Here is a 132,395-nt window from a genome sequence, read left to right as displayed (position 1 = left end):
ACTGACCTGCATTTTGCATATTGGCTTTTATTCTAACCAGGAGAGCACATAATTCACCAGCAGACTCTCCCTATGCCTGAAGAAGGGTGTTTGTGCCTGAAAGCTTGCAAAGAACATTTTTTTCAACTATTTAGTTGGTCTAATAAAAGATATCACATTTCCCCGAAGAACCTTATCTGCCTGTGAGGGAAAAGGCTAATTCAAAGTAAGAAACAATAGCTGAACAAATTGGGGAATAAAAGTTACAATTCACTAAAGTAGAGATAACAAGAGGTGGGTTGTCCTCAGCAGGCTGAAGATACTCAAATTCAGTAAGAGGGTGAACTAGAAAAACCCAGCCTCAGCAGAGAGTGAGTTTGGAGAGTGCCCAAACGGAAGGAGGGACATGCAGTTGGCAAGGACTGAGCTGCAGGTGCCTGGCCTTGGCAAAAAGACTAGTAAAAAGGGACAAATAGACAGTGAGAGATCAATAACAGCTGGCCCACAGTGGGGGCATTTAGGCTATAAATATAGGGGTTGTAAGCCTTGCCCTTTTGTAGCAACTTGGGGGGGGGGGAGAGCCTGTGCATGCAATGCATAACTTAGCATTGCCTGGGCAGTTTTGCTGAGCCGGGCTGATTGCTATGCAGACCTGCTAGCTACTGTCCTAAAAGACAGTAAACCTATCTGAGCTTTTGGCGCACAGCACTAACAGTGGCATAGCAACGAAGCTTGGTGCCAAGGACAAGCCCGCAGCAGCAGCCCACCCTTGCCCTGCACACAGATCCAGGGGGCACACCACCCCTCCCCTATGCTTGCCTGGAAGTGCACACAGCAGCAGGAGCCACCCTTCCCCCATCCCCATGCTCCCTCAAACAAGCCTCTTGTGACTCCATCCCATGCCCTGCCCCAGCTGGGCAGTGCCTGTTGGTGACCTTCACTTTGGCACCCGAGGCTTTTGTCTTGTTCCCCCTCCCCCCACTTGCTATGGCACTGAACATGAATTTTAGTTTTTCTTTCTGTGTCACACCTGAGCTCCAGGAGGCTTGTTGTAGGCAACTGCCTCAGAGCACCCCGATCCAAGCAGTTTCAACACCCACCAAAAGCAAAAGCAGGCAAGAGGCTGGTTGGGAACCCTCCAATGCTGGAGCACCTCAGAAAAACTGATATTAGCGGTCTTGCCTAACAGATTTTATTCTATTTCCCTTGGCTACTGCTTATTTGACTGTACATTGAGCACTTTGAGATGTAGAAGATGAAGTACATGTAATCCATAACTGAGGCACATACTATGCCTGCAATGTGGACCTGTTGTGGTTTTTCAGTTACTGACCACATTTGCAGCCTACAATAAGACATGGGCTTGGAACACTCCTGAGAGGTCCTACTCTACTTCCATTCACCCAGATATGCCCATATATATAAAGCCTGATCCTAAGGAACTGGCACCTACCATCCCCTTGGCTTTTGTGACAGCTGCAAGCACTTAACACTTAGGGGCCCTAATTTTAGGCACCTGTGTTTTGAAAATTGTCTCCGAAAGGGATTTTAAATGATCCTAGAAAGATCTAGTCATACCATCAAGGACTTCCTTCCTACCTATTTCTGCTGCAAGCACAAGACTGCTTCCCTGGTCAACATGAAACAATGGCGAAGTTTATACATTAAAGGGCAGACTCTGGCTTGCCTTATGCAGCTAAGTCCCACTGATTAGACTACTTGATGAGTAAAGAATATTTGTTGGAGTATCATAAACATTTTTCTAATTAAAAATAATTGTGCTTTCATAGCAACAGCACAGCTATAGCAGCTATGACTATTCGTTCTTCACAGCATAACAGACCACTGAACGGAAACCAATTATATCATCCTTCCCCTTTTCAGCTAAAACAAGCCTGTATTTCTAGCAGCATTGATTACGCACTGTCAAGTGCTTTGCAAGTACACATCTAACCCTGCTTGTTATATATATTCTACTTTGGCTGTGTATGTTACTATAATTCTGTGTGTTGTGTTCCTTTTCTGCATACCCTCATTCCCTAGTGGGGGATCTAGGATTTTGAAAATGGTGGAGGTGCAGATGGTGTAGTACATCATTGCATATAGCACATCATACATTTTTTTCCAACTAAAAGGAAACTAGAAGGTTTTCTAAAAAGCTAGGGGCCTAAGGCTATATTACTCAGTTTAAGATCAAAGCAAAAACAAATATAACTTAATTGGAATGTGTGTTAATTTGCTATATCATATATTATGTATAAAAATACAACAAATTAGGCCCCACCCTCCCAAAACATTGTTTAATTACTTCTGTCGTCATTAGAATTAAATGTACATCTTTTTCAGATTAATAAAGCAATATCTAGCTTTCTTCTTGAACATCTTGACAGTGCATCCAAAACTTCACTGAAAGCTGTCTCCACACCTGACTTTATGCTCACCTGAGTTAATGTTTCCACATCTAAGTTATGTGTTTAGCTAGAGTTAAAAACAGTTTTCAGGGCTGTGAAGTAGGTGCTACATTACCAGAGCAGCTAACAGACAGCAGAATTGTAGAAGAAAGAATAGACTGATTAGTGGAACATTGACACCATTAAGAATGATAGAGGGTCATTAACACCTGTGGAATAAAGAGATTAAAAAGAACCAGTAAGATTGTAAAGAGATAAGAAGTAACTTGACTCCCTCGCTGCTGCCTGAACAGAATGCTGCTGTCATTGCCAGACAGTTGGTTTTAAACTTGGGTGGACCAAGGATCAAAGGGGGGATGCAATTACACCACTGTACCCCCTTGATCTGCCCCTGCTCTCATTAGTACATAAATTCAGAAGTTTGGCAAGCTATTTGGATGTAGCCTTTTTCTGTTTTGGGTAAAGTGTGCAAATGTAAATTGCCAAGTTGACTAGCTTTTTGGGGCCACAGGCCTCATGCTGAAGTCTGTAGGCTAGCAAATGTTGCAACTAATTGCACAAAGGTCACTTAGGGGTCAGCACTCACTGTGACCTCTGCAGAGATCTGCAATGATGTGGCCCTCAGTTCCAGTGTTGAGACAATGTATAAGAAGCAGGAAAGGATCCAGATACAAGTTACTCTTTTGATGGTATTGTTGTCTCCAAAGGACAGTGTGAGTTCGTGCCCAGTGCGCTTTTGCCAGTAAACACACAGGGGTGGAGGATCCAACTTAATCTTTATTGTTTCAAGTCTGCGCAGAGAGGGGTGCTTGGCAATCGTTCGCAAAACAAGCACACCGGTTTCTACCTTTGGGTACCTTTTATACATGTTTGCAAGTGTACCTATGTTTTAGCCATGTATTTAATTTACATACATATATGTTTCATTAACATACTTTTGCTCTGCCCAGGGGTATGATTTTTAGCATTATAATGAGACCTTTTTCTGAACTTCTTGCTATCTTACAGGTGTCAGGGAGACATTATCCTGCTGGTGTTAGGGAGGCATTCCAGGAATCCTCCGCATCCCACACGCTGTGCTCTGCAAGCATCTCTTAACACACACATACCACACCCCTCCCAGCACCAGTAAGTTGCCTTAAGTATTCAGTTAGATATAGTTTGAAAAGCTAGATATACCATAAAAAAGATTACATCAGTATTGCAGTTATTATTATTATTCAGTTAATTATCAAAGTCCTCAAGGAAAAGTGTCTGTAAGAACAAGTCTCTGTAGTGGGTTCAGATAGAATCATTATTTTCACTGTGTTAAAAAGGCATGGAAATCTCTGAGTAGCTCAGGGTCTAAGATAGCTGGGGTTGCATAAGTAATGTAATGAGGAGTGGTGAGGAATAGCAGATCCTCAGTGATGGTGACCCCCAGCAAAGCTAGAGCTGGGAGCCCTAGTGGCAGAGCACTGATGACCCCTGTCTCACAGACCAGCTGGGCACTGTGAGTGTATCAATTCTATCGCAGGCCAGCTGGGTGCTGCGAGGGTATCAGCCATGGGGCTGTTCAGTTCAGTTTTGGATCAAGGAGGCAAAATTGGGAGTGAAGCAAAGGCAAGTTTATTATAGCTTACACACATGACAGTTAACAGAAAGATAAATGCAATAAGCAGATAATGCAGTATTAAAGAGCTAATAGTAAATAATAACAACAGATAATAACAACAGATAGATGGATCAATTCTGTCGCAGGCCAACTGGGCACTGTGAGGGTATCAGCCGCTGGGCTGTTCAAAACAACAGATAGACAGACATGGGTTGGCAACTTATTGATAGTCCCTTGATGCTGGGTGCGTGCCAAGTGATTCCAGCTAAATCAAGCATCCCAATCGATGCTGTCAGAGGGATTACCAGGGAAGATCCCTTGATCAGGATCTGATCCTCACTCACACTGGGAGTCCAGAGTCCAGGCTTGGAACAGCAATGACTGTTCTGTTCCCTCCCTCCTGCTGGTCACCTGACACACGTGGTTTTTTATACCTAGTCTTATGCTAATCTGTTGGCTTTAGAGCCACTCACAATCTTGCCCTATAGCTGTTACCCTAGGGGATTGAAAGGTGTTAAAATTATCATAAAAGGTTACTACCTAGACTTGGGTTTATCCAATAAGCAAATTACAATGCAGCACTTTTAGGTTTGAAATTGACATTACTCCGCCTAAGCCCAACCCTTTTAGGTTTCTCTGAATATGCTTTCTTGGGACATTCTTTCCTGGAATGTGTTGGGTATGCCAGGTGGTTGGAACCAGTTTTTATCATCAAGGCTGAACCCTGAGCAAAAACTGTTAGGTCAGCTAATCTTGCAGCTACAGCTTCACCTTTGGGGCCCAGTCAGTTCCACAATTAATACGAACAGTTAGTTTTATCATTTTGGTTAAACTTACGACAGACAAGTTACATTTGCAGTTTACGAACTTACAAGGTTTATATTAGCTAATATTACCTGTTAGGCAAAATACCAAATGACTCCAAGAAGTACATATTTATTGCTTATTAATCCCTCTGGTTCTGGCCGTCACACCCCGGCAAAGGATATGAAGGAGCAGTGATTCCCTAGGGCCAGGGACAGACGTTCAAAAAGCCTGAGCCTGAATTGATTCAATCTTTGCAAGTTAGTCTAACCTGGCTAGGCTCAACTGGTTTGCAACAACACAGATATTCCCTCTGGACTGAGGAAATGCCAGCACATGCCTGCAGTGGCTCAGGCTATAAGCCAGGGGGCACTAGAGCAGTCCTCCCTTTCTTCCACAGGGCTGAGCTGTGGGGAGGGGGCATGGCCAGGCCCCTCTGATGGGTTTCCCTCCTTGCTGCTCCTGACCATTGAGGGAGCCAGCAGGGAGTTGACAACACACGAGTTTAGCACCCCATCAAGAAAACAAAAGCCTCTGTCCTTAGTTCAAACTCTTCTTAAACAACTTTTTCCAAGGAAGGAACAGAGGGACATTACCAGCTGACCTGTTGATTAGCTCCAAAAAGCCGTAAGTGGACACTGTTCTGTCTGCCTTATACAGACACCTCTCAGCATTAGCTAGCACGTAGACACAGTTATCCCTTTAGGACAGTGTCTTACACCTTACGTCATTTCCCAAACAGGAGCCAGTCATAATAACACAAGCACTTTTTATATTGGTAAAATGTATCCAGATTATGGATATTTTGCCATGTTACATATTGGTATAGTTAAAATGCAATTTTTTCTAGTGTTATAAAAAGCCCATAAACTATAACATTACAATGAAAAAGTCTGGCTAAGTTAGGACTAAAGTAATGTGAGAAAAACACATTGCCTTGATTTTATGCATATGTTCCATTTACAAGAGTACAAAAATAGAGTTGTCTAGAAACAGGTTCAATCTAACTGTAAAAAAGCATGAATTGTTAAAAAGCATAAACTCCCCACCCACCAACAAATGTCTTAGGTACCCTGGAGAAATATTTTTGCCTTGCAATGTGCTCAGAGGTTAATGTATTTGTGCTTTGGCAGGGTGAGGAGATAGAGGAAAATACCTCTCAAAATTGGTTGAGAGCTGAAAGATGTGGTTTAGCATGCAAATAGTGTGATGGCTGTGAAAGCTTGGACAGTGCCTCTTGCACAAAAATGTAAGACAGTGGTTGGGGCACGACTGGATTGTGGTGACAAGTCTGCCACAAGAAAAATCAAGTCTCCACTACAGTTGCAACCCATTAGGCATAAAGAAAGTGAAGCTTGGGGAACCTAATACCAGACCCATGCCATAAAATAATAAGAGTGATGAAAATGAAAATTGTTGGCAGAGACCTGACACACTCGTTACATGTGTATATCCAAGCTAAGAAAGCAGGAGAGGCTGAGCTAGCGTAACTAGAGAAGGCAAGGAAACTACATATACGTTTCAATTGAACTGGCAACTAAAGAAGACAAAAGACTAAATATACATTTCAAACAAAACCTGTAAAAGGTGCACTGAATACAGGAAAGATGCCTTGTACCTGACAAATGCATGCCTTGCTAAAGGCAGACAAGGTTCCTTGAGTGAATCTGATATCTTTTATTAGACCAACCCAAATGGTTGGAGAATAGTTATTAAGCAAACTTTCGGGTTCAAAAACCCTTTGTCAGGCTAAGGAAGTTTCAGCAGTTGGTGTGTGCACACACCAACTGCTGAAACTTCCTTAGCCTGATGTGTGGGGGCCAAGGGGGAATCGAGGATCGGGAACCCTCGGGAACACTAGCTGGGGTTGCAGCTGCGATCCCGTGACGGGCAGATGGGTACTCTCTATCACCAGAGTGGAATTAGGCACAGACGAGACACGTATCAATTGGAAAAACAGAGATGGCTTTACTTACACTGTAGAGTCGTATACAGTGCAGGCAAGAAGTGACTTCACACTTCAATCGTAGTTGCAACAATTCTAATCTCTAGTCGCTAATTGAGGAGCTCTTGTAGACTGGGTAGCTTGGGTCTAACTCGGGCATGCAACACGGAAGATACGTCGTAAGGCTTCGTCGACGGGGTGATCATTGGCAGGTGATCAAGCTGCCGGAGTTCCACTCCAGGGGGAATCGCAGAGTTCTCCAACTAGGGCGGAAATACCCCCAAGCATTTATACAGCTAGCGAGCCAATTGCCAGCCGCCACGTGGGAATAATTTAACATCGGCCAATCGTGTTATGCAAATCTGCATTTCCTCGGCGGGAACTCTATCCTCGCCGGAACTCTTCACCATGCCGAGAATTCCCCTGCCTTACCGTGTCTTGTGCTGGAAAGTTCCACTGTGTCAAAGCACTGATCCAAATCAGCTCTGACATGATGAAGGGTTTTTGAACCTGAAAGCTTGCTTAATAACTATTCTCTAACCATTTGGGTTGGTCTAATAAAAGATATCAGATTCACCCAAGGAACCTTGTCTGCCTATGTCCTTAGACCAACACAGCTACAACCTACACCCCTGTCTTGCTAAACGCATCTTCATATTTCTCAAAACAGACATCCACTGTCTAGGGTGTTACAAATATCTCAATCATTCAATGTCTGTCTGGAGTTTTGTAAATAGATCATCACCAGTACCAGCTATTGCACATTTGCCCCATTATTAAACAAATACCCAAAGACAGGTCCAGCAACCAATACTTCTAGGTATCCTGTTCAGCCACTCAAGACCCATCACATTTAATTGCTGAGCTAGTCAGTAGCTGCAAGAAACATAAGTCTTCACACCTGAACAAATCAAAAAAGAGGAGCCAGGCAATTTAACAATTGTAATGTGATGGGCATCCTTTTCCTCCCTGTTTTGTTGAGACTTTAATTGGCCAGCCATCAAGGAAAAATGCTTTGAAGCTATACACTTAAAACAGTATAAAAAGCAAGACAGAACTGCTAGCATGGTGTGCAGTCCAGGGAAGATCAAGAAGCCATCTTGCACCCAACACACAAGTGAAGGACCCACACTCTGTTGAAGCTATAAAGAAAGAACTGCTTCCTGTCTGCTTGGGTAAAAATCTCTTGCTGCAAAAATAATACGAAGACTGTAATAGCTCATGCACTGAATATTAAGAGAGAGTCTTTTTCTGTCATTTAGTTTTATAGCTTGTTGGTAGTTATTAAAGCAAGCCTTTCTGCTATTCATCAACCAAGTGTTGTGTCAATTCTTAAAGCACTAGGTTTAAAAATCCACTTTAACTACAACACAGTGCTCACTGGGGAGTGACACCAGGCCTCTGGAGGAAACTGGTTTTGATTTCAGCAAATCAGGACCACTGGAATATCCTATGCCTTTCACATTTGTGGGAGTGTATGCACACCTCACTTAGTTGTACAATAAGGCCCTGATTTTTAAAGGGACTTAGGTATATCATTGCCCAGATGGTAGAAGCATGAACAGATTGCTATGGTGCAAAGGAGGCTGGGACATCTCCTGGCATCAGCTGCTTTACAGCAATTCCCTACAAACCTGTCCTTGCCTCTTAGTAAATGAAAGCTAAGCTTTCATATTACCATAACTTTTACTTGCCATAGGGGGAAAGCCTGCATGTAAGGTGTTACTATGGAGCAGCTGGGGTGCAGCAAAGCCCTACCCTCTTTTGCCTTAGGATGACATAGAATAATTTAAAATGAGGGTTAAAAGGGACCTCAGGAGGGCACCTAGTCCAACCCCCTGCTCAAAGCTGGACCCAACTAGAGCATCCATTGGTGGGTTCAGATTTATTGGGGCCCTGCGCAAACAGAAAATTGGAGGCCCTCCACACCCCGTTATAAACATGAATGTATCAAAAAGCATTAATAAGTAGACACATTAAATGTTTACATGGTGCATTAATAAATAAAGCACAACATGTGATGTTGAAATTAACTGCTCAGTTTTGCCACACACAATACTGCATAAAACAACTGCTTTAGGAAAATAACTCAGATGCATGGGATCACCATAAATGTATAATAACCTGAAAGGAAAGATGTTTTAGTATAATGGTCGTGTAGACTCTTGACTATTTTTTTTTTAAATATACATTTTACATTGTACCTACGCTATGGTAAACTACTACAAAATAAAAACAGGTCATAGCTATAGACTTGAGTATAAGTCTAAGAATACCATTAGAGATTCTTGCAATTAAAGTAAAGCGGTAGGCCTACACAGTACATCTCAATGTTTTTTTAATCATTCCTGAAACTTTAAACATGTGCTAAACATCATATGCTGTAAAGCTTTTTCTGTTATATTACATCTGTGTTTTAATGCTACCATTGCATACTTATGTAACCAGAATGTATAAATATATTGATATACACACGCACACACGTGTGTGTGTCTCTCTATACCTGTCTCTCTCTATATATAGATATCTATATAGATGTATGCATACACACAAACACACACATACACAGTATTTTTCTTTATATATAATGTATCTCTCCAGACAGACAGACAGACAGACAGACAGACAGACAGGTCTATATCTAATCACCCCTTCGAAGAGCTCACACTTCCCTACACAAGCTGCCATCGCTTAGGAGAGCTGCAGACCCCTCTCTACCAGTAGCCTTATCTGAGGTTGCGAACTGCAGAAAGCACCCTGGGGGCAGTGGGATTCCCCTTCTCTGTGCCCAAAGCAGCCCTTGGCAGCTGGACGAAAGCACTACATGCTGCCCCATGGGAGGATCTGGCATAGTTTGGGGTTGGTTTGAGGTTGCACCTCCCCTCCCAAACATACACACGCACACTCTGCATCAACTGTGAGTGGCACGGCAACCTGTCCCAAGCTGCCTGCCTGCCCTGCAACGTGACCCTTGGGAGGGAGGGATGGCAGGATCAGGCTCCTTTCAGACTCAGGGACAGGAGAGAGACAGATCAGCTGAGCAGTGAAAGGCAGACGTGGTAGGGATCCTTGCTGCCACGTCACCCTGGCCATCCCCATGGAGTGGTCAGACAAGTTCCCAGCCGCTGCCTCCCACCAGCTCTCATGTGTTTAACATGTAGTGGAGCTCCAGTGGTTCGCAGGCTGGGGAACATAGTAGGTCCCTGCCCCAGCCTCTGTCCATGCCCTTGCTCTGATCGGCAAGGGCCCCTGAGCCCAGGTCCTGTGGGCCCGTGCGTTAACCTGCCCCTGATCAGGGCTTTGTCTAGCCAGGTCTTAAAAACCTTCAAGGATGGAGATTCCAAAACTTCTCTGGGTAACCTGTTCCAGTGCTTTACTACCCTCCTTGCAAGAAAAGTTTTTCCTAATATCTAACCTCAACTTCCCTTGCTATAACTTGAGACTGTTGCTCCTTGTCCTGTCATTTGCCACCACTGAGAACAGTCCAGCTCCATCATCTTTGGACTCCTCCTGCAGGTAGTTGAAGATTGCTATCAACACCCCCTCCCCCCTTCTCTTCTCCAGACTAAATAAGCCAAGTTTCCTCAGCCTCTCTGCATAAGTCATGTGCCCCCCAAACCATTTTTTTTGCCCTCCTCTGGACTCTCTTCGACTTGTCCACATCCTTTCTATAGTGAGGGGCCCAAAACTGGACACAGTACTCCAGATGTGGCTTCACCAGTGCAGAATAGAGGGGAATAATTACTTACCTTCATGTGCTGCTCCTACTAATGCAATGTTGTGGTTAAACGTATTTCCATTATAAGAATGTCGCAAACACTTGTTTGTGAGCTTGTGTGCTTTGTCCCTCAGCACTGCAGTCCCTAAACATTGCGCTTTTGGCCCCAGGAGCGGAATCTGTAGCCCTGAGCTGGGTTCCTAGGCTTGTATACAGTGGATGGTGAGATGTAGGTGGTGAAGAGGAGCCACCACAGCCAGATTGCTCAGTGGCAGGGATACACCTGAGCCAAGGATGTCCAATGTGCAAGTGACTGAGGCCTGGACCCCATATGGGCCATACCACAGGGCTAGATGCCACGAAGGCTACAGTATTATGAGGCACAGGTCTCTGGGCTGCGCTTATGCGGATGAACCCCAGCAGCACTGTGTGTGTGGGTAGCCCCACCCTCAGTTCTCTGGCTACAGGCTCCTCCAGCACCATGGCCTGCTCTGTGCTGCACTGCTTCCTGAAGCAAGTACAGGAAGCAAAGACTAGAGGGGTGGAGGGGAAGCCCAGAGCCCCTGGCTGCTGCTGGAGTCAGAGCAATAGGGGGAGTGGCAGTTAGACCAGGAACCTGGGGTGCATGTGGCCGGTGGGCCACGAGTTGGACAGCACTGAAGTAGCTAATTAGTTGGAAATGTTTGGGACAGGGGTGCATCTTACAAGTTGCCCTCTCCTCAGCATAGGCACCATACTCAGCTCCTCTGAGAAGTGCCTCTGCTTAGAATCCATTGCACCAAACCTCTCTGGAAATTATGCACTGTTATGGATCATCCAAAGGTGCTTTTGCTTGGGACCCACAAACCCCATCCATGTCCCATTTTATTTCCCTCAGTCCTCTTGTGGATTAGTCCTAAGCTCCTTCAACCCAGCTCTAGGCTGAACTCTTTCAAGGACAAATCTTTGTGTGCCAGGCATTTGAACTTTCCCATTCAGGTTTGTAGGAGGCCAGCACTGTGGCCTACTGCACACCTTCCCCATGAACTGGTATACAAAGCAACTCTCCCCTGCTGTCTGCACCTTCTCAGCCATCCTGTCTCAGCTGTGTGCTGTTCTCTCTAGGCAGGAGGCAGGGTAGAGTTGCCCTCTATTCTACCTGACTTTGGACTAACAGGGCTAACTACCTCTCTCTGTTCATCAATGACATTTCCCAGGGGCTTCAGAGTGGTGCTCCACCATCCAGGCCATTAGGAAATGCATCCTTCAGGCCAGTGGTTCTCATCCTTTTTAGATGATAGACTTGAGCCTCCTCTCAGAAAACACCAGCTCTTTGTTTTCACTCTTTGGGGTTTGTTTGTTTTTGCCTACAGACAAATAACAGAGCCATTCTTCTGCTGCGGAGAGCTCAGGAACACCATAACAGATCAGCATGGTTTTAAAACATGGGTTATGGTTTAAAATCTCTGGGTTTAACCCATGAATCATGTTTGTCCACCTAATGGTGCTAAGGCACCCTCAAAAGGGACTCAAGGGAGCCCTGGGTGTTGTGGCTCCCTGGTTAAGAATGACTGGTCTAGGCAAGAGTTGGGGCGAATCCACAGGGGTGAGCATTGGCACACTTACACCCCCCTTTGACTCCTGCTTCACCCAGCATTTAAAACTACCTGTCTCTAGTTAGGCAGAGCTGAGGGAGTCACTTGGCTTCATGGCTCAGCATCACCCTACTGAACCCTTCTTGTTCCACAGGTGCTAATGCCCCTCTTTCCTTTTTAGAGGCCTTGCTGTTCCTCCCCTGCAGAGCTATCCCTTGTTCTGTTTTAAATCCAGTATTCAGGGACTGGACTAAGAGATAGGGGGTGGGGGGGGGGGTGGAGGGAGACGATGCCTTGAAGATGAGTGTGCTGGGGTGCCATTGGTTTCCTTTGGTGGGTTGAGGTAATGAAAAGCGACTAGAAGGTGCGTGTGTATGTATATGTAAAAGCAGAGTCTGGGATATCCTATTTACAAATCTGAATCAAGCTTTACACACACACACACACACACACACACACACACACACACACACACACACACACACACACACAGAGTAGTTGAACCTGTGTTTCGCTGTGGAAGATTAATTTGATTTTTGTATTTTTTATAACCTTGTGTCATAATCATCATCACCTTCACTTTATGGTTTATGCATCTTTGCCTGTTCCAGCTTCAAAAGCTTTCAGACCATTGTTTTTTATCTGGTTTCTTCTCTTGTAGACTGTAACTGACATTTTTGACACAGGTGAGCTACCAACCCCCACACTACCCCCAACCTAGAGCACCAGACCAGAGTCCCTTGAGCATACATTTTCAGTTCCCTGGAGACCTTCATGGCACTTTAACAACCTGGGGAACATTATTAGATACACTGTAACTCATACCTAGGCAACCTCCAATCTCCAGGGAGTTGTTTTCTGAATGGCCCTTCATCATTAAATTGCTATGGATTGCGCGTAGGCCAACAGATCTGGCCTCTGGAATAAGAGATTTGGTTTATATAGATATATTTTCAATTATGGGGAGTAAAAAAAAATAAAATAAAAAAATATATATAATCCATTGATCTAGATATATGTCTATATATATCTCTGTCTATCTCGATAGATGTCTATATACATCACTATCTATCTTGATATCTAGCTATAGATATATCTCTATATCTTTTTTACACACACAAAAATACCAAACCCCTTGCTCTGCCACCCCACCTTGCCTCAAGCTGCCCTTGGCAGCCAAGCTCCCGCTTTCCAGCCCCGCAGACTGGCATGACTTCAGCCCAGTGCAGCTCCCTCCATCCGGATAACCTTTGCCCTCAGAGCAGCACTTCTAGTTTCTTGTCTTTTTGGGGCAGGAGGACGCCAGGGGGGGGCGGACAGGTGCCCGGCGCCGGGGGCACCCCCTTTGCGGACCCCTGGGGCCGGCGTGGCTGGGGCTCCTGGAAAAAACGTCGGCATTAACCGGGGAGGAGGCGGAGCCGGGCTCTCTTCCTCTTCCTCTTCCTCCTGGCTGGGGCTGGGGCTGGGGCTGGAACGGCGCTTCCAAATACCCTTTCGCTTTTGGAGCTGAGAGGCTGCGGCACGGCGGCATGGGGCTGATGCTGATGGTGCTGGTGCTGGCGCTGTGCGCCCCGGCGGGTAAGGCCTGCGCCCCCTTCCCCTTCCCCGGCTCCGCGCCAGCCGTTGGGGACCGAGGGGCTGTCCAGCGGCAGGGCCTGGGCGGGAGCGCGGTGTGGCCGGACATGGGTTCTTGGCAGGGAGCGGCAGGGCAGCGCGCGCTGCGAGCCCGGCTCTGCCCCGCGGCAGGCGGCGGAACGTGTCCCGCCGGGCGCTGCCCGCCGCAGCCACAAGACCCGCCCCGGCCAGGCTGCACGAGGGAGGCTCGGACGGGAGAACCGGGTAGAGCTTCCTCTGCAGGCACCGTGTGCCTGGGCGGGTGTGCCCTGCTCCCTTCCCAGAGTGCTGCTGGGCGGGTGTGCCTTGCTCCTTGTCCCTTGCCACAGCGTCTGGGTGGCTCTGCTCCCTGCCCGCTTCTGCAGCCCCTTTTTTAACCTGTGACCCCCGCTCCCCTCCCTGTGCCTCAGGTTTCTAGCTGCTCTGCCACTACACTCTTCCCTTTTTAAGGGAGGCTTGTCGGTTTTTTGGTCGCCTTGGCATGTCAGACACAGGCATAGGCGAACTGGGCCCAAAATGGTATTATCATTCCCTTTGGCGAAGGGCGGGCCGATACTAAAAGGCCCCCAGGAGTCTAGGTAGGGTGCTGGCAATAGGCCTGGGTCACCCAGTCGCCCAGAGTGGATGCTGAAAGGGAGAGCCAACTGGGGAACCCGCTCAAGAAAAGGAGCTGTTTGGACGTCCGTCCAGGCTGGTTTCGCTTTGGTGTGATGGAGTATGAAGTGGGAAAGAAGCTGGCTGGATGCCCAGAATGCCAGGGTGGGGCTGCCCCGCTGGCAGTGCTTCATGTGAGGTGTGACCCAAGCACATTGGGTCAGAAGTCCCAGAGAGGCAGTGGGGTCCTCTGGATGTTGCTTTTGAGAAGGGGCTAAGGCTTTTTCAGTCTCTGCACAGGATTGTAAGTTTTTGGGCTTTGGCTGCCAGAAGAGGTACCTTGAAAGGCGCATAGAAATGTCACAGGCCATGTTGTTACCATACAGTGGATAAATGATTAGAGTGGTGGTTATTCAAATCAGAGTGGGGGCTTTACATTTTGTTTATCTGCCCACAGTTGTGGGGAGGAAATTCGGAAGAAAAAAGGAGGAGAAATTCAGTGTGTTTTTGACATTCCTTAATTGCACTAGAACAGAAAATGCTCAGTATGGTGCTGTCATTTCTCCCTGCTTGGTGTCAGTACTTTCAACATTTCAAAGATGTGGCGTGGCTTCTTTTAGAAGTTCTCTATGCAGCAGAGTCGCTGTGAAGTGAAATGAGATGGAATATACCTTTACAGTACACTAAGAATCCTATTATACCTGCCTTTCAAAAGGGAATAATATATATCATACTTATTGTACAATAGGCATGTTCGCCTAGGAAGTATAGAAAAAAAAGTGCTCTGTAAATTCACGCCCTGTCTTGCAATACCATGAACTTTTCCATGCTGATAGGGCCTTGTGAATAGATAATATTTGTTAACAGCTGCCTGCAAGTGGCTGATAAACTGTAACTCCTGGCTTCCCTGGCAGAGACTTGGTGGCTTTGTTTAGGTGTGGTTGTCAATAAAATGGTGAATGCATTATATTTTTGGTTCTGCTTTTCAGAGACAATGCATAAGGGACCTGTCATGTTTAGTGACCTGAGTGTCAAATATGACATTTGGGTAAGGGATAAAATTACTCATCATACTGCTCCTGAGATACAAGATAAAAACTTTAAAAGAAGTCTCAGAATAAGGAATCTGAGGGGGGGGGGGGGGGGGGGGGGGGGGGGGGAATCAGGTTCCACTAATATAGGTTCCACTTACTTTTAATACCAATAATATAGAATCTGCTGAAAGTTAGCTGTTGGTGCATGATTCCCCAGGTAAAATGAAAAAGGGTCAGAGCATTTTAGCCAGTTTGACCAAACTGGATGCTTTGAAACAGGAATTCTGCTTGATTTTGTTTAGTGATTTATTTCTTATAGCATAAGAGAATTGCACATAGCTTTTTGTGCTCTTTGGGAGTTTCCTGGGTGTATAAAACAGGATGTTTAACATCCCCTTTTTTGAAAAGGGCAGTCTCCCTTTCTTTATCCTCTAGGCCTGTAAATTGCTGTAAACTGTATGAAAAAACTTCTAAGGGCTCCCAGAGCCTTTGGATAGTAGCTTTTTATAACCACTCTTCTTTAGCTGAGCTTGTGTAGGGTGCCATGTAAGGCAACGGAGCCTGGCACGTGCACTACAATCCACTTCTGGCTCAGAGTCTTGGTCTCTGGACTCTAGGTCTGTTCATCTGAGCTTCTGCAATGTTTTGAGCAGTGATGCAGGTCTAAACGCATGTCAATGTTGTTAATTTTTTTAAGATAACTCACTAGCCCTCTAGGTGCATGCTATTATTTAAAATACATTTCTGCAGCACTTGCAGGCTGAACATCTTGGGGTCTGTTGTGCGATGTGGCATAAAAATGTACAGCAGATGAGATCCTTTACCCCCCAAGAGCAAGGGTGAGGTGAACAAGCAGATGACTGGTAATAGCAGAGATAGCTGAACAAGTTATATAGCCCAATCTGTAGTTACAGATTTCAGTATGTATTTTTTTTAACAGAATGGTGAGTTTATTATGCCTGCATGAGAAAACTAAAGTACAGAGGGGTGAAGTAACTTGAACAAGTACAGGTGACAAGGGAGTGGCAGAAGTAGGGTTAGCATCTCAGCTCTCTGGTTCCTAGGCTCCTGTCTGCTGTCTTAGGGCAGGCTTACCACTATACCTAGAATCATAGGAAATCCTCAAGGCAGGATCATTCCTGTCTAAACTACCTTAGACAAGTGACTGTCTAACCTGTTATTAAAAACTTCCAAGGATGGAGATTCCATAGCCTGTCTAGGTAGCCTGTTACACTGCTCGACCAACCTTATTGTGAGAAAATTCTTCTTATCATCCAACCTAAATTTTTCTCACTGCATTTTAGGGGTCACTTCTCCTGTCCCCTATGGCCATACAGAATAGTCTGCTATAGGGGTCAGCAACATATGGTCCAAGGTCTGTGGAGCCATTGGATATGGCCTATGATTTAGTATGGCCTTGCTTGAACAACAGCCTGGTGGTGGGGAGAAGTGGAACAGTTGGGTTGGCAACATTGGGCTGCTTCAGACTAGAGCCAGGTTGATCCAGCCTACCTATGTAAAACCTTGTTGACTGCTGGTCTATCACTGTCCTCTTTATAATAACTACCCTTCAGGTATTTGAAGACCGATAGCAAATCCTTCCTTAAGCTCCCCTTTCCCAGGCTGTATAATCTTGGTTCTTTAAATTTCCTTCAAATATTATGTTTCACAGACTTCTAATAACCTCTGTTGATCTCCACCAGACTCTTCCTAACTTCTCTATGCCTTTGTTGAAGTGCAGTGCCTGAAACTGGACAAAGTACTCCAGATGAGACCTTACTAGTGTCCAGTAGAGTAGCAGAATCACTTCCCTTGACCTGCAAGTAACACTTCTATCAATTTAGCCCAAAATGCTATTGGCCTTTTTTTTTTTTTTTTGCAACCAGAGTATACGCACTGTTGGTATACACTTGGTTTGTAGTCCTCTTTGCCTCCAACATCCTTTCCTGCAAACTTTTGAATACAAGTATAGAGATGCAAATTATAAAATCATGTTGCGGCCACTCTGATAAACATGTAGGGCTTTGTCAGGGCTAACTGGTTATTCAAAATGCATGTTAAATAAAGCTTGATTCAGGTTTGTAAATAGGATATCTCAGACTCTGCTTTTAAATAACTGTCGTTCAAACAGTGAGAAATCAAAAGAATAAATCAGTATGGGAGCTGATGAACAAAAATATAATTCTATACATAGCAGCTCAGGAAATCAGGCAGGAAGTGGTCTTTAGCAAGAGCCTGTGACTTCCTAGAGAGGTTGACCTTGAGGCTGACATGTTAGAACTACAGCACCTTGACCATGCTAAGATTTGAGTGTTTATGAGCTAAAGTGTTAAAAAATGGCACTGAGGTAGTAAAATGAGTTAGCCCGAATCAGGCAGAAGGTAGGGAATTTAACAACTGAACCAGTTGGTCTCTAAAGGTGTGGACATGTGTATGCCTGGAGTCCTTTCAGAAGGGCAGCAGCTGGTATGTTTTAATTGTTATGTTTGAACAAGCTGAGGATTCAAATGCAGCAAAAGCTTTAGCTTCTCAAAGGGTCCAAATACACATACCCACATCCTAAGGGACCACCCAGGCCTATTCTGAGTGCATCCCAGGGAAGACAGGTCCCAAGAGTGGACATCTGGAGATGAATAACTTTCCTACCTCTGCCAGGGGTGACTTCATAGACCCTGACTTCTTATCACTTCTTTGAGTCTTAATCCCGACCAACTGTAAAACGGGGCAAATCCTAGTTTACTCCACGGGACAGGTTGAGCATGAACAGAGCTGAGGATTGAAGGTAGAAGCAATAATGATTACAGATGACATTGGCAGTGAACACAGTGGGCTGACGGCCAAGCTGATATTGCTCTAGTTGTGATGAGTATACACATGGTAGGAGCATTCAGTAGAGGCGCACCGATACATTGGTCCATATTGGATACACGCTGATAAAACAGTGTTCCTAAACGAGGGGCAAGGCAAGTCTCACAATGGGCTTGTAGAGAGGCAACAGGAGGGTGCCAGACTACCAAGCGTTGACCCTGAGATGTTGCAGAGTCACTTGGAAGGACTGGATGTGTTTAAGTCAGCAGGCCTAGATGAGCTCCATCCAAAGATACTGAAGGCACTGGCTGATGTCATTGCACAGCCACTAGCGAGAATATTTCAACACTCGTGGTGCACGGGCCAGGTCCCGGAGGACTGGAAAAGGGCCAATGTGGTCCCTGTTTTCAAGAAGGGGAGGAAGGAGGATCCAGGCAACTATAAGCCAGTCAGTTTCACCTCCATCCCTGGCAAAGTCTTTGAAAAGATTATCAAGGCTCACATTTGTGAGAGCCCAGCAGGAAAAATTATGCTGAGGGGAAACCAGCACGGGTTCGTAGCAGGTAGATCATGCCTGACTAATCTAGTCTCTTTTTTATGGCCAGGTTACAAAACACCTGGATGCAGGAGTAGGGGTAGACATTGTTTTCTTAGACTTCAGGAAGGCCTTTGATATGGTATCCCACCCCATGCTGGTGAACAAATTAAGAGGCCGTGACTTGGATGATTACACAGTCTGGAGAGTGGCAAATTGGCTAGAGGGTCGTACCCAGAGAGTGGTGGTAGATGGGTCAGTATCGATCTGGAAGGGCGTGGGCAGTGGGGTCCCGCAGGGCTCGGTCCTTGGACCGATACTCTTCAATGTCTTCATCAGTGACTTGGACAAGTGAGTGAAGTGTACTCTGTCCAAGTTTGTGGATGATACAAAGCTATGGGGAGAAGTGGACACACCAGAGAGCAGGGAACAACTACAGGCAGACCTGGACAGGTTGGACAAATGGGCAGAAAGCAATAGAATGCAGTTTAACAAGGAGAAATGCGAAGTGCTGCACCTAGGGAGGAAAAATGTCCGGCACATATACTGCCTAGGAAATAACCTGCTCAGCAGCACAGAAGCGGAAAGGGATCTCGGAGTCCCAGTGGACTCCAAGATGAACATGAGTCATCAGTGTGACGAAGTCATCAGCAAAGATAACTGCACTTCATCATGCATGACAAACAGAACCAAGGAAGTGATACTTCCCCTCTATCGGGCGCTGGTCAGACCACAGTCGGAATACTGTGTGCAGTTTTGGGCGCCGCAATTCAAGAGGGATGTGGATAACCTGGAGAGGGTCCAGAGAAGGGCCACTCATATGGTTAAGGGCTTGCAGGCCAAGCCCTACAAGGAGAGACTAAGGGACCTGGACCTCTTCAGCCTCTGCAAGAGAAGGTTGAGAGGCGACTTTGTGGCTGCCTATAAATTCATCATGGGGGTGCAGAAGGGAATTGGTGAGGCTCTACTCACCAAGGCACCCCTGGGGGTCACAAGAAATAATGGCCATAAGGTAGCAGACAGCAGATTTAGACTGGACATTAGGAAGAACTTCTTCACAGTTAAAGTGGCCAAGGTCTGGAACGGGCTCCCAAGGGAGGTGGTGCTCTCCCCTACCCTGGGGGTCTTCAAGAGGAGGTTAGATAGGCATCTGGCTGGGGTCATCTGAACCCAGCACTCTTTCCTGCCTATGCAGGGGGTCAGACTCAATGAGGTCCCTTCCGACCCTAACATCTATGAATCTGTGAAAAGGAAAATTGGCATTATCAGTAATTAGCTTTTTTTGTCAAGTGTAGTTGATAATGTTACTGATAAATGCCACGTGCAGCCACAGCATGCACGCGGCCAGGAATGCCGCCAGGCAGCTTCGGCAGCAGTGTCTGGCCAGTAAGTCTGTGGGGGAGAAGGGGCGTGGGGGAGGCAACAGGCATGGTGGTGGGGGGAAGATCAAGGCCCCCACGGTGAGGGAGGGAGTGGGACTGGGACAGGCTCTGCTCAGCTGGGGTGGGAGCCGTGGGCAGCTTGTTCGAGGGGTGTGGGAAAGGGTGGAGGGGGGGTAGCTCTCCACCTCTGTGCACACCCCCAGGGAAGGCATGGGGGCATGTGCCTCCTGGATTTGTGCGTGGAATGAAGGTGGGCTGCTGCGGGCTCGGGGTCAGGGGCTGCACCAGCCTCTTCCTCGTGCGGGGGCTAGGCTGGGGCTGCTCTTGGGGTAGGTGGAGGTGGGCTGGGCAGTGGCAGCACTGGGAGGGGGGCTACAGGGTGGGCTATAGCCATCCCAAAATTCACCATAGCTCCCCTCTCAGTGTTGCAGCTGCCTGCACCAAGCGCAGCCCCAGCCCAGACCCCGCACTGGGAAGAGTCTGGCACAGCCCCCGGCCCTGAGCCTGCAGCGGGCAACCTGCCCTCACCTTGTGCACAAATCCAGGGGGCACATGCCTCCCATGTCTCCCCCGGGGGTGTGCGCAGCAGCTGGGAGCCATCCCCATCTCCCCATGCCTTCCAGACGAGCTGTCCGCAGCTCCATCCCATGCCTTGTCCCTGTCCCACTCCCTCCCTCATGGGGGGGCATCAATCTGCCCTGCCTGGCACTCCTTCCCTCCCCTACACTCCTTCCCTCTCAACAGACTTACTGGCTGGATGCCTCTGGGCTGCATATTGGCTATCAGATTGGTATTGGCTGATATGGCTGGTTAATAATTGGCCCTCTGTATCGGCCAAAATAATCTTTATTGGCGCACCCCTAGCATTCATGCCTAATCCTGAAATGTGTTCTCCACAGACAGATCCTTACAGCTTTGCAAAGCCCCACAGAATAAGTTGAAGCTCTGCATGGGTGCAGTAGCTTGTTACAGAACCAGAGTTCTTGTGGCTGAAATACAAGTCAGCTTGCTAGCGGTGAAATCTGGGCTTCAGTGAGGTCAGCAGCTAAGTTCTCATTGACTTCAATGTGGGCCCCATGTCACTGGTGGAAAGGAAGTAAACAGAGGTGGTGAAGAAAGGACTTTACCATACACATGCATTGTGACAGTTCACACTTTTATGTTTTATCTGACTTTCTTCTTTTTCTTTAGCATTTTTCTATGTTGCTCAATGATTAGCTTGCTGATGTAGCAAAATGGTTGGAGGGAAGCATGTTCTTGGTTTTTCCCCTTTCCAACCCCAGTGAGAGGTAGAGGGACATCAACATTCTCTTTAAAGTCTCTGCAGTCTCTGATGGATATGAAATGATACAGGTTGCTTTAGTCAGTGTTTGTAAACTGCCCAAAGGGGTTTGCAAGCTCTTCTCCTGTTATTGTAAAGCAACACTTTTCCCCTCCCCCTGCATATTCTGCTATGAAAATTGATTTTCAAGGAAAACATGAGGCTTTTGTGCCTTTCTACTTTTTTTATAGTGGAAAGGCTTGAAAGGGTTGGGGGTTTTCCCCCTTCCTCTCTCTGAAATAGCCCAGAAGAAAAACCCACGCATTTTTATTCTGCTTGGTTCTTTTGATTATAGGAATGTGCAGTTTGATCTCCTGGAGCTTTGCTGGATACTTCCTTGAATGATTCAGAGATCATCTGGGAATTGCTGGGGTTCATACAGGAAAGGGCTGGAATACTGAATCTTTTCAAACAGATGTTTTCTTCCATTTGTTGGACAGGCAGTGGGGTTAAGTAGGTACTAACAGAAATGTAATGAAAGTCACTTTTTCTCCTCCCTCAATTTTTCAGGTGTTTTAGCTTCATAGATACAATGCCTTAGTTCTATGCATCTCTAGTGAGTCCTCCAGGATAATGAGTGGAAGATGAAATCTGAATGTCCAATGGAAGAAGTGTAAAAAGAAAAGATTCCAGATTCCTAAACCAACTGGCCTATAAACACAAATCCTTCCTGATTTTTTTTTTTTTTTGTAGCAAAGTTGTTGTTTCAGGGACGGCCGTGAGGCTCCCCAGTGACCATGCAACCCCTGCCCTGCTCTAGCTCTAGGGTGCCCTCCTCTTCTCACCTCACATACCACGCTTTGATGCATTTGTTTGATCAAAAAGAAGGCTGTCTAAGGGTCCTAGAATAAATCTCAGTTCTTCTATCCACCAGCAGGTCCCTTCTGGACCCTGTTCTGGTCTCACTTTTGCCCCTCTTGGGCTAAGTGGGTCTTCCTGACCTGCCTGTGCCACCCCAGGGTACTTGTAACCCTAAGGCCAGTTACATGGCTCTGCCCACCCCTTACATCACACCCATGCCTCATGGGTGTTACTGTGCAATCTCTTCTTTTGTCTGGGCCACGGCCTTCTCTCACTCCCCCTTTTTGTCTTTTGCTGGGCCTTCTAGGTCCAGCCCACTGTGCTGGACTGAGCTTTTGAGTTCCAGTCCCTGTTTCTATTACTTGGATCCTAGGCCTGCTGAGCTTGTCTCTGCCCAGCTCTGGGTAATGAGACGGCTCTGGGTCTATCTGTCTAGGCTCCTGGCCCTGTCTCCACTCTGCTCTGGGTGCTGAGAATACTTTGGCTCAGTCTGTCCTGGCCCTAGCCCTGTCTCTGCCCTGCTTCAGACAATGAGCCTACTTTGGCTCTGTCTGTCTGGGCCCCTGGCCCTGCCTGACTTCCACTTGAACTAGGCTACCCTCTCCTTTGTGGCTGTTGCATGCTTTTGGGCCAAAGCTCACTGTGTGTCCTGGGTCCCTAGCCCTTGGTGGGCTCAGCACACCCCCCACATGCCTTCAGACACTACTGGGACCTTCCGTAACCCCTGATAGTCCCAAATGCAAACCACCAGATTCAACTGTAACAAAAAAATAAGCACACTGGTTATAACATAAACTAAACCTGTGCTGAGTCCAAACATCAACAGTAGCTTAGTGTCAGAGCAACCATGCCCACTCCTTTTCCTGGCTTACATTCCCCTGAGGTTTTGTCAGATGAGTTCTCACTGTGCTGCTGGATCAGTGTGTTTTGCGCTCACTGGCTGACACTGGTTCCCTTTCCTGGCTACATTTCAGCTTTTGGGCAGTGTTTTTATTTTTTCCTTTTCATAGAGCAGCATACAAGCAAAGCAAGGTAATAGGGGGTTTTGAGAAGATTCGAGCAAACCGTTATGAATGAGAGTAATCAATGCTGTAAATCTCAGCTAATTCATTGACACGGGGCCACCATTTGTATAGGGGATTTCCTCCTCCTCTGTTAGGCTAATTACTTTGAGTAAGGTTGTGTTACTACAATAGGCCCTTTCTACTCCTTCAGGAAAGGGGAGATTTTGGTGCTTTAGGATAGTGTCCCCATGAGTGCACATGTGCAGTTGGTGGCACTGCAAATGGGCTTGTGCAAACCCATTTGTGGTACTGCAAACTGCATGAGGTACACATGTACCTGTTTGCTGCACTGCAGATTTGCAGTACAGCATTTTTTTTTGATGTTGGGAAATCCCAGTGTTAAAACTGCCCCACAAACCACACTGCAAAGAAAAGTGGCATGGCGCACGTGGCAACACCATGTGCCACCAGAATGGGAGCCTGGCCAGCCAGAGCCATGCTCTGGCTGCTGGCCAGACTCTGAACAGCTGGATTGGTGCTGCTGCAGTCCTAGGAGGCCTCCAGGACCCCAGATTAGGGCCATCACCTGTGCCACTTTGCCTTCCCACCCAGAGCATTTTGCCCCGCATCAAGCCTATGTACAGGGGTGTGCACTGCGCTGCAGCCACTGCTTTTTTTCACCACATCCCCTGCTCGTGGGGATGCGGCCTAGGGTTGCATATAGGAAAGGTTATTATATACTTTAGGGGGAGATCAGTCTTTCCCTGTCCTCCCATAAAGTGCCAGGTTCATCATCTGTAGTGCCTTATGACAGCAATGAATTATTTAATAATGATTCAATAAATAATTGTCTATAAATAATGGTTAACAGGACTGGGGTGAAACACAGCACCTTGTCAAGAGACAATTTTGCAGGGCTAAAGCTGTCAGTGTATTGGGATATAAGTAGGGTTGGCACGATTGCCATTTATCTATGTTTATAGATAAAAATTTGAATGTCCATGACATGCTCACAGACCGATGGAAAAATATTTCTGTTAGTAATCATTGGAAGAGGAAGTATGAAAAAAAAAATTTCCAGGATGGGTGTTAGGAAATCTGGGGTAGGGGGTGCTGTGCACACGTGTGTGTACACACTATGACTATGGCTCCTGGCTGCAGGACCCATATGAAGTGGGGGTGGGCAGAGGTCAGGGCTGTGCCCCAGCAGCAGAGAAAACCCAGGCTCCTAGCTGGTCCCATGGGATTATGGGAGATGACAGGGCCCAGGCTACTCCTCCAACACTGCTCCAGGCCAGCAGAGGAGAAGCCAGACCCTGGGTGGGATCGTAGAGGAAACCCAGCGGCTGCACTAAGAGGAGACAGGGGAAGGGCCTCACCTGCTCGGGGGCTGCTCTGCTGCTGCGCTTCCAGCCAAGTTTCCCTTGAGAGAGACACTCACACATGCAGAGACGCAGACACGCCCACACATGCAGACGTGTGCACATCCCCATGCACACAGACACTCACGGAGACTCACACACAAAGTCCAAACTCCCACAGAGCTGTGGCCAGTGGCACCAGGCTCCCTGCTGCCAACAGCTCTGCCCTTCCAACCTCCCGTCCCAGCACAGCCTTACTAGCATGGCCCCCAGCTCCTGCACTGGCCTCCCAAATTGCTGCCAAAGGAGTAGTGTGCAGGTGGTGCAGCCCCGGCTCTCTTCACCCTGCCTAAAATTTTTAATTGATAAAATTGAAATAAATGCTTAGAAATAACCATTGCTTTTTTTTTAAGTTGTCAAAATATAAAAAAAAATGAATTCTGCCAAGCCTAGATACAAAGTAGTAAAAGTAATATAAGGAGTGAGTGTGTCAAAAGGCAGGCCTCTGGTAGAGCAGTGATAACATAACTTGCCTGGGTGCAGGGGAGGGAAAGATCTCTTTTAGCTTAATGCTGAGTACTGTAATGAATGGAGTCCTAGAGAGAAGGCAGAGGTCGAGTCAATAAAGTCATATGTGCAGAAGCCTTTGTACTCAAACTTCCTCTCTCCATGATAGTATCTGTGCATGACCAAGATTAGGAAGAAAGGGTGTGCTAGCCTAAGCTGGCTTCTGCTGCCTCAACCATTACGTCAACCACTACCCAAATGTCTACTTGGCTCCAGGAAGCTGCCCAAGACTTATCCTGCTTTAAGTCTCTCATTTGTTACTAGTAGCACCTGTGATAGCAATGGTGAGAAAATGGAGGAGGGGAAAAGAGAGATCCCTAGGGTACACAAAGCCTGACAGTGGCTATACTCTGCGGGCAGGCTGTGACACTAAACATTAGGAAGGGTTTTGTAAATGAATGTGTCTGGCTAGAAGCAGCCTGAAGGGGACCTTGGTAGTGAACACAAACAGCCACTGCTCAGGGGGCAACCAGTTGAGTTAAAGAGCAAAGGTAGGAAAGCTACCTTAAGTGAGAAAGGAATAAACAGGAAGGATGCGGAGGGTGCCTGAGAAGAGGGCATCCCCTTGGACCTAAAAATCAACCTCAGTGGATCTTGCTGGCCTGCAATGTAAAGGAAGCTACCCAGTGGAAACTAAGGATGTTTAGGGAACACTGAGCTGAAGACAGAAATGCTGAGATGAATGGTTTCAGCGGCAAAGCTCTGAACTGCATTCAGGATTTTGCATCCAGAAAGCAGATATCTGGCTCTGCAGTTACTATAGTAAAAGGCCTGAGCTGCAAAGTTTGGGTCTGTCCACCCTTGAGTTTGGACACAGGGTGGGGGCTTTCAGATTCATAGCAGAGAGTCAGGCTCCTCTGTGATGAGAGGGGGCAGTAAAGAGGGGATACAAGGGAGCCAAGGAAGATACAGAAGGGAGGTCTGTATGCATGCACTTGGCACAGCGGGTGCATGATTTGGGAAAAACGAGCAGGAAAAAAAGGAGAACGGAGAGGATTATACAAGGGATGGAGGGTAAAGGTCAAAATAGAGGTTCATAGGATGGACAGGGATATAGGGAGTGTAGGTATACATGAAGACTGGATAGGCAGCTAAAGGGCTTGGAACAGGCTGAAGGACAGTGGAGGAGGCATGTGCAGGAGACAGGGATTCAGCCTTCGGTGGGGTGGGTAGGTCTGTGTGGCTGGGGAGATTGGGGTGACATGGCAGAGGGCACAGGGAAAGGGGAGTCTGTCAGCCCTACTTGGAATGTTAAAACTGTTCAATTATCAAACAGGAAGCACTTGAAGTATTCAATCTGGGTAAAAGCTTGCCCAATTCACCTTTAAAACCCAACATCTTTGTGTAGAATTTTGTCACCACCTCACTTCTGTCACTGCCACTGAAATGAATGGTTTGGGGTGGGGAATGGCATGTCAGTTAACAGTGAATATCTTGTCAAGACATAACATGAACCATCTTCCCCAGCGTCATGCAGCACTAATGGTTTGTTTTTTGTTTTTTTTTAAAGCAGCATTACTTTTCTGGGTTGTTTTCTACACTGTGATGACATCTGTGGTATGCAACATTGCTTTTAAAAATAGAGCCCACAGTAGTCAGTCCCAAAGTGTAGTGTCAGCAAGAAGTGTTTCTCTTTTTGTGGTGTTTGTAAAACATGTAGCAGGCAAATCACATCTCCCACTTCCCAAGCACCAGGCTGCAACCTTTATTCATGAGACGAAGGTGGCAGATGGAGCGCTTGGGTGAGAAGGGGAAGTAGCGGGTTCCACTGGAGTCTCTGGGCTCCTATAGACATGCAACGAGGCTGCTCCGACATGCTGTGAATCCAGCACGTCTCGAGTAGGCTCGATTTTAATAGAGTCTGCTGGAGTGCGGAAATTAATGCATTCCCGCAGTCTCTGGTGTGACGTGTATCAGCGTCCCCACGCTGAAAAATAGTGGCAGGACGCTTTAAACTAAAGCTGGTTCACTGAGCTTCCATTCAAAGTGGCTGGCTGCCATTTTTCAGCATGGGGACACTGATACAAGTGACACTTGGGGTGCTTTTAATTAAGCATGGCTCACTAATTAATGTGCCCCACCCCTAGCCTCCTAGATCTTGTCTATAAACGCCCTCTGTTCCAAGGAGTGTTTTTGTGTATTGTCCAGCACATACTTAATTAGGAATACTTGCTGGCTGAGTTTCATCACTGAGTCATTGTAGAAAAAGGACTGTTTTTCCTTTTGACTCCGGCTGTATCTCAAAGGACCAACCCCTGTGCGGTCCTTGAAAGAAAGGGCTGAGACTTCTTATTTTCTCTCACATACCTGAGCAGAGGGGCCTGCATGAAGCCCTGAGCACAGCACCTAAGCCCAGGAGAGGAGCTGGATTTCAGCCACATGCTTCAGTGGTTTCCTATTGGCTACCTTAGGTAGCACTCCACTTGGTGTGTGCTGGATCTTATTTTGAGGTAGGTGCATGATCATCTTGCAGGCCCAAGTCTTTCTGTGGATGTAATTTCTCTCAATCCTGACCTTAACAGTTCAGTCAGGCAGATCTCTGGGGCTGCACAGAGCCCTGTGTCCCCCAAGAAAAACTTTTCACTACTCCTATCCCATGTATGCATGCATGCACACAGGCCTGCATGCAATGCTCCCCCTCCCCCCCCCCCCTGCAATCCATGGGATTGCTGAGGTGAATTCAGGGAAATTCACAATAAAAGAAAACACTAAGAAACAAAACACTTAGAAGTATGTTTTAGTAGCATTCAGGTTGCATCCTACTAAAATAATGGATTCCACCGCCCTGCCTGCTCCCCTCAAAAAAGAAAGAAAGGAAGAAAAGAAATTATTCCACCCAGCTTCAGAAAGGGGGATTGAAAGGAACAGAACGTGCTTGTGGTTCTAACAAGAGACCCTACCCACTGTACCATGCTACCATTACAGCTGTAATCAATCTGTGAATCTTGTTTGGCATGTAAAGGAGTGTGGCAGCCTGTTTTCAAAGAAGCACAATGGGTGCCCCTTGCAGGTGTAGCTTGAACATAAGCCGTGTATCTGTGTCAGGAAAAATAGCAGAGGCAATTTCTCTAGAGCAACCTTTTTGGCTGGCATACCACAAATGAACCTTGCACCCTCTCCAAGTGCCACTATGATCTTCTTCCCCTGCCTGATCTGCTGCTCTGCTTTTTGCTCCGTGCCCTATCTTCTACTATGCTTCTTGCTCTCTTCCCAATCATCCAGGTGCCAAACAGAGGCTGTCCATGCCGCTTGTGGCATTTGTCACAGGTTAGCCACCCCTGCTTTAGATTAGGGGGGCTTTTTGTCATCCTGAAGACCAACTTGGGATCCTGCCTGCAGGGATACAAATTTGATGGCAAGGTGAGCAGTGGCATCTCTAACTCTCATGGCTGCCAAACCCCCTGTGTCGGGGAGGCGGCACCTGTAGGGTTATCACTCCTGTCAGTCCCCATGCTACCAAATTGCTGGGTTGAGATCCCCAAATGGGGACACAGCTCAGTGCCAGTGAGAAAACCAATGAAAGTATTAGCCTTTGTGCTGGCCTTACCAATGCAGCAACTCTGGCAGCTGCAGATGTTCATACCACTTCTGCTTGTTCAGCCATGGTTGTTGTGTTGTTTTCAAAAGACCAAGGAGTTAAGCTTATAGAAAGATAAGGCTTGTTTATACCAAGAACAGTACCTTGCCTACAGTTCTTCTGTTTCCTCCTGTAATCCCCTCCTGCTACATATAACACTCTTAAGTGTATCCACACATCTTCCCCCTTTACATGTAGCATTTCCCCATATAATACTAACATTGCAAGTTTAGTTCAACCCATAGTTAAAGTACATTGGCTTTTTAGCTCTAAGTGATCTTCTCAGTTTCTCTGCATTTTTTATCCTTATTGGTTCAGTTCTTATTTGGTTTTCTTGTTCAGATGTCTCTACATCTGTGTCATTTTCAGTCTTGTCTGTTGATTCTTGTTGCTTTGATGTTAGCTCTGTTTCCTTTGGTGAATCTTGTGATGCTGTTACTTTTCTCCTGTTTATGAGCTGCAAGTGTCATCTGTTCTTTCTTGACACTTGTTCTTCCAGTGTGACTATTTTATAGGATCTGGGAGCTACTTGATGGGAAACTAGTGCTTTTTTTCACATTTGCCCATCTGAAATAAGCATCGTATTTCTGTTGTGCAGTTGTGATAACTCCCTGGAACCCATAGTTTCATAGTTGGTAGGGTCGGAAGGGACCTGAGCAGATCATTAAGTCCGACCCCCTGCCATGGCAGGAAAAAGTACTGGGGTCAAACGACCCCAGCAACGTGTTTGCCTAACCTCCTCTTAAAGACCCCCAGGGTAGGAGCCAGCACCACTTCACTTGGAAGTTGGTTCCAGGTCCTAGCTGCCCTGACAGTGAAGTAGCGCCTCCTGATGTCTAGCCTGAACCTACCCTCTGCCAACTTGTGACCATTATTTCTAGTCACTCCTGGTAGTGCTTGGGGGAACAGGGACACTCCCAATGCTTGCTGGTCCCCTCTGATTAGTTTGTAAATGGCCACTAGATCCCCCCTCAGCCTTCTCTTGTGGAGGCTGAACAGGTTCAGGTCCTGTAGCCTCTCCTCGTAGGGCCTGCCCTGCTGACCCCTGATCATGCGGGTGGCTGTCCTTTGGACCCAATCCATGCTGTCCACATCCCTCCTGAAGTGCGGCGCCCAGAACTGGATGCAGTACTCCAACTGTGGCCTGACCAGTGCCGCACAGAGGGGGAGGATCACCTCCTTGGACCTGCTTGAGATGCAACTGTGGATGCATGACAAGGTGTGGTTGGCCTTCCTGACCGCGTCCCCACGCTGCCGGCCCATGTTCATTTTGGCATCAATAATGACTCCACGATCCTTTTCTGCCTCTGCACTAACGAGAAGGGAGTTCCCCAGCCTGTAGGTCTGCTGCTGGTTCTTCCTCCCCAGGTGCAGCACCTTGCACTTGTCAGTGTTGAAACCCATCCTGTTCTCATCTGCCCACCCCTGTAACCTGTTTAGGTCCAATTGCAGCCTGTTCTTCCCTTCTAGCGTGCCCACTTCCCCCCACATCTTGGTGTCATCCACGAATTTGAACAGGGTGCTTTTTCCCCCCTTGTCCAAGTCACTGATGAAGATGTTGAACAGCGCGGGTCCGAGGACCGAGCCCTGGGGGACCCCACTGCCCACATCCCTCCAGGTCGAAAATGACCCATCCACCACCACTCTCTGAGTGCGGCCCTCCAGCCAGTTAGTGACCCATTTGACTGTGTAGGTGTTGACGCCACAGTCCCCATGTTTTTTAATGAGAATGGGGTGAGAGACAGTGTCAAAGGCCTTCCTGAAGTCCAGAAAGACTACATCCACTGCGGCACCTGCATCTAAGGATTTTGTGACCTGGTCACAGAAGGCCACCAGGTTGGTCTGACAGGACCTGCCTCTAATGAACCCATGCTGGTCGCCCCTAAGCATAATCTCCTCTGCTGGCCCCTCGTGAACAGGCGCCAGGATAATTCTCTTAAAAAGCTTACCCAGGATCGAGGTAAGACTAACTGGCCTATGGTTTCCCGGGTCCTCCTTCCTCCCTTTTTTGAAAATGGGGATCACATTGGCCCTTTTCCAGTCCTGTGGCACCACACCAGAGTACCACAAGTGCTCGTAAAGCCGTGCCAGGGGTCCCGCAATGACCTCTGCTAATTCCCTCAGCACCCTGGGGTGGAGGTTGTCAGGACCAGCTGATTTAAATACATCCAGCCCCTCCAGAAGTTCCCTGACTAGGTCCTCACTGACCCTGGGCCTGGGTGCGCCTCCTCCGGCGCCTGAGGGGGTCCTGGCAGATGGGCTGATCTGGTCCCTCCTCAGGAAAATGGAAGCAAAGAAATCATTAAATAGGTTAGCCTTGTCATCTGGTGCGACAACCAGATTTCCTAGCATGTCTTGCAGAGGCCCCACGTTACCCGGTACCTTCTTTTTGCCCCCTATGTATTTAAAAAAGAACTTCTTGTTGTCCTTGATCCAGGTAGCTAGTCCCAGTTCCATCTCCGCCTTGGGCCTAATAGCATTTTTGTTTGAGTTTGTCAGATTTTTAAAATGTTTTCACATCTTACTTTTTGTTCTGATGACCATTGCCCACCAGATTTGGCAGCCTGGTTTTGAGTTTCCTGTTAAATAGTATTTCTGCTGGGGGCAATCCATGTTTCTTGAGTGTTGCCATGCAATTTAAGAGTGACAGGTAAACATTGGTGTGTGATTCTGTAGCTTTTTTCAACAATTTCTTCAGTATTTGTACTCCATTTTCCACCAGACCATTGGGTTTTGGGTATTTAGGACTTGAAGTGTTGTGATGGAATCCAATAATCCATATTAACTCTTTAAACTCAAGACCGTTGAGTTGAGGTCCATTGTCTGTTCTCACAATTTGTGGAATCCCATGTCTAGCAAAAATTGATTTGATGTGAGTTATGACATGGTTTGCTGTTGTGCTTTCGAGCAGTGCAGTTCAGGATAGTGAGAATAATAGTCCACCACTAATACATTATTTTTTCCTGCATGTATGAATAAGCCAATGCACACTTGATGCCACAGAGCTACAGGCTCCTCCATGACCATCATCGGCTCTTTTTCTGTGTGCTGATCTGTACTTTAGGCACGTTGTACAAGCCTTTACAGCATCTTGTATGTCATTATTTATGTTGGGTCAATATAGAGCACTCCTTGCTCTCCTTTTGCATTTTTCAATGCCTAAATGCCCCTCATGTATTCTGTTTAACATGTCTTTCTTTAGCACTGCTGGAACAACAAGTTGTGAGCCTTTGAACATTTCAAAATGCCATCCAGTACTGACAGCTCTTCCTTGAGCTGAAAGTAGGGGCTAGGTATATATTTTCCAGGCCAACAGCACAAACAGCTGTTATCACTTTTGGCAATGTGGTGTCCTGAGCAGTAGCTTCTGCACTTAGTGCTCACATTTTATCCACCTCTGACAAGAAACGCTCTTCTAATTAGATTAACACATACTATGTCCGAGTCTGGAATTCTGTCATTTTCCATTGTGTCATATGCTCTGGACAACGTATCTGCAATAAGTAGATGTTTTCCTGGCACGTACTGTATGTCTAGATCATACATTTGCAGTTGAAAGAAAAGTCTCTGTAATCTGGGTGGAATGTCTGATAACCATTTCTTTGCTATAGTTACCAAGGGTTCATGATCAGCTTCAGCTGTCACAGACTTCCCATAGATGAATGTATGAAATTTCTTACAGTCATATACTAGAGCTAAACTTTCTTTCTCAGGTTGTGCCCGTAGACACTCTGGACTTAGAGAGTGCCCTAGATGCATATGCTACTGGACTCTCTCTAGCTATCCCCATGTTTTTGAAGTAAAGCTGCTCCAATGCCTTCTTTAGAAGCACCCGTTGACAATTTAATGGGTCTTTTAGGGTCATACATAGTATTTTAGTACTGGAGATTTCATTATTTTTTTCCTTCAAGTTTTTAAATTCAGCTTCATCTTCATGTTCCCATATCCACTTAGAACTCTTTTGTAGGAGTGAGCTGAGGTGTTTGGTCTTCTCTGCTAAGTTTGGTAGATATTTCCCTACAAAATTGATCATTCCAAGTTATCTTTGCACTCTTTCCTTAGCAGGTGGCATGTCTGTAATGGCTTTAACCCTTACAGGATCGATTTGTACCCCTTTCTCAGAGAGCTTTTCCCTTAGATATGTAATATCTTTTGACCTTGAATATGCATTTTTGTTTGTTCAGTTTCAAACCTATTCTGCAAGCTCTTTCTCATGCCTTTCTTAGCCTCAAGTCATGTTCTTCCATAGTATTTCCCCAAACTAATACATCGTCAGTATAAACCATAGTTCCATCAAGACTTCCAAAAATGTGTTGCACCTTTCTGTGAAATACTTTAGATGCAGAACACAGTCCAAAAGGAAGCCTACGAAAGCAATACCTTCTGAAGGGCGTAGTGAAGGTACATAATCTAGTGCTATTCTTTTTTAGGGGAACTTGCCAAAACCCAGAAGAGGCATCCAAAGTGGAGAAATATTTAGCTTCTCCCATGTTGCCAAATACCTATTCCCTGGTGGGAATGGGAAAATGTTCCCTTTTGATTTTGAATGTTACCTGTTCATTTGCTTAGGATCCAGAGACAATCTCACGGACCCATCTTTTTTTTTTCTATTATGAGCAGTGAATGAGCCCAAGCAGCTGGTTGCTTTACTTTTTCTGTTATGTCCATGTTAACAAATCTAGCTAATTCTTTTTTCAGTTTCTTCTTTAGTACAAGGGGAACATTTCTTGGAGCATGTACGGTGGGAGTATCTGGTTCTCTTAATTCTATTTTGTACTCAGTTGACAGTTTCCCTACACCTTGAAACACATCATAAAACTCTTCTTCTTTGTTCTTGCTTTCTAGTTCCTCAGTGGCATCCATTCTCTTAATCGAACTTAAAGTTTTACACATTTGCAACCTAGTAATTTGCACTAGCTTTCCTGGGACTGTTACAAACTGAATTAGTATTATATTACCCCTGTGTCTAACATGCAGTGCACAAACATTCTTGGTTGCAATCATGTTCCCATTGTATGTTCTAAGTCTTACTTTCATATTCATAGTACACCAGTTTAGTTTTCAGTTTTTTGAATAATGTATTCTGGTATTACATTGACCCATGCCCCTGAATCTAATTTAACAGTTACCATTAGTCCATTGGTATCCAGGGTGATTGAATAATCCTCAAAAGAATTAACTTCTTGCATTGTGCCAGTGAGGAATGAGAAATTCTTCTGTTTCCTCATTGCATAGAGCATGCACCTACTGTTTCTTGTGTGGTGCATCCTGCTCCTTTCTAAAAGCTCTTGTAAAATAAATTGAATCTTTTGCCTCTGTTGCAGTGCTTACCAAATGCAGGGTTTGTGGTAACCACCACAGCATCTTTGTTTTTTCAACCAATTCTCTTTGGCCTCCACTTGCTTGCTTCATAGTGAGGTTCTCCGTTCTGTATTGTTTGTGTGTTGCCTGAGGTTTCTGCAGTCTTGTAACGATGTCTAGTTCAGCGTGTTCTGTTTTTTCCTCCAGCTTCTGCAGCCTGGCATTTGTTATCTCAGCCACTTGGCAGATTCTAACTTCCTTTCCCAAATTAAGCTCAGGATCCTCTAGCAGTCTTTTCCTGAGGCTTGTATCCCTTATATACCCAAGACTATGTGGTCTCAGATAACTGACTTTAGTCTGAGGTCTTTGTCAAGCTCCTTTATTGCCTCACGTTCTTTCTGCTGTCTCATGTGGAAAGTATACTGTTCAAAGGTTTCACTTTGGGTATACAATATTCATCAAACTTTTTTTATTACTGTGCCATAGCTTTTCTGTTCTGCTTCTGATAGTTGTAGGCTCTTATAAAGAGGCAGAGCTTCTAGACCTGCTGTATTTAAAAAAAATAGCTACCTTGACTGAATCTTCCTTTTCTCCTCCATCATAGATATGGTGAAGCTCTCCTTAAATTTCTTCCAGTTTTCTGCTGCATTGCTGGGCAGCTTTAACTCCTCTGTAATTCTGAGATGCTCCTTTTTTTGTCTTTCTTTGCAGCCCACTCCTGGTACCATGTGTTTTTCTCAAAAGACCAAGGAGTTAAGCTTATAGAACAATAAAGCATGTTTATTCCAAGAGCAGTACCTTGTCTACAGTTCTGCTGTTCCCTCCTGCAATCCTGGTCAAACGTAACAATGTATACATAACACTCTTAAAGGTATCCACACAGCAGTGAGTCATCTGGGCCATGGGACTAAAGGAGATGGAGGCCCCTGCTTTAGCTTTAGATGTAGAATGGAAAATTAAAGTATCTACTACTGGTAGGTGGAGTGTCGCATTCACCCAGCTGGGACAAGGGCACAAGGTTACCTCTAGCCTATCTGAGTTCTTAATAAGGAAGGCAATATTGTGTTGCTTCTTAACTTTGCATAATTATTAAGACTTGTCTGTGTGAAACTTAACATTGGAAGTGCAGGTCTTCTTGTGAGCAGGTTAGAATCGAAACTGAGTAGGAGGAAGAAGCCTGGTGTGAGGGGAGGAGAATAATGGAGGAAGCAGGACATGCAACAAAAGTGTGACAGTGAAATGTGATGTGGTGATACATCCTGGTAGTACGCTTTTGTTTTAAAAAAATCACATTTTTGTTTTATTCTTGGCTGTTTGAGGGGCTGTGAGGGATAAAAGATGCACTTCAATGACTCCTTTGAACAGTGGGTTGACAGAGCTAAGAAGGAATGGGGATTTTGAGTGGCTGTGATCAAAGATCTTAATGCAGTGCTGAATCACCATATTATCTTGTGGTGATGGGACATGGTAAGTGCAAGGGAGAAGGGGAGAACTGAGGACAAGAAAAGAAATGTAGCCAAAGTGGGTTCCTACCCCTCGCCTTGAGAAGACAGACTAGCTGTAGCTCATAGGGATTCCATTTTAATGGAGGAAAATTAAATCCTTATGAGCTACAGCTAGTTTGTCTTCTCAAGGCGGGGGGTAGGAACCCACTTTGGCTACATTTCTTTTCTTGCCCTCAGTTCTCCCCTCCTCCCTGTATTAACACAAACAAGAAGTACAAGGGCAAGATTCAATTCTACAAATTGTTCTGAAATGTTTGATGCAATTACTTGTCTGCCAGAAGCTGGAGATTTCAAAAGACTTCAGTGCAGCAACTTTGCATTGTATATAGATTCTCTCTGAAAAGGGATCTGGCAGGTGACAAGAGGGAGTTGTCCCTTCTCTCACTAGTAGTGGGGTGAAGTGGCTGCGGAAGGTCGCCACACTGGCTGCTTAGATACAGGGGTGGGCCAACATCATGCAGTGGAATACTTCATCCCTCATGCCTACTGCTTCCCGTATATTGTCCAGGGATAGCACTGTCACTGGAGCCTGACCTGTGGAATGCATCCTTTGCTCTTTGGTAGCCTCCTTGAAGTAATGGGGGCAGTTGTCCCTTCTGTCCCCACCTATATATGACCCAGTTGAGAGACTGAGGTGGCACGTCCCTTGTGATGGACAGGAAATGAATGAAGGTCTCTTCTGTTCCCTAATCTTGATCTTTTTGTTTCTTCAGTCATTGGCAGGAAAGTATGAGAGCCCAGGAAGCTCCTTCTGCCAATCCCCATTCAGACTCTCCGGCTTTGTCTTTGATTTGCTGATCAGGGAGAAGAGACAGCTCTGACGGCAGCTAAGCTCTCCCAAGCTGTAAACCTTGGGACTTCGTCATGCTTTCAGCTCGGCCTTTCCCTCTCATTTGAATGGTTTAGAAGGATGAGAGGTAACAAAGTGAATTTAGGGCAAAAATTATTCAGGACAGTGACAGACTGCTCTCTTGAGAGCCCCCTACTTATAGAGCTCTCTTTGAGGGTGTGGAAATGAGGAGTATTGTTTCCCATTCCTCGTTTCCACAGAAGCCAGGCCATGGGTGCGTGGCTTAGGGTTCAGAGGAGGTTTGAGGTGCAAGACTACAGGGAGAAGGGTGAGAAATAGGAGTAAACTTCCCTCTGAACACCAGAGAACTAGAATAGCTCAGATCCCTGGTCCTGTTAAGAAGATCAGAAATGCCATGCTGGGTCAAATCACAGCCCGTTATCCAGTAGCTCACAGGCATCCCATGCGTAGCCCTACCAAGTCCTGAGATCTTCTGGTCATCCTCTTCCTGGCTCTGGCCAAGGCCTAGTTGTCCATCTATAAGACCAGGGGCTGTTTTCCTGTCATTCCTCCATGCATGTCTCTGGGCAGTTTCATTGGGTGGTGTCCACAAGCTCCTTGGGTACCTTTTGAGGGGCAGTGGGCACTAGCCAGTGTTCATTCCCTGGTGTCTGCCCTTGGAGCCCTAATTATTAACCTTTGTCCTTCGCTCCCTTCCCTGTTTTTTTTCTTTTTCCGTTTCTATCTCAAGGATTCAACTGATGTGCAGTCAGTAGCCTCCCTTTAACCACTGAGGGAAGCTTTTAATTTTCTGGTGAGCGTTGGCTCACTGCTTCTGTGTAACAAATAGACTAGTATCTTGCAGGCATCCCATCTGTAGCCCCACCAAATGGCAGAACCTTCTGATCGCCTCTTCTTGGCCCTGGTCAACTCTCCGCCTCTCAGACGAGGAAGGCAGTGCTGGCTGGGGGAAACCCCGCGCTACTGCCAGATTGTCTTCCTTTCACTTGTCCATACACATAGAGTTTCACTGGGCGTGTCCATAGGCTCCTTGGATACATTCAAGAGGTGGTGTGAACTAGCTAGAGTTTTGTGTTAAGCCTCTTTTGGCACCCTAGCTATTAACCTATAATTTGTGCTCCTGTTTTCTCATGATTAGTCCCACAAAATTGTTTGTCCAGCAGCCCCCCTTGTACCATTTAGAGGGGGCTTCTATTTCCCAGGAGGTGTAGGCCCACTGTCAACGTATAACAAGTAGGTTTGTATCTCAGTGGTAGAGCACACATGCTAAAAGGAAAAGTATTTGTGCAGGGTCTATCCAGAATTATCTTTTTCCTGCTCCCCCCCCACTTCCCCTTCCCCTTCCAGCTTTCATCATTTAGAAATCTGGGAAGTGCTAATTTGGAGGTTGCACACCTATTATGTTCAATACCTGCAGATGTAACTGTCTGGAATTAATTTATCCAATCTCCTCTTGAACCCAGTTAATTGCTCAGCCTCCACAACATTGTGGTAATGAGTTCCACAAGTTAGTTATCCGCTGCATGGGGGAGAAAAAAGACTTTTTTGTTTGTTTGTTTTAAACCTCCTTCGTAATCAGTTCATTATATGTCCATGTGAAAGGGAAGAAGGCAAGAATGGGCTAAAGAAAAGTTTACCGAGAGTGAGAGAGAAACACGGAGCTATCAGGACACTCAGTGGATCCAGTTGCAGTGGAGGGGTGTGGGACTGGTACAGAGCCCAAAGGGAGTCAGAGCAGGAGTCTCCCCACGGCCCCACAGATCTGGTGAGAGCGTTCCAGAGCAGGAGGGAGTGTACAGAATTAACAGAAGAGCAAGAATCTGCTTCCTAAAGCTTGTTATCAGACAGTAAACAGAGAGGAGCAGCAGGGCAGCCATTTCTAGCTAAAGAAACCTGATAGGAATTAACCCTTGCCTGCCAAGCTCTTTAGGTTTCAGTACCAAGTACTTTACATTGCCACTAGCACTCAGCTAGATAAAATGGCACAGCTGTGCCTTATAAATTAGGAGTTAGATTACAGTTTGTTATACTTCAAGATTCAATGGGAAAGTGCAATATGGATAAGGCTATGTGCAATTTAGATATGGCTGAGATGCAATAGTAAAAAATCTGGGACACTGGTCATGCCGAAGGGAGGCAGGGCAGTGGAGTGTGATAGGTATTGGGTCTGAAGAATCTGAAGAGAACAGGATTGTGATGACTTAGATAAGCAGATGACTTAGACAAGACACTAAACATCAAGGTGGTGTAATGCTGAGGTGTAAGGAGTGGTGGAGCCCCAGAATCTCATAACGGAAGGAAATTCGCTGGTCTCCAGTGAATTCGCAGGGAGTTTGAAGGGGTCTGTGACTGGGCTGAACACCTCCTAAGTTATTAGACCTAAAAAAAACACGTGACAGGCAACTTTATCAAAATTGCAACACAAAACTCCTGAGATAAGGAGGCCCAATGGCTTTTTTTAGAACAATGTCGAACTTGAAGCACTGGCAAAGCAGGAAAAGAGCTTCTGAGCCAACAGTTGCCTACTGCTGTGAGAGTTAATAAATAGTGAATCCCTACTTAATTTTTTACACCTTCAAGGCATTATATATATACTGCTGTTATCTTCTTTTCCCTTGCCCCATCTCATTTTCAAATGTGGTTGGACCATGTCTGCTTCTGCTTGGAAGGAAACCAGGATATCAAGTCAAATGAGCCACTGATTGTGTTTTGGGATAGCAGGAAGGCAGCCAGTTTAGAAGAACTGTTGTTCTGATCTGGTCCAGCTAAGAGACATGATCATGGATTAGATGGATTTGATCTGTGCTGGTATGTGGGTTTGAGACTGACAGTCATAGGAAGCAGGAGGAAGCAGTTTGCATGTAGCTATTGCTGAGGGCTTGGGTAGGGATTGTTCTTCACTGAAAATATAATAAGTCAGGAGAAGTGAACAAAAAGGTTTCTGTGTAATTGAATGTGCTTCTACTTGGGGGAAAGTGGTGGTGTGAGAGCCTGGATATGCACCTGGAAAGGTGTCTGCATGTGGGTCCCATATGATTGCTCTTGTGTTTAAAACCTAAGCAGCTGTGGAAGTGTTTGCAGGAATGGGGGAGCTTTGGGTGGAGCTTTAGTATCTCTCTGCCAGAGGGAGGAGGCAGCGTGACTTCCATGGCCCTCTTGCCTGCTTTCTTCCTGAGCCTGCTGTATCCAAGTGGCTAGTAGCATAACTAGGGGTGGGTGACAGGGGTACCAGCCTGGGCACCAACTTGGAATGTCAAAATTGTCCCCCATCCTCCACGTGTCTGTATCATGGGAGCAAGAGCAGCCCATGTGCTGCTTTAAGCAAGAGATGGGGTGGGCAGAACCAGGCAGCAGCAGCAGCAGTCACTGGGGACTGTGGGGTAAGACTCTTGTGCCTCCCCTGCCCCTGCTCTCAGAACTGCCTTCCCCACCCTGACTCTTGCAACCACACCCCACCCTGCTGTCCCACAGGGTTTGCCAACTGTACAAACCCTATTTGTTTTATGCCCCTGCAAGTGACAAAGAATGGCTGACAGATGTCTTACGTTGGACCTCTTTTGTATCAGATGGCATCAAACTCTGCTGTCTCTTGCGCATCTGTGTTATGCAATTTTCAGCTTCTCTCCATTGTTTCATCTTTGTTTTGGTTGAAATATATTTCTGCACATGACAGTTTGTTTGGATATGTGTGTATGTACGGTTATACATATGTATTTAATATATGATTATAGGTAGCACTAATATCTTTACCTGACATTTTTAGTGTTAAAACCTGTTTCAATTGGTTACTGCTTTGTTGGGCTTTAACCATTAGGTATGGTCAGCATTTAACTAAATAGGGTGTTGCTTATGAAAGTTCATGCCTTTCTGAATGAGTTAGTTTCTAAGGTGTCACCCTGCCCTGCTTTCTGCCTGACTTTAGACTATAACGGCTATCCACTTCTGTGCCCATTTGGTACAAAATTTTATGTTGTACTTGTTGTCTGCCTCCAAATTTTTCTTTCTGGCATGGAAGGGAGAGCCAAAGATGGATTGGTTGTTTCTGAGAAAGAGGCTTGTGAAAAACGCATTGTTTTGCCTATGTTTAGAAAAGATCACTGCAGGTTTTTTTGGCAAATTCTAGTATGTCCACGAAGTGGGACATGCACGTGAAATTTGACAGCAGCTGTACTTTTATCATTGTCCTCGCGAAAAGTCGTCCAAATATGGCCAGGTGATAAGCCTTTGGAAAAGTCTTGTTCCCAACTGCTTCATTGAGACCTATTAGAGATTTGCTGCTAAAATAATTGGAAGATTCTGTCTGCAATGAACAGGGTCCAGGTAGGAATTGAGCAGGACTTCCCTTGCAGTTGCTACTGTGGGATGACGTGGAGCATCTGAGCCCATAGCAGTGTCCCTCTATGTTGTTTGGACACCAGCCGGAGAGGAGCAGGCTATCTGATTTAAATGCGGCTGTAGAATGGGGGAGTAGATTAGGGCAAGGAGCCTGCTTAGGGGAAGCAGACTGGGACTGGAAGACAGGGGCTGCCTCATGGTACATAAGCCATGTGACCTTAATTTGCTACCCTGATGCAAGCTTGATTTTGGCGCTTCCTAATTATAGAATGCTTGTCTGTACAGCCTAGCAATGTTCTTTTAGCCTGGGATATTTAGATAATATCCTATGTAAACAATACAGGGTCACACGAACAATAGCTTGGATAACAGCAGGCGAATGACTTTTTTTTTTTTTCTGCTTTCCATAGGATTTGCTCAGTGTCAGGTCAAGGTATCTGGCTTTCTAGGAACCAGGAATGTTTTTTCACCAACATTTGAAGGAAAGATAAAAGAAATTACATGGAAGAAGGAGAGCAACAAAGTGGCTGAATGGAGTGGACAGGTAGTCCAATATTATGGTTCCTTCATGAGTGGTAGAGCAAGGCTTGACTCATTGTCTGGCAGTTTAACCATCCAAAGGGCACAAGATGGTGATGCTGGAACATATGAGGTGGAGATCTTGGCCGAAGATGGTGACAGCAGCAGCAGCGGCAAGATCCAGAGATGTCGTTTTGATTTTAGTGTAACAGGTAAGTAGCCAAGGAGCATTTTCAGTGATTAACTTCTTTTTTCCTTTTTTTTTTGTTTAATAAGGGGGAAAAAGCATGTATTGATCTGTTGGTTGGAGCAGGATAGAGAGAGAGAAAGTATCACTCATTTGTTGAAAGGGTGAGGGAGGGTCTCATGGCTGGAACTTCAGAGTGGAGCGAGAGCTCAAGTGACTGGTCCCAGCTCTGCTGTTAGTCACTGTGCTATTGTTAACATGTTGCAGAGGCCCAGATTTCTTAAACTGGCCTCTGATTTTACTTGCCTTAATTTTTGGGTCCCCCTCTGGATGCCTACGGCTTGATTTTTATGGTATGTCTACATGGCACAATCTAGTGTCCTGTGGAACTACCTACGCTAGCTGTGAACTGGGTTGTTTAGGTCCAAGAACCCACAGAACTCTTAAGTGTGATTCTCCACCTGGACTTATATACCTTGCCTCTCAACTTTTCTAGTTAGCCCAACCAAAGGTCCACTAAGGCAGCTATACTTCTGGTCCTCAGGCCAGCTTGCTCAGAACTAGATGGAGTAGTTCTGTGCTGCACTTGTGCCATGTAGAATTAGGCCTAAAGGTCTTTGGGTGCTACATCATCCACCATCTCCTTTGGAAACCATAAATGCTTGGCCCAGCTGACAGCTGGACCCTTGAAGCACCATAAGCCAGCCCCACCAACAAATGGAGTTAACCAAAATGGAGGCTGCTTTTGGAAATTTAACCCTTAATTTCTCTGTATTTGTAAATAGATGCCTGGAGTTCAAGGACAGAAGTAACTTTGCTCACCTAGTCCTACTCCTCCCTACTGGAGACTATTAGCTTTCAGCTGCTTACTTCTTGATTGAACCATATCATTTGTTTTTTGATTGATGTATATCTTTCAGAAGGGCTGCAGTGTCAGAACTCTTAAGATGTTTTGCCATTGCTTCAGAGGTGTGAGTTCAAGCCCTGCCTTGGGCTCATGCCCAACGCTGTCCCCAGTTGTATCCCAGCTGTCAATGGAAGACCTGCTCTTTGGAGCTTGCGTGTCAAATGCAGCTAAATGTGATGCTGGCCATACCATTCCCTTGTATGCAATTGGCAAAGAAAATAGTGTGCCTTAAGCATGCTGGCTTGATGGACCTTCCTTCTATCTTACAGAGAGGCACCTGTTTTAAATTCAAAGACCTCAAGAGACAGAGAAAGCACTCGATCTCCTTGTAGTTTGTTCCATTGTTTGTCCATCTGTCCTGTCTTTCTAAAATGAAACTAGGAAGGCTGAAAAGCTTGGGGAAAAAAACCTTTCTGTTGCAAAAAATCTTCTGAAATCCAAATCCATGGAATAATCTAAACTAGCCAGTCCATGACCTTCAGAGGATTCTTGTTTTTATGTTGAAATGGGTCCTGGCAACTGTTACTAAGAAGAAAACAAATACCTTATAGTCAATACTCAATGGTGGGGGGTTTAGTTTAAAACGTACCATAAATAGGGCACAGCATTTTCTGATACAAAGCCATCCCTGTATGGACCATGTTCAAACATTGGCTTTTTCTTAAGTATCCACCCCTTCCCACCCCTCAAAAAAGAGAAAAGAAATGCTACTGAAAAGCAGGTCTTGTGGACCCAGTGGGGTGTTGGTTTCATTGGTAGTGGTTTCTGGCCTGGAGGAAGAGATGACCCTTTATTAATGTGTGATGCTGCAAGAGGCTGCATCCTTCCCAAAGGCAAGTTTATGGGCCATATTCAGAGGGAATGTGTAAGAGGCAGCAAGTTATGGTCTTAGGACTGTGGTGGAGCCAGAGGGGTGCAGGGTATCTTGCAAAGACAAGGGCTGGGAGGCAGAAGTGCAGCAGGAAAAGCAACTAAGGAGTGTGCGACAAGGCTTATGTAAGAGTACCCCCCCCCCCCCCCCCCGGACACACACATCTACACACTAACTCACATCGCAAAAGGGCCACAAGCCCCTTGGCCCTCATTCTGCCTGTTGCCAGATATGTAACTTGCCTCACCTTATGCAGCACATTCCAACTTGATTGTAATACTTAGTTCTAGTTTTTCAAATTGTCACAATTTTATTAAGAAAAATAAAGGAACCTGTTTCTCACAGTCAGCTCCTGCCTTCTACAAATGGGTGGCCTTTGCACTGGGTGTTTGGACTTCCGCACCCAAGTTGAGTTTTGAGTGAGGGAGCGTGTGCCAGTAGCCCTAGGGTGACACTGAGAAAGTGAAAGTAATTTCTCTGTGTTTATCTTGCAAAGAGCCGTTGGTTTTCTTGGCTGCTGACTTATTGTTAACTCTATACACACAGCCTTGCAATAGCAGCAACAGGTCTGGCAGTCGCTATGTAACTTGCTCCATTTGAATTCCCACCTTTAGTGACTTCCTTTGTCTGAAAATTGCTCTGAAAGAGTGCATCAGCTTTATGGGTCTGAGCAGTCCCTGTTCATGAAGTGCTTTTTACCCTCCATGTGTATAATGCCTATAGAGGAGAAGAATGGGTTTTTTGGGTTTTTTTTAAAGTCTTGAGGATTGGTTGGCTCTCATAACCCAACTGATTCTTGCCATTGTACTGTCAGTCGGTGGTGATCATGCCATTGTTCTAAATCCTAAATCCTTGTGCTCTGAATGATATAAAAATTGGGCCAGGTTGTATTCTGAGGCTAGGTACAGACATTCAAAAAGTCTGAGGTGGAATCAATCTAAGCTAAGTGGTTTTCTGTAAGCAGCATGGTCTAGATGTATAGCAAACAGAACACACAATTGCCCTTTGGTAGGAGGGGCTCAAATATAGACTGGATTCCATCATTTTTAAACCAGTCTGTGCGCCAAACTTCTGTCCTGTTATGGGTATAGACCAGTTTCCAATCTCTTATACTGGTAAAAGTGTCATGTCTGTACCTAACCTCAAAACATTAGTGAAACTGTGTTTCACTCAACTGAAGTAGACTGAGTTTCTCTGAATTTAAAATAGTGTAACTGAGATAAGGCTCTGCCTCTGTTACTAAATCAGTGGTTCTCAACCTTTTTTAGACTCAAGGGATCTCTTGGAAAATGCCAGATGTTAGATTTCACTCTTTCTTTCACAGCCAAAAAATAATAGAGCAGTTTTTCCCTTGTAAAGAACTCAGACCACAACAGGTCAGAATGTTTTTGACACTGTGAATTCCTACTTGAAACCTCTTGAGTTTTTCTTATGAACTGTTTGCATAGTATGTGGCACCTGATGGCACCCCTGAAAGGATCTCAAAGGCACTGCAGGGTTTGATTGAAAATCACTGTACTAAATAATCTAAAAATCCTTAAGCTCCAAAACCTCAAGTCTCTGTCAGTGACACAAAAGAAAAGATGTTTTAGCTGATAGCAGCAGTAGATCTCTTAGACAAGGGACAGACACGACACATAAACCGGTATAAGTGATTAGAAACTGGTTCAACTCTGTAACACAACAGAAGTTCAGTGCACATTAACCATTTTCAAAATGGCTGAAACTGGTTTAAAATACACCTGGATGGATGTGGTATCAGACTTATTTGATTTAGGTTAAGTTGGTTTATCAAACTTTTGTCCCAGATCCCCTCCAGATTTAAGTTAACTCACAGTCCCCCAGCTGCAATCGACCAATGTGTTTATTAGGAGAAGCAAACCATGGATCATCTCCTGAGATGCCCTGTAGCACCACAATGCACCCCACAATATCTGGCAACTCCAACACCAGAAGCAGTGACCTGTGCAGAATATTGGGAGTAGCCCATATAGAAAGGTTGGATTAGAGACATGATGAAGACAGCCCTCCAGCATGAATTGGAGACCTGACAAGACAGTCCCTTGCAGGGTGGCTAGCCTTGGTCCAGGCTGTCTGTTCCGGCCAAGCAGGGAGGCATGCTCTAGCGCCCTTCAGCTTCTGACCTGAGCCACCTTAGACATGTGGCTGCATTTCTGGAATCAAAAGTTAATGTCTGCTCACTTGCTTATTGGTTCAGTCTACGCAGTTTAAATTAACTTGCAAAGACTGAACCGATACAGCCTCTGGCTTTTTGACTGTCTGCACTTAGCCATATCTTCTTCGGGAACTCTGCGCCCAGGCAGCAACATCTCACATTCATTTATGCTCATGCTCATGCTTATGCTGTGCTGTATTTGAGCATTGTCTGAAAAACCTACAGGGTTCTGCAAGTTTTAACTTAAAACAGTTGGGTACCATATTTTGCTGGGGGGGGGGGCGGTGTTCCCCCTGACATAGGTCTATTTTGTCACTAGTAAAAAGTTTAAATTTGCCCTCTAAAGAAAATGATCCACAGAAAGAAAATTTTGGGGCCAGAAAATGAATAGCTCACTTGGCAACAGCAAATACTTTTACCCAAAACTTAATGAAATATAGTTGTTATTTTCATACAGCACAATTTTGATTAAAATACAATTTTGCATTCTTATTTTACTTTGATTTTTGCAGTTTGCTAGTGATTGAGGACAGGGGCATTGGGTGGTCCTCAGGCTGGGAATATTTGTAGGGCTGGTCCTGTCATGAGGTAAAAAAGCAGTGATGTCTAAATTTGGAACTAGTACCTGGAAAGCTGGTATCCTGCTGAAAGAAGACCCCTATTTATTCCAAGTACTCCAGTTTTTTTGTGTGCTATGGAATTATAAATATTGTTGTTGCTGCTTGGTTCCTAGACTAGATATCCTCTATGTGATGTTTTAATGTTAGATGTGCAGTCCTTTTGGAGCGCAAACAGTATGCAATCAAACTAGCATGGAATTTCTTTTTTTCTCTTCCCTCCTAGGTCCTCTTTTGCCACCTGATTTAAATTGCACAGTTGTTGGAAATAAGCTACACATATTTTGCCACACAGATATCTCCAAAGAACTTACGTATTCTTGGCATTATAGTAACATGGACGAATTGACTGGGCAAAGTAATACTGCTGAGCTTCCACTGACTGCAGACCGTTCCCAGAAAATTTATTGCATTATCGAGGTTTCCGGTGCAGGTATCAATGGTTCACTCTCTCTGGATGTGTGCCCCGAAGGTAAGTGTATATGTAAGATGAAGTCCGTAACATAGAAGGTATCACTATACAGCCTGATGCAGTGCAGGGTGGAGATATTTGGACCTTACTGTGAATGCTAGCTGGCACACTGCAATGTACACAGCGTGAGGCAGCACTATCACTGTAGGAGTGCAGCACTGCTTTTGAGTTAGTTACCCCTGCTTCTTAGTAACTTTGGCAGAGAACGAGGCAGTGTGGCTATCCTGCCTCTGGTTCTGGATCTAGCACGTGAAGAACTAGCTCAGGTGTCTCTGCATGGTGCTGCTCCATGTGGTATAGATATAACCTAAGAGAAGAGCGGGGAATGAGTTTGCAAATTAAGTGTTGGTTCTGACTCACTTTTCATGCCGTTAATATTGGAGCATAGACAGACATGGGAGGGGGAAAAAAGGCATTTTACCAGAAGAAGCCGCACGTTAATTCAACCTGGCTCGGCAGCATATGTATAGATCAGGCGCTTCAGCAGGGCTTTTTGGTGCATTTATATAAAGCTGATACAATCAGCTATTAGATAAAAGTGCCAAAAAAACCTTTGCTGAAGCTCCTGATCTATGTAGTCGTTGGGTGTGCTGGGTCCAGCTAAAGTGATGCATCTTCTGGGCATGTGCTGAGAACGATGTAGGGGTGAATGGAGTTTAAAGTAAAGCACCCTTGGGGGGGTTAGGGGGCGGAGGGGATTAATGTCTGTAAGTAGCCATAGTCATTGTTATCAGGTGCTTCTAATGTTAAGAGGGAATAGAAAGCTAATAAATGCTGGATGCCTGTCTCAGAATGTAGGCTGCAGGGAGATCAGCAGGGTTTGCTTTTTAGCTAGGATGTGGAATGGGCTTCTACGAGAAAGGAGAGGACTGCTGTCTCCCTTCCTTGGACAGAGTAAAACTTGGCCTCTGCTGAAGCTTCCAGCCCCCTTGTTAGCTTGTTAATGCTCACTGCATTGTGAAGACCTGCCCCCTCAGAACCAGACTGAAGCTATCAGATCATTTTGTATAGGCCACCAAGCAGACATGTAATGGAGTTGCCACTGACTTGATTTAGAAGAAGGAATGGAAGTTATTTCTTTCCTTTCTTCTCACTACATCAGTAAGTTGCTTTCAGTAACCTCCAGAACTTGTTGCCCTGGAACATGGCTGAGGCCAATGTTTGAGAAACACTTTGAGAAAAATCTACACCTTTATTAGATCCAATCAACCTTGCAGATGGAACCTGACCCTTCATATTCTAGGAGCGTAAGCCAACCATTAACTGTAATCAAACAATAAATTCCCCCCTGGAGCAAGTTACTCCAAGACTTTCTAGTCTGGAGATTCTTGCCCTTTCCTCTGATGCATGTAGAGTTGTTCACTGGCAAAAACTGGCAACTCCATTACATAGACATAGGGTGGCAGCCACCTGGAACCTGGTGTGGGAAAATCGCAGCCTTGTCCTCTCTCAAGCTTGATAGTGTCACGTGCAGTCATTAGGCTGGAGTCATCCTTGATGTAACTCCACTGAAGCTTGTGTGAATACATCTGTGACTGAATTTGGTCTCTTCATAGCTTCAAATTAACCCTTTTTTACCCATGTACAGCAGATTGAAAATGTTGCCTTTCAGCACATTTTTTCTTTTTCTTTCTTTTTTGTTTTAAAGTAAATCTAATTCAGCCAAGAGGGAGAAACGGCTTCATAGCACTTCTTTTCTTCGTGGCAGTATTGATAGCATTGATAGTGACAGCCATCTTCCTTCAGAAAAAAGGTATGTATAGCATTGAAGAAAATTATTTCCATTCACTGATTTTGCTGTATTGTAAGTTCTTGTAGGACAAGCACAAGCTTATTGCTAGGGACTAACCTAAATTGAGGTGGCTGATGGACAATTTCACAGGCTGATCATGGTGCCTGTTTTTGTGGGCTTATCACAAATAACGGCCCCTCATGCCTCTGACTGGCCGAGGGGCCTCAGCAGTCCTGCCTCTTACTGCAGATTGGCAGGTGGCCCCAAACTGGCGCAATTACCCTGATTAAGCTAAGCAGTCTAAACATTCTGTTAAATTCTAAACTGAAATGGCTTATGAAATTAAGATAAGAGAGAAGAGATTGACATCATATACCTTGACTTCCAAAAAGCCTTTGATCTGGTGTCCCACAACGGTCTCACAAGAAAATTGGAGGATTGTGAGCTTAGCGTGGGTATGAAGCTGGCTGTGGGGTAGGACCCAGATAGTCCTAATGAATGTGTGTCGTCTTGGCGAGAAGTGGCCAGTGGTGTCCCACAGGGGTCGTTGCTTGGTCCAGTACTGTTTAACACCTTTATTAATGATTTGGATGTGGGGGTGAAGAGCTCACTGGCCACGTTCGTGGATGACACCAAGTTATGGGGAAGCATGGTCATGCTTGAAGATTGTCTAGATCCACCTGTATCTGTAGCCTGGTTGGGTGAGTTGGAACCAGATGAGGTTCATCATCAAGAAATGTAAAGCGCTCCACCTGGGGATGAACAATTTCCTGCACACCTACAGGCTGGGCAACACCAACTTCACCAGCACTATGAATGAAAGGGATCTAGAGGTAATAATGGACCACAGTATGAATATGAGCCGGCAGTGCAACGCTGTAGCCAGCAGGGCAAATAATACTTTGGCATGCATCAATCAATGCATCTCCAGCAAAAGCAAGGAAGTGATTATTCCGCTCTATTCATCATTGGCAAGACCACAGCTGGAGTACTGCATCCAGCTTTGCGTGCTCCACTTTAACAATGACGTGGTAATGCTTGATAAAGTCCAGAGAAGGGACACTCGTATGATCAGACACTTGCACGGCAAGCCATACAAAGAAAGGCTGAAGGACATGAGACTCTTCAGCCTGAAAAAGAGAAGGCCGAGAGGGGACTTGGTAGTAGTTTACCACTACATCTGAGGAGTACATCAAGGGCTCAGTGAACAACTGTTCACCAGGGTACTCTTGGGGAAAACCAGGAGTAATGGCCACAAACTCCTGGAAAACTGTTTCAGGCTCAACATTAGGAAAAAGTTCTTCTTAGTTAGAGTGTCCAGACTGCAGACTAAACTCCCTCCAGAGGTGGTGCAATAGCCTACCCTGGAAATCTTCAAGAGGAGACTGGGCAGTCACATTTCTGGGGTCACCTGACTCTAGCTGTCTTTCCTGCCTGGTGTAGGGGGCTGGACCCGATGATCTTCCGAGGTCCCTTCCCTATCCACATTGGGGAGCTGCATATGCCAGACGTCACTTACTAAAAACAGAATATGCACATTGCAGGTGACGTAAACTGCCCTGGGCATCATTTCCTGAAGCATATCAGAGGAAGCCTTGCACATGTACATGGCATTGTTGGACAGACATGCTGAGATCTTGTTAAATTCTAAGCCATAGTTGACAACTGCCTTCACTACAGCCTGAGCCAGCGTAGAAAAATTGACAGATGTGAGGTGGACCGGCTCTGAAAAACAGGCAGGTCCTGGTCTGTCCGGCTCCCAGGTACAAATAGGATGTGCAGCATGTAGTTATCTTGTGGGTTGGTGGCTTCATTGGCCACAATAGAGAAGGATTCATACTCTGCCAATGCAGACTTTGTGGACTGTATATGTGAAGCGATCACTGCAGGGAGATAGTTTTGGTGAAGCTTGTTCACACATGGAAAACTGGCAGCATTTGGTATGTTTTGTCTGCTTCTTCCAGTAAAGGGCCTTTTTTTTAATGTCTGCAAGCAGTTTAAGTGTCAGTCTATATTGGTTTTCCTTGACATATCCAGAGACATGTTGCAGGCAGTAGAGAACAATTTGCCTTCATCTGCATGCAAGGTCCCTGAAGGATAATGTCTTACACAGTCTAGAGCTGAAATGTATTTGGCCCTCTTGGATAATTTTTGCTCACTATTCATCCTGCTCAATCCTCCTCTGGCTGCAGCATGCTCCAGCAGGATGCCTCTGGCTGCTTAAAAGATGGTGCCAAAACCCTGTTGCTTCCCTAAGCAGCCCCAGATTGGTGCCTGCACTGAGCCTACATCACAGGCTCAGCCTGGCATTTGCTCCCCCATCCTGTGCTCCAAGACTGCAGGGCTTCTCACCCTTTTCTCTGCTTTCTGGTAAGTCTTTTTTTTTTGCAGTGAGCCCACCAAAATTGTGGAGCCCATCATTTTTAGTGGATGACGCTTGATCTAACATTTTCCCTGAGACCACAATTTTGGTAGGTCCCTACTTATTGCACATTCAGATGCATTTGAATTCTGCTTGTACCAATAAGCATAGCTTATTTCCTTCTTAGGTTGGGGGGCTTGAGAACAAATGCACTTTAACTTCTGTAGGGCCAGCTCTTGGACCATGGGCATATCTTGGCACACCTTGGCCCTGGGCTGTACACAGAGGAACTTTGGTAGTTTGCATTTGCAGATTTCTCCTCTCAGGCTGAGTTAAGCATTTGATGCTCTGCTGGAATATGAGGCTATGCCACGTGTCTGAATGTGTGCTTTGGGGAGTCAGCCTGTGGGTCCGTGTAGTTTCCATGCCTCTGCTTCTATATAATCCCTGCAGGTCAGTGCACAGGGTGCCTGGCACGGAGGGGCTGAAGGCACCACCTTCCCTTTGTGCAGATGCTCCCTGCCCTTTGTACAATAAGACAGCTGAGCATCACAGATCTACACCAAGAGGGGGATGCATTTGACTTGAACTTCAGCCATTTCCAGCTGTACAAAGAGTTAAAGTGGCCTTAAAGGTTAAAAGGTTCCCTCTAGTCTATATGGCCTGTTAAGCTGGCATGATTGTGGCATGCCTGTTTTTGCAGCCAGTGGCATCTAAGGGAGTGATGTGGCCAGCATCAAGTCCTGCTGCCTTGGACTCCACAGTCCAAAAGACAAGGTACCTGTGTACAGATGGGTCATTGGGCAGCTACCTTCAGCATGGGTCTAGAGCAAATCTCAAGCTCCCATCCTTGCTTATTCACTATGCCATCATAGCCCCTAGCCAGGGGACTAAGAAAGAAGAGGCCATATCTCTCTGATAACTACAATTAGGTTGATACCAAGGGCTGAATCCTGGCTTGGGGAAGACATGCACATCTTCCCATCCTGAAAAGAAAGCACACACATTGTTCTTGAGTCAGCAGGTAGTCTGTGTGGAGAACTCCTGTTGAGCTCTGTGGGACTTCATCATGCAGAGTCACTGTGGAGTTGTTGAGGGGTGTGAACAAGCAAATTGCAGCAAGCTCACAGGGTACCAGGACCCTCAAAACATCTGGGAATTGCAGTAAGCTGAAGATGAGCCAAGAGTGCACCCTTATTGTGAAGAAGGCTAATGGCATACTGGGCTGCATTAGTAGGAACGTTGCCAGCAGATCCAGAGAAGTAATTATTCCCCTCTATTTGGCACTGGTGAGGCCACATCTGGAGTACTGTGTTCAGTGTTAGGCTCCCCACTTCAGAAAGGATGTGGACAAATTGGAGAGAGTCCAGCAGAGGGCAACAAAACTGGTTAGGGGGATGGTCTCCTCATAAAATGGTCTCCTCATAAAAATGACTTGTGAGGAGAGGCTGAGGGAACTGGGCTTATTTAGTCTGGAGGAGAGAAAACTGGGGTGGGGGAGATTTAATTGCAGCCTTCAGCTACCTGAAGGGAGGTTCCAAAGAGGATGGAGCTAGACTGTTCTCAGTGGTGACAGGTGACAGGACAAAGAGCACTGGTCTCAAGTTGCAGCAAGGGAAATTTAGGTTAGATATTAAGAAAAATTTTCTCATAAGAAAGGTAGTAGAGCACTGTAACAGGTTACCCAGAGAGATGGTGGAATCTCCATCCTTGGAGGTTTTTAAGACTCAGCTAGACAAAGCCTCGGCTGAGATGATGTAGTTGGGGCTGGTCCTGCTTTGAGCAGGGGGTTGGGCTAGATGTGACCTCCTGAGGTCTCTTCCAACCCTCATTTTCTATGATTCTATGACTTAGCACATCAGCTGCTCCAGAGAGACAGTTTCTTTACTGTGCAGCAAATGAGAGCTCAAAGTGTAGAAGTTTAGCTACAGATGAAAGGAGGCTCAGCTGCCCTGATTTAGCTTTCAGTTATTGTGGGATAAGAGCAAGCACCTTGGCTGTTCTGCAGTAGGTCTCTGTCCCGTTAACTTGATATAAATTATTTGTTTGCCTGTACTCTAATACAGTCATCATAGTCCCTGCAGTGTTTGTCTGTCTGTCTTCAGGGTTACAAATAAAATACAAATGCATGTATTTATATATTTTAATATGCATGTAAAATCTGGTATGTTCTTTGTATTTGTTAAGCCAGAATTTGGTGCTACTTTGTGCCTGTGCCTCACTTTTACCTTATTTCTCCTTCTAAACTCACTACATCTGCAGAGAATGATGCATCTATTTTATTTTTAAGGTCTTCTTCCCAGTTGGATTTCCTCAAGACTGCCAGGTAAATGATCCTATTTTATTCTGAACTTGCAGGCTCATTATACTCTAGGTACAACCCTTGCAAAGATTCATGGTGGAGTTTTCACAGCAAAAGTTTTGCTGAAAACAGAACTTGTTATATTTCTGAAATGCATCTTGAGGTATTGTCATAAGATCACAAGCTTGGTCTCTTTGTCTGAGTATATGATTGAGAGCCAGAAATTCCAAAATTCCCTTTTAGAACCTGCCAATGTCCTATTTACTTAATTTTCTGCATTAAATTAACTCCTTTCTTTGATTGCACTTTGCCAGAGTCTTTGAATAACATTTGTCATTTGTAAGCATTAATTCAGTCATTAAAAAAAGACACCCCCCCAGTTTGTGATAGTTAGTTGCTTGCAAACTATTTGCACTGACAATTTGCTGTTGGCTATTTTGTGTTGTGTGAGTAGAAACCTTGAGTCATATGACAGTATGTGGACTTTGTGGCTGAATCTTTTATATGAGAAATAAACTGAACTTTTCTAGTGTGAATCTTTGGATAAAGAAATAAAATTGTCAGAAATTTAATGCTTCCATTGAAATTTAATGAATAAAATAGAGTGTTAGGCTTTTTTTTTAATTGTTCTGCTCTCATACCTTGCCTTTAACACTGGCTTTTTTTCTGTAGAGTCACATAGGCTCAACTTCTCAGAAGTTGCTAGTGACTTTGCAGGCCCTAGAAGGAGCACCACTGGGTGAATTCTGGCTGCTTGCACTCACTTAGGTGCTCTGAAGAATTTTGTCTTTACTTGAATAGTCCAGGCTGATGTGATTCCAGGGGGATGGCTGCTTTCCTGAGAGTATACTCATGTCTGGAGGGAAATTACCCTGACTAAGCCCAGGGAAGTCATTAATCCACACCTTATTAAGTGTGGATTAATGGTTTCCTTGGGCTTAAACAGGGTAATTGAGCCAAGGTTTTGGAACATCCCCAAGCAGCGTCTTGTAAAAAAAACTCCAAAAAACTTGCCCTGCAAACAAAGAAAAGTGTGGGAAGCCCTGTAGTCTTGGAGCATGGGCATGGGGAGCTTGGGGGGAGGGGGGGAGAGGCGCAGGGTGCGGAGGGGTGGGCTGCTACATCCAGGCCACTATAGCAGGCAGGCAGCAGGCTGCACCTCCATCCACAGAGTCCTGGCCCGGGTACTCACACTCAGCAAGCTGGGCCAGGCGCGGTGGACCTGGTTTGCAGCCTCTCTGCTGCCTGCAACAGGTGGTCTGGGACCACAGTGCAGCTGTCTCCAAGCCGCCTGCTCCACAACCCCTCCCATCCCCTCCATACTCTAAGACTGCAGGGCTTCCCACCCTTTTATCTGCTTGTAGTTGTGAATTTGGTAGGTCCCTAGTCATGAAGGCAAATGGAGGCAGTGGTGGGGTTGCACATAGACATATCAGAAGGAGAATGAGGAGTTAGAGGGGAGTGGGGCTTGCATGCAACTCTTGGTATATGTTTGGAGAGGGGAATGTGAGACCTTGCTTTATGGGGAGGCAACAGTAATGATACATAGAAGTCCTGGCATGAGAGGAAGGGTGGGTGAGCACTGGGGGTGTAGAGGATAGGTGGCTTGGGGTTGGGAGAAATGGAGGGAAACAGGGGATATGGGTTATGCAGCATGTGCTGGGTTGATAGGAGCTTCCTGGCAGGTATTGTCAGGCTTCAGTGTTCTTAGGAAATCTTTCCTTTGGTCGTTTAATATAGCTGTTAAACAAGAGGTGAACTGGTGCGGAGGATTGAGCATTGGACTAAGAACCAGAAATACTCCATTCAGCAAGGGGTTTTGTCATCTTGGAGCCAGAATAATATCAAATTATATTTTAAAATGCAAACATGTGAACATCTAAAACATTCATTAATTTGATTTCAAAAAATATTTTTGTCCTGACTTACTTGCATTTGTAGTGTACATAGAGATGACTGCATGATAGTTTAAAATGAAGTCTTACTCTTGTATATTGGGGGGAGGAGGGTGGGTATAGGTTTGTGGGGGGGGTGTGGGTTTATAAGGAGAGGGAGCATGTAGGTGTGTGGATATGTGGGGCATGGGTGGGTATGGGGTTTGTGGGGACCTGTGTGGGGGGAGGGTGGATGGGGTATGTGAGGGGGCTGTGGGGGTCTGCATGTATGGCAGTGCAAGTGGGGTGGGGTGCATGTGTATGGTGGGGTGTGCATGTGGGACTTGCCCTACAAACACACGCACACACTCTGTTTCTGTTTACGCACACACACAGACTCTGCCCCTGCCTGCACGCACATGCATGCACTGTCCTTGCCTACAAACAGACACTCTGCCCTTGCCTGTGCTTGCACACACGTACTGCCCTTTCCTGCACACGCACACGCGCGCACACACACTCTCTGTCCCTGTCTGCACATGCACACACATACCCCGCCCCGCCCCCCATACTGGTGAGGCCCTGTGCTGCAGTGCAGCCAGGAGCCAGGTGGTGCGGTGTTAGGAAGCAGGGAAATGGCTGAGGGTGGGCAGGGCTGAGCTCCTGTCTTCTGCTGCCAGCTCCCCCTGGGTCCTACTGCCCCTGGCTTCTGTCATTTTTGAGAGGCAGTCAGGAGTGGAGAAGTATTTTCTAAAATTTTAGGGGTCCCGTGGGCTAGATAGATGCCCTGGCAGGCTGGATGCAGCTTGTGGGCCATAGTTTGCCCACCCGTGAGCTAATATTAGCTCTGATACCTGTGTCCAGACTGTAGATTTAATCTTCCAACCCACCTGGAGATTTGGGTGAGAAGGTTGGGAGCTGGTTTTGAGGGGGAAGGGAGGCTGTTCTTCCTTTGTATCAGCACAACGTTTTACTGAATGATGCATCTACTACATGAGTTGGGTAATTTGTTGCATGTGTGCATAGGAAGATAAAACTGAGTTGCTTGTTTTGAGACTCAGCCATCCTGTGTATTAGGTTGTTTTTTTTCTCTGAGGGAATTTATATGCATGTTTTTGTATTGCATTTGTTTAGGTGGAGAAGGTAGACATCCTGAACAGCAATATACTACTGAGCCTGAAACTGAACCCATTCATCAAATTAAGAATGAACAGGGTAAGAATGCAGAAGTGTTATAATGTGTTCACATTGGACAGCGCTTGTTATTGGTCTTTTAACATTTCTGTTTAAGTCCCTTTTCGTACAAAATGCTATCTCAGCCTCATGTACTTATCAGGAAAGTTACTTCCTTGTCCCAGCTGTTAGAGGTCAGCTTATACCCTGAACACCAAGGTTTGTGCTCCGTCTGTTTTATTTTAATTTTTCCTAACGTTTGTGAATGTTCTCATAGTTCCAACAAAGACACAACCTTTACAAAACTCTATAACCCTGATTACTCCTATCCCATTTTCTTTTTGTTTGCCCCAAGTGATAGATTTATTGGCTTTTCTTATTCCTGTGGCTCCACCCCTCTGTGTAGGAGGATGGAGGAGGCGTTATTACAAGTTTCAATCATCCCACATGGATCAGTTTGTCTTACCTCTGCTACCACCCATGAAAATAAACACAAGCAATTAAACTCCTGACGGGGAACTTCGCAAGATAGGCATGTTGCACTGTTATGCTTGACCTCTTTGAGCAGTTCCTTGGTTCGGTAACCCCTAGTATGTCAAGGGCATTGACCTACATAGCTGCTGGCTCTCTCATAGCTCTGACAGGCTACATGTGGCTTGAGGTTGGGGGAAATGGAGGGAAATGGGACCTGGGTTATTCAGGATGTGCCGGGCTGATAGTAGCTCCCTGGCAGGTATACTTGGCAGGTATTGTCAGGCTCCAGTGTTCTTAGGAAATCTTTCCTTTGGTCGTTTAATATAGCTGTTAAACAAGAGGTTTAACCTCAATGGTGTTGAGGATTGAGCATTGGACTAAGAACCAGAAATAAAATAACTAGGGTTTTTTTTCCTGCCTTTGCTACCAATTTGCTGTCTAGACTGAAACAAGCAACTTCACTGCTCTGTAACTCAGGTTCTCCATTTGATAAAGAAGAACATAAAAATGCGTAGAGCCTCTCTGATTAATATATACATTTTGTGTACCTGATGTATTGGCAGATGCGTTGATTAGGTTTTTAATGAACAGTTTAGTCTAAAGATTTCAAACAATGTTTTTCTGAAATCTGAGAATATACCTGTTGCTGGCTTTGCCAACAATGTAGCTGGGTTCCCAGTGTTGCTTTTCACCACAAGCTAAATCTGAAGGCAGGTTCACGATGCAGCAGCTGACATTTCTGATGGCAGACATGTTTCAGCCCAACTAAACCTATGGTGTCCCTGGTGAGAGCCAGATAGCTTGCCTATGTTTATGTGAATAGACTATTCAAAGGGGATTCACTGTAGCAAGAACAGCCATGGCAAAGGTATCATGGATCTGGAAGAATAGAGGGGTCAGCATGAAAAAAAAAATTCAGACGTGTGTGGATGAAAGCCATGTGTTGCTGTGAAGGTTGGACCTTGACAGAAAATTTCAGAGGCATGAAGCACAAGAAATGCTTTTATTAAAAAATATTAAGAGCTCCATGGACAGCAAAACAAAATGTTGGAGAATATTAGTGTGATGAGCAGGGATCCAGGTTTTCCATTCCCCACAGAAAAACTGAGTAAACCGTGGATTTTGCCTTTTACCAGAGGCAAATATGGTTTTCTCATTTTACCAGATAAACCTGTGGATTTTGCCATTTTGCAATAAGCTCCCTGCAGGTTGGTGAGGTCCAGCCTGCTGGGAGGGAGCGGGAGGAACGTGGAAAGATGGGGTGCCATTTGTGTAGACATGCATGTGGCCCCAGGCAGCCTGCAGAGCAGCTCCAGCAGGCAGAGAGGGGGATTGAGGCACCTGTAGGGAGGGAGCTGGGCAGGGCTGGGGCTGCTGCTCAGCTGGGTGGGTCTTGGGGCCCGGGGCTACAACGCGCATGTGCAGGGCCCCAGTGGGACAGGGCCATGGGTGGCTCATTGGGGGGAGGGGGAGGGCCGGTTCTCCGCTGCTGCACGCGCTGCCAGGGGGCAGGATGGACCCGCGTCCCCCAGATCTGTACCTGGGGCAGGCGCAGGCTGCGGGCTTGAGCTCCGGCTGTGCTTCCTTCCCCTGTGGCCTCCTTAGCCTGGCAGGTGTGACCTGGCACAGCTGGGGACAGCGGGGCCACGTGGGGATTCCTTGCCACTGCTAGCTCCCTCCCTGCTGCCCTGATGATGTGCCTCTAGCGCCTGCCCTGATGCTTTGGGGGGCACAGCCCCGCCCCACTGCCCTTACTGCAGCCCTGTGCACAGGAGGCACGTCACCGGGGCAGCGGGGAGGAGCGGGGGGAGCAGTGGTGAGGAGGTTCTCTGCGCGGCTCCTCTGTTCCCTGCTGTGCTGGGTCGCAGGGGAGGGAAGCAGGGCAGCAGGGAAAAGTGGCAAGCAGGGGACCTGCTGCCCTCCAGTCAGTCAGTCCCACTAGGGCTTGGCCACTCTGCAAGCAGTCCTAGTTAGGGTGGCTTTTCCCTAGCTCTTCTCTGGCTGCCATCCCAAACCTGCTATAGATATCTATCACCGCTCTCCTGGGTCTGTTTACAGTCTCCAGTTCTCTGTGCTACTTCTGTTAGCTCCTGGCAGGGAGCTCCTGCCTTCAGCTCTGCCTGGGTCAGAATGCCCCTACCTTGTTCTTGGAACTGGGTTTATATCCCCAAGGCCCACCTCTTCCAGTCTCCCAGAGCTTGCCTTAAAGGTGCAGTTTCCATTTTTTTCTAACTCGCCCCTCTGATTCTCCAGTAACAGGGCAGGGATCTCCCTTACAGAAAGGGACTCATCATTCTAGCAATATGATGGTGGTAATACCCAGGTAAATGACATCCCTCTTCCTCTTGTGAATCGGCTACCAGCTAAGAGAGGGGCAGGCAGTTACTTCGACTAGAGGGCTGCTTACCGAGTTTTGGCAAGCTGTCAAGGGCCGCCACCCCTTGACAGGTGCTCCGTCCCCTTGTTGCCATCATGTGACCAGAAGTCCCGCCTCCTAACCCCTGACCTTTAGCACGGGAAGTCCCTCCCCTTGCTCCCAGAAGTACTTCATTCAGCAAGGGATTTTGTCATCTTGGAACCAGAAAAATACTAAATTATATTTTAAAATGTGAACATCTAAGACATTCATTAATTTGATTTCAAAAAATATTTTTGTCCTGGCTTACATGTGTTTGTGTAGTGTACATAGAGATGATTGCATGATAGTTTAAAATGAAGTCTTACTCTTGTATATTGGGGGGGTATAGGTTTGTGGGGGATGTGCGTATATGGGGTGAGGGACCATGTAGGTGTGTGGATATGTGGGGTGTGGGTGGGTATGGGGTTTGTGGGAGTTGTGTGGGGGGAGGGTGGATGGGGTGTGTGATGGGGCTGTGGGGGTCTGCGTGTATGGCAGTGCCAGGGGGGTGTGGGTGCGTGTATATGGTGGGGTGTGCGTGTGGGACTCACCCTACAAACACACGCACTCACACTTTGCTTTTGCTTACACACACACACAGACTCTGCCCCTGCCTGCACACATACATGTACTGCCTCGCCTGTATGTACACACACACACACACACACACACACACACACACACACACACGCTGCCCTTGTCTGCACAAACAGACATTCTGCCCCTGCCCAAGCTTGTGCACACACACACACACTCTGCTCCTGCCTGCACACATGCATGCACTGCCCCTTCCTGCACACTCACTCTGCCCCTGTCTGCACACACACACATGCATACACTCTGCCCTTGCCTACACACACACACACACACACACACACTCTGCCCCTCCCTGTGCATGCACACAAGCACGCACACACATGCACACACGCACCCTACCCCTACCTGCGCACGCATGCATGTGTGCACACACGTGCACGCACTGCTCCTGCCTGCACACACATGCACGCATACGCTCTGTCCTTGCCTACACACTTAAACACACTCTGCCCCTGCCTGCACACACATACCTCCCCCCTGCCCCCCATACTGGTGGGGCCCTGCGCTGCAGTCTGGCAGTGCAGCTGGGAGCCAGGTGGTGGGGTGGTAGGAAGCAGGGAAATGGCTGGGGGTGGGCAGGGCTGAGCTCCTGTCTTCTGCTGCCAGCTCCCCCTGGGTCTTACTGCTCCTGGCTTCTGTTGTCTTTCAGAGGCAGTCAGGAGTGGAGAAATATTTTCTAAATTTTTTAGGGGTCCCGCGGGCTGGATAGATGCCCTGGCAGGCAGGATGCGGCCCATGGGCCATATTTTGCCCACCCCTGAGCTAAGATCAGCTCTGATACCTGTGTCCAGACTCTGTAGATTTAGTCTTCCAACTCACCTGGAGGTTTGGGTGAGAAGGTTGGGAGCTGGTTTTGAGGGGGAAGGGAGGCTGTTCTTCCTTTGTACCAGTACAAGGTTTTACTGAATGATGCATCTACTACATAAGTGGGGTAATTTGTTGCATGTGTGCATAGGAAGATAAATCTGAGTTGCTTGTTTTGAGACTCAGCCATCCTGTGTATTAGGTTGTTTTTTTTTCTCTGAGGGAATCTATATGCATGTTTTTGTATTGCATTTGTTTAGGTGGAGAAGGTAGACATCCTGAACAGCAATATACTACTGAGCCTGAAACTGAACCCATTCATCACATTAAGAATGAACAAGGTAAGAATGCAGAAGTGTTATAATGTGTTCACATTGGACAGCGCTTGTTATTGGTCTTTTAACATTTCTGTTTAAGTCCCTCTTCGTACATGTATAGCAATAATTTTTAAAACCTACTCCCAGCTGGACCCTGGCAAACTAGTCAGTCACCCCAACTGTGACCAGAGAGGTGGTTAGCTGTGGTAGCCTGCAGTCAGGCAGAAGATAGGGCAGGCTAGCACCTTGCCCTGACCTGACAGGCAAGCTGATTGTCTTCCTTAACTCTTACCCTAATCCTGGCAAAATGATTGGCTACCCTGATCTTGACCCTGACTGATTGGCCACCTTTGCCCTCTTTAGTGTAAGCAGTTCAGGTTCAGGGCTCCAGCTGAAGAACAGATAGCAAGTAAAGAAAATGTATTCTGTTCTATGGCCCAGGAGTTAAGTTTCTATATGTTAGCAGAGAATCCACAGTAAACCAACGTCCTGACAGGAGCAGACCAGCCAGGCATCTAGGATAGGAGGGCTCTGAGCTAATGGCCAGTACTGACCGCTCTAAAGGAACAAGCGTACAAAATGCTATCTCAGCCTCATGTACTTATCAGGAAAGTTACTTCCTTGTCCCAGCTGTTAGAGGTCAGCTTATACCCTGAACACCAAGGTTTGTGCTCCGTCTGTTTTATTTTAATTTTTCCTAACGTTTGTGAATGTTCTCATAGTTCCAACAAAGACACAACCTTTACAAAACTCTATAACCCTGATTACTCCTATCCCGTTTTCTTTTTGTTTGCCCCAAGTGATAGATTTATTGGCTTTTCTTATTCCTGTGGCTCCACCCCTCTGTGTAGGAGGATGGAGGAGGCGTTATTACAAGTTTCAATCATCCCACATGGATCAGTTTGTCTTACCTCTGCTACCACCCATGAAAATAAACACAAGCAATTAAACTCCTGACGGGGAACTTCGCAAGATAGGCATGTTGCACTGTTATGCTTGACCTCCTTGAGCAGTTCCTTGGTTCAGTAACCCCTAGTATGTCAAGGACGATGACTTATATAGGTCCTGACTCTAACATAGCTCTGACAGGCTACATGTAATGCTGTAAGAAGAATGTATAAAAAAGCCACATTCATGTAGGTGAAACTTAATATCCAATGGGTTTTTTGAGTATGCAAGGTGTTCTTTTTTTACCTTCCTCTCCAGCCATGGATGTTGGCTGCAGCTCAAGCTGGGAAGTTGGCTTGGGTGCACTGGTACTCCTGGCTGGTAGGTACTGCTCATTCGCTTAGGGTTAAATCCACCTGAGATTTGTGGTTGAGACTGACAATCTTACTTGAGGGAAAATTCCAAGACCCTTGGAAGGGTGGTAGGGAGGTAGGGGCAAGTTTTCCTTCTCTGTAGCATGGAGCTCAGTCTGCCTCTTAGGATTCTTTGAGCAGGTTCTGCTTTGGTGGTGCCCTTGCCTCCTTTTCCACAAAGCAGTGCTGGTTCTTTTTTATCATGTATTTTGTGGCTGTAATGCAAGAGGTGGGACAGAGTGAACGTTTTACTGGGTGCTTTGAGATAAATGGTTGCCTGTCAACTCTGGGAGCAGGCCATAGGGGTCCAGGAGTTCACTTTTAGTTCTGTTTTCTAAAAGAAGAATCATTTTAAGCCATAGTGAGCCATTTCCCATGTCAGTGAATCAGCTCAATGGAAAACAGCTCTCATGATCTTTAACTTTTGTTAAGTATTTCTAACTTTTTTCCTGAAGTTAATCGTGAGAGAGAAGGGACATGAAGTGGTGTTCCTAGAAGAAATGGCCCCTGGGTGATTTGCACTTCTGGGCTCTTGAAGTGTAAAAGCTTTTGGAAGCTTCTTAGGAGGGAGAGTTCTGCTTTCTGCCTAGTGTCTTCACATCCTTATTAGTGTCTTCCAGCTGGTAGAGCTCTGGAGTAGTGATGGGAATGGCTAGGTTCTGTTTTCAGCTCTAACAATGAGCTTCTGAGTGACCATAGGCAGGTCCCTTTCCCTTTCCCCATCTCAAGGAGAAGGAGAGCATTTTGAACTGTGAGAGTAGAAGGCTAAGAGCCAAGTCATATTTATAAATGTATTAGCTTTATACGTTGCCCTCCCCAGAAAAGGCTCACTGCAGCTTGCAATAGAAAAACAGATAGTTTATAAAAAAACAGATAAAATATTAAAATATGATGCAATAAACAACGAACTCTCGAGTGCCCCAGGACTTAACCTTGCCTACTAAAAGCTTTCCCACATAAAAAGATCATAACACTTTTGGAAGCTATCCGGGCTCAGGTTCTGATGCAGATGCAATTGAGCTTGGTTTATTAGTGACAAAAAACCTATGACCACCCAGTAGCAAGTCAGTTGTCCTGAAGAAATCTTCTATAGCCACACTACAAACAGCAGCCTGCATGGCAGTTGATTAGGTCTCTTTTCCTCAGCCACAGAAATGAACACAGAGCCCTAGCACTGCTTGCTGTTGATTACAAACTGCTCATAAGGATTATTGTAAGAGACTTTTTATTGCTTTATATTTATTTATTTATTGGTTTTCATTTTTTACAATTTTTTCTGTATTCTTTTTTGCACCATTTCTTATTACAGATAGTGAGGCTGAAGATGGAAAAACACTTGACAAGTCTGAAGAGGATGCATCAGGTACTGAGACCATGCAGTAAGATACACAGGGAATCCAATTGACTCTCTACAGAGAAGCACTGCTAAGAACTTTACCAGTTTCACAGTGGGGGTTTAACGCATGTGCTGAGCCTGAGGCGGTGCTGTCTAATGGATAGGACCTGTTGCTGAGATAAAATCTGCAACACAGACACAGGACAAAGATGTGAACTGTTTCTAGATAGTTCCAAAGTTGTCTTTTCATCATTGTTAATCCATCCTATCACCAAAATCCCAATTTAGATATAGCATAAGGTTAGTGAAACTGTTGCAATCAAGAGAGGTCATTTCAGGAAGGAACTTTTGTTGTACAGTAAGCCCCCAAAGTGGATCCAGCGCCTCAATACTGCATGCCTTTCATTACAAGGCCAAGGAGGTTCTCAAGAGAGATCTGAAATCAGGACCCTAGACAAAAATCTTGGGAGAGGATTCCAAAGAACTCCAAAGTTGCCTTGCCACTTTACTCTTTACCTGCCACAGGGGCTAAGTGTCACGATAATGCCTTCCCCCAGTTCCTGCTGTCTCGTGTCCCCTATGGGGAAATAAGTTTAACCAGGCCTCTTACTTGACTAAGAGGAGAGACAAAGAGAGAGATAGAGAAGAGAAAAAGATGCTGATGCTATGTGTTTCAAAATGTTCTAAGATAAGAAAAAACCTTCATGCCTTGTTTTGTCCTGATATATTAAGCTCTGTGTGCAGATGTTAACCTCCTCCTTTCCCCCGAACCAGAAGCTGATAACGGTTCCCAAAACATAGTGTTTTTTTTTTCTGAATAAGTAAACTGCTTACGTGTGACAAACAAATGATCAACTTCTTCCGGTTCCTCTCAAGGTTTCTTTGTCCAAACCCTGCATCGTTTCTTGGTGTCTAAAGTATAAATACGCTTGTAAACTTGTAGAGGTCAGAGTTCCTGTAAGAACCCTCCTTGTGATCACTTGTATAGCTTTAAATAAACCCAGATGGCTCTGCCAATTCTAATACAACCACAACGCAAAGTTTGATTTCTTCCACACCTGTGTGCTCCCTCCTGCTCACCTGCCATGCCTTGCTATTGTTTTAAAAATGATTGGGAGGCTGCCCAAAATGCAGGGGGATCTTTTAACAGATAGGCTTTTCTTTGGGGTACCTAGGCCCCAGGTGCTTTAAGAGTTATGGTCTCTGACCTCCCTTACAACTGTGCTCATGCCTCACAGATATTATGGGTTATCATGTAGGTGAGGCACTTGGCCCCACAGCAACACCAGGCCACCTCAGGCCTCCATTCCTTTTTTGGGGGGCCTATGTCTTCCCAGCCCCTCTACTTTAGCTGGTCCTCCTATCTTCATCTGGGTGTTCTTTTTTAAATATCAACAGATGTCTGGGATTTTGCTCTTCCTCTGCTCTGCTTCCTCCCCCACCCCCCTGTCCTTTTTGTAACTGGAAAGATGCCTAACCAAGGCAATCACTCTCTAAGAGCTGAAAACCAAACGCTGTTGCTTTAAGTCCAGCCTTCCAACTTCTTGGGGAAGCCAGCCGTCCATCTCAGAGCTCTCTCTACATGGCTTTCTGTGTGCTCTGTCTCTCTCTGTCTCTCTCTGTCCAGGCAGCTGCATTTCCAGCCCATCCCTGCTGTAGGTGGTTTCCTTTTTTATATTTGTCTGCAGGGTGCCGCCTTCTCTTGGGTGAGTCATCTTTTCCTGTCCTTGGTGTGTGCCCTTAGATCTAATGAGTCACTGGCTCCTACTGAATGCTGTCTGCGTTTGCAGTCACCAGCTCTTATTTCTACCGCATCTTATGTGGGGTGGGAGGGGTGGAAAGAAGCTTCTCAGCAGCATTATCCCATCTTTGTAACAGGGAGCTAAAAGGTCCCTGTTATAGCCCCCAAATTCCAATGTGGGTATAGGTGAGGGGAGGATCCCAAAGCTCCCTCAGTAGCACAAGCTGGCAGTACTAAAAGGAGGTAGCATAGCAGAAGGGTGGTGTTTCCCCTGGATACTCCATTTCCCCAAGAGATGCATTGACACATCTGAATACTGGTGGGAACATGGGACTGGAAGTGACCTCCTGGGCCATAGAGTCCAGCCTCCTGCCATTGCAGGCAGCCATGTAAAAAACATAAGAGTGCTCTGTGATGCCTGTTATGTCAGCACAAAAAATGCCTCTGCTCCTAGGCCTCCATCCTTTCAGGCTGCTGCACTTCCCAGGCACTCAATGGTTCCTACTTTATTGTCCCCAGATAGCTGGAAGCAGAGGATGTGAGGAGCAGAGAGGATGTGAGGAAGGGATTGGGATCTACTGAGCTGTGTCCATTCATTGCTGGCTGAATGTTGACCAGGATACTTAGGAGAGAGGAAAGGAGAGCTTAGAGCTCCTGGGTTCATGCTGCAAGGTGTGAAGGCAGAATACTTTTCTTTTTTAAAGACTAGAGGTTGTGTGGGGGGTACTGCATCCCATTTGGACCCTGGAAGTCAGTGGGCTGGTGCACTGCCTTCCCCTTGGGCATCTGTGCAATGTAGCTATAAAACACTCCCATATATCAAAATTTAGCAGTACTGGACACTTACTTTGTAGAGATGTAGAAGGGAACACAAGACATTAAGCAACAGAGAATCAGGCCCACAGATGAGATTAGCCACTCAGGTTTTGCAGGGGGAAGACCACAGTGTCAATGCAAATACCATTATTAATAACGTGTTCTTGCAATGTTAGCATACTGTAAACTTTCCTGTGCTTTTATCACATGCTATTAACACACTTTTAATTTCATATATACCGAGCTTGGAGAAAAAGATGATTTATCTTCTTTTGTTTTTTAGTTACTTATTTAGATACATGCTTTGTTGAAATTGAGAAGGATGTTGGGATATCTGCTGTTGTTCGATCAATGACAGTGGTTACAGGTGCTCTGTAATACAGCTTTATTACTCCTATTTTGCTTTAGCATTCTATCCTGTTTTCTTTCATGTTGTGGTTTGAGTGTTATTGCGATTCACACTTTTCATATACTATCTGGTGGAACTGGTTCCATTATAAATGGAAAATCTTAACTCTAAGGACTCTAGGGCACATCCGCAGATGCAAAGGCATGCATTTCCAGGGGCACAAAAAGCAATGGTGCACATTTGTGCCTCTGCTTTGTGCTCCAGGGCACACCCCTGCATGTGCTCTCCAGCACGTACCAAATTATCCCAGGTGGGGTTGGGGAGGCTGGAGCCCGAACCTGTGCTGGCCCTTGCAGCTTTACCTGAGGTCCTGGGGGCCTCCCGAGGCAGCAGCAGTGTTGATCTAGTTGCATGGAGCCTGGTTGGCAGCCAGAGCATGGCTATGGATGGCTAGGTTCAGTTTCTGGTAGTTCATGCTGCTGCCTTGTGCACCACAGCGTTTTTGTTTTTGTTTTTTTGTTGTATTGGGACATCCTGGTACCAAATTTTGGCACCATGGGGCAAATTTACAGTGCGGCACACAGTTGCACATTCACCGCATGCTGTTTGTGGTGCCGCAACCCACACGTGCACATTTGTCTGGATGCACCCTTGGGGTCAGAAAAGGAACACAAAGCTGACAGGAATATCTTATCAAAGACAGTTGGTCATAGAGAAGATTTCAACAGTACAGTTTTTGTTTAGAAAGAGTCTTGACTTAAAAAGGTAAGGATGCTCTATACGGGATATTTATGAAAGAGGTTATGATGATCAGTGCCTTATGCCATAAACTGTATCATACTGTGGGCTTTTGTATACTCCTTTGCAAGGAAAGAGCTTTGATTTAAAAGTTGCATAAAGGAGAAATATTAAACTTAATTCCTTTTATAAAAACTCTCTGAAATCTCCATTCTTCAGAGGCTAAGGAGAACATCCAGGGGAGTGATTTGTCTTGTAAAATCCTTTTTCAGTTTTAAATTCATGTTTCCATCAAAGGTGAAAACCTTTTTCTTAAGATTGCCTTTTTTGTCAAGTTCATTTGCAAGCATTTTATATCTTACTGTGAGCATCTAATGTAATAACTTCCTAATGCCACTGCTGTGTAAATGTTAAAATGCTTACAGGTCTGTTCATGCTAAAGCTGATTACAAAGATAAGCTATTTGAGTATGGAATATCATTATTAATTGGGGAATTTAAATATGCATCAGGTAATACTAAAGTAATACTTTTCCAAGCTTAAAGACTGAGTCATCTTTCCAAGAATCATCCCTTAATGAATTATAAAGAAGAAACAATGCTGTCTTGAATAACCAATTACATACGTTCTTTAAGAATAGTTAAGTTTTTAAAAGGCCATTTAAAGAGCCAAAAGATGTGTGTATGTGTGTGTGTGTGTGTGTGTGACATCTATATGACATAAGGATGTTTGGACTCATTTGAAACAGAATTTTGGCTGCTGGTGGATCTAAAGGGTTATCTGAGAAACAACTAAATAGAGGAGACTTAAAACTCCTAATCATTAAGTAATGATGGTCATTAATCATCGTAGAATTGTCTGTCCTGAAAACAAGGGCAGCTACAACCCTGCTGCATCTACATGTCATTGTTGCCTGGCATGAACTGATGATGTTACTTAGGTCATCACCATTAAAGGTTGAGCCAGTGAAAGGAGGCTGACAGCTCATTTCAGAATTCAGCCAAGCCGTGAAAGAAGTGGGTCCTTTTATCAGCAAGATCTCTGAAGAAGAATGAGGCGCTCTCCCAACTGAGCAGGCCAGGAGTGCAGAGGAGTGTTCACATCTGTTTCAACAGCATCAGTTCATACAGCCCATTCCTTTCAGATCTGCTTGTCCCAGATGATGTCTCTCAAACCAAACCACAGCTGGCAGCTGAGAAGACAGAAGAAACCACAATATGGCAGGCATTGAGAGGAAACTGTACAGCTGAACACTGTTACTGTAGTATGGTAGGAGCAGCCCCCTAAGACTTCTGCCTCCTGGGTGACATGCATTTTGCAAAAACACGGTCAAGGGATTAGCATTAATCTGTTTCTTTATGATAGTTTTGACAAGATATTGAAATGCTTTGGTAATTTAAGGTTCTACAGTCTACAGTAGAACCTGGGTCATTCAGTGTCTGGGTAGATCACAACCCATTTAATTCACAGCGAGATGCCGAATTAAAAGCAAGCTACTTGGTTGTTCATGGGTTTTACTTCAAAGGATGTTGCTTCTCTTCTGATCAGCTGTGCTCCAGCTGAGTGAAGTGGTGCCCTTTGGCCTAAAAGCTGCAGTAAACAGCTAGAGCCCCTTCAGCAGACCTGCACAGCTGTTTGTTGTGGCTCTGTATATACCCAGCAGGTTCATAAATGCTCCCCTTTGCAGGGGATTCAGGAACCTAACTCAGCAAAGTGCCTGAGTGCTACTGTAATAGCTCTTCCTGTTAAACATCAGATCGTTTAGATTCTGTATTCCTGGAGAGAAGCAGAAAATAACATTGCTGAGCAGAGAGAATTAGTGGGGTTTCATTTCAGATAGTCCTTCAACTCCATCACAAGCCAAAATTCTGTTTAAAATCAGTCTAAATAAGCTTAAATCAATTTTTATTAATGTATTTCTTCTTCCAAGTGAAGCTATTATGGCAGCCCAAATTCTCAGGCTTTGTTCATGATTTTGTTCTGGATGTCTGCTGCTTAATCTCATGTAATTTTTCTTATACCAGTGCAATGATCATGGGTCATGACTGATTATTTTGATTGCACGCAAATAAGGACTGCCCCAAGGCATGAAAGGAACCCATGTCAGGAAAAAACAGTGAGAGCCACGCCCCTGAATTGGCATTTGGAAAGAAAGAGACTGAGATTTGACTCACCACCTCTTGTTTCTGTCTTGCCTGTCTCTTTGGAAACAGACCACTGCCAACCTTCAACATTTCACGTGGTCTACGATGTGCCATCACTATCAAACGTTTAACTGAAAAAGGGGAGGTGGTGGGGTCTGTAGACCCCTTGCCATGGATGTATGGACTACCAGCAAGACTACCACTGACAATGGCTTGGCAGTGACTGCTCCAGACCTTTCTGGTTTAGTAATTAGGAGGATGAAATGACTTAGCACACAACACATACAACTGTCTCCTCTAGCATTTAGTGATGCTATGAATGGAACCAAGCCAAGTGGTTGAGTGCTGGGTGTGGGAGGGAAATGCACGTAGCAAGACTCTTTACTAGGAAACCTTAAAAATCGCCCTTTGTGGGGCTTCACTCTGAGCAAATCTATAAAAACTTGTCCCTTCTTATCTGGAAGATCTGCTCCTTTTACACATTAGTCACTGCTCCTAAACTGACTGACTAATATAGAAGTGTTTCTGTTTTGGGGGGCACTTTGCCTTGCAGTGAAATGCAGCTAGGTAACTTCTTCCTAGAGTGAAGTACAGAGTGGGTGTATCCATACACAGACAGATGATTCTTATTTTACTCCAAGTTACTGCTTCTGCACAATGGGAATGAACATCCTTCACAGTACGCACTCAGCATGGTAGACTAGCTCCTTTGTGCTCCTGCATTCTGAGATGCTTGCTGGAAAATATGTAGAATCAACTCAAATTATGGGGTCATTAGCTCAAATGCTAATTATATCATGGTCCCTCCCTCTCCCACCCTCCCATGATGTGTCTCATTTTGGGCCAGCTAGTGCCCTTTTCAAACTGTTACCCACTTATCCAAGGTGAAACAGTGCTGGCCATTGTGCATTAGCATAATCAAGCAGCTTATGCTGATATGTTTTGATGTATTGCTGCTGGACTGGGCTGTTTGCAAGCCAGCTGGTGTCCTCTTGAGCAGCATTTGCTGTGGTTTTGGCTGCAGCAGCTGCACCAGGAGGACAATGAGGAGGAGACAGCTACAGGCTGGCTGCTTCTGGAAGACCTTCTCTTGAATCAGCTTCACTTAGTGCAGCACCATGGCTAGGCTTGTGAAATGAACATCACCCAGTGGAGAGGATTGTGCTGTGGGCTTGGAATGGCCAGCAGCTATTTCAGAACCCCGGGGACATAGTATCAGCTCACCAATATATAAGCCCCCCATTTTATTTACCAGCATTTGGCCGTAGTGTGATGGAGGTGTGCTTCACTATCCAAAAGCTACAGAAGTCATATGTCATGAGGCCTGTTACCCTCAAGAATTTATTGATATCTTTGTGTGGGGTATTGGGGGGAATCCCCAGAAGTGTTGGGGAATGGATGGAATCTGTATTCCTACCATCTGCCTCCCATGAATTCATGAATAAGATGGGGTATGTCTCTGCTGTGCTCAAAGGCATGGTTGCCCATCTTGGCAGGCTTACCAATGTTCATGTGGAGTAGTGCAGAAATGTTTGTGATCCTGGGATTGGTAGGAAATTGCACCCCTTTCATTTAAGGAACAAGGTAGACTTGCAGCCATAGCTTCAGGTCTGTTGGTATCAATGGCATTGACCCTCCCTTGGTTGCACACTGTTCATCTTCTCCCACTATGGCAGGCAAAGGTTTTGCAGGACATTTGGACCACTGGAAAGAACTCTCATGCTTACCTAAACAGCTGCAGGAGCACAGTGGTGATGGACAGGGAGATGGCAATCGTTGACAAGAAGGCTAAAGGAAAAGCTGCCATGAATTATAACTACCAGCTGTGTGCTCACTTTGTGTGAAAGCAGAGAAGAGAGCCTCACCCTGGTTAATAGAGAAGGCTTCAGAGACTTGGAGGATGCCAGGAGCAGCCAGTGAGCCATCCCTTTCAAAATGAAAGTTACCAGGGGCATGACACCTGAGTTGTCTAAGGATAGGAGCTAAATTATTTCATGCCAAGTGTAGTCTTTCACAGCTTGCACCTGTGTTGCACAGGGCTGTGTTTTATGAGTGTCTTATAATTTTTTTGAGTATGGCAAGCAAGCTTGCACTGCACTAGGTTTATCTCACGTGCTTCTGCTATTCTTTGGGGTTGGCGATATTCTTTAAAACATTAACCAAGACATTTATGTAAAAATCACTGCAGTTAAAAAAATAAAACCATGACTTGGTGCCCAGATGTACAGAGGAATGAACCAACTGAGTCTGGAGAACTGTGCAGACATATTATAAATAAAAATCAATGGGAATGCAGAGAGAAGAGATGCAGTCCGAAATTCAGAAATCAGCAGTTCACAGAGCTGTCAGCAACTAGGCATTGCTCCAGCCTTTAGCTTGGCCAGCCATTGAGAATTTCACAGGCTGGAATGACATGGAAGTGGAGTGAGCTAAACTGTACCAAGAGAATTAGTGCAGAATAGCTATTGCAGTTTAAATTCACACCCAAGCTTATTTCATTTAGACAAGCCCTTAGTTGAAGAAGGGCCTATGGAAACAGGTTGTAAGCTAAATTAAAATAAAGTACCGATAAACCAAATGTGCACCAGTTGAACTAAACTGATTTAATTAAAACCAATGCAGGTTTGTTTACAGGCAAGGCCTAACTTGCTCTTGCTCTCCCCTCAGTTAAACCATTAAAAATAATGGGACTAGATGGAGAGTGTGCTAGTAGGAGGGTCTTTTGGTACCTGCACTACCTCCTGCTATTGAGTGCACATGAAGTGAAATGAACCTCTCTCTGGCCCTGTGTTTGCAGGACTGATGACTGTAGAGAACATATCAGTGTGAATGGAAAAATGTTCTCTCTGGTCACTGAGATATCAATCTGGGACCCATAAGATTCTCTTTTCACAATGGTATTGTAAAAGAGAACCCATTTCTAAACAATTGCAGGGCTCTTGAAATAGAGGAAGTCATCCATAAGTCGGCATCAGCATCTTCCCTCCTGCTTCCTCTCTCTGAGCTGATTGTGGTCGCATTGTTGTTCCAAGGGCAGCTGCACATCAGCAGCTTTAGAGAGGGTGAGTCGGTGTTTTGTGGAGCCTGTGTGGCATGAAAAGTGTAAAATGGGGATGTATGAAGAGCTGCTTTCAGCTGCATAATTCTGGTCCAGTTGTTCAGGGAAGGTCTAAGTGAATCTGCAGTGGTGTTGGGGACTGAAAACCACCTGGAAGAAGTAGATAGGTTTGTTAACACAAGTTCATAATCTCCAGCAAACAGCCTGGGCATGAGCCTTTATTAATGAACTGGGTTTTGTAGTCCTGAAACTTACACCAGTAACTTCCTTTTTTAGGAAAGGACATGAAACAGCCAGCAGTGGAGGATCAGCCTGAGCTTGTCTCCAGTAGCAACAAATAAAGTAAGGAGCCATGAGCCTCTGGCCAGAATTGAGGGTGGGAGTGAGGCTTTTGGGGTCATACTCAAGAAGAAGCTGGCCATGGCTAAGAAGCATGATGTGCCTGACTGGGAATTGGGGTGCAAAGGGTTGAGAAGGATGAGGAGCCCATTGAACCCTAGGGAGGATGGGGAAGAGCCACTTTCCCCGGGAAGAGGGAGAGACAGGGAGGAGGGAGCATGAAGCCTACCAATGGCCTAGCTGGGAGTAGGGACCAGGGGCTGGTTTCCTGTAGAAGAAAGGAATAAATGCAGAAATAATCTGTACAGCTGCAGAGCACCTATTTTCCTCAGCCTGCCTCTCAACTCCTATCCGCAGTCCCCCTGCTTTTCTGGTGAGCTGATATGCTTACCTGCTCATCCAGTACAGGGCATTCCTGGAGCCTTGCTGTCCTGGCCGTGAACCTGGCTGTTTCCCTACCAATTCCCGTTGTCACAACCCGCACTATTCACACTGTCATGAATGACTCCTTGCTGCCCTGCCTGGAGTGAGCTTGGGACTAGTTATTCACCCATTATGCCTGGGAAAGTCAGAGACAGAGCACTGAAGTCTTGGTCCAAAGCCACTGCAGGGCATCAGGATCCAATTTATTACTCTCTTATGCTGGTGTTAATCAGGTATAACTTAAGTGAAGTCAGTAAATTGGCAACACAGAGGAATTCCCTGAAGAAACTGACTGAGATTTGACCCGCTGGCCCGGGTTTGGGATATTAGACTCTCCCCTTTTCCACCTCATCCTTCCCCTATCAATGCTGAACTTTCAAGATGGAGTGTTGAAGAAGATGTCTGAAGGTTGTCCTGCTCTTGCAGGCATAATGTTAAAACATGGGAGTTAGGAGCAGAGGCTGCTTTTGCAGTGTTTGTTTTAGCAGTGTAATTTCTGATGGACAGAATCATGCCCTGTGTTTTGGAGCTATACTGGGGGAAGTAGCAGGTCAAGGAGCATCTTGGTCCCTACTCAGTGCATTCATGTGAAGGAGATAACTCCTTGTGTTCTCTTGAGAGCTGAATTAATGGAGGCCCCTTCTATACCTTCAGGTAAAGGGGTGATGGGATTTAATGCATGATCCACAAAATTGTGCCTCCTGCCATGCTACATGTGCGTGGCAGGAGGTGCGATTGTGGGATCATGCAGTAGATCCCATCAGGCCTTATTGCCAGTGCATGGGGAGCCTGATCCTGGGGTCCCCCCTGCACTAGCAAGAAGCAAGGTTCTATGGCTTGGAGCCCCCTCAGCTGTGAAGAGATCGCTGAACCCTGATGACTGGGAGATTGTGGCTGCTGCAATTTCCCAGCCCTGGGAGCTTCATGCACCCCTACAGCTGGGAGATCACAGCTGTGCTTTGCAGCTGCTGGGACATCTTCAGCTGCTGGGGCTGGGTTCCCTTTGTTGCAGGACTCCCAGCTGAGGCTGGGCATGGTGCATCCTTGTGGCTGGAAGCCCTGTCATCTGACCAGGCTGTCAGCTGCAAGGGAGACTGCTACATCCTTCAATGCTCTGTTTCAGCAAACTGAAAGTTGGATACCAACCAACTGTAAAGTTAATACACGTTTTCGAGGTCTAACTTTGTAGCTGATTGGACCTTTTCATGGTGTGATAAATTCTTTGCGTGTCTAGCTGTTTTCAAGGTAATTATGCAATTAACCAGTTAATTGTGTGATACCTGTAACATGTAGAAGTGGGTGGAGAGTCACTAATGTGCTGGCTGTGTGTTAGGGTGGCCATCATAGCGGACAGTCCAGTTGTCCTCTGTCCTCTTGATATGAAACTGGATGCCTTTATGTCCTCTATTCTTCTCTTCAAGAGAAAAATAGAGGGCATAAAGGCATTGGGTTTTGTATCAATAGAGGACAGAGTAGCAGAAAACTGGAATATCCTCTATGATGGCCACCTTGTTGTGTATGTTTGCAGGGGCCCTGAACAGCTGGCCTAGGGGTGCAGTAAGCTCCTTGGCCTCCTGCTGGATGCTGCTGTCAGCAGGAAGCCATGGATGAGGGTGGTGAGTGGTGGGTATATGCTGCTTTGGAGTGTGTCTGTGCACCTCAGTACAGGCATTAGGCTTCTAACAGCCCTGGAGGCCAGCACCATTTTGTTAGATCAACAGAGGGATCAGCGGCTAGGGGGCAGTATTTGTTTCCACAGGTGATTGAGCTATTTCACAAGTGTGTGTGTGGAAGGGGCGGGGGGTGGGGGGTGCCTTCCTGACCACGGGGCCCCTGGGCAGTCACTCACATCATCAGCTCCAGCTCTGTGCCCAATTTAAGGTGCCAAGAAATGGCAAACTAGCTATAACATTGTTCCACATATAACATAGAACAGTTTTGTGGCTGGTTTATATGGCTTCCTAAACTGAATCTACGGCTGAGTTGATGATTGCTTTGGGCCAGTAACCACACCAGGGTCTTCAACCAGCCCCAGTGCAGTCCCTGCCTGCCTGACAGTCAGCTTATTGTTGGCCCCGGTCCCAGACCTATGGGCATGTGGCTTTCAGTTTGCCAGTGAAGGGGGAGTCCAGGATCATAATCTCAGACTCCCCCTGTACTACCAACTAGGGTGTGATTGGGATCTGATCCTCAATCCCAAATTGCACCTCCTGCCATGCAACTGCCGTGCACCTGTGGCATAGCTGGAGGCTCAGTTGCTGGGATCAGATCCCAAGGTGCATTTAAATTAATGTCTGACAGGGGCCTCACAAACCTCAGCATTGATCTACTATGAACTTTAAATCCACATAATCAGGGCAATCAACCACACTGGTTTTGGGACCTGTGATGTATTTGCTGCTGATAACCTCTGCTTTTTTGGTTATAAGCATCCTTTCTTTATCCTCTGTTGTTAGTTTACAGTAACAGCCCCAAACACTATACGGTTACAATCCTGTCAATGTACGCAGTTCCCACAAATTGCACCTGGTCTGATTTGAGAGACCGCTGCACCTGCTTTGCACTTGGGCAGTTTGTTCCACAAGGGGCCTGATTGCCATTCAGGGTGGAGCTACTTTACACTTCCAGCATGGTATATAGGGTAACTGAGAACTGAACCCAAGGTAGAGAGCGAGGGTGGCTTCCTGTGTTTTGAGTTTTTATCCTGTAAGGCCTGGTCTACCCTAGAGCTGAGTAAAAAGGGTTTGACCAGTAGTAAATTGGCTGAAATTTGTCATTTTGGAGTACCTGTATAATTGGATTAAATTTAGCAAAGGATTTCAGCTGAAAAAATAGGATGAACCATTTTGAACATGTCAAAACATTTTAAGGTTTTCAAAACATTATAATAATTCATATTGGAAATTGCTGAACACCTTATTTTAAGATTTTCAAAGCAAAGCTTCTTGACTGGATGGGTTGTGCAACAGCTTTTTTCATGTAAAGATTGGGTTGAATTTTTTAAAAAGAAAAAGTTTTTAAAAGGGGCGAAAGGAGCTGAAAATGGAATAACATATTACTTTTCAGGTAGAATGAAATGTATGGGGTTGACCTGAAACATCTTTCTGTTTGGTTTTGTCTTTTTTTGGTATCATCACAGCATTATTAAACATTCTGTATTGCTTCATCTCAACTTTAATTTAATTTAATTTAATTTATTTTATTTTATTGTCCAGACATTAGAATAAACAATTCATTATTTGCCCAGCTCTTGTCTACACCTCCTTTTTGTACTGATTTAGCTATTTTGATTACATGTATAATTTTTTGTGTGTCCAGTTCAAGCAATACAATTTCAACTGTGGGTGCACTTATACCAGAAAAACCTCATAAAAACCAGGCTGCATGACTCAGACACCACTCCACAAACTTAAGCCATGTAGTTTATTCTGGTAAGGGAAGTGGGGAATAAGCTAGAGTAGCCTTATGAGGTTTTTTTCCCTCTACATGACACTAATAGCACCACTAAAGATTCACTGACTAGAATAACAGACCTCATAAATCCATATGTTTTTATTTCAGGCGTTTAAACTGTGAAAGGAGCCAGGGTTACAGTCCAGCGAGCCAAACTCTACTGTGCTATGACAAAAGAAGAGCTAAGCAAAGAAACTGTAATGAATGTCATCTGTCCTGGAAGGCTCTGCTATGTCGTGGTGTAGTAAACTCTTATAAGGAGACCACTGTTTTTATCTTCCTGGGACATATTTTCTTTCCAATACAGAGACCACTTTTTTATCTTCCTGGGACGTATTTTCTTTCCATACGGAGATTGTTTTGAAGATGGACGTACTGGGATTGTTTGAAGATGGACATCTACTGGGTCATATGCCAAATGCCTTCCCATTCATCCCTTCAGTCCTTAATTTTTACAACCAGTCACAGTGCTTCATTTATTCATGCCAATTCTTAGCGATTAACATCACCCTATCCCTGATGTGTATGAAAAACTAATCCATGCGATATACAGCTGATTTTTGTACAGTTTAGATGCAAAAGAGAAACAGATTCAGAGAAAAGACTGGTTCAGCCTGCAGCAGTAAATCAGTCTCTTCTAAATTCTTTCCCTTGGTGGAACTCAGCGGAAGATGGGAAAGAATGATCTTCAGTTCTTTAGAAGTGACTTTCTGAGCTAAGGACCCAACCTGCTCTTGAACTGGAATGGAAGCTGGACTTATGCAAGTGCTGTGAAAACTCTATTTTTTTGGAGTTGCAAGTCTTGGAGTATTTGAGTATGCTTAAAGCCCAAGGTTCTGTATTCGTATCTTGAACATGCAGAGAGGCTTGGATGTAGACGATTCATAGGGTCCATTCCAACACTGCGAGTCTGTGAGAGAATGAAAATACAAATCAGAAAGAAAGTTAATGAATTTTTGGCCCTCCTGGTTGTCGAGAGAGGCTTGAATGTCATCACCTGCTCTGAAGCTAGCAGGCAAAGGGGAAAGATTACCACTTTCACATGTAAAAGGTGTACATGATTTTAGGGACTCGCTCATCATTTTTGAAAGTGGGGTGATGGTTCTAGCTGCTCAAGCCAATGTGAATTTTATGAAGAACCATGATGAATGTGAAAGATAACTAGTGGACATGAGAAGCCACGAGACTCTTACTTTGCTGTGGGGCCGTGAACTTCTTATCAAGGAACACTCTACAATTGTGTATTGTACACAGTCTTCCAAGCTTTTGCTACAAAAAAAGTAGAGATCAGGGAATCTCTTGGTGATCAGCCCTGTAGTTAAAAAAACAGAAGGAACCTGTTATGGGCAAATTGACCTTCCAAACAAGTTCAGTGGATCCTATATGACCTAAGGCTGAATGATAAGCAGGGCTAGATACAGGCATGGGTGTACTGGGTGGCTGCCTGGGGCCTAGACGGACAGGGGGCCCGAACATAGTAATTTAAAAATTATTATTATCATTATCTCTAGCGAAGGGGGACTCGATACTAAAAGCTTGCCCAGGGCCACCAGGGGTCTAGGTACAGTTCTGATGAGGAGGTGCCAAAGTGTAAAGCGGGCCCAGAAGCACAGGAAAATTATGTAAACCAACATTGAGGGAGGGCTGCACTCTGTGTATGTAAAGCCACTGACATCTGATAGCAAGAGTAAAATCCAACCAGCGTCTGCAGCTAGAAGACAGAAAATGGTTAAGACCTTCTCTGTGGATACACTTATTCTGTTTCCTTGCTGTGCCCTGTCTCCAAGGAGAGGGAGGAGGTAGCAATATTGAGTACAAAAGGGCTACACCCATCACTTAGACTTACTTACGGCATCCACTTGTAACTTCCTCTAATCACAGACCAGCCCCTTGCACAGAATATGTTAACGTCTTTTATTTTCTGTACCAGTATGGTGTTTGTTTGTAAATTATATTAAAAAAATGTTTAAAATATAAGTATATGTGTGTGTGTGTGTATACACATACACATACATACACACACACACACATACATACATACATACATACATATATGTATAAAATTGTTCTTAAATACTTTCTTACTTACTCAGTTAACCCAAACTTGTACCTGGCTGCAGTCAGGCTCCATACAAAATGCAAGTTGAGGAAGAGGTGCCTTCCCCTTGTATCAGAGAGCTTAGTGTGCTGAGGTGGAGGTGTAGGGTTCAAACCCCCATCCCAGGAGGGGGCCCCAACCCCCATGATATAGGATATCACAAGATGGCACACTCTTTGCCCTTCCTATTGAAGCAGTTCTGCTTTTTTTAGAGTCAGCTATGGTACTCTGAGAGATGAAAAATATGCAAGGATGTGCACAAGCAACAGTGTGGTTCCCTAGCTTGGTGGTTAGGGCAGTCAACTCGGAGGCGGTAGTGCTAGCTTCTGGTCCCTGCTGATGCATTGTATTCAGTGGTGGTTAAATGTGAAATACAGGAATGGTCCTAGGTTGGAGTCCCTTCTCCAAAAGGTGCCCTCTCCCTGTTGAGTATCCCAACAGTGTTATGCTTTTGTTCATCATTTTTGGTTCTGTGAATCTTTGATGAATTTAAGCAAGGTGGAGCTCTTGCTGTAGCTGTAGGCCATGACTGTGCCACTCCTCCAGCACACCTCTGCCTCATTCTACAGGCTAAGTTAGGGGTGGCAACATTTTCTGGCTGCAGCTTGGAATGACCCATCCTAGGTCAGAAGTAGGTAGGCGGGGACTAGGAGCTGGCTTCTGCTGCTTGTCCCTGCAGGAAAATGGGAAAGTGCCTGCTGCTGAAGCCCCTTTCCCATGGGTCAGGTCCACTGGTTCTTCAGGTCATAGGTCGTGCCCCCCCAACTAGATGGGTAGTGCCCAGGGAAAAGTAAGGAGGAGATATGTAGGCTTCAATCTCCTTGGGTCAGGATGAGCCTAAAACCCCAGGTTTCCCACTTCTTGGGCAAGTGTGCTAACCACTGAGCAAGTGGGGGTGGCAGTACTGTAAGCTGCGCTTTGAAAGAAAAAAACTGACTCCTGCTTGGGTATTTTTGGAAAGAGGCAGCTTGGGTGCCTGCTTCCAGAGAAGGGTTGAGGGTTGTGAAACCTAAGTGGAGAGGGGCACCTTCCTGCAGTCCTGAGTTTTACCTACATTCAGGAAAGAGGTGGGGTGAGGTGCACAGTGTAGGGAGCCTGGGCTATGGTTTCTGCTTTGAGCGTCAGGCATCTTAGTGTTCAGCTTTGTAGACTGATTCCTTACAGACTGGTCACCCATTGCTGAACACACCGATGGCAGAGCTGGGAACAGGTCCCAATGCTTTCTGCCCCCAGCTAGCTCCTCATTCAGTGGACTCTTACCCTTTCCTTGGCCATTGTAGCCTGGTTGAGTGGTGCACTATCTGGATTTTAACAAGGAGCACTGTCAACACCTAACTCTGTGCTGAAGAGACAAGTTTTCCAGGTAAGGGTTAAATGCATCTAAATGTTTTGCATTTCTATTTGGACAAAGATAGTCTTTTGTGTAAATGACCAGCCTTGGAGGAGTTTGGCAACACGGCTATTATTGAACAAACTGGCTGCAAATTTGCTCCTGGAAGACTAAACAGGGAGGTGCTAATCCACACACATTGCTTGCATTGGTCATCTTGTGGCATTTCAAGTTTGGAGGGGCTGAGAAGACCTGGTCAGGGGAGAGCAGAGTCTTTGCCTTCCAGCAGTGTCTTCTCAGCTACCTGATCCGTAGTGCAAATCTACACTAGTCTGAAGACAAAGCCCAAGCTCCTCACAAATATTTTGTGAGCACCTGAGACGAAACTGTTTCTGATGGAGCAGAACTTGACAGTGTCCCCAGAGAGACTCTTGAAAAAGCAGGCAAACCACCTCCAGCCCTTCCCACCCCTTCACTTTTGCATTCCCACAGGTCCTCCAGTAGTCTCCTCCCTGCCTCTTCTTTTCCCTACGCTGTGCCTGTCTTCTGCAGTGCCCAGTTTCAAGCGTGTCAGCTGCTTCCTTGAGAATGAGCCGAAGAAGCAAACTCCAAGCGCGCCAGCCTTTTGAAACAAAACCATGAATAAAGCCATGCATAAAGCAAATAAACCTCTGTAAAAGAATGCAGAGCCCACAACTTGCATCCTAAGAGAGCCACCAGGGTGACTCTGATACTCCCGCCACTCTCCCCTCATCCCCCTCAGCTCTGGCCCTTCACACAAACTACTTTCCCTTGCGTGGCTGCCAACAGACATAAAAATGCTCGTGTAAGATGTGTGTGCTGGGATTATGCCTACAACGCCTGCAAAAATAAGCAGCCTCTCTAGGCAAGCATGCAGGCACTTCTAATAGAAACAAGTGACTCATTGCCCAGAAAGCTGAGCTGCCAGAAATGAGTGGTCCGCCCTCTTTGGACTCCTTTCTAACTGCAGCTGATGCCATAGGGGAGGTGGGAGGGGGGCAGTGGTTTAACGGTTCTTCAGCCTTCCGTAATCACCAGAAAGTCTTGGGTTGAACAACTCCTAAGGGCCCCCACAGCTGTAAAACAGCATAACTACCATCCTCAGGGGAGCTACTCCATCCAGTTCCTCCTAATATAAAGAAGTCTGGCCTCCGTATCCCAAAAGGGAGGTGGAGGAGGAGGGGGAGGGTGTGTCTCAATGTGGTTTGGCTGACAGAGGTTATGTTTCTATTGCAGTATGCAATGTGATTGCAGCTTGGATACGAAGTCTCACATGAGCATTAAATTAGCCAGCTCATATCCCCAAAACAGCACAGCTAGCACAGCCTGGAGCTCACCACAGCAAAATCCCTCATGGACCCAGTATAAGTACTTGGATAGTTTGGCTACGTTGGTCTGCCTACTGCAGCAGCCAGGTGGTTATTCTCAGTACCCACACTAGCCAGTTTCAGATTCACTCAGTTATGTCTACATAAGGTGCAGGTTCCCCTTGGACTACAGAGTTGGCATGCTCCAAATTAAGGAACCCAAGCTACCCTGGTGAATGAATGCCAAGTGCTGCTTTGATTGCTTTTGTCCACTGTTGATGTAGGGCCACAGGAGCTGGAGCAAGAAACATGCCCTTTTGACAGACCTCCTGTGTTGTGGCGTGAGGTGCTGGCTTGGTATGTGTTTGGGTGTTTGGAAAGGCAAGAGCCCATGACTATTCTTCAAAACAAACAGAACTCATACCTGCAAGCGTAGCTGAAATGGCTGGAAAAATTCATGTCCAATCCTTATTGTTCTTGGCACCAGGGAAATAGAGTCCTAGCACCCCTTCACACAATACAAAACCCTTTTCCCTGGGAGTGCAGTCTGTCCTGCCCTAGTACAGTGCTGAGCAGCACCTCCCTGAGGCAGGCTACAGAGATGCTGACCCACTCAGTGCAGTGCTGGACACAGGCCAATAAACTTTCCTGAGAGGCAGAGCCTTCTTGGCACCTAGCATCATACTAAAGCAGATGGGTATGCTACTGTGGGTTTGGGTAGTCATGCACACAGAGCAAGTGTGGTGAATGTCAGCGTGGTACCCTGACACTGCATGAAAGTGGTATAGACATACCTTGAGTCTTGCTCTAGGCCCTGAGTCAACAAGGGCTTCAAATACAGACTTAAATTCAGTAGGATTTGATTTCTGGGACTGTGCGTTACTTGGTTAAATTCAGCATGTTTAAGCACCTTAAGCATAACTGGTGTGTCATGCAAGACAGCACTAGTTCAGCTACATTTGGAATGGAAGAAGCTAACAGGACATGCTGGGCTGAGAGCAGTGAAACTTGTGGGAACATGTTTCCTGTAGCTGGACATGTCAGAGGTCTCAGCTAGTGATCTGCTTGCTGCCTCTCCCCCTGTCATCTCCCATGTGACATTTCCAAAGCTTGAGCTAGCAAATGGTAATGTGCTTAGTGGCAATTTTCCAGCTGTCTAAGTGGGGTTAGGTTAGGGTTATGCATAGGTAGTGTTTCTTTTCCCCCTGCAATGTGGGCATGTAAATAGGGACATGTGAACTGAGCATGTCAGTAGGTTATGAGCTGGCCAGGCAGGTTATGAGGCTGTATGCGCACCTATGCTGGGTGTGTGTAAGTCACAAAATGCTGCCCAGCAAAAAATCTGACTGATTTGGAGGGGTGAAGAGAGAGATTTCCCTCCTATTTTCTATTTGCAGAAGCTGATCGGCGAGGGCATTTGTCCAGGAAGTTGGAGACCCAGGTTCTTATAGGTCTTTGACTTCCTAGTACAGCACTCTAACCACCAAGCCAGAGGTTTGACATTATCCAACCCTTACTCCAGCTCGCCATTTGAAACTGGCTTCCTGGACAGCCACGAGGGGGTTCAGAAGGATGAGGGCCAGCTCTATAGTATGTGGCTTGGTGAGATAGAAGCTCCTTTGGAAGGGAACAGGGCTTTTGTTCTAGCCTAGATCCTTGCTTCCAATGGGATGGAAGCTTCCCCAACCCTTCACTGCCCTCAGTTCATCTTATCCAATGACTATTAAATGCAAGGGGCTCAGCTTTAAAAGGAGGACTAAGGAAGTATACTCTTCTTGACCTGGTATGTATGCTTTTCTTGAAGAATACTCTTCTTGACCTGGTGCTCACAAACAGGGAAGAACTGGTGGGGAATGATCCCAAGGAAAGGAAGGATGGAGAACAGCAGAGTAAGGACCCAGAAAAGCAGACTTTGACTTGCTCAGGGAACTCATGGGCAGGATCCCCTGGGAAGCCTGTCTGAGAGAGAGAGAGGAGTCCAGGTTGTACTTTAAGGAAGACTTACTGAGAGTGCAGGAGCAAACCATCCCGATGCACAGGAAAACTAGCAAGTATGGCAGAAAACCAGCTTGGCTTAGTAGGGAACTCTTCCAGAAACTACATCACAAAAAAGCAGTTTATAATAAGTGGAAATTTGAGGAAATAACTGGGGAAGAATATGAGAGCATTGCTCGGGCATGCAGGGATGAAGTCAGGAAGGTCAAAGCGCAGCTAGAATTGCAGCTAGCAAGGGATGCGAAGCATAATAAGGTTTTCTGCAAGTATGTTGGTAGGAAGAGGAGGGTCAGAGAAAGTGGGGGGTCCCTTACTGAATGGAGGAGGCAACTTTGTATAGAGGATGTAGAAAAATGCTGAAGTGCTCAATGGGTTTTTTGCCTCTGTCTTCACAGGCAAGGGCAGCTCCCAGGCTACTGCACCGGGCAGCACAGTTTGGGGAGGAGGTGAGCAGCCCTCAGTGGTGCAAGAACAGGTTAGGCACTACTTAGAAAAGCTGGATGTGTACAAGTCAATGGGGCCAGATGGGATGCACCTAAGGGTGCTGAGGGAGTTGGCTGATGTGATTGCAGAGCCACTGGCCATCATCCTTGAAAACTCATGGTGATCAGGAGAGGTCCCAGATGATTGGGAAAGGGCAAACATAGTACCCATATTTAAGAAAGAGAAAAAGGAGGATCCAGGGAACTACAGACCAGTCAGCCTCACCTCAGTCCCTGGAAAAAAATAACAGAGCAGATCCTCAAGAAATCCATTTGTAAGCACTTAGAGAAGAAAAGGGTGATTGGGAATAGTCAGCATGGAGTCACCAGGGGCAAGTCATGCCTAACTAACCTGATTGTCTTCTATGACAAGGTGACTGGATCTGCGGCTGTGGGGAGAAGAGTGGATGTGGTGTACCTTGATTTTAGCAAGGCTTTTGATACGGTCTCCTACAACATTCTTGCAGACAAGCTAAGGAATTATGGACTGGATGAATGGACTATAAGGTAGATGGAAAACTGGCTGGAGCATTGGGGTTAGAGATTAATAATCAATGACTCGATGTCTAGTTGGCAGCTGGTGTCAAGTAGAGTCCCCCAGGGGTTGGCTCTGGGGCTGGTTTTGTTCATTGTCTTCATCAATGACCTGGAAGATGGCATTGAGTGCAAGTCTTCAGGTGACACCAAGCTGGGGGGAGTAGTTGATATGCTGGATGGTAGGACTAAGATTCAGAGTGATCTAGACAAATTGGAGGATTGGGCCAAAAGAAATCTCAAGAGGTTCAACAAGGACAAATGCAAAGTCCTGCACTTAGGACAGAACAATCCCATGAACCAGTACAGGCTGGGGGCTGATTGGCTGGGCAGCAGCTCTGCAGAAAAGGACCTGGGGGTTACAGCTTATACATAAGTTGAATATGAGCCAGCAGTGTGCCCTAGCTGCCAAGAAGGCGAATGGCATACTGGGCTGCATTGGTAGGTGTGTTGCCAGTAGATCAAGGGAAGTAATTATTCCCCTCTATTCAGCACTGGTAAAGCCACATCTGGAATACTATGTTCAGTTTTGGGCCCCCTTACTACAAAAAGGATGTGGACAAATTGGAGAGAGTTCAGTGGAGGGCAACAAAAATGGTGAGGAGGCTGGGAAACATGACTTATATGAGGAAAGACTGGGGGAACTGGGCTTATTTAATCTAGAGAAGAGGAGACTGAGAGGAGACTTAATAAGTCTTCAACTACTTGAAGAGGGGTTCAAAAGAGGATGGAGCTAGACTGTTCTCACTGGTGGCAGATAAGAGAACAAAGAGCAATGGTCTCAAGTTGCAGCAATAAAAGTTTAAATTAGGTATTAGAAAGAATTTTCTCACTCGGAGGGTAGTAAAACACTGGAACAGGTTACCCAGAGAGGTGGTGAAAGCTCCATCTTTGGGGTTTTTCAAAACCTGGCTAGACAAAGCTTTGGCTGGGATGATCTAGTTTGCGGATGGCCCTGCTTTGAGCAGGGGGTTGGGCTAGATGACCTCCTATGGTCCCTACCAACCCTGCACTCAGGGTGGGTGGCAGCAGCGCTGGGAAGGAGGTTGGTGGGGGCTCCAGTGAATTTTGGGGTGGCTGCAGCCCCCATGATAGCCCCCTTCCCAGTAGCACTGCTGCCTGCCCCAAGCACAGTCTGGCCCAGCCCCCCCACCGGGAAGAGTCCAGCACCCCCCAGCCACAGAAGACTTACCTGCTGCCAGCGCAGTCAAGGTCTTGGAATGTGTCCCTATTTGTTACCTTGTAAAGTCAGTTTCCTTTATGCAAATTTGAATTATTCACAGTTTTTCAGGAGCGCATCTACCACATAAAGTGGGGGAAACCTGTATCAATGAAGCTGCCTAGTTCAGGGACTTGAAATTGCTGTTTCTGCTCCTTGCCTGCAGTGTGACTTTATATGCATCTATTGCCCCTCCTACCTGTCGTCCATAGTGTCTATTTATATTGGAAGCTCCTTGAAGAGAACTTTTGTCGTGTGTGTATGTGTGTGTGTGTATAGGCCTGGTGAGTTGGGCCCTTAGGGTATCACCAGATTATAGATAACAATAATTTCAGCGTCCCTTTCATTAATCATTATATGCTTATTTTGGTGATGTGAAACTGGTGTGGGTGTAGACAAGTGTGGGCATGTGCAGGTACGTATGTTTAAGAGCAGTTTGGGCCAGCTCCTCAGAGGAGACACATGAGTTAATGCCTGTTGCACCCCTGGAAATCGAAGACCTAGATTCCACTGACCCCCCAGCGAAAGCCAGGAGGTAAGGGAAACCAGGGCTAGGGGTCTGTTGGGCGAATGCAGGGGTGCTTGGAGGGACCGGGTGTGTGTGCATGCATGTGTGTGAGTGTGTGAGTGCATGTGAGTGGGCAGGGGTCATGCTGAGTGGAGCCCAGGAGGGGAATGTGTCCCCGCACAGTCCTTGCTTGGTTGAGTCCCCCAGGGAGCCCCACGACAAGAGCCATGCAAGCGGAGCATGCAAACAGGCGCAGCTCTACATGAGCACTGCAGTTTGTGTGGGATTTTGTGCAGGGGGGTGCACAGAAGGAGCCCGGAGGGCTAGTCCAAGCAAGAAGCCTGAGGCTAGAAGCCCAAAGAGGAGCTGCTGGGACCAGGCAGAGGCATGAACTCACTCTCAGCCATGGCAGTGACTTGTCATGCCTGCAGGTGTCCTGGCACCATTGAGACCTCCACACAGACAGAGCCCATGGCCCCAGACTGTGGGGCCTGCCTGGTGCAGCTGCTGGCAGATGGGCATGGGGGCACCCCCACTTGTGAAGTGTGCTCCCTGGTGGAGTCTCTGGAGGGCTGGGTGCGAGAGCTCAAAAAGGAGATACATCAGCTGCATGCCATCAGGGCCCACAAAGACTTAATTGATGGCTACTGCCAGACCCTTCTCCAGAAGAAGGAAGAGAAGAAGGAGACAGATGGTGGCCAATGAGATGGCTAACCAAAAGGACACACTTAGAGTGACTTGGAAGACAGTCACCTCACAATCCAGGAAACTCAGGGCCAGGGCTGCTCCACCCCTGGCACTGAACAACAGGCACGCTTACCTCCCCATGCACTCTTGTGGGAGCTGAGTAGTTTTCTGTCAGCATGACAGGAAGTTGAGGGCCTCAGTAGGAGGACTCAGGTGCCTCTACGCTAATGCCAGGAGCATGGGGAACAAGCAGAAGGAGGTAGCCCTCCTACTCTCCAGTGTGCATTATGATCTAGTAGGGATTACAGAGACCTGATGGGACGCCTCACACGATTGGAGCATAGCCATAAATGGCTACAACCTGTATAAAAGGGGACCAAGCAGGGAAGAAAGTTGTGGCTCTCAATGTGAAGGAACACCTGAATGTCACATGCCTTCCGAGGCTGTGGGGCATGGTGACCACCCACAGGCAGCAGTGGTAGTGGTGGTGGTGGCGGCAGGGGGTGTGGTGGTGAGTGGGGAGCTTCCTTAGGCAGCCGTAGCGGTGTTGGCAGTGAGGGAGAGGAGAGGCGAGCGCCAATCGGTGATTGGCGACTACCTGCAGATGTTGCCAGCAGTGTCGGTGGCAGCCAGTGGTGATTGGTGACCACGCGCAGACGCCACTGGTGGTGTCGGTGGTGAGGAGGGGGGGTGGCAAGCAGTGACTGCCCACAGACACTGCCAGGAGCATTGTCATCAACCAATCTCAGGGAGTGCACCACCAATCTTAGGGGGTGCATGTGCACCCATGTGCAACCCCTACGCATTGCCAGTGAAGGAGCAGTACACCTCCTTGGATGCTGACATCGACTCCAAAGAAGAACGACTCAAAACCCTCTAGGTCAAACTGCGGGATGGGCAGCAAGAGAGACCTAACTTTAGGTGTGTGCTACAAACCACCAAACCAAGGGGAGGAACTCGATCTAGAGTTCGCTCAAGAACTGACAGGGGCCACACATGCACAGAACACGGTCATCATGGCTGACTTCAATTACCCAGACATCTCTTGGGAGGAACACTTGGCCAAGTCGGATTGGTCGCGTTCCTTTATGACCTGCATCAAAGAGCTTTTTTTGACTCAGGGTGCCAGGGCCAACCAGAGGTAATGCTCTTCTAGACTTGGTCCTGGCCAAAGGAAATGACCCGGTGACTGACTTAAACATAGAGGGCAGCCTGGGTGACAGTGACCATGAAACCATCTCATTCACTGTCCATCGCAAGGCAGATAAACTAGATAGCAGGATTGAAGTTTTGGACTTCAAAAAATGCAAATTTCAAAAGCTCAGGTCACTAGTAGACTAAGTGCTGCGGAACCAGGGACCGAAGGCAAAAGAAGTACATGAAGAGTGGTTGTTCCTTAAGGACACAATCCTTGAAGCACAAAGGAAATCCATTCCCAAGCGGAGGAAAGGTACCAGAAGGGCTGGGAAGCCCTCTTGGCTAAACAGGGAAATCATGGTCCTCTTAAGAAAGAAGAAAGAGGTGTATAAACCATAGAAGCTTGGGCCATGCCCCAAGGAGGACCGTACAATGATGGCCCACATTTGTAGGGAACAGATTAGAATGGCTAAGGTGGCAACTGAGCTAAAATTAGCAACAGGAATCAAGGACAACAAGAAGTCCTTCTTTAGGTATGTAGGGAACAGGAGGAAAACAAGTGGGAGCATGGGGCCAGTGCTCAACAACTCAGGACAGCTGGTTACCAGTGCTCAGGAGAAAACTGAACTCCTGAATGACTACTTTGCTTCGGTCTTTCACAGGGCCATGGGGAAAAACATGCCAGATAGGGTACAGAAGGAGCAGGGTAGGAATGACTGCCTTCCTACTATTGCCTTAGAACTGGTGTGAGACCAATTAAAAAAATTAGACATATGTAAATCAGCAGGCCCGGATGAACTTCATCTGAGGGTGCTGAAGGAGCTGGCTGAAGTAATTGTGGAACCCCTGGTGAAGCTCTTTCAAAACTCCTGGTGCTCCAGAGAGGTCCCTGAGGACTGGAAGAGGGCCAGTGTTGTGCCCATCTTCAAGAAGGGGAGGATGGAGGACTTGGGTAACTATAGACCAATTAGTTAAACTTCTTTCTCAGGGAAGATCCTGCAAAAATTCATCAAGGAGTCTATATGTGATAGGCTTGCAGAAGGTAGGATTCTGAATGACAGCCAGCAAAACTTTGTCATGGGCAGGTCTTGCCTTACCAACCTCATCTCCTTTTATGATGATCAGGTAACCTGCCACCTGGATAAGAGAGAGGAGGTTGACATTGTATACCTAGACTTCCAAAAAGCTTTTGATCTGGTATCCCACAATGTTCTCATGAGAAAATTGGAAGATTGTGGGTTTAACTGTGAGACAGATAAGTGGGTATGAAGCTGGCTATGAGGTAGGACCCAGAGAGTTCTACTGAACAGACCTGTGTCATCTTGGCAAGAAGTGGCCAGTGGTGTCCCTCAGGGGTCAGTGCTTGATCCAGTGCTGTTCAACATCTTTATCAATGATGTGGGGGTGAAGAGCTCATTGGTGAAGTTCGTGGATGACACCAAGTTATGGGAAAGTGTGATCACTTTGAGCTGTTTAAATGTTCACTGCTCTATGGACCAAATCCTGAGATGTGCCCTTGCTTGCTGAGAAGATCCAAAGGTGTGTGTGTGTGTGTGTGTGTGTGTGTGTGTAGAGAGAGAGAGAGAGTAAAAAAATATCTGAGAGCTCCTGCAGAAGGAGACCTCCACAGAAGCTCACCTCATCTGCAGACACAGATGGACCAAGACAGGCTGGTAAGTTGGGAGGACTGGAACCAGATGAGGTTCATTGAGAAATGTAAAGTGCTCCACCTGGGGACAAACAAACCCCTACACACCTACAGGCTTGACAACGCCAATCTGACCAGCACTATGTATGAAAGAGACCTGGGGGTAATAACGGACCACGGTATGAATGTGAGCTGGCAGTGCGATGCAGTAGCCGGCAAGGCAGATAATACTCTGGCATGCATCAATAGATGCATCTCCAGCAAAACCAAGGAAGTGATTCTTCCACTCTACTTCACATTGGTGAGACCACAGCTGGAGTACTGTGTCCAGTTTTGGGCGTCACACTTCAACAAGGACATGGACAAGCTTGAGAGAGTCCAGAGAAGGGCCACCCATATGATCAGAAACTTGCATGGCAAGCTACATGAGGAAAGGCTGAGGGTCCTGGGACTCTTCAGCCGAAGAAGAGAAGGCTGAGAGGGGACTTGGTAGCAGCCTACTGCTACATCAGAGGTGTACATCAAGGGCTTGGTAAACAACTGTTCACCAGGGCACCCTGGGGGAAAACCAGGAGCAATGGTCACAAACTCCTGGAAGACCGTTTCCAGCTCAACATTAGGAAAAACTTCTTCACAGTCAGGTGTCCAGACTGTGGAATAAGTTCCCCCCAGAGGCGGTGCAATCGCCTACCCTGGAAATCTTCAAGAGGAGACTGGATGGTCACCTTGCTGGGGTCACCTGACCCCAGTTGTCTTCCCTGCTTGGTGCAGGGGGCTGGACCTTCTGAGGTCCCTTCCAGCCTACATTCTATGAATCTGTGAATCTATGAAACTATGAATCTACAAATCCTTAGGTTGAGATCTAAGTTCGATTTAGATCTGTTCTGTGTTGTTGTAGTGCTTCTCAGCAGAGCTGGCTTAATGCTTTAGCCTTTTCATTCTTGTGATTGTTTGTGGACTTTCTCCCTATATGATGCCAGCTTTTTATATTTATCACCTATTCCATGGATATCCGCTTTCTGACATCAGAGGAGCCATCATTTCACATACAGTATTTCTCTCATAGCAATTCTTCATTTCATTATTAACAGAATTAGAAATGCAATGGCTTTTACAGGTGAACATTTGTCAACCATGATTAGAACACAACCTCTGCCATGGCTGGCATATCTGTTAATGTGTCTAAAACACTGGTCAAATTTTTCAAAAGTATGTAGAGGTTTTGGGCACTGTAAGTTTTGGGCGTTCAGTTTGAGGCCTGATTATTTTTCAGAAAATGCTGAGTGCTCAATCTTAAAATAAAACCCTTTGTCAGACAAACAAAACTCGAGCTATCCAGCATCACTGGTCACTTATGAAAATCTTGCCCATCTTTTTGGATATCTCTGTATCACACTATTGGGGTGGAGGGTGGGGCATGTGCCTATTTTCATATAGGGCTGTACTTGGTAGCCACGTTGGTCTGAGACAAGAAGACATACAAAAAAATAGAACTCTTGGTTCCCAGTTGGTCTGAGAAAAGGTATCATTTTGGAACCAAGAGTTCTAGCTTTTTGTATATATACTTTCATATAGCACATGCAACAATAGTTAACATTTCTTCACTGACTGTTTTCCCAGTTTCATCAGCAATTTGCCTATTTACAGGGTACATTTGCAGAACATTCATGAGTCGAGTTTAACACAGAGGTGACATGACTTTGGCATAGAGGTGTCATACCATAAGCCACCTAAATGGGGCAGAACCTAGCAACTATTGCTGATGGCTTAGTGTTTTTCATTTTGTTTTCACTCAGTTTGGATAATATAACCCAGGGCTGTCTAATTGGTTAACCTATGGCCCCCCCAGATTCCTGGTCTGGAACTGCTCAACTCCAACCACTCCATCTATTGCTGCTGTTATTACTATCAGACTTTCTAGGCTCCCCTTCTCTTCTGTAGTTTCCATTTCCACCCCTGCCCTTGTGAGTAGGACAGAGCAACGTGTCTGGCAGGACCCAGGGACACTATGCAGTGTGGGGGTGCCGGCATGGCATGACGGGGCAGAGGGAAGGCAGGCGCCCGTGCATGGAGAGATGGGGGGTGTCACAGTGGGGGTGCCTGGCATGGTCAGTGAGGAGGGAATGGGGATCTCCCACTGTGAGGGAACCTATTCATAGCTGCTGCTGCTGCCTCTAGCCAAGCCTGGCTCCATGTGCAGCTCAGTTGGAGCAGGGCAGGAGTGGGTCTGCAGCCTCCCTATTGTCAGTGATGGGTGGGTGTCAGTGGCGGGTGGGTAAGTGGGGAGGGGAGGGGAGGGGAGGGGAGGGAAAGGGAGGGCATATACCACTGAGCACAGAAGGGAAGGGGAAGGGGAAGGGGAGGGAAGATTTCTACCTGCCTGAGGAACTTAAAAAAAGACCTCTGCTGCTGTTCTTGCAGCGTGTTTTGCCCACCCTGGTGCATGTGTGTGGGTGTGGGGAGACTGGGAGCCAGGATGCATCCCCTTTTCTGAAATCCTGGACCTGCCCATGGACAGTGCTACTCACAAGGAGTTGCATTGCCAAGCACAGTCACGGGTCAGGTGTTTCCCCCCACCCCAAAAGCATGATTGACTGAAAATTACAAGATTAAACTTTAATACTGGGTGGATTGAACTGATAAAAACATGCTGAGTTGTAGTCCTCCTTCCTTTGGGAATGTAGGATCCACAGAGAGCTGGCCTCAGGCAGAGCCTGACCTGGTCTGTACTAGAAATCACTCTGTGCTGTATGTGAAACCTCTCCAGTAAGTTAAAGGGAATTTAGTCACACATTGGACCAGGACTTTGTGTGCGGTTGTAGACATGTGATGCCAATGGTAAAATTGGCCACTTGGGGTCGCCTTAACACCAACAATTATGTTGCTTCTGCATCATAGCTTGTGAGTATAGCCTGTGAGAATCCAGAGTTAAGGTAGGCAGCTGGCTGGAACCTTTTTTGGGCCTAGCAGTGGTGCTATTTTCATATCTTTACCAAGCACAAAAACACCAGTCTTCTTGAACATGATGGGGTATGCATGTAGTGTGGGCTGTTCAGGAGAAAGGTGCCTGTGGGGACTGAGCACAGATCCTTGTATATCATATATAGCAATTGGATTTTTGTGACAGCTGGCTAGGGCTAGGAATGGGTTTCATTTTACACATTAATTTTTTAATTGTTCCATGCCAGAAGGCTTCTGGAGGTACAGGCCAGTACCATACATTTCCTGGTGAGGGCCCTTCCATTTAAAGACTAATGCTTGTGCTTCTTTGCTGCCTTCAATCCAAATGGCTTGCAGTACCTTGTGAACTTTAAAAGCTGGTCTAAATATAGTTCTGGGACCATTACGTGTCTGCATTATGTTTATGGGAATAGACCGAATGAGGGCTCTGGCAGTGGTGAGTGCACCCACTGCTGGGTCCTGCTTTTTGCCTGGTGCCCAGCACTGGCCACTGCCACTCATCATGGGTACGGCTGCCTCTCTCTTTCTGTATTCCTCTTCCCCTCCCCACCCCATGAACTGTCCCACACTTACAGCACTTCCCTGCAGCTTACATCAGCTTCTGCTCCTCATACTGGAAGTAGCGCTGGGTGGCCACCAGCATCGGCTGGCAGGTTCCTGCTGGGGATTGGGACAGCTGCCCGAGTTTATCCCAGTGAAGACAGACTGGGGGCTGCAGTACTTAACTCTACCACTTTCTAAATGTGTACAGTTAAAGTGGTACAGACCTGTATGCAGACCCACCTCAGCTAACCTCCACCCACCCCTTAAACTCCTGCTGCAGAAGCCGGTTAAGTTGGTACATGGACAGCTCTGGGCTTTTGAAAAGGGGGGTGCAGATGGTGAGGTGTATCATCACATATGAAAGAACACATATTTTTGTCCAGTTAAAAATATACTAGAGGCTTTACTAATATGCTAGGAGACTGGAGCTGCTGTGCTCCACACCACAGAGGAATAAAGGGATTCCTGCTTGCCATGCACTGCATAGTAGAGCAAAGACATTGCTCACCTGTTATGAGTACTGAGATGATTCACTGCTGAGGCTGCTGGACACAGACAAGGCCTCTAACTCTGACTCCCAAAATAATGCAGCTTCTGCTGCTTCCTATCCCCAGACCAAGGTCTTAGCGATATCTAGCATCTTCTTAGAATACCCCACCATTGCTGTTACTAACAAAAGGGCAGCACCAGAGCATAACATAGGGGTGGGCAAAATACGGCCCATGGGCTGCATCTGGCTCACCAACTGATTGTATCTGACCTGTGCATCAGTGGCCACATAGTCATAGGATCTGGCCAATGGGGAGCTGATGGCTCTGGCTGCTGCATTGTGTCGGGTGGGTGGGCACATCCCAGCCCCATCTGTAGCTTACACCAGCTCTCACCCTGTGTTCCAGAAGCAGTGCTGGGTGTGCGCTGGCATCAGCTGTGGATGCTGCCTGCAGGTTCCTGCTGGGGGTCGGGGCCACTAGCTGGGACTGCAACTGATGTGCTGATGCAGTAGCATTACCTACAGATCCAGGCGAATGCCCCGATCTCAGCGGGAACTTACTGGCTGCATTCACAGTTGATGCCAGTGCTGCCTGGCACTGCTTCCAGCATGTGGGGAAGGAGCTGGTGTAAGCTGCAATGGGTCCATTCACTACTGCTGAGGTGCTTCTTGCTATGTTCATGTGGAGCCTCACACTGGGGATGCCCTGAGGCTCCTCTCTGCCATGGTCACCCTGTAGGCCTGGAGTGGCCTGGGGATGGAGCAGGACAGCAGTGGTGGTGGCAGGGAGGAGCTGTAGGGCAGCCCCCATGCAAACTCTGGGAGACCATAGCTGGAAGGGCTCTGGCAAGGGTGAGTGCACCCACCACTGAGTCCTGCTTTTTGCCTGGTGCCCAGCACTGGCCGCCACCACTCATCATGGGTAAAGCGGCCTCTCTGTCTTTCTGTATTCCTCTTCCCCTCCCCACCCCGTGAACTGTCCCACACCTACAGCACATCCCTGCATCTTACATCAGCTCCTGCTCCCCATGCTGGAAGTAGTGCTGGGTGGCCACCAGCATCAGCTGGCAGGTTCCTGCTGGGGATCGGGGCATCTGCCCGAGTCTCTTGTGATAGAAGGTCAGGCTGGTGGCTGAACCTGCTGAAGCTGGCATCCACATTAGTCTCCCTCTTTTCCCCCACTTACCTGCTATTCCAGCCCACATAGGGAGGCTTGGTGAGCTGTTGTGTATGTGGGGAGGGGTGCTGACCCAGCCTGTGACAGCTCCCCAAAACTCCCTATGTGGCCCAAATAATTGCCCATCCCTGGCATAACAGCTACCCATGTTTTAAACACTAAGTCATTTAGTCCTGCCCATGGGAAGCCTAGATGTCATGCTGGCTAATGTGACAGTAATAACCAGCAGTCTGCCTACAGCTCTCATGTTGCTATGAGCAGGCCATTTTAAGTGGCGGTGGGGAGAGAGGGAGGGAAGTCTTTTGTCCATACAGTCCCATGTCACGGCCTGGCCCTTGCAGCCATGGAAGGAGCTGCGGACTGCCGTGCACTCTGCTCTGCATGGAGGCTTTTCAGTTGGCACGGCTGTTTGACAGACAGCTGCATAAGACTGGGATGGATTCAACCAGCTTGAACTTGTCTGGGGCCACGAGTGGCTGCCCTGAACTGGGGACTTGGGCAAAGTTTTTCCTAGTGCATGAGAGGAGGGACTAGCCTGAGAGAGTCTCAAGTACAGTGCGGGGGGGGGGGGGGGTGAGCGAGGGAAGATCTTCAGGTTGTTCCTCAAGAGTCTCTGTGTGGGATGTAGAGAGGGGAGGAGGGAGGAGTGCTGATTACTGTGCGATAAGCTGTTCTGAGGAACAGGGAGGCCGTGCTGGTGGCGCAAGACAGCTGACCGGCATGCCGGGAAGCAAGGCTCTGAGACCTGTTAGTGAGGCACAGAGCTGTCAGGGTGAGTTAAACTGGGTGTTCCCACAGCCCCCTGCTGAGATCTCCAAGTCCTGTCCCTGCAGAGACTAGGCTCAGTGTCAAATCTGAGTCTGAACTGGGGCAGGACGGGTACCTTAGGTGGGGAGGCTTGAAGTGTGTCTCTAGGGGGAGGCAATCCTACTTTGAGCTGTTCAAATGGTCATTGCTCTATGGATCAAATCCTGAGGTGCCCCTTTGCAGGCTGAGAAGACCTAAAACGGTGGGGGGGGAGTGTGTGTAGAGAGAGAAAGGGAAAAAAAACCCACCTGAGACCTGCAGCAGTACGAGACCTCCACAGAAGCTCACCTTTGCTCCCTGTTGAGGAAGTGCAGGTGAACAAGCCAGGGGTGTGACTGGTGGGGATGTGCTCTGCACAGATGTGCAGGGCTAATGCCCTGCAGAAGGTAGGAAAGGAGCAAAGCATGTGTGCTACTTCAGGACTTTGTATGCAGTTGTACTGACCACAGCCAGGGTACACCCTGGTGCCAGCATATTCATCCACCAAGAAAAGCCCTCTCACTTGGCTCCTCTTTGTTTGGTCCTGGGCATTGTATCCAGAAGGGGTTCAAAGTGAGAGAGCGAGGTCCTGATTTCTGAGGCACTGCTAGCTGAGCAGAGGCTAGGAGCTATTTGTTACTTTGATTTAGAAATGAATTGCTGAGCGTGAGCTGACTAGGTCAGATCCTTGCTCAGCCCCAGGAATTGAGCAGAGTCTGAAACAGTTTTGAGACTAGAAAAACTCCAACCTAATGTTGTTCTACAAAATGCCAGTCCTTTGTGTCCTGACAGTGTCAGAGAGGTCAGGGGTATCACACAAAGTGACGGCCTGCTCCTTACTGCTTGAGCTAATGAGATGTCAAAAGTCTACCAGAGATTTGCCAGAGCAAACAGGCTGGCTTGTGTCTCAGAGAAGATCCCAGCAAAACCTTGGAGCCATATGAAAAGTCCCTCCTCAGATGAAGGCTGCCTGTGTGTGAGGCCTATTTCAATGCCTCATCTTCTTCATGTCTCGGCCAGTGCCAAGCCACAGAATGTGAATAGCTCCAATTTCAGAAAGGCCCTGCTAAAGGTGTTGTCGATGGCTGTGGATAATTGCAGTGTCTGAGACTGTAGAAAGGCATAGTATCCCTACTGCATAACCAGGAAAAGGGAGGTGGAGTGGGCCAGGGGCTGGTAGATGAGACCTTACTCTACCAGTGACTCAGTGCGTGGCCTTGGTCAAGTCACTTCAGCTGCCCATGTCTCAGTTTACCCATGTATAATGAGGGCATGGTGACACTAGCTCACCTGGGAGAGCTGTGTCCTGAGATCTTTGCATGACAAGGACTGTCAGGAGACCAAAGAAAACAAAGATGAGGAAGGCATGTGTGTTCAGGAGGGGGCAGCAATGGAGACCAGTAAAGAAAAAAGATTGAGGGACTGGGGGAAAAGAGCTGGGGAAGACCACTGGAGTTATCTCAGTCCATCTCCTCCAGAGAGGGTGACAGGACCAGATGTGTGGCTCTGTGAAAAAGCTTTTTCTGCACCCAGCTCCATTTTCCTGGAATCTCTGAATTTGATCCTCCAGGCAGCCATTAATCTAATATTAAGCCCCTTAACCTCTCTAATTGTTCTTTTTCAGCGTCAGCTGGTTTCCTATTAACCTTTCAATCTCTTTGTAATGCAGTTACATCTGACTCCAGCCAGCTCTGCCTCTAAAGCTTTACCTCCGGCAGCGAATTTTTCAAGCTTTAACCCCCCCTCCAATTTTTTTCTGTAATGATTATTACTGTTGTTAAGGAGCTGGTCTTATCCGGAGTCTGAGCGCACAGGGCTCCACCAGGAGAAGACTATAAATAGCCCTTTACTAACCTTGAGCCTTATTTCATTAAGCTGATTAGCTTCCCTCACCCCACTTCTCCATTATTGATGCTGTTTCTTTGTTGCCATTCCAGACACCTGCTGTTGATGGCAGAGTTAACCAGCTTCAGGCTTTGTCTCCTGAACAAAATGGCATTGTGTTACCTGGGGGACATCATTAGAGCATTTCACAATACAGGGAAAACATCGACTTGGGTGGATTTGGCAGGCCTCATAATGATCAGGCTTCAAAATGGAAGCTTGCATTTGTCCTCATAGTGCAAAGCAACCATCGAGCAACAGACCCGGAACCAAGCCTCCCCTGTGCAACTCCAGCTCATTCAGTGAGCTTGCCCTAAGAGCAAATATCCCCTGCAATTTGTAGCCTGAAAATGCAAAAGCAAAGGGGTCTGGAATGTAAGCCTCTGTACTCCACCTGAGGGGTGTTCTCCTAGAATCAGAAAATGAAGGTTGGAAGGGTCCTCAGGGGGCCATCTAGTCCAACTCCCTGCTCAAAGCAGGACCAGCCCCAAAGAGATCATTCCAGCCAAGGCTTTGTCTAACAGGGCCTTACAAACCCACATCCCTTCAGTTGTAATCCAAGGGTTTGGGTTACAAAGGCTACCAATTCTAGCATGCTGTGCAACCAGCATGGAGCACTGAACTGATCATGTAGTGGTTAGTACTCTGCGTTGTAGTGGCTGATGAATTCACCTCTGAGTTCAGCACCGACCTGCAACTTGCTCCTGAAATACTTTAGAACCTACCCTTAACTCTGCGCTTCCCCTCTATCTTACAGTTCAGCACCTTAGGTGGGTTTATATGTCCCCCTCACCTTGCCTGGGAGTATCTCTTCCTTCATAGAAGGCAGTGATTGGCAGCAGCTCAGAGCAAGAAAAAGCATTGCATTTTGGGACCTGTAGCCTCTGTGAGAAGGATGGCTGTAAGCCACAGTTTAGACCTGCTTGGTGTATCTCTTATGCGGAGGTGCTAAGGAGCATCAGAAAGTTTGGGGGCACTATTGAACTTCCCTAGCTGTAGGCTTTGATGGATCTTCGGTGCTTAATGGATGAGAAATAATTGGTCTGATTAAAGCAGTGCACCATGAATCAGGATTCCTGGGTTCTGCTCTCAGCTTTGCCGTGTCCTGTGTCACCTTGACCAAGTTCCTTCAAGCCTCATTTCACTTCCTGTAGAATGATTACATCAGTGACTTACCACCACCACCTTCCCATGTCCACACACCACCCCTTGGCACCTCTTAGCATGTGACACAGCTTGTCCCAACACTGCCGTAGTGTCCATCTCTATGTAGCTGGCATTTGAGAATGCTTTGAAGAGCTTCTGACTCAGGCACAGACAGTCCCAGGAGGTGAAACTCCACTTCTTTCTCCCTTCCTTTGATCTGAGTGACCCACCATAATAACAAGAGGAATGTTCTTATTGTCTTTCTGAAGCAGCACATGCACTGACATTTAATAATAATATTATAATTGGAAGAGAAGGAGGTGATAAGGATGATCTTGTGTTATCCTTTCCAGGAAATGTCCTCAGTGTGGAAGAAACAGGGAAGGAAAACAAGGAAAACTAATGAAAGCGAGTGAAGTCACATCTCTGCCCAAGCCAGCTGCCTTATAAAGTTTTCTGGGAGGCAGCAGCTTCTCTGTAGGCAGCATAACAAATTTTGAGGGAAGGAGGGTATGACAACACGTGTTCCAGCTAGAACTCGGGTATCCAGCTTGTAGCTGTATTGGTCTAGAGGAAAAAGCAATCAGACTCATACTAGAGCTGCTATCTTTTATTAGACCAACAGGATTTTGGGGAGCGCTTGGCCAAATCTGATCGGTCACAAAGCTTCCTTACATGCATGGCTAGCACCACAACCAAAAAAGACTTGGGGGTCATGATTGATGACAAGATGAATATGAGCCACCAATGCACTACCGTGGCTGGCAAAGCAAACAAAACTCTGGCTTGCATCTACCAATGCTTCTCGAGCAAGATGCAGGATGTCATCCTTCCACTGTACTAGGCCTTGGTGAGGCTCCAGCTGGAGTACTGCAGCCAATTCTGGGCTCCACAATTTAGGAAGGACTTGGAGAAGCTTGAAAGAGTCCAGAGGAGCACCACATCCATGATTAAAGGGCATGAGAACAGGCCTTATGAAGAGAGGCTACAAGCTATGGGACTCTTCAGCCTGGAGAAGTGCAGGCTCAGGGGTGACTTGGTGGAAGCCTATAAGTACATAAGGGGTGTGCATCAGGATCTGGGGGAACATCTGTTCACCAGAGCACCCCAGGGGATGACAAGGTCCAACAGTCACAAACTCGTTCAAGACCGTTTTAGGTTAGACATAAGGAAAGACTTCTTTATTGTCTGAGGCCCCAAGGCCTGGAACAAACTCCCCCCAAAAGGTGGTGCAAGCACCTACTCTGGACTCTTTCAAGAAACATTTGGATGTTTATCTTGCTGGGATCCTTTGACTCCAGCTGACCTCCTGCCCCTGGGGCAGGGGGCTGGACTCGAAGATCTTACAAGGTCCCTTCCAGCCCTAATGTCTATGAAATGTATGAAAAAAATCTTTAATTGCAAGCTTTTGGACACAAACATCCTTCATCAGGCATTGGACAAAAGGTTGTAAAAGTTTTCCTGGGTAGAAATGAAAATTCATATTTCATAGGATTTCACAGAGGAGTCAATACATGGAAAGCTCCTCTGGGCAGGCAGTTCTTAGCTGGTAAGGAGTGTCTAAGCTTGCAATTAAAGAATTTTTTTTTGTAAAAATCTTGGTCTAATAAAGGATATTACCTCTACCATGAGCCCTGATTGCTTTTTCTTCTAGATCAATACGGCTACAACTGGGATACCTGACACATGGAAGATGCCACATTTTACCTGATTTTTAAAATGAAATCTTCATAATTTCCCAAGCAGGAAGCAACTGTGACCACCTGAAACCTGAGATACTGCTCCTGCCCTGGTTCAAGGTAATTTGCATCCTAACAGAGCCTCACAAGAGAGCTGAGAGACTCCTTACTAGCTAAGAACTGCCTGCCCAGAGGAGCTTTCCATCTACTGACTCCTCTGTGAAGTCCTATGAAATATGAACTTTCATTTCTACCCAGGAGAACTTTTATAGTCTTTTCTCCCATGCCTGATGAAGGGTGTTTGTGCCTGAAAGCTTGCAATTAAAGATTTTTTTTTGCAAAAATCTCGTTGGTCTAATAAAAGATATCACCTCAAGCATGAGCCCTGATTCCAGATAGAACTCGTCACTCCATCTGCTAGGGCTGGGGCAGGTGGCAAAAAGCCTGACTGCCTCTCAAAGACAGGTGCATGCTAGTTTTTACCTGCTCACAGCTCAGTCCTATGCTTAAAAAAACCAAAACCTTAGTCCTGGCATTTTTATCAAGAAAGTAACTATTCTGCCTTTTAGAAAGTGCCAGGCTGGGCAAGGTCCAACTCATTGGGTCTCTTTTCTTCAGAAACGCTCAGAAGCACTGGAGGAGGTGTAAGAACCCTTATAGCAGGCAGATGTGGGATAATCTCTCCCCCAAGTTAAGTCTCTGTGACAGTTTAATATCCTGCCTAGCCTTTTTTCTGTTACCATAACTAATGACTGGTGATCTCAAGGCACATACTGCTAAACACGGACTGAATTGTGTTGATTCATGGTGCCCTGCTCTAATCAGAGCAAACTCTAATCTCTCAAACAGAGTTTTTCCAGGGATGAATGGGACCTGCGGATCTGATTGCACAGTTTGACCTAAGACTGCCTTGCCTTGCCTCACTTCTCCATGTCCAGGGAAAGATAAAGGACAGGCTGCTAGCACCCATTAGGGAAACAGAGGCATAGGGAGGCTACAATGACCGTCAAAGTCACAGAGCAGAAGCACAGAAATCTCTTCTTACTCCTAGCCTTCCCTCCTGGGCCACACTCCAGCTTTACCTGTCCCTTTGCAGTCATCCAGTGGCCATGTTGCCTTTTTTGTTCCTCTGGCTACAGGGGACTTCAGCCAACCACATACCTCTCCACAAACCGTTGGCTGCCTGAATCTCTGCTCTGAACAATGCAATCTCTGTCCTCCCAGATTAGCAGCTGAGTGAGAGCCCAATCTGTGTCACATGCTCTCCACCCCCAGGAGGTATTCAGTGAGTTAGAAAAAAATAATTGAGGGTCTGAGGCTAGCAAGGGGCCGCAGCTCCCTCTGTGGGGTTCTGTTGGCAGGTGAGGTTCATAACTGGTTGCTGGAAAGTCCTTGCTTTTTGCCTCCTTTTGGCACAAGAGCATATGATCAGAGTTAGGGTGAGTGCCCTTACCACAGGGGGCCCTGAAAGTAGCCAAGATGGAAGGACAAGGAGCCAGGAACCCCTGAGTAAGTTTCCTGGCTTTGGAAAGACATGCACAATGGTCTTGGACTTGTTGTTTCTACCTTTGGATTCCTTTTGCCCGGCTGCTGCTTGACCTGGAGCCAGACCCTTCACTTCTTTCCCCTTTGCTTCTATAGAAAGGGAATGAGGACACACTGTCCCATCCCTGAGGAGAACGTGAAGCATAATTAAAGGCTTGGAAGTGCCCTGAGACCCTTAGAAGTATAGGACTAACGGCACCAAGAATGAGGGATGGGGGAATACCACTGAGGAGGCCAGCACAGCAACTGCACATGGTAGCCAGCTGCAGGGGTGGATTCAGAGGGGGGTGCGGCACTGTAGTACCCTTTGCCCCCATTAGCTCTGTGCCATCTGTGCAGTGAGCACTTCTTGCCATCTGTGCAGTGAGCACCTCCTGCTGGGAGCCCCTTATCTGCTGTGAGCTCTACGAACTCTCTGGATAGTCTGCCTGGAGTCCCCTGGAGAAGGGGGAAGAGCTAACAGCAGCAGGCTCTGGAGCTGAAAATAGAGACTCTGTGCAGACCTATGGCAACCAGCCGTTGAGCTCACAATGCTCCTAGCACACCTAGAGGTCCAGCAGGAGTTGTGCTAATATGCTGGTGAGTTCCCAGAGTTCACTGGCATCCAGGATCACATTGAGGGGCTGCGGCTACATCTCCTCAGGCTTTGCAGCCAATGTATAATGTGCTGTCTTCACTGTGCATGTGCCACACAGATGAAGGAGGTGTGGCCAGACCCCCATGACTGTAATCTTGGATCTGTCCAGGCCCAGCTGCTCAGGACAGGAACCCTGTCTACTGCTCCTGCTCTATCCTCATCAAGACAGAGATGGATGCCCTGGAGATGTCCCTGGTTTAAGGTCCGGGTTCCTGGCATGCTCAAGTGCTTGGGGCACTCCCAAAGTATCCTCCCCACTTTGAGCAGAGCAGGAGGTGTGGGCTGAGCTTATTGCCTCCAGGCTTGTGGCCAAGCACTCAGTCATGGCTGCATAGCCCTACCCTTTGAGGCTTCTCTATTAATTGGGCACTGGAACCTGACAATGGCCAGGCTTGTCTGCCCTTCACCAGGGGACCGCACCAAAGAGCTGAGATATGAGTCTTTGCCAATGGGGATTTCGTGTCCTTTTTCATAAAAGTTTCTATCTTCAGGCTAGTCACTCATGCCTCCCCAACTCTGCTTTCCTCTCGAGTGGGAGGGGAGCCTCTCTGTAGTTAGCAGTGGGAAGTCCCTATGCTAGTGTTTCTGAGAAAACCTCTTGCTGTTCACTGATATTAGTAAGGCACTGGTGCTGGGGCAGGAAGAAAAAGCTGCTGTAGAGAAGAAAAGATGCTTGCAGCTGCAGATGGTCTTAACACCATGTCATCCAACTCGGAATTGGAAACGTGGAGGTAAAAAATGCCTGGACTGTGTTTGTATTGGTGCCTCCACCATTGCTCTCACTGGTACAGTTGTATTGCTAGGAGAAAGTTTCCTGAGAAATGCTAGTTGTTAAAACCCTTGCAGCAGCAGGATGTTGACCTCTGTTGTCCCCCTGCTTTACCTGTGGCAGGTTAGGGTGTTATGCCTTGTGGCTGTGTGGCAGGGTTAACTGTGTCATTTTAGTGACAGGTTAGACAAGGATTTGAATATGGATGATCCTGCCTTAGGCAGAGGCTGGACTAGGTGACCTCCAGAGATTCTTACCAGCCTGATTTCTATGTGATTCTAGTGTAGGCCCAGTGAAGCAGGAGCTGGGCCTCACCTGGGTGAGGCAGCTATTTGCTGTCTAGTGTGGATGACTTCCTTCTGTACTCCCTCTCTATGTATTATGTGTGAGGAAGTCTATTAGCCCATAGTGCTGCCTTCTTACCCTGCAAAGTGTCCCTGACAGGACTCGAGCTGGCCTTAGGGAAAATAGTACCCTGGGCAAACATGTATTTTGGCAACCTATCCCCGCCAAGTCAGTGACACTGCTGCAGGTGAAGCAGAGACAGAGGAAGAGGCAGAGGCAGGCAGGCAGGGACACAGTCTGGCAGGGAGTTGGAGCATCATGGTGTATGAGGCAGGTGGGTGGGCAGGCACTGCTGCTGCTGTGTGGAGCAAGGCAAATGGACTGGAGCAGGTGCCACCCTGTCTGCATGTGCCCTGCTCTTGGGCAGGGTAGGGCAGAGCAAGGCAGGGGGGGTTGGGGTAGGGTGTGGGGAGAGCACTGCTGTGAGTGCCGGATGCTCATGCATGTGTGTGAATGTGTGTTTGGTGCCCCCTGACCGTAGCACCCTGGGCAGGTGCCCACATTTCCCACTCCTAAGGCCAGCTCTGGTTAGGACTAAGGAGGCCTGAGGCAGCAGGCCCTAGTCACTAGGAAGTTGTGAGGCAATTACTGACCACAGTATAAACATGTCTGGTCCAGCTGAAAATCAAAAGCTGCTTGGGTTAGTTGAACAGATGGATGAATTACCAGATCCCAGAGTTTCTTTGTGATTTGAGGTAGGCTGATATAATCTGGGTGGGCTGATCTGCACTTAAATTATACTGGATTATCTCTTGCTTTTATAGTTAGTCTAGGATAAGCAGTAGTGTAAATGTGTAAAAGGTGCTTTATATTGACATGGCCTATTCCCTTTCCTGCCACCCTACATGTATATCTGCTTCAACACTAGGAAGATTTTGCCATCGACTACACATACTTAGCCGAAGCTGCAGTTCTTTCTGATAGAGCCAAACCATCACTCAGATATAGTTATTCTCCTCTCCATATGGGAATAGGTGTAACAGTGTAGCATCTCTGTACCAATATCACTAGCTTAAGTGAGGAGTGATGGTATATGGTTCTGACTATGCCATAATTTTCTAGTATGGGCAAAGCCTCCACAATTGGTAGCATATCCTTTTCTGGGTGATAGTAGGTTGTAGTAAGACAGTTCATTATTGCCTTTGCAAGAAATTTGTTATTAGCCATGAAGGTGACTGTAGCACTCTCTTAGGTGGTGAACTAGGCATCTCAGTGGGATGGATTTGGGAGTGAAGTTGACTGAAAATGTTGAAAATACTGTATTCAAATCTTATTTGCCCTTTTGGAACTGTTAGAAATGAATGCTCCAGGCAGTCTCAAAGGGTTAACATTCTGGCCATTTTGCCTGGTTTTTCTGCTCCCACAGGAGACTTCCCAACAGCTTACACCAATGATCAGTCATGTGATCCCATTGTAGCAGTGTGATATGGATTTAACGTTTTAATCGGATTAGAGGGGGCCTCTGACCCCTCTCATCTTATTTCAGGAACAACTTTTACTCAGTGCCTGAGCTGCACTGCCTAGGATGGTTCTGTGCAGAGAGGAACAAACATACATACACTGTTAAGGAAAGAGTTACAACACAGAGTCTTTCCATGGTAGTCAATTTAGAAAGCTCTGTATGAGGTGTCACCTCTTGAAAAATACACAAGGGGTTAAGTTGTGCAGTAACATCCTTCCTTCTGTTGCTGTGAGAAATGACTTGGGGAAAACAGTGTTTCAAGCTGGAGCATTTTAGTGGTGATTGGTAGAGATTCTTCCATAAATCAAGTGTGCTTAAGTGCAGCATCACATTCTTTCCTATAATTCAGCTAGTGCCATTCCAAAAGTAATGTACATTAGAGAGGTTGATTGGCAAAAGGGGATCGTCCAACACAGGCCTTACCTTGGACAATTACTTCTACCCAAAAGTCACTTGAGTGATATCCTTTTTTAGGTTTTGTAAACTAACTCACCCTTTCAGCGGAGCCTCTCATCTTGGACTGGCACGTTGCATCTCCAGATGGGAACTGTGAGGGAGGAGACCATCCTCTCATGTGGGTTGGCACAGACATTGTAAACTAACATGCATGCTCTCAAGCAAACTCCTGCCCCATTTCTCCCAGATGGACTGGGCCAAGATTCTTCCCTGAAGGAGTCTGATGCATCACAAACAATCCCCCCAACAGAGGTAGCAATGCTCCCACTTGTTTTATGTCATTTGAGACTGAGTCACACCAGCTCTGTAAGATGAATAGAGATGTGAACAGTTTAATCAAACTGGGTTAAAACAGCAACTGAGTCTCAGCCATGGCTGTGAAATAGGTGACTGAATGACAAGAATCCAGCATGAGTGTTCTACTTCCCTTGGAAATGCTGAGATCTGCATGTCATGGCAATATCTGCATAAGGATCTCGGTTACTTTAGGTGACCATTAATGTACTAAAGGTGAAGATGAGCAGCTAGGCTGAGTTCCACACACGGAATTGCCTTAGTGCTGTTTTTGTGCCAGCTGGTCGCATGAGAATCTGTCTCCACTTTAGATGACCCAAAGACTTGGTCAGGAATCAAGAGAACCTCACCAGGATATGCCACCACTTCCTCTGAGTCCTTAAGGGGATATGCTTGACTAGGGTGGTAACTGAGCCATGAAGGCTTTAGGGGATACTTTTGGATTGGTCATGATCATGAGGGCAGTACTGCTCCTTCTCCCCACTCCACAGCCATCCTGTGAAATGTGCCCTTGGATGGGTTAATCATCCTCCTGTCCAGCAAAGTGATTTGAATCTCCTAGCTACTCAGCAGAGGTGCCAGCAAATGCTCTCTCTGGAAGCTGTGGGAGACTTTGACCATCCTCAAGGTTTTGGACTTTTATCCTCCTCCTGGCACTTGGGACTTGAATGCATTCAGGAAACTGATTAACTTAGCCACTTTGCTCTCTGAGAGGTAATGTTCTGCCAGGAGTTAAATATTCACTCCTCATTGCATGCAGAACAATAATTGTGAAGAGCCTGGCTGCCTTTCCTTTTCATGCAGCTTTTCTCCCTCCTTAAATGGCACTATAAACTGCTGGTTGTGCAGCCAGGAGATTCCAAATTCCACCTCCCTCAGTGGGCCAAAGGCCAATGGCATAAATCAGTATATCTCCAATCAAGTTACGCCAGTTGACACCATCTGAGCCTCTAACCTCAAGTCTAGGAGAGTTCTGGCTCCTGCTTTATGAAGTGCACCTTGGCACACCTGACAAACACCTTGGTTCCAAAGTACATCTTCAAGGAACACCAAGTGCTGCATTTTGAAGGCTCTGGCTCTTTCCATTCCAAAAAGCTCATTCTTACAAAGCCTTGCCTAACTACTGTGCTAGGGGAAAGCTTCAGCTGTTGTGATGGCACTGACAGGGTTCAACCATTGGAACAGCTTGAGTAGCTGTGGGATAGGTGCTTTTACCAACATGTCAGCATTTGACAATACCCTGTGACCATCTGGGCACCCTGGTTGTGTAGTGGTTGAGAGGGAATGAGTGTCAACTAAGAAATGACTTGCACACCACTCCCTAGCAACAAACTGGGCCATTGATTCACTGACCAACCTGTTCTGTCTTCTGCTGTACCTTGGCTTTTCCCTAGCATCTCCCATTTGAGTATTGATCAGCCTGCTTAGCTTGTTTTGTCACCTGGACACCCCCAGACTCATAGATATAGGAATCAGTGGGTGCATCGACACAAGATGCTTAATGCTCAGTCGCCTAATAACACCGTGAAGTAGCACGCCAGGTAAAAGCCATACTAATATGCTGCTGTGCAGTAGTATTAGGCTACTGTGCAGTAAGCATCACTAAAAACATGTGCGCTGGTGCTACTGCACAGTAACTCTAGTTTCACCGCATTTAGTTAATACTTCATTAAGCAAGTACTAAATTAAATGTGCAGTAACTACTGCGCATTAATGAATGTATAGACATGCCCAGTATGATGCTCTTGTTTCCTCTAACTCATCTGTGGGTCTCTCTCTTTGTGCTGCTCCAATATCAATTTAACTTATTAACATTACAAGCAACAATAACAAAAAAAAAATTCCACTGCGCTCAGATAATTCATAGGAAAATCCCACGTCGGCACATGAGTGCTGTGGAGGCTGCACTCGTGCATTCTTCCCAGGGCCCTGGGGAATGGAAATTCTCAAGCTCCACTCATTAACAAAATAGATGACCGTTATGTAAGACCACGTGAGGGAAGCAGGAATGTGGGTGGGCTTCAGTCAATGAAGGAGTTAGTCACACATCACTGAGCTTGACAGGCCTGGGAGAAAATGGCCAAGAAACCTTTGCTTGTTCAAGGGCTTAAGTGGAAGAGCTTTAGCCATAAAACCTTAAAGCTGTACCACTTGAGCATGGCCCTGTGGTCTCTGTTTGGTAGATCAGCCCTGGAGCCTCTTGCAGGTGACAAAGAAGGGCAGCCTTATGAAAATGTTGAGAAGTCACATGAAGAACACAACCCCCAGCAGGCCTTTCAAAAGCAATTAGGGCCATGCACTGGGGTCAGGTTCTCAGTGGGTCCCTTTCCTAGCAGGCCAGTCCTTTTCTGGCTTGGGTAGCCATTGCTCCCACTTTTGAATTAGTGCTGTATCAAAATAGAAACTTTTGTCTACATCTCCCTCCCCCTTCCCAAATTGCAAAATCAAACCCCAGCTGATAGCGGGTTGCAAGATAAATCCTATCCTAGCCCCAGTTTGGTTTCCATTCTTTGCTCTGCATCCTTCAGTAGAAAGTCTTAGTAGTTTGACTGAACAGACAGTTTCTAAATGGAATTACCCCACTTCCAGGATGGCTATTAGACTACATTCATGGTCATGTGGAAGAGGCTGTGATGTTAGCAGAGATCAAACAACTTACTCTCCAACTGAATTTTCCTACAGCACCTGTAACACAGTACTTTGTAGCTGCGTTTTTCTGCAGATATTCTACCTTGATATGGAACCACCTTAGTTTCTGTAAGTTAACCGGGTCTGGGCCTTGTCAGCCTTTGGCAGGACGCTCCTATAAGAATGATGATGATACCTAGCTCTGTTAGATTTGGTGATTTTCATCAGAGAACCTCAAGATGATAAGCCTAGGAAGGGGAAGTGACAGGTCCAAGCAGGCTAGTGGCAGAGATAGGGACTGAACCTAAGACTCATTATCTTATGTGGAGGCATGTTAGTAATTCAGCTGCACGATTCAGAGCTCATGGTGCCAGAGGGCACTGGTGAGGCCAGAAACAAAATCTTTCACATAGCATAAAATAGGAAAGTCATAGCCATAAAGGTCATTAGAGGCCTCAGGGCAATTTGACAAGGATTGGGATGTTACAAAAGCTTTCTAGCCAAATTCCTGCCTGGTTGGCTTGGGGGAAGCAGAGTGCAGAATAGGGTGGGAAATGGGTTTTCTGTCCAGAAAACAATGTCAAGGTTTAAAAAAAAATTCCCAGATTAAATCAGAACAAAAACTAGAATCTCAAATTCTCAAGAACTAAAAACTGAAAAAAGGGGAAAAAAAAGGAAAAGGGGAAAAAATGGATCAATTGAAATTGCTTCATGTCAATAATTTTGCAAAGACATATTTTTATTTCATTCCTGTTTATTACTTTTTTTTTACTTGAATTAGCTTAAATTTATAAAAGAAAAGTCATTTGCAGTTGGAGAATCAGAATAATAAGTGGGATATGAGTTTCTTAATTTCCTATAATACTTCATTTTGTTGAGAGACAAGGATCTTTGTGAATGATATCTTTTGTTAGACCAACAGCTTGGTTGGGATAAAGTTAGATAAGCTTTTAATGCAAAGCATTCTTCATCAGGTTTGAGGTTTTTGCTGGGTACTTCTAGATAGCTGCTGTGTTGCCTCCTTGAAGTAGCTGTATTATTTGAATGCTGAGGGCATAAGCATATGAACACATTTCTGCAAGGCAAAGCAGAGGAGGAGTTTCCTGTGCGTCACTGACTCTGAAAACTGCCCATGTGCATGCTTCCATCCTGGGGGAAATGAAAGCTGATCCATGGCAGCTTAGTCCTCAATGAAAGAACTAATGAAACAGCTGATGCATGGTGAAGGAGGACAGGGCTTTATCATATGATAACTTGTACATATGTTTCTTTGAGAGAACACTTGGAATAGACCTAGTGTTTTTAGTGTTCAAAGCACTATGCACATACTACTCCAAAAGATGTGCATGCATTTCTGTCATTTCTGAGGCAGAAGCAGAATGACGTTGCAAAGGGCAAGTGGCAAGTAAGGTGAAGAGCGAAGACTGCAGTTTAGTACTGCCTACTCCCTCCTTCACATTCCCTTTTCCAGACTAGGCTGCATGCTGCTCAGGAGAGACCTTTGTCAATGCAAGAGGCCAGATAAATGTACACATTTTAATTAATTATTAAACATGGAAATGTAATTATTGATCACATCCGTCTTATTTGAACCTCACGTAGATACTTAGCATAGCTGAGAAGAGAGACTTTAGTGAAACAGGAGCAGGAGAGGATGTTTCCAATGACCAGATTTTCCCATTCTAGGAAAATGTGGTTGCTTGGGACTGTCTGCATCTACCATTTCCAGCAGTTGATTAGGTAACTTGATTAGAACCCATAAAGGCAGACTTCAGGGAATCCTGGAAATGATAAATATCCTGATGACATTGATTTCCACAAATAGCCACACTAGCTGTTCTCCCTGCTACCCAGCCGTTTCCTTATCAGAATATCTATGTATCTGATAGGAGCAATTATGAGCAGGCAAAAGAATATGCAGTCCCCACCTTTTGGCATTTCAAGGCTAACGTGATTTTTCTTTGCACTTCCCAAGTATCTCTGGATGAAATATTAACTTGTGTACTGGGGACAAAGGGCCTGGCAGGCTGTAAAACAGCAGTCTCCCAGCATGCACCCTGACTGCAAGGTGGAGGTGCAGGGAGGATGCTGGATGTTCATGGGTAGCAGTTCTAAATCCAGTGTCAGGTCTTTCTGCTAGATCTGCACAGTGACTGAAGCACTGCAGTGCTGAAGTTTTAGGCTGCCTGCCGGCAGGTGAAATTCTCAGACCCCAGTGAGGTGCGGGGGCCGTCTATATTATGCAAGGGGAGAGATGGCCACCTCAGAGTGAGATTTGTAGATGCCAGCTACCTCAGGGTGAAGCCACCTTAGGTGCCCAGTAGGAGAGCTAGCTAGAGCCCCCATTTCAGACCAGAGGGAGATTCCTATCTCCTCAGGTGCCTAAAATGGGTCAGGCCTTTCTTATACACCTTGTCAGGCCAGGTCTCTCTTGCTTTGCTTTCTGGTACGTGTAAACCAGTAGAGCCTATTCCATGGTCGGGTTGTCAGTGACCGAACCGGTGTCCCCAGTTGGGCTAGCCTGGGTGAGGAGGGTGTGTGGTCACCCAGCAGGACTAAAACCAAGACTTATCAAAGGGCAGATGATTTCCCTGAGAGCCAACAGCCATCTGTACCTGGAGAGGAGATGGGTACCGCTAGGTCATTCTGTCCAAAGAATCACTAATGATGCAAAGCAACTCATCTAACCTAGGAGGGTTGTTACAGCATCTATGGTGCCCCAATGGTCACAGTGGCATCAGGACTGACTTGACTTTCTTTTACAGCACAGAAGAAAGGAAGTGCTCACCATCTTCCTCAGGAGAGACTGGCAGAGATGGACCTTCAGACTGGTATGGAGGCAGTTTGAGAATCCTAAATTAGGAGGATAAGCAGCATGTGCTTATCCTGGTGTGCTCAGGTAGTTGGGTATGTGTCTACCAGCAGACATCTGAGGATCTCCATGGCATCTAGATGTTGAATAGACAGACCCAAGTCTCTTTGAGTCTCCAAACCCTGGACATTTCCTTTTCTTGGTGTCCTTGGCTAAGGGGTGCTGTGGAGGCTCTGGTGCAGAAGACATGAAGACACAGCTGGACACACCTGGTCTTGTCCTTTGATTCCTCAGGGCTTTTGTTTTGAGGACCTCAAATGATGGTCCCCAATTCATCTGCAAAGGTGGTATGCTGGGCTCACCAGGGGTCTTTGGTAGATAATGTCAGGCCCATAGGTAGAGGGAGAAAAAATTAATTGGGGGGACTAAGATCACATGCATGCCCCCCCACCCCCAGCAGGCAAGTCTGTGGGGGAAGGGGTAGGGGGAAGGGAAAGGGCCATGGGAGGGGCAGATTGAGGCCCCAGTGGTGAGGGAAGGAGTGGGGCAGAGGCAGGGGCTGGGGTGAATGGGGCCCCAGCTGGGCCAGGTGGTGGGACAGTTGGAGCCTGGATGGGATGTGAGGGGGCTCCCACCACTGTGTGAACCCTGACAGATGCTGGGGGGGCATACGCCCCCTGATTTATGTGTAGGGTGGAGGCAGCTGCCGCTGTGTGCTAGGCTTTGCGTGCTGCTGCTGCCTGGGCTCCGATTGTACCACCACTCGGCCCAGCTGGGGCCCCATTCACCCCAGCCCCTGCCTCTGCCCTGCTCTCTCCTTCACTGCAGGTGCCTCAATTCCGCCCCCCCAGCCCCTTCCCCTTCATAGAATAGACTGATACTTGCCTGCCGTGCTGGGCAGCCAGTGATCCCCTTGCTGGGCTGTGATCCTGGCTACGTGCGTGCCCCTCCCCACTCTGCTGCAGCTCCTCCCCACTCCCAACTTGTGCTGAGCTCACTGAGCCCCATTAGCCTTCTGCTGCCTATGGTTGGACCTAGCTAGCTCTTAGCGAGCAGTCAGGGGTGGGTGAAAACCTCACACAGGAGTGATGCCAACTCAGAGCCCCCTATCCTAGGATTCTGAACTGAGTGTGACTGTCCTCAAAGCACAGTGATGTCCCTGGGGTGATGCCAAACTTGAGTCATTCCATGTTGTGTGGGGCAATGCTTACAAGAGCCTGGCATACACTGCACAAATAGCCGCTTTGAAGAACTATGCCACCCTCCCTTCCCACCCAGTTTGTATAGAAGGGAAAGGGAGCACAGAGAGGTGATATAACACAGGCAAGCTCACACAGTGAGTTACTGGCATTGTTGGGCACAGAACACAAGCATCCTTGCTCCCCATCCCCTTCAGCTAATCATGTCTCCATGCTATACCTCTGAGTGAGTTACAAAGAGTCGATGCAGAGTCTGATCTGGAGGGGCTGGTCTCTGCACTTTGTGGCTGTGGCTGCTCTGATGGCTTTTTCTTACAAGTTTCACTAAAAGCTTTTGCCGTATACATCCTTTGGCTCCTTCTGGCTGGCTCCACTGTAAAAGGATTGTCTCTGGGAAGCTCCCCACATCCCCAGATCTTGCAATGCAGTGGGAATTCCTGGAAGGTGGGCTGGGTCTTTGCAGCCCCAGGGCAGGGCAGGCCTGGAGATGACCCAGAAAAGCAGGGGTATGTGCCAGGTTTGCCTATAACCTAACTGTTCCCTTGGGCCATTGGAGGCTGGCTGTGAGTTAGATCACCTACTCAGTATACTTGAACCTGAGTCCAGTAGTTGACAGCCTTTGGCAGTTCCAGCCTGCCCCTGGCCCCTCCCAATCCCTGTGTGGAGCTCAGCATTGGCACAGTGATAAATTGGGCCCTTTGTTGCTGGGCCTTTGTTCACAGTACATTTAATCAATGAATGTTGGCCCTAGATCTAAATTGCAGGTACTGTGGTACAACTCCCATATCTTTGCAGCTGCCAAAGGTTCAAAGAAACCTTTTAGACTTCCTGGAATAGCATACAGAGTGCTTGTGCTGGGGGATGAGGAAACAGCCCTGCCCTCCAACAACAGCTTTGTTCCTATCTTTGAAGAGGCAACATAATGAGGGCTTTCTACTGTGGGGTCATGTTTCCATATTAACCAAGGGTTGTATAAACACCCGAGTTAGTTGTGGTCTAATAAGGAGGTACAGACAATACAACAAGCAATGAGGTAATGGCTTGAGTGGACAGAACACTGCATCCCACTAACCAACCTATGAGTGACAGAGTAAGATCAGTCGGCCTTCAATGGGCCTATGTCCACTTGTGTAATGAGATGGGAAGCTGACTAGGGCAGGAAGCCAGAGCCCCAGTCCCAGTGCTGTTCCACTTCTTGCAATTGCTTTTCAGCCTTTATGATGCACTGTTTCCACTAGTGCTCTAAGGGTGCTCTCCAGTTAATGCATAAGCGTTTGTAATGTGTTTTGAGATTTTTAGAGGCTGGAACTATGAAAAAACACAAATAAGAAGTTCCATGGCATCAGGAGAGATTCCTGTCACTGGGAATCCAGGCAGGCTATATTTTGTGTCTGATGGAAGGAATAACATTAGTTACCAATCTTCTTAGTCTTCCCCTAAATCTAAGGTGAAGGAAGCTTCTGTCCTTCTAGCACTGAGTGACTCAGAAAAAGCTATGTGTGAATGAACAAGCTAGCTTAGGGTAAAGGATTATGGCAAAATTAGTTATACTTATTCATAAAATAGGCAGCAGGCAAGCCCTGAAAATGCATGATAATAAGTAAACATGCTACGAGGTGAGTGCAAAAGTCCTATGTGCAGTCAACTTTCAAGGCAGTTCAGGTGCACCCTTAGTCAGAGGGTGAATGATGAGGAACCAGGCCCCCAGTCTGATGGGCTTTATAGGCCTGGAAGTTCCACAAGCATCTGACAAGTCTTGTTCATAGAGAATCAGCAGTTGAGGGTAAGACTTTGGGGTAGAAAAGGGAGGTGAGGTTTTTACAGAGAAGAGCCAGCGTATGAGTTTGTTCAAACTAGAAAGAGGAGAACATAGAATTATTGCAAGCAAGATTGTTTGAGTATGGAGGTAATGATAAATTTGGAGACCTAGGAAGTAAGGCAGTATAGATGATATAACAAGCAATAAGGTCCAAACAATACAATCAGCAATCAAATGACCTGGCCTGTTGGAATGATTAAGCAGCATATGGCAAATAGACTTGTTGCCACATGAGTATTAAGTAAAGAACCTGCAGGTAAAGGATTAATGTTTAGGAAATAGGTTCTGGATAGGATATGACCCAAGGTAAATTGAACAATGCTTTGTGTACAAGCGGAAGGCCAAGCTAGCTGGCAGGATTAGTTTAGATACTAGTAATGTAAGAATTAGATTAGATACTAGTAATGTAAGAATCTACTACATGAACAGGGGAAAGACACAGAAGTATGAATTAGATGAAGGGAAATCATGGGACCCATCAACCTGTTGACCAGCGGCACTGAAAAGGACTAAGGAAATATAAGCCTGGATTTAAAAGCTGGGGTACACAGTGAGATAGTTGAGGGGGACTGTTGGTGAGAAATTCTCCATGCGGTGAAGCATAGGATTGGTTGACCTTCTGAAGATGGAGATTATTGTCAGCATTGGTATGCCAGGGGGCTTTCGGAGGATATCAAGTTAGCTGGATCTGATATGGTCTGGAGGAGATACTGGCTCATGGGCTCAGTGAGCTTGAAACCTGAAGGAAGATGTTTAAAAGATATGAGTTCTTCCAGGCCTTCCAAAGCCTTATGTTCATCTTTTCTTCTTTCTGTTTCTCCCTGGGCAGTCTGGTGGAGCTGGTATGGGCACCAATGTCCTGTTTCCCCATTTGCCAAGGCTTTGAAGCTGTTATTGGAGAAAGGAACATTTGATCAAAGTTTAGGATCTCACCTAAGTATAGAAGTGGCAGAGGCAAAAGAGATAATAAGGTCTTGCCTTTGGGACTGCCAATCATGGCAGCAGAGAAGTGGTGGTATCTGGAAAAGGGACTGCTGAGCAGGCCAGCTAGTCCTAATGTTAGATCTGGGTCTGCTAACCAGGTGCATCTTGAGCAAAGAGTGAGGGAGAGAAGAGCTTAGCAGCCCTGGCCTTGAAGCCATGTCTTCGATACTTCTCTAGAGCTCCTGGGATGTGCCACTGAGAAGTACGTCTCAACCATCCTGAGGTGCCCCCTGCTTTGTTCTCCAAACCTGAACCCCATAGCATCTTTCCTGCCTCATTGCCAAGAAGATACATGCAGTGTGGTGCTGATGGGTGGGGCATGCTTCTCAGCAGTGGTGTCAGGAGCGGTGTAGATGGATCCTGAGCTCTCACAACTGCAGTCTTGGTATGTTGGATGTTGCATTGGGTGTAGGGTGGCTGTTCTACATGGAGCAGGCCTAGAACCCTAAAACTGTGTACACTCAGACTGTGCACACTCAGACACATGGCTTCAAGACTTCCTAAGCCTCTGGACTCCATACTTACCTCATTGATTAAATTCGTGACAGTGCAAATGAGCAGTGGGAACTGTGATTTAATCCCAGTTTGCCAATATAAGAGGCCAAAATTAACCACTGTGTTACCTCAGCATTTTTGCAGTATTGCAACAGGGAGAAATCTGGCCGTGGACGTGTCTGTTTGTTTCAGTACAAATATTAGCTGGAGAGGAATATGAATGCCTCCATTTCATTGTGAACAGGGCACTGTATTCCCAACAATAGCCATGTCTCATGCTTGGCTCACATGCTTTAGCTTGGAGAGCTGCCCAGCTTTGTTTCAGCTGATTCTTGCTATCAGCACAGAAGGAAGGTGTCAGTGCCCCTCAGCAGGACTTTGTTCCCTCCCATCGGGCAGGAGCTTTGTGAATCACCAGCTGCTGAGTACACTGGAGTGGCAGGCTGACTGGTATCCTCGCAGTGAACTCAGCTAGGAAAGAATGCTGGCATCTTAATAAACCTGAATAAGGCAAAGCTGAGCCTGAGAGGACTTTTCCACAAGCTGTCACTGGTCATAAATGGAGCCATGGTGTGGAGGGATCCAGGGTAGCATGGAGTGTGTTGTATACAGTTGGAATAACCTTTTGCATAAGGTCATATGTCTTGAGGCTCTATGCTGGCTACCTACTCTGATTTATATCAGCAGGCAGCAGCATTACAGGCTAGGGACAGACATTCAAAAAGCCAAAGCCTGAATTGATTCAACCTTTGCACATTAGTCTAACCTGGCTAGGTTGAACAGGTTTGTAACAGCACTGACATTGCTGTAACATGTCCTGCAGTTGCTCAGGCCTGGTGCCGGGGGGCGCTAGAGCACACTCTTGGTTGCAGGGAAGCTGTGTGGGGGGAGGGGGCATGGCCAGTCTGGGCTGTCCCGGCCAGAAAGGGGTTTAATTGCCTGCTCCCTGTCCCACTGGCAGAGACTGAAGCTGGGCCTGCTGCGTGCTCCCTCCTCAGTGCTGCAGCACCAGGCACCATGGCCCCAGAGGCAGGCAGGAAGTGGGGTTATTCTCTTCTCTACCCCCACTGACCCCGGGGGGCCACAGCTAGGTCTGCCCACCCTGGCCGCCGCTGCTTGCTCCCTGTTTGGGGCTAGAAGTGGAATAAGCCCCCTCCGCCGATGCTGGAGGGAGGAGGAATAACTCCTGTCCCTGTCCCCTGCCTAAGGGGCCCTGCCAGCCAATGTCTGGTTGCACCCCTGCCTGGTCACTGTAGCGGTGAGGGGTCAGGGCCCTTGATGGGGCAGCAGCCCCTGTCATAGTGTTGGGGAGCATGAGCCTCTTCCTAGCGGGGGCCCCACTGTGGGGCGGGCAGAGTGTGCATGGCAGCACCAGGGCTTGGAGGGGGCCTGAGCCCTCCAAGCCCCCCCGCAGCACCACCACGGTCTACAGCAGCATTCCCCGCCCCACAGCAGAGCCCCCTGCTGGGAAGAGGCTTGCTCTTGGGGAAACCAAGACAGGGGCTGCTTCTCCCACACCCGTCATGGTTACTCCCCCCTCACCCCTCCAGCAGCTGGACAGGGGCAGGGGCAGTGCCAGCGCCAGACACGGGCCAGAAGGACCCCATAGATGGGGGGCAGGAAGCAGGGTTATTCCCCTCTCTGCCCCCAGGGCACTGCAGTGGGGTCTGCCCACCCCAATCGCTGCTGCCACCACTCACTCTGTGCCCAGGGCAACCAGTGGAATAAGTCCCATCCTGCCCCTCTCCCTCTGGCATCTGGCAGAGGGGGCAGAAGGGGGCTTATTCTGCTGCTTGCCCCAAGCAGGGAGCAAGTGGCGGTGGCAGTCAGGGCAGGCAGACCTGGCTACGGTCCCCCAGAAGCAGTGGGGGGAATAACCCCCCCTTCATGCCCCCTTTGCCTCAGGGGCCATTGCAGCCTGCCACTACAGCAGCGATGGGGGAGCTCCCAGCACACCTGACTCAGGTCCTTGCTGGTGGGACAGGGAGGGGGGAATTAAACCCCTCTCTGGCCAGACCCCCACCCCTGCCTATCCCTGCCTGTCCCTGCTCAGCTGGGGAGCAGAGAAGCGGGGCTAGGCCTCCTGGTCTGGAGCAGAGAGTCCAGCACAGAGAGCATGCCGGGATGCTGGGGGACTCTGTTTTAAGTTAAACCAGGAAGGGGTCTGGGACAGGCATTGCATAAACTGGTTTGAGCCAAACCAATTAAGTCTGATACTACATTCAGCCAGGTTTATCTCAATTTCAAACTGTTTTGGCCATTTTGAAACTGGTTTATGTGCACTGAACATCTGTTCTGTTATAGGTTTAACCCAGTTTCTGATCACTTAAACCAGTTTATGTGTAACTTCTGTCCCTAGCCCTAGGGGTTTAATACCCTAGCTTGGGTATGAGGTGGGTGCCAGCGGTAGCCCCTGGCAGCTGCCACCACTGCTGCTTCTCCTTGCAGCCTAGCTGCAGGGGGTTCACAGCCCCCAGCCACAGTGTAGGTGATGGCCCCAGTCACCAAATGCCACCAAAGACCCCACTGCCTGGCTGTGGTGCAGGCAAAGGCCCATGTTGTTAAAAACCACTGAAACCCCTGCTGGCTCTGTGGGCTGTTCTAGCTCAGGATGGTTGGGGCGTACTGCTCAGTGGCACATCCCAGGAAGCTGTTGTTTGCTAATGGCTAATGTATATGGTTATTTGACAGACATATCCCTAGCTGCACACAGGAGTCTGCTAGCCAGAATCAGCAACACTAGGGGCACTGGTGGCAAAGTTGGTTAAGGAAGCTTGCTATAACTTCAGAGCTCTATGTTTGAGGATTGTGCCATCAGCTGCTCCTAGTTGACCCAGCTGTGAATGAGCCCTTGGTCACTGGAGCTGGGAAGCCCAAAGTGGCTGGACGTGATGCCAGCTGCATCACTGCCCCATGTGCTGTTGATGATAGATTGGTGTATGCTAGTGCCCATGGACTGCTAGGCTGGGCTTGAGCTACTCCTGTAATTACTGGTCCAGTAAACAGAGGTGGCGTTAGAGTGTGCTCCACAAGCAGCACTGCTACAGCTGGGCTATTGTGGGCTCCATGATATTGTGGGCTCTGTCTGATTGGGCCCCACATTGCTCACCCCCAGGAACCTGTACCAATGAATATAGCTAACTTTTCCCTTCTCTCTGGCATGAGAAAATGTTCTAGCTTGTCTGGTGTGTCCAAGGCAATGGGCTAGCTTTTGCATGACAGCTTCTTGTGCCAAACAGATAGCGGACTAGTTGGAGCCACTCCTTCTAGTCACATGGGGTTCCTATCCCCCACCATTGGATGGATTGGGGCAGGTACATAAAGGGTTAACTGTATGTTTTGGCAGGCAGATTTATAACCTTTCAGAGAAGAAGCTTCTTCCTCTCGGGATCCGGGCCAGGAGATCTACCTCTGAGCCTCCTTTGTGTTCACGGATGGATGACCTGCCTGAGGAAGGAGGGCAGTGTACTGTGGGGAGCTATCGCGGTCCCGTGGGCAGGCCATTCATCAGCATGGGGGTGGCTTCCAAAGCAATCTGCCCTTGTGGCAGAAATCAAGCAAGGGGATCAGCTGACAGAGACAAGGGGAATGGTTTGCTTAGCTGAAATTCAGTGGCTCTTGTTTTGAAAGCTCTGTATTATCCCCCACCCTAACTTTTCTTCATAATGCATTAATTGCTGGTCTGGGGAGGAGGATTTGAATGGTCTCCAGAGCAAAAGAACTGGTTTGGTGGTTCTTGGTAGAATGATGTAAATAAGTCCCAGTAGGAATCTGTATGTAAACAGCTTTTCTTGTGGTACCAGTGCCTATCTGCATAGGTACTTGCTACTGGGGAAAGATGATTTGTGCAGGGAGAGACTTGCAGTTGCTTTGTCCAGGGGAAAGGAAGAAGTATAAGGCCATCCTGGAAAAGGCAGGGATACCCTTCACCCATAGGTCTTCAGCTTTCCTACCCACTTAGAAGCAAGGTCTGCACACTCAGTTGAGAACCTAGAAGCACCTCTGCATTGTGGCCAGTCACGTGGTCTGACATTAATCCCATCCCCTTGTGCATGTGTTACAATATTATGGTTCTTAATTACACAGCCACAGGGGCCTAGCCTCCCACAATGCACAGTGGATGAGAGACATCCTTATAAAGAAGTGATATGAAACCAATGAGATTTCAAGTACAAAGTCCTGTACCTGGGAGGGAATAATTGCATGCACCGGCTGGGGGAGGATCTCCTAGGCTGCAGTACTGTGAAGGACCTCAGAGTTACAATGGATCATAAGAATATGAGCCAAGAGTGGGCTCTTGTTGCAAAAAAAGCCCAACAATATACTGGGTTGTATTAGCAGGAGTGTCACTTCCAAATCGAAGGAAGTAATTCTTTTGCTCTCTTAGGCACTGGTGAGGCCTATCCTGGAGTACTGTGTTCAGTTTTGGGCCTCATATGTCAAGACAGATGTGGGCAGACTTGGAAAAGTCCAGTAGAAAGCAACAAAAATGACTGGAGGGCTGAGAAGCAAGACTTATGAGGAAAAGCAGAAAAAGCTGGGGCTATTTAGTCTGGAGAAGTGAAGACTGAGGGGGGATTTAATAACAATCTTCTGATACCTGAAGGGTGATTACTTTTCTCTGTGACCGTAGGGGACAGGAGTAGGAGCAACAGCCTCAAGGGGCATGTCTATGTGCAACTAATGAGCCTGAATTTTTTCTGCAGAATATTGAAGCTCATTAAAGTGTGGCTGGGTACACATCTACACACGCCTGCATTGGGAGCAAATAGAGCCCAACAGGAAGAGCTGAGCCCAAGGCTGCTCCTGCCCTGCTCTGCCCCACTGCAGCAGCCAGGGGAAGCTCCAGGCTCCCCCAGGTCAGCCCCTAGCTGTCCTGGCTCTGAGGGCAGCTCTGATCTGTGCAGGGCAGGGAGGGGGAAGGGGAAGTGGGGCAGGGTGGGAGCTGTCCTGGCTTGGTGGACAGCTGCCTTGCAGCCTCTGGGAGATAGGGGCAGGCCTCAAGCCCTGGAGGGCAGAGGGAGCTGTTCCTGCTCAATGGGCAGCTGTGTGCCAATCCCATGCAGACTGGGACCCATCCTGATTTCCATGGGGTAGAGGGAGGTGTCCAAGCTGTCAGGCAGTTGCCTCCCAGCCATGTGGAGGTCAGGATTGTCCTGATTTCCATGCGGGTGGGTCTCCATATGGCTGGAAGGCAGCTGCCAGGCAGCCAGGACAGCTCTCTCTACCTCAAGGAGATCTGGATGGGTGCCAATCTGTGTGGGGCTGGCAGGCAGCTGTCCACTGAGTGGGGACAGCTTCCCCTTCCCCTCGGGCTTGTGGCCCACCCCAGCCTTCCTATAGCTGACAGGTAGCTACCCACCAAGCCAAGATAACTCCCCCCCACCCCCCAACCTGCACAGATCAGGGCTGCCCCAGAGCTGTCCTGGCTGCTGCAGTGGGGGCAGAGCAGAGCAGGAGCAGCCCTAAACTGGGCTGCTCCTGTCAGACACAATTTGCTCCCTATATGGGCGCACATGTAGACGTGTGCCCAGGAACACTTTAATGAGCCTGAATTTTCTGTGGAGAAAATGAAAATTCAGGTGCATTAATTACACATGTAGATGCGTCCAGGGAGCAGGTATTGAAATCACCGAACTCCTTCCAGCCTGCTCAAACAGACCTCCAATAATCTCCTCCCAAAAGGGGGGCTGAGTGGACTATGGAGTGTCAACTCCCCTCCAGGGCTGAGCTGCAGCCTGTTGGCAGGTGGGACAGTACATCGGGGAAGACCTCCCTCCAGTGCCGATTGTGCCCCTTCTGTGGACAAAGCAAGATGGGTCTTCTTTAGGCCTGTGTGTCTTGTACCTTTCAGCAGCCTCAAACACCCGCCTGCGAGGTACAGAGATGTGCACACAGTTTGTAGGCACATATATAAACAGGTGGGCTAACCCAGAGTGGGTGCTGTCTGCAGAGCCCCCCTTGAGTTTCTTGGTGTAATGGGAATGCAACCCTGCCCTTTCCTTTCTCCACTGATTTGCATTAATGGATGGGGCTCTGGGGTGTGCAGTACAATGTGTCCCTAGGACACCACCATGGACTGCTGGCTTCTGAGGTCCCCTATTGTCCACACAGCTGAGATTTACTCACCTGGTTCTTGCATTTGGCAATTACTCCAGGCACTAGTGCAGACATTCAGGTGAATGGGTTTTCTGGTAGTTGGTGGAGGCAGCTGGGCTCCAGGCTTCCTGGCTTTGGTAAGGGGTAAGTCTGGTGGGTGAGGATGCTAACCCACCTTGGTCCTGTTCCCAGCTTTGTCATTGTCTTGCTGGGTGACCTTGGCCTTGCAGCTGAGGGAGGTCTGCCTCTGACTTTTCTACCATGTCTGTAATACCAGAGTACTTCAGACCCTGTGCATACAAGTGTTGCTGAAATGCAGACCCTTCTAGAGTGGCAGGCTGGAACGCATTCCTCTTGGCACTACACATCCTGGTCATCCTGGAAAATAGGCACCCAAATGACAATGGAAGGGGTCTTGAAGGAAGTATTATAGCTAAGTGGTTAGAGACTGGTGGTGCACAACAGGGTTCCAGGGCCCTGTATTTGACTCTACCCCTGGCATTAAGTGATTTCCTGAACTTCTATTTTTGATTCCTCTAGAGAATTGTCCCAGGCTCTGAGAAGGGACAGTAAAGCAGAACAATATAGCAGGGACCTGGGGGGAGCATGATGAGGGGCTGTGGTTGAGTAGGGAATGAGGACACAACTGGCTGATAGAAAGGTATGTTTTATTGAAGAGCCAAAGAGCTTATTGATAAAAAGTGCCAACAGAAATGGAGCATGAGAACGGGGCAGTAGAGTCCTAGCTATGCACTGGAGTAGCCAACTGCAGCAGTCTGGGGGAGGGAGGTTGAGAAGCAATGCAGTGTGGGATGCTGAGTAGACTTGTGTCACAGAATGCTTAGTGTCCGCATGTAACATTGACCTGATGCACAGTGATCTGGTTCAAAAGAGTGTTTGATATTCCAGATACACTTCTGAATCATTCCGGGTGGCTTTAAACCAGTTTAACAGGTTTGTACATCTGTCCACTTTAGCTTTAAATTGAATTTAAACCAGTCTAAGTGTTATGTGGCCATACTCTCACAAAAGGTGGGGTTATCTAGCATCAGAGGGGGAAAAAAGATGGCTCCAAAATAGATCTAAGAGGAGAGGAGGAGAAAATTGGTGTTGGTTCCCTGACTTGATAGGATGTCCATCCTGCAGCAGCTTTCTCCTGCTGGCCAGCAGGGAACACAGCTTGTCCCACCTCTGTCCTGCATAGGCATGTCTGTCTGCCTCAAGGCAGTAGCAGGCTGTGCCTGGGATGTCCCTCCCACCCTCACCCATAGACATACCCCAGAGCTAGCCTCAAAAGGACATCAACCTCCATGGCATAGCTCTGTGCTTGGAGCATGCTTGTTGGAAGAATGTGCTTGAGCCTGTCCCTGGCTAGGTTGGGAGACACCCCTGCTGTGATGTAGACAATACCCCAAGGACCAGAGGGTCCCTGCACTGGTTCTTCAGCATATGAATGGATCATGGCTATACAGGCCTCAGGGAGGGGTTCAACCTTCTTCCAGATGCAAAGTTTCTCTCGTATGTTGACTGTGGATTGAGAGGCAACCTCTTTGGGACTGGAGTGAGTACTGGATGCTAGTCAGTGCCACCTCAGTCTCAACAGTATCTCTGTTCTGATCCCCACCTGGTATGCTCTGACCTTGTCACTTGAATATCATCACACCATCACTTATCTAGAAATCAAATTGGACCAGACCCTTGCCTACCACCAGCATCTGGAAGGGGTCCAGGGTAAAGTTAACAGAAGAGGAGCTCTTATCCATCGCCTTGCTGGCACCACCTGGGATGCAAGTTTCCAAACATGTTGCACCTCTGCTTTGGCTCTTCTATATGTTCCTGTTGAGTAGTGTGTACACTGTGAGGCTGGAGCATACACACTAAGCTTGTAGATTCCAGCCTTCCCAGTGTCATGAGGACCATCACTGAATGCCTTATGCGAGCTCCAGTTGACTGTTTACCAGTCCTCTCAGGCATTCTTCACCTTGACATCCAGAGGCAAGCTGCTATCCTGGCCCTGGGCCTCAAAGCCCAAAATCTGAACCACTCTTTGCACTCCAGCCTTCTTGCAGCAAGCCAGAAAACCAACTACTACCTGATGTCTCAGAACCCTTTCTCCACCCTACCTCCATTCAATAAACTCATTGAATCTGCAGACGACATGTCGCCTACAGCATGGAGCTTCCATCAGCGGAGCAGGCAATATGCTGCACGAGAACTGCAGCTAAAGAACTTTATCCCCAGTGCCAGCTTCTGTCCATTAGGCCGTCAGTTGCCCCACAGGGTCTGGACTGCTCTTAATCATCTTAGAACGGGCATTGGTTAGTTTAAGGCGAGCATGCACTTTTGGGGCTTTTCCAATGATGCTGGCTGCAGCTTTGGTGTTCAAGTTCAGATGGCCAACCACATCATCTATGAAGGCCCTTACATCCCTCCTTTGGGTGCCCAAAGTCTTACTGACATTGACCATTCTACTTGTTGCTGGCTGGCTTTCTGGCCCTCATACTTCTGACATATGTGTGGCAACACTCACTTCATCACCATCACCTTGCCTCTGCTACTGACAGGTGCTGACAGGCTCCACTGTCTTCCAGGAAGGAATAAGCTGAAATGACTGCCTCATAGTGGACAGATGGAGCTGGATCCATAAAATTCCACCCTGGGACAATGACAGAGCCAGGAGGACTGAGATTACTATAAGTCTATGGGGTGCATGTGTTTGTATGTATATAGGGATGGATTGTCTCAGTGTATGGATAGATATTGGCATAAGTGCCTCTGTAGGCCAAATCATATTCCATTTGTTGGGCATCTAAATGAACTTGGGCAGCTAAGTGTTCTTCTATTGAGCCCTATTAAAATCCATTAATGCATCTACTTTTCTAACACACCGTCATCTTACCCTTAAGACTGAGTCTTAGAAAAGCAGTGAAGAAGGAGGAGGAGGAACCTCTACATTTTGCACTAACTATTTCTCAGAAATTTGAGCAGGGTGGACTAGAATCACAGATAGGTGCATTGGTCCATGTGCACAAACCTCCAGAGCACGCTCTTTGTACGTGTGACCTGCCTCTCTATATACATGTGGCTCTTATACATGTCCCTCTGGGTTCCTGACTGCACACATATGCTTTTGTCTCTGTGTTTGTGGGCTGCCTGATGCATCTGTTTAAGGACAAGGTCATTAGCTGCTTCTCTTCATCAGGCAGCAAACTCTCCTCTTGCCAAGGTCTTGCTGAGATCCCAGCAAGGTTTCCATGGTGCAGCTGATAACATTACCTCCCCTGTCCTGCGATTGTGTTTTCTGACAAAAACATTCCTCTTGGCTCTTTGCAAACAATCAGCAGCTCCCCGTTTGCACTTATGTGTTGACAATGGAGTGTGGCAGGACTCCCTGTGAAAGGAAGCAAAATCTAAACTGTAAGCCATAAGGAAATGAAGGACTCTCAGGGATGGCTCTGGTTTTGGGCTGTGTTGCTATGGCATCCTCCCAGAGCTGCAGGAGCAGGCGGGACAGACTCGCTTTTGGGCAGGAGACTGCTGTCCCCTAGAGAGGATGAGCCACAAATTGTCTTGTCAGTGGCTGGGGAATGGAATGGAAGCATGTACAGTATTCAGCAAGATGTCCGCAGTGGTTTGAGAATGTATGCACAGTATAGCCAAGGCAATGGCTACTTCTGTAAGGGAGGGTTTTATGGCTTCATCCATTTGGGTCTCCCCTATGCACTGTCATGCACACATCCCCCTAAAGCAGGGGTGGGCAATGATTTGGGCCAGAGGGACACTTAGGGAGTTTTGGTGAGCTGTTATGGCCTGGATCTGCATGTCCGCCTCCCCCCAACCCCAACCCGCTCAGCCCACAACAGCTCCTGAAACTTCCTTAAATGGTTCTGTCCTGGGGCCTGGCCCTGCGCTGTCACCGCCCAGAAATCCTAATCACAGCCCCAGGGTCTCCAGGGAGACTGGCCCAGGACCCACACAGGCAGGGAGTGATTGGCCAGGTGGATGGGATGGGGCTGTGGGCAAGTGGAGAGTGGCATCTGGAAGTGGGACAGGTGGCTGGGGCTGGGGCTGCAATCATGGGAGGGGATCACAGGGCAGACACAACATGAGGTCAGGGACTGAAGCAGAGCTGTGATCCAACCCCAGCATGCCCTTGCCCACAGAACCTGCGCCCATCACAGGGACTTGCGGGCAGGGGATCATGGCTCTGCCTTGGGCCCCAGCCCCGTGCTGTCACTGTCCCATGATCCCGTCCTGTAATCCTGGCCCCAGCCCCAGCACCACCCACCTGTCCTGCTCCCAGATGTCTCTCTCTGCCCGCCCATGGCCCCATCCTATCTACCCAGCTCAGCATGTCCTGCCTATGGGGGTCCCAGCTGGTCTTCATGGAGACCTCACCCGCCTACTCCGTCCAGTGAGTGTGGGACAGATGGGCCAGGGTGCCTGGGCAGCAGGGCCAGGTCTGGCAGCAGCAGCAATGGTGGCAGGAGCTGCCACCATGGGGGCTGCTAAGCAGCAGAGTCCAGCTGCCTATGCCCAGGTCAGCAGGATCAGCCACATGTGCCACAGCCCAGGCTGCCTCCCATGCCAGGGCCAGGCAGGGCTGAGGGACCTGTCACAGGCTGCATAAAATCCCTTGGTGGGCCAGATCTGGCCCATGGGCTGTATTTTAACCATCCCTGTCCTAAAGGCTTGACAGACTGCTTCCCCTCCTGCCATCCTGTGAAGGTGATTTTCTCATGAGGGCACTTCAGCAGAAATCTGTGGGAATTTCCCCCCTCCTGGCACAGCAAATGACCCGGTTCAGAGGGTGGGCCTAGCCTTGGGCACTGTGGAAGAAACTGAATAAACAATGAAGACATCACCTTGTGTCTGTGTTAGTGAGCCAAACCCCTATAGGGGATAGAGTGTCAGCCCAGCAGTTGCAGCCTGCCTCTGGTTGTAACTTGGTAACAATGGGCTCCAAGCAAAGAGCAGCTTGGCTTAGCGATAACAAGATACGCCCTAGCCTCTTGGTCCCTGGGGAGGTCAGAGCTGGTATCCATTACTCTCCAACACAGTGCAAGTGTGCTTCTGGGGGCTGGGAGGTGGGATGGGGGCAGGGCAGCTGGAGGGGAAAAGGCAGAGTCATCTGATCCATAATTGATTTATTCTTGAAAAATGTACTGCTGCAGCATGTCAATGAACGGCCTGACGGAGGTAAGGAGAGAACAGAGCGCTTTGTCAGTGTCGCAGGAACAATGGCCTGTCTGTGAGGGCCGGGGTAATACAGCTCCAACCAGGATCAGCTGCCCTTGTTTCCTCCTTCACCATCACAATGCACAGTTGCAGGGTTTCTTCCCCCTAGCTGGGCATGGGATTTAGTGATACCATAAGTTAGTCAAATGGCAGCTGAGATGCCACATTTGTGACCTGTTCAATGGATGAGATGTTTGTGCTGGGCTTTTGTTTTCTTCTGCTTCCCCCATTTTGCCCTAGACACATCTTCTTTTTCTCTCTCAGTGCGCGTGCACACACACGCACGCACGCACATTCTCTTTCTCCTGCCTTGCTCTCCACAATTCCCTCTTCAAAGGGTAGAGGGCAGAAGCAGTAGAGAGCACTGCCCATCTCCTCAGGGTGTTTCTTCTAAAATCCCCAGCAGAGAAACAGTGGTCACCTTAAAAGTCACTGCTAGCCTGGAGAGACAGCAACCCCTCAGACAGAATGAAGCAGCTTCTGCTTCTTACTGGGCACATCTACACATGCACACTTACTATGCAGTAATTTAGGTCACTGTGCAGTAAATGAAAATTACTGAGCAGTATGGACATGCACGTGCACACGCATAATGTGCAGTAACTATGGCAATTTACTCTGACTTGGGCGTAAATTTGCTACCTGTATGATGCAAGTAGCAAATTTACACCAAACTAGTTACTGCTCAGTAACACATGTGTAGACATGTTACTGCACAGTAACACTGTGTGTGTGAGCTGACTTGGGACTAACTTTACTCCCAGTTTGGTTCACACAAGCATTACTGCGGTGTAACGCCTGCACATGTAGGTGCCGACCTAAAAACTACTTACTGAGCAGTAAATTATTGCACAGTAAGTGCATGTGTAGACATGCCCACTGTGTTCTTGTTTCATGTTGTCTTTCTGTAGACATAGGCAGATAGCTCTGCATTGGGCACTTCCAGAAGATTTAACTGCACCAAGTTGCAGTAAGGGAAGTTTAAGATAGATACTAGGAAAAACCTTCTCACTAGGAGGCTAGTAAAACAGGAACAGGTTACCCAGAGAGGTGGTGGAATCTCCATCCGTGGACATTTCTAAGATGTGGCTAGACAAAACCTTGTCTGGGATGATGCAGTTGGGGTTGGTTCTGCTTTGAACGGGGGTTGGCCTAGATGACCTCCTGAGGTCCCTTCCAACCCTCATTTTCTATGACTTTATGATTCTGTGAATTCAGGAGCTGGCAGAAAATTGCCAGTCCTGGTGTCTGCCTTAGGGCTTGTTTATGTGGGGAGATTATCATGGCATAATCTAGGGGGTGTATTTAAAGGGCAAAAGGTATTTTGTAATAGCTACCTGCATGAACACTCCTACTGCAGAACAAATATTCTGAACTGAACTCCTTTCCCACAGAGACAATATTTGCATAGGCAGTTGGTTTGACATGTCTTCTTTCCTTGCACACAAGCAAGGTGGGTGCTTTTACCGTTCACTGACAGGAACACCTGCCATTAGGTTTGTTCAAAGTATGACAGTGCTGCTCTCAACGTCCCTCTGAGCATAGCTGGCAGGATGATTACGTTATTCTTGAAGCCAAAATAACACATCCCCATCTGGCATCTGCAGAAATACAATCAAGTTACCTGGAAGCAACAGTCCAGTCCACTGCAAAAAAATCTCCCTTCCTTTGCCTTGTGCTGCAGTATTTAGGCCCAGACTGTGAAGACTGCTCTCTAAAACTGTGTTGACCTGGTTTCTCTTACACCTGACTGTTTTTACGTGGTCAGGAGGAAAGCACCCAGCCTAGCTCTGTTTTATCTCTGTCCATGGCCTGTCTGCATAACTGCCCTAGGCAATAATAATGCAGGTGCAGGACAGCTCTCTCTGGGAAAGGCAGTGACTGACACTGATCTCAGTGACCTGTGGAAAGCAGGGTGATACGGGGGATAGTCTGGGAGATTGCTAAAAAGCACTGATCAGGTACAATCAGTCAGAGGCGGATGACTGAAGAAGTATGAAGCTGTTTTGCAAGTGCCTTCAGTGCTGGGTGATCGCTGAATGTTGCACAGTACGGAGAGGAAGAATTGAGAAAATATCCTGAGTGGAAGTATGGAGCAGTTAAAAGGCCCACCAGAGCCAAAACCCTTTGGAAACATGGAGGACAACAGGAGGGAGTTCAAGCAAGAATTAGCAATAGATTTCAGGCAAAATAGGCATTCAGAAGGTGGCCTTATTTCTGACTGGGGCTGGCTCAGAACTAATTGGTACATTTAATACTCATTTAGCTCTGGGAGAGGAGGCTAAGTATGAAACTGTAGTAGAGAAATTTGAGAAGTACTGTGCTTCCACATAAAAATGAAACTTTGGAGAAACAGAATGAAGGTGAAACTATAGATAAGCTTGTGACTGATCTGCAGCTAATGAGCCAGCTTTGGGGGCTTGAATGAGTCCCTGATAAAAGAGTAGATCTGGAAGGAAAAGCTCTAAAGACTAATGTGGGAGCCAGAATTAACACTTGGTAAAGCATCTAGAATTTTGCCAACCATGGCAAGTTACCCAGTCAAATATAAAGCTTATGATGACATTCCTCTGTCATGTGTGGACAAGATGGAGAATCGTGTCCACAAAGTGGGTGAAGAGACAACATGAAGAGCCAGCAGAGGCAGAAACTTGTGCAGAACCAAGCAGAAATAGTGCCTGGTGCTGCACATGAGGTAGCAGCCAGCAGCAGCCAAGACAATGCCTGACACACACAAGAAGATGCTAGAAATGCAAGGAACTGTATCACTTTTCAGGAGTATCCAAGTGCCAACAGAGAGTGCTTATCATGGACAAAGAAGATGACAACAGTACCATTAGCTTAGAGGAGTTCTTCTCAGAAGCAATGGACAGCACCAGACCACAAAATGGTTAGCTGGTTAGTGAATAGGCCACCTTTTAGATGGGCACTGGTGCACAAGTCAGTGCGTTGTTGAAACTACTGTTAGCAATTAGAAAAGAAAAATCATAACTAGTGGAAGGCAAACCAGTGAAACTTGGGGTTCATAGGGGTGAGTTTATTCCTACAAAAGCAATATCTGAATTGAATGCATAGGAAAATAACAACTTGGAAATGACAGGATTTGTAATTGTATCAGGGCAGACTAAAATGCTGCAGTTTAGAGGGTGTTATCCCACTGGGTTCATCAAAAAAGCACACTTAATGGAGAAGAGGCCAAAAACAATTAAGGAAGGAATTGCTGGAATAGGGAAGTTCTTAACAATAGGATCCAGCTGAAAGAGCCCACTCACACCTCAGAAAGTTCCCATCACCTTAAAGGAGATGCTGGAGAGGACCTTTACTCTGGGAATCACGGAAGAAGCAAAGTGGGTACAATCACTGGTTACTATAGAAAAAAACAAGATACAATCCTGTGCTTATGTGTATTTCATAGATTTCATAGACATTAGGGCTGGAAGGGACCTCAGAAGATCATCGAGTCCAGCCCACTGCCCAAAGGGCAGGAAGTCAGCTGGGTTCATAGGATCCCAGCAAGATAAGCATCCAGTTTCATCTTGAAGGTGTTCAATGTAGGCGCTTGAACCACCTCCGGTGGCAGGCTATTCCAGACTTTGGGGGCTCAGACAGTAAAGAAATTCTTCCTTATGTCCAGCCTGAAACGGTCTTGTAGTAGTTTATGACCGTTCGACCTAGTCGTCATCCCTTGGGGTGCTCTGGTGAACAGACGTTCCCCCAGATACTGGTGGTCACCCCTGATAAACTTATAGGTGGCCATCAGATCACCCCTGAGCCTGAGCTTTTCCAGGCTAAAGAGCCCCAGGGCTCTCAGCCTGTCATCGTAGGGTCTGCTTCCCTGACCTCTGATCATGCATGTGGCTCTTCTCTGGACTCTCTCAAGCTTCTCCACATCCTTTTTGAATTGTGGAGCCCAAAACTGGACGCAGTACTCCAGCTGCGGCCTCACCAAGGCTGAGTACAAGGGGAGAATGACGTCCCGGGATTTGCTTGAGAAGCATCTATGGATGCAAGCCAGCGTTTTGGTCGCTTTACTAGCCGCAGCATCACACTGCAGGCTCATGTTCATCTTGTGGTCAATGATGACCCCCAAGTCTCTTTCTTGCGTAGTGCTAGCCAACATAGCACTGCCGAGCCTATAAGGATGCTCAAGAGAACTGAGGAAATGAGTAAAAAGGGAACCTGTCCACTACTTAACTAAGGGAAAAATACAAGGGGATGTGGTTCACTCCAAACATTTTTCTGAGTCAGATGTAGCAGCAGAGTTTTGACAAATGCACTGTTTTTCTAAGGACATGTTTGCACACATTCAGCACCCCTTGAGAGAGACAGTGTCACTGGGGTTATATGTAGGCCCCAAGGTGTTCCCTAGACAACACGACAAACACGACAACACGACAAACATTTGATGGTACCAACATTGAAATAGATGAAATAGATGATGATGATTTGATCTGGGGGGGAAACAGTAGAATAGCATAGCCTGAGGCTCTGAACAGCCTTGGAAAGAGCCTGAGACATCAGACTAAAGCTAAACAAACACGTCAAATTTTGTATAATGGAATAGCATACATGGGAGAGAAGCCTACATAATAAGGTGCATTAAAGGCTGAGACCATCATCAACATACTTACCCTCAGAGACAAGAAATAGTGATCCATGTAGGGACAGCTGTGCCTAACCCGGCTGCCAACATCTGCATTACAAAGATGCCAAACTTAACCCAGAGTTTGAGAAATTGAAGGAGTTCATGAAGAATCCTCCGGGCTATGATAATAAATGTATAATTTACTGCTGTAGCCATGGCCCATGAATGCTTCCAGTAGAAGTGTTGGTTTGATCCTCTTACAGTAGTAGTCATGGCTAGGATCCAGTGAGTTATGACATTCTAGTGCTTCAGAAAAGATGGCAGTTCTGGCCTTAGTTTATGGGTGTAAAAGACTTTCTGTCATTATTTATGTTTCCTGAAAACAACCATAAATCACTTATCATTGCCAGATGGGAGTTGGCAAATACGTCCCCTGCACTGCAGAGATTGTTTTTCCAGCTATGCAAACTGAATACAAACCTGAGTGAGATTTGAGGCTTGCTCTCTAGAGCATCTGACAGAAATGCAGCAGAATAAAGTCCAAAGCCAAATGTTTAAGAATATAAGTGCCTTATTGGGTCTGAGCAACAGTCCATCTAGCTTAATATCCTGAATGGAGTCCTTAGCATGGGTTTGTACCTGGCATGCTTTAGAGACTTTCCAGATACCTGTCCCATCTTGCAGCCAGAAGGGGACCCCTGTACATGCATACATGGAGTTTGCCAGTTTGCGGCCCCTCCACTGTCTCCTTAAGAAGCTTTAGATAAAGCACCCTCAGTACCATTTTGAAGTGTGGGGATGGTGACACATGAGCTGCATGAGTGTAGTAATTGCCATGCTCCAGCAGACTCATAGATTCATAGATGTTAGGGTCAGAAGGGACCTCAATAGATCATCGAGTCTGACCCCCTGCATAGGCAGGAAAGAGTGCTGGGTTCAGATGACCCCAGCTAGAAGCCTATCTAACCTCCTCTTGAAGACCCCCAGCGTAGGGGAGGGCACCACCTCCCTTGGGAGCCCGTTCCAGACCTTGGCCACTCGAACTGTGAAGAAGTTCTTCCTAATGTCCAGTCTAAATCTGCTCTCTGCTAGCTTATGGCCATTATTTCTTGTACCCCCTGGGGGCACCTTGGTGAATAAAACCTCACCAATTCCCTTCTGTGCCCCTGTGATGAACTTATAGGCAGCCACAAGGTCGCCTCTCAACCTTCTCTTGAGGAGGCTGAAGAGGTCCAGGTGCCCCAGTCTCTCCTCATAGGGCTTGGCCTGCAAGCCCTTCACCATACGAGTGGCCCTTCTCTGGACCCTCTCCAGGTTATCCGCATCCCTCTTGAAGTGCGG

General features: G+C 47.0%; 1 protein-coding gene and 1 long non-coding RNA gene across 7 annotated transcripts; one reads left to right on the top strand and one right to left on the bottom strand.

Moving 5' to 3' along the window:
* Window positions 1-13,455: 13,455 nt before the first annotated feature.
* LOC102572302 (CD48 antigen) lies at window positions 13,456-78,032 on the top strand. 5 transcript variants are annotated; one of them, XM_059720483.1, is made up of 10 exons: window positions 13,458-13,603; window positions 40,986-41,306; window positions 46,079-46,324; window positions 47,973-48,077; window positions 52,709-52,744; window positions 55,729-55,809; window positions 60,301-60,381; window positions 62,968-63,021; window positions 72,117-72,182; window positions 76,164-78,032. In XM_059720483.1, the coding sequence occupies exons 1-9, from the start codon at window positions 13,555-13,557 to the stop codon at window positions 72,179-72,181; spliced, it is 1,038 nt and encodes a 345-aa protein (XP_059576466.1). In that variant the 5' UTR covers window positions 13,458-13,554; the 3' UTR covers window position 72,182; window positions 76,164-78,032. The 5 variants fall into 5 exon arrangements, with proteins under 5 accessions (XP_059576470.1, XP_059576469.1, XP_059576468.1 ...); XM_059720485.1 differs by lacking the exon at window positions 60,301-60,381 and having other exon boundaries at window positions 13,457-13,603; XM_059720484.1 differs by lacking the exon at window positions 72,117-72,182.
* LOC109280321 (uncharacterized) lies at window positions 76,140-105,781 on the bottom strand. Of its 2 annotated transcripts, none has more exons than XR_002086601.2 (2): window positions 104,939-105,781; window positions 76,140-76,965 (listed from the first exon to the last, which is right to left on the bottom strand). It is a non-coding gene; the product is annotated as an uncharacterized LOC109280321 (long non-coding RNA). The 2 variants fall into 2 exon arrangements; XR_002086600.2 differs by lacking the exon at window positions 104,939-105,781 and adding an exon at window positions 95,248-97,065.
* Between the last annotated feature and the right edge of the window lie 26,614 nt (window positions 105,782-132,395).

This window comes from Alligator mississippiensis, chromosome 1, assembly GCF_030867095.1.
Source record: "Alligator mississippiensis isolate rAllMis1 chromosome 1, rAllMis1, whole genome shotgun sequence".
In the NCBI taxonomy this organism is placed as follows: domain Eukaryota; kingdom Metazoa; phylum Chordata; order Crocodylia; family Alligatoridae; genus Alligator; species Alligator mississippiensis.
The sequence above is the reverse complement of the archived record's forward strand: the minus strand, read 5'-3'. Positions and strand labels throughout refer to the sequence as shown.

Excerpts from the sequence above, each read along its gene's own strand:
- LOC102572302 (XM_059720483.1), top strand. The coding sequence starts at position 13,555 with ATGGGGCTGATGCTGATGGTGCTGGTGCTGGCGCTGTGCGCCCCGGCG. Across the intron at positions 52,745-55,728 it reads GATTTCCTCAAGACTGCCAG|GTGGAGAAGGTAGACATCCT; the intron begins GTAAATGATCCT and ends GCATTTGTTTAG. Across the intron at positions 55,810-60,300 it reads TCAAATTAAGAATGAACAGG|GTGGAGAAGGTAGACATCCT; the intron begins GTAAGAATGCAG and ends GCATTTGTTTAG.